The following is a 144,179-nucleotide window of genomic DNA, read 5'->3' as shown; positions in this document are numbered from 1 at the left end:
AATCAGTCATTGTCATGGTCCCTGAAGTCTCTTTTTCTCCTGATTCTTCCATTAGCGTAGTCCTCCTGCAGGGCCAGCAGTGCCATCATGCAGCATTACGCACGGGGTCACCGCAGAATTTATATGTTTACAACAATTTGTGATTGTTAACATCTTGCCAACACAGCATCAACTAGTGGTATCCCCCATCCCGAGATACAATTTGAAAATGAAAGAAAGTGTAATAGGCAAACACACTTTTCTTCATTCAGGTTTTATTACAAACAGTATTAAAGTTCAGACTGATAACAAGGACATTAAGGGTAACGATTGCGCGAGAGCTTAATGTATGAGGGGCCGTCAGGGACATTATTCAGAATTACCTCTCGCACACACTACTGAAACGCTCTCACATATACAAGTGAAATGCAATGCTCTCATACATACAAGTGAAATGCTCTTATATACACTACTGAAAAGCTCTCACACATACAAGTGAAACGCTCTTATACTACTGAAACCCTCTCACGCGCAATACTGAAACGCTCTCATAAACACTACTGAAACGCTCTCACAAATACAAGTGAAACGCTCTCATAAACGCTACTGAAACGCTCTCATAAACGCTACTGAAACGCTCTCATAAATGCTACTGAAACGCTCTCATAAACGCTACTGAAACGCGCTCATAAACATTACTGAAACGCTCTCATAAACGCTACTGAAACGCTCTCATAAACGCTACGGAAACGCTCTCATAAACGCTACTGAAACGCTCTCATAAACACTACTGAAACACTCTCATAAACGCTACTAAAACGCTCTCATAAACGCTACTGAAACACTCTCATAAACACTTCTGAAATGCTCTCATAAACGCTACTGAAACACTCTCATAAATGCTACTGAAACACTCTCATAAACACTACTAAAACGCTCTCATATACACTACTGAAACGCTCTCATAAACACTACTGAAACGCTCTCATAAACACTACTGAAATGCTCTCATAAACGCTACTGAAACGCTCTCATAAATGCTACTGAAACGCTCTCATAAACGCTACTGAAACGCTCTCACATATACAAGTGAAATGCAATGCTCTCATACATACAAGTGAAATGCTCTTATATACACTACTGAAAAGCTCTCACACATACAAGTGAAACGCTCTTATACTACTGAAACCCTCTCACGCGCAATACTGAAACGCTCTCATATGCACTACTGAAATGCTCTCATAACCGCTACTGAAACGCTCTCATATACACTACTGAAATGCTCTCATAAACACTACTGAAATGCTCTCATAAACGCTACTGAAACGCTCTCATAAACGCTACTGAAACGCTCTCATAAACGCTCTCATAAACACTACTGAAACGCTCTCATATGCACTACTGAAATGCTCTCATAACCGCTACTGAAACGCTCTCATATACACTACTGAAACGCTCTCATATACACTACTGAAACGCTCTCATAAACGCTACTGAAACGCTACTGAAACGCTCTCACGCGCAATACTGAAACGCGCTTATAACTGCTACTGAAACGCTCTCATAAACGCTACTAAAAAGCTCTCACACATACAAGTGAAACGCTTTCATATATATATTTTTCATGTTTAAATGCTGCTTCCCCGGGACACAATGGTGGCTCGGCATCAATAATAATAATTAATTAATATATATAATATTTATATATAATAACAATGTGCAATAACTACTGTGCAATACCATTCCATATTCACTGTGCAATATATTATTCAGAATTACCTCGCGCACACACTACTGAAACGCTCTCACACATACAAGTGAAACGCAATGCTCTCACACATACAAGTGAAATGCTCTTATATACACTACTGAAAAGCTCTCACACATACAAGTGAAACGCTCTTTTACTACTGAAACCCTCTCACGCACAATACTGAAACGCTCTCATAAACACTACTGAAACGCTCTCACACACACAAGTGAAACGCTCTCATAAACACTACTAAAACGCTCTCACTTGCAATACTGAAATGCTCTCATAAACGCTACTGAAACGCTGTCATAAATGCTACTGAAACGCTCTCATAAATGCTACTGAAACGCTCTCATAAACGCTACTGAAACGCTCTCATATACACTACTGAAACGCTCTCATAAACGCTACTGAAACGCTCTCAGGCGCAATACTGAAACACGCTTATAAATGCTACTGAAACGCTCTCATAAACGCTACTAAAAAGCTCTCACACATACAAGTGAAACGCTTTCATATATATATTTTTCATGTTTTAATGCTGCTTCCACCGGGACACTATGGTGGCTCGGCATCAATAATAATAATTAATTAATATATATAATATTTATATATAATAACAATGTGCAATAACTACTGTGCAATACCATTCCATATTCACTGTGCAATATATTGCCTATGTGCAACTGCTGCTGATGCTACTATTTGTGTTATCTATTGTGGATTCTTACTGTTTTTTCTCTTGTACATAGTGTTTTTATTTGTTATTTATTATTGTCCTACTCTTACTGTTTAGTTATACTGTTTTTTTTTCTATCCACTTTGCTGCTGTAACACTGGACTTTTCCCATTGTGGGACAAATATAGGAATATCTTATTTTATCTTTTCCACCTGATTACATAAAGGTGCATACACATACCACATAGCTAATAATAAATATACAAGATACAGCTTATGACAACGTGCCCTTCCAATTCAGATTACATAGGTCTAATAAACATCATACAGAAACTGTTCTTAATGTTTTTATCTGGATAGATAAAGGGTAAAAAAAATACAGCACCTTCTGTTTCAGATGTATAGGCTTTGCCTAGGCTTTGCCTATACATATAAGTATGAGCATTTTCAGAATTTCAGTCCAACAACCGACGTTAGTTAACGTTACGTTCTCTGTCGCAGAGAGCTTGATTGACAGCGTGTTATGGCGAATCAACACATGGCTCATTTGAATATTAAAATTAGCAGGTCTAAACAAGAAAATGTAACCAATGAAATTACTTATTTTGACACCGCTTTTTTGACACACATTTTAGCCAATAAGTATTAAACTAACAAGTTAATCTGTCAAAAGGTGGACCTTTTTGTTATTTTATCAAAAGTCAAGTCAAGTCATGTTATAGCACATTTAAAGTTGACCCAAAGTGCTTTACAGCTAGAGCAGGGAGGGCATAAACAGTATACCTTAAAGATACATAATCAAGTATACAAGGTACCATGAATATATTTTGGCAAAAGTAGAATCAAATTAAGTAACATAGAATAAAACAACAATGGAACGTTTGTAAATACAAAAGCATAAGAAAAAGATGAGTTCAGTTCATAGCTCTGAATCTTAAAAAAACATTAGGAATCAAAGGAATTTAAAAGCAAGAGAGTAGAAATGCATCTTCAGATTTGATTTAAAACTAACAATTGTATTACATAAATTGATCTGGGGTGGGAATTTACAAGTTTGGGGGTACTACAGAGAAGTCTCAGCCCCACGAGGTGGAAAAGGCAAATTATAAATATAAGTTCTTGTTTAATCCAGGGGCCTAAACAGTAATTGTGTACAAACTGCTCACTACCACCCCATGGGTCCATTCTCAGATCTACTAAACTTGGCATAGTTTTGCAGGGGGCCTAGATTCATCATTTTACTAAATGTTTCTTCATCATTTCTGCACTGCTGTTACACCAAGCATAATCTAATGTTGTTATTTGGCCATATTGGTTGTTTACTTGAACAGTGTCATATCTTAAACTAATGTTACTGACTGTTGTTACTGTTGTCTGTTGTTACAGTCTGTTACAGTCTGTAAATCCTCTGTTATTTTCTGCCCCACACTGAAGCAATAATACATTTACCAGTGATGATCTTCACTGCATATTACTGCTGTGATTAAATACATCCTTCACCAGTATTTGAGTCACGTACTTTAGTAAAAAATACTGATTATACATAAAACTACTTTTTATGTATGCCCCCTTTTTTGTCTTAGCTTATTTCTCATCTACAGTACAGTCCAAAAGTTTGGACACACCTTCTCATTCAATGCGTTATATTATTTATTTTCATGACTATTTACATTGTAGATTCTCACTGAAGGCATCAAAACTATGAATGAACACATATGGAATTATGTACTTAACAAAAAAGTGTGAAATAACTGAAAACATGTCTTATATTTTAGATTTCTCAAAGTACCCACACTTTGTTTTTTATTAATAAGGGAAAAATTCCACTAATTAACCCTGACAAGGCACACCTGTGAAGTGAAAACCATTTCAGGTGACTACCTCATGAAGCTCATTGAGAGAACACCAAGGGTTTGCAGAGTTATCAAAAAAAGCAAAGTGTGGCTACTTTGAAGAATCTAAAATATGACATGTTTTCAGTTATTTCACACTTTTTTGTTAAGTACATAATTCCATATGTGATCATTCATAGCATTCATTCACAGCATAAAGGAATGACTGTTTATTGCATATCCCCTTTTCACGTTACATTTATTTCACTCAGAAACACCAGTCCCATTTCAAGGTGGCTGCTGAACTCTGACCTTGCGATTGTCACCTCAGTTGACAAATTATAACCTTCCATGCCCTGTCCACAGCAAGGTTATAATTGTTAACGAAAACGAACGAAATAACGAAAACTAGATGGGAAAAAACATTGTCGTTAACTGAAATAAAAATAAAAACGAGGCATTACAAAAAAACGATAACTAAAACTGTAATGTCTGTTTGCAAAACTAACTAAAATGAAATAAAATTATCGAGTAAATGTCCTTAGTTTTCGTCTTTGTCAATGTCTTTCACAGAGCAAATAACATATCTTTCAGAGTTGACATTTCCTACCTGTTTAATTCAGTCTATGCCGTAGACATGTAATAGTTTCCGACTGGGAACCCAGAAATGCCGACATTCCACGTCAAATTGAACACAACATGTCCGTGCCCCTCGCATGGCATCATAGCGGTACCAAAAGTTTGAATAAAGCGGCAGAGTCCTATCTGGTTATGACTGTGTCAGATAAAAGCAAGTGCCTCGCAGTGGAAGGTGGTAAAATAAGTGGACAATTAAGGGAAAAATCCCACGAATTTGAAAGTACATTTGAGAAGCGCACACAAGGAGGCTAACCTAGCTTACCTTAACAAGCAGTGACAGGGCAAGGAGAAGGCAAAGCCCCCTTCCCCCGAAACAGAAGATAATATAACCCCGGTACAGGGCATGGATGTATGGGGCCAGGGCCAGACAGCATGACGGAGACAACCGCAGGACAGAGAACACTACAGGAGGGCTTTCACCGGCGACCTGATAGCTGCTGGTTAGTAAATACGCATGAACACTAAAAGCGTGAGGAAGCGTGGGTTAATATGTGTGTTGATACTGGGATGTCTAGCTACACAACTGTGGGAGTCGACTGACTTCAAAAAGTTCGCCACTTTACTCGAACCAAAGTTCAAAACACCTGTTTATGTATGTCTTCTTTAGTCTGTTGGCTATTTAGGTTTTTTCCTGACACAGTTACTAGCACATTTTGCACTTACTGCTGCGTCTTGTGTAGACTGTTTACATACAGTATCTCACAAAAGTGTTTTTTACATTTTAGTAAAAATTTCATTATCTTTTAATGGGACAACACTGAAGAATTACACTTTGCTACAATAAAGTATTAAGTGTGCAGCTTGTATAACAGTGTAAATGCACTGTCCCCTCAAAATAACTCAACACACAGCCATTAATGTCTAAACCGCTGGCAACAAAAGTCAGTACACCCCTGTTAAATTCCCATAGAGGCAGGCAGATGGTTATTTTTAAAGGCCAGTTATTTCATGGATCCAGGATACTATGCATCCTGATAAAGTTCCCTTGGCCTTTGGAATTAAAATAGCCCCCCCACATCATCACATACCCTTCACCATACCTAGAGTGGCATGGGGTACTTTCCATAAAATCATCTCTCACTGCAAATCAAACCAGCTATTAGGCTAACTGACATAAAACCATGCCAATCTCTAGGTATGGTGAAGGGTATGTGATGATGTGGGGCTATTTTAATTTAACATTTAACATAGGGGTGTACTCACTTTTGTTGCCAGCGGTTTAGACATTAATGGCTGTGTGTTGAGTTATTTTGAGAGGACAGCACATTAACACTGTTATACAAGCTGTACACCGTGTAATTTCTTCAGTGTTGTCCCATTAAAAGATATAATGAAATATTTACAAACATGTGAGGGGTGTACTCACTTTTGTGAGATACTGTATTTGTGCTCATCATCATATGTACATTTTATGTACTGGTGTTATTGTTGAATATATTGTGAATACATATTTCTAAAATTGTATGATGTTTTTGTTGAGTTATTATTACACAATACTTTTTTCTGACATTTCTGAGTCTTGCCCCTTATAAATAACCCATATTAGAAAAAAAGACTAAAACTAAACTAAAACTAAGCATTTTCAAAAAATAAAAACTAAACTAAACTAGCAAAAACGCTTTAAAAACTAATTAAAACTAAACTGAATTTGAAAACAAAAAGTCAAAACGAAATAAAAATAAAAACTAATGAAAAATGCAAAACTATAATAACCTTGGTCCACAGCCTACAATAGCTAATGAGTCTGTGTTAAAGGGAAGGGCAGACATGTGGTTTTTCATGGTAGATTTATGGCTCAGAGAGAAATCACGTAAATAAGAGTGTTCAGGGCTTGAAGTGATAAAATTGGTTAACATGAATATATTTGACCAAAATCTGAATATTAATGGGTTAAATATAACTGATATTGATAACCACTACCCATTATTTATATAATATTGATAGCGGGTGGTGGTTAGTATTTTGTATTGTATTTCCTATAGCAGTATGACATATATTGTACTGGCTGTTTTCATGTGTTCTGATTGTTACAATCTTATTTCAGAGTCAGGACACAGCAGCATGACCATTTCAACAAGGGCGTAATACTACTCTCTAATCAATCATGGGAAGTAGTGTGCAAACAAGGTCCAAAATCATGGTTAGGTCCAAAATCATGGTTACAAAAAGTTTTAGAACGCATCAGGGATGGCTTTGGTGAGCACATTCCAGACGATGTCAGGTAAATGCCTCTTTTTTTTCCTCTTACTTTCATGATTATTACAAACATTTGCTCATATTTTAGTATGAAGCGTTGTTTTAATCTGCCCCTGTTTGCCCTGTTACACTTACTGCATTATGTGATAAATTCAAAATCAGGTCTTTCTGTATCTGTTTTCAATTAAAATCCCTCTACAGTTTCATGAAACATTTGCAGCAATGTGTTGTGCAAAACTTTGATTTGCAACATTCCCACATGGCCCTTGAAATTTGGCTACCGTCATCTTGTGGAACATGTATGGTACTATACAATCCAGTTTTGCTAAGAAATGCATCCACAGTGACTTAATTTGGATAGTCGCACTGAAAAGGAAAAGTCAGTATTTTTCACCCTGGACCAAGCAAAATTATATTGCTTAATTTATTAGATTAAGTTATTGGAAATGTACATCATCCTTGGCATGCATATTATATTGCAGCTCACTTCTCCATTCATTTTTACACCTAGCTTTTTATTTGTTTGTGTCAACCACGGCCCTGGTCATCATTCGAGACCCGGCCTTTAATTGAGAGACAGTTTTTGTTTGCCGAAATGTGGTATTTATCAATATTGTTTTTCCTTTTATGCCATTGTTTTGCAGCTCTAAGAGAGGACTGGTACTACATTGCTGGCAAAGCCATTGCAGTGAGCTTGGTACATGGCGATCCACCACCAAACTTCCTCTCGCAGACATAGCTGACACAGAACTCTTGGAAAAAGTCAAAAAGGTCAGTTGATAGATTTTGAATGTTATACTGAATTAGTTTACATTAAAAGGTTCTCTTGTTGTTTTCCCTTTTGAAAAGGAGTATCAGCCCACTTTACATATTATGTTGTAGTTTGAATGCCACAACTATTCAACGGACAAGTGTCGACAGCAAAGCATATTTTCCCTCTTATTTATCGCATTGTAGCAATGTCTGGAAAAAAACCTGCACTGAACTGTTAGGGGACCTCTAGGCATTCTGTAGTATGCAGACCACTAGTGTCTGGGTTCGTACTAATAACTTAAATGACTGAAACTTCCATAACAAGCCATCTTGCTGCTTCTTGTGATGCTAGGTATCTGAAAGTACAACCCTTGAGGACCTTGAAAAGTCAAATGCACCTTTGCTTGACTACTTGGCCAATGCAGGATGTCTGAGGCCTATGCGGTCGATAAGAGACAGGGATCTGCTGGTACAAGAAATTGTCATGTTTCAGGTCATCCACAGGGTTCAAAGTCCATTTCAAAGGTATTCAGTGTTAGTTGTTGTACAGTCAGATCAATCTCAAAAAGAGTCATAATTTTAACCATTGACCAACAAGGTGTAAGACTAGCTTCACAAAATCTAATGTGTTTGTATTAAACCAAGGGACAATTTGACAGTGTACAATTTGAATTATGGATTGCACAATTATTCCATGTTGTTTGTACAGATTCTGTGAAGGAGTGAAAACTCTTTGGGTTCAGGACCAAATACGAAGACATCCAGACAGCTTTCGACCATTGTTCTGCTATGAGCTGTGGATGATCTTTTCAGCATTCATCTCTCTCCAGAAGGGAGCAACAAGAGAGCTGCTGAGGAGATGGTCGTTACTTTCTGGAGGGACTATCTCCAAAATGCAGAAGGTAATTAATGGTTTAATGGTCAATGGTCGTCTGTTTTTTTTAGTATCATTCTTATTATTTTATTCTCTTGGTGGTCATAACATTATCACAAAGCAACCTGCGAATGTTGAAAGATGAAAGACCTGTTATAAATGAATTGCTGTAAGAGGCATTCAGATTTTAGACGCTTTGGTTTTGAGAAGTGAAATACTCTAACTGGACAATTTATTCAGTATCAGCTGATGTTAATTGCTTTAGAGATGATTCACATACATATTAATTGGATCAACTACCACTGATAATGTTTTTCTTTTTATAGAAGAAGGGCCATCCAAACTAGAGAAGATATTGGCCTTCACAACTTGAGCATCTGACCAGTTCATTCACAAAGGAGATGATGGCTTCTCTACATCAATGTTCCCTCTTGCCAACCCATGTGTTAACTGCATCAACTTGCCACTACATGTGTCTTACCAACTGTTCAAGGAGAAGTTTGACTTTGCATTAGGAAACACATATGGGTTTGGCAGGGCATGAACATGTCATGCTCTGAAAACTTTTTCTGTCTGTGTCTCACTTTCTCTGTTTGTCTCTACCTTTCTGCTTGTCTCAGTCTGTTTTCTGAAACAAACAAGAGTTATTTTTTTCATTTCTGAATGCCGTATGCAATATAACTTATGTATTTTATATAGTTTCACCACAATTCAGTTGACTCAGTCAGCCTGTTTTAAAACATTTACATTTTAACGGCATGTTTCATATTTTTACCAAACTTTTTACCAAATGTTAATTTATTTTTGATAAAATGTTTTACGTTTTAACAAAACTTTAATTCACAGAATACACTGCACAAGTGAAGAAAACATTTTAACAAACCTTAAAATAACTCCTATGTTATTCACTTAAAGTGCAGAAGTGAAGAAAAAACATCTATTCCATGGTTCCCATCATTTTTTTCAAGTGGGTTTACTTGTTGAATAATTTTAGTTGTGGTGTCATTAATAGTAACATCTATGTCTGGAATTACAACATTATTATTGGTTTGAAGTTCAGGTAATGGCCCTTCTTCATCAATGCCATAGTTGTTATCGGCATCAAAAATGCTGTTTAGAGCTGGATGGATTCCTGCATTATTAATGACACCTGAATGCCACAGCTGGAGGTGTCTGCCCCCCTGGTGTGAAGAGGTCATGGTTGTTCTATTGATTGATTGATGAATTATGTTACTGCTCTTTCAATCCTTGGTAAATAAACATAATGCAGACAAAATAAATGTAGTTCATTCAATGAATCCAGTACACCCTCCTTTGGTTGTGTACTGATATACCTGTAATAACACTGTTCAATTATCTTCTTTCCAACATAAAACAGGCAACATTTATATTTTCCTTACCATGATCACATCTGACCCTTAAGGGCAAGCTATATGAACACTATTTTACTAGTATTTGGTAAAGCTTTTTTGTAGTTTATGCAAAATGTTGTGCGTGTAAGCGAGTTTTTCAGTAGTGTATATGAGAGCGTTTCAGTAGCGTTTATGAGAGCGTTTCAGTAGCGTGTATGAGAGTGTTTCAGTAGCGTTTATGAGAGCGTTTCAATAGCGTTTATGAGAGTTTCAGTAGTGTATATGAGAGCGTTTCAGTAGCGTTTATGAGAGCGTTTCGGTAGCGTTTATGAGAGCGTTTCAGTAGTGTATATGAGAGCGTTTCAGTAGCATTTATGAGCGTTTCAGTAGTGTATATGAGAGCGTTTCAGTAGTGTATATGAGAGTGTTTCAGTAGCATTTATGAGAGCGTTTTAGTAGTGTTTATGAGAGCATTTCAGTAGTGTTTATGAGAGCATTTCAGTAGCGTTTATGAGAGCGTTTCAGTAGTGTTTATGAGAGCGTTTCAGTAGTGTTTATGAGAGCGTTTCAGTATTGCGGTTGAGAGGGTTTCAGTAGTGTTTATGAGAGTGTTTCAGTAGTGTTTATGAGATCGTTTCAGTAGGGCATATGAGATCGTTTCAGTAGCGTTTAGGGGAGCGTTTCAGTAGCGTTTATGAGAGTGTTTCAGTATTGCGCGTGAGAGCGTTTCAGTAGTGTTTATGAGAGTGTTTCAGTAGTGTATATGAGAGTGTTTCAGCAGCATTTATGAGAGCGTTTCAGTAGCGTTTATGAGAGCATTTCAGTAGTGTTTATGAGAGTGTTTCAGTAGCGTTTATGAGAGCGTTTCAGTAGTGTTTATGAGAGCGTTTCAGTAGCGTTTATGAGAGCGTTTCAGTATTGCGGTTGAGAGGGTTTCAGTAGTGTTTATGAGAGCGTTTCAGTAGCGTTTATGAGAGTGTTTCAGTAGTGTTTATGAGATCGTTTCAGTAGGGTATATGAGAGCGTTTCAGTAGCGTTTAGGGGAGCGTTTCAGTAGCGTTTATGAGAGCGTTTCAGTATTGCGCGTGAGAGCGTTTCAGTAGTGTTTATGAGAGTGTTTCAGTAGTGTATATGAGAGTGTTTCAGCAGCATTTATGAGAGCGTTTCAGTATTGCGGTTGAGAGGGTTTCAGTAGTGTTTATGAGAGCGTTTCAGTAGCGTTTATGAGAGTGTTTCAGTAGTGTTTATGAGATCGTTTCAGTAGGGTATATGAGAGCGTTTCAGTAGCGTTTATGAGAGCGTTTCAGTAGCGTTTATGAGAGCGTTTCAGTAGTGTTTATGAGACTGTTTCAGTAGCGTTTATGAGAGCGTTTCAGTAGTGTTTATGAGAGCGTTTCAGTAGCGTTTATGAGAGCGTTTCAGTATTGCGGTTGAGAGGGTTTCAGTAGTGTTTATGAGAGCGTTTCAGTAGCGTTTATGACAGCGTTTCAGTATTGCGGTTGAGAGGGTTTCAGTAGTGTTTATGAGAGCGTTTCAGTAGCGTTTATGAGAGTGTTTCAGTAGTGTTTATGAGATCGTTTCAGTAGGGTATATGAGAGCGTTTCAGTAGCGTTTATGAGAGCATTTCAGTAGCGTTTATGAGAGCGTTTCAGTATTGCGCGTGAGAGGGTTTCAGTAGTGTTTATGAGATCGTTTCACTTGTATGTATGAGAGCGTTTCAGTAGTGTATAAAAGAGCATTTCCCTTGTATGTGTGAGAGTGTTGCGTTTCACTTGTATGTGTGAGAGCGTTTCAGTAGTGTGTGCGAGAGGTAATTCTGAATAATGTCCCTGAAGGCCCCTCATAATTTCCGCTGGCTCAATGCTCGAACAATCAAGGGCGCCCATCCTCTTCCCCATCCGGCTGATGCTCTGGCTGCTCTGGGGGGTAACGCCTTTTTCTCCACAGTGGATCTCCCCTCTGGGTACTACAATGTAGAAGTGCACAAGGACGACAGGAAATACACTGCTTTAAATCCCCATTTGGATTGTACGAGTACAATTGAATGCCCCAGGGACTTTGCAGTAGTCCAGCAACTTTCATGAGGATGATGCTGGGCATCTTTGGTGACCAAAATTTCCTCAATCTGTTGTGCTATCTGGATGATGTTCTGGTCTTCGCTCCTACAGAGGACTTGGCGTTGGGACGGCTGGAGATGGTCTTTCAGCAGCTCAAGGCTCGTAACCTCAAGCTTGCTACAAAGAAGTGCCACTTCCTGCAGAGGTCAGTGAGGTTTTTGGGACATGTTGTTAGTGCTGATGGTATAATGTCTGATCCAGATAAGGTAGCATCCATCACTTCTTTGACAGAGTCAGACCTTATGGAACCAGGCACAAATGTTCCCTCCCAGCGGAAGATTCAACCATTCCTTGGAATGGTAGTGTTCTACCAGCAGTTTATTGAGAGCTGTTCTTCAATAGCTAAACCTCTGTTTGGGCTTACAACAGGCATCAAAGGGCTATGCGCCTTTTCTTCTTATGTTTGGAAGAGTGCCAAAGCTTCCGATTGACATCATCTTCAGCACTGTACTTGACAACCCAGAGGTCGCAGATTATGATCGATACATCCAGTCACTGCGCAAGGACCTGAAAGAAGCCATGGACATAGCACAAACTATGGCGTCCAAGCAGTTGCAGAGCCATACTGACTATACAACAGGAAAGTACATGGGGTGTCAGTGGATGTGGGTGACCGTGTGCTGCTGGCCAACAAAGGGGAGCGTGGAAAAAGGAAGCTCGCTGATCGCTGGGAGAATGCTATCTATGTAGTGGTTGAGAAAAATTATGAGAGTCACACCTTCAAGATCCAGCATGCTGCCACTGGTCATGAGAAGGTTGTACATCAAAACTTGATAATGCCAGTGAACTTTCTTCCTTTGCCTGATAATGTGGGCTATGTGAATAACTGGAGGGCGTTCTGAGGAAAGCCTGGTCTGATTGAGAGAGACGGACAGTCATATAAAAAAATCTGACCGAGTTTATCAGAAATAAATTATGACAACCCAAGGTTGATATTAGTAATCAGAGGTGCAGTGCAATGCGCCCATCTGTGCTTCCGTTGGAGCAGTCGCCCACTCATAGTCTAATAAGCACGGTGTCTGTCCCCCGGATTAAATCACAGGTAAACAAAAGATGCGCTATACTTAACAACCTAATTGGAATCAAAATGACTGCAACGATAGAACAAAATAGGAAAATTAGATGTGGACTATTAAATATTAGATCTCTGTCTTCTAAAGCAGTATTGGTAAACGATTTGATATCAGATAATAACATTGATTTATTTTGTCTTACTGAAACCTGGCTGGGCCATGAAGAATATGTTAGTCTAAATGAAGCCACTCCTCCCAGTCATATTAATATTCAAATTCCTAGAGGCTCAGGCCGAGGAGGGGGAGTTGCAGCCATCTTTGATTCAAGCCTGTTAATTAATCCTAAACCTAAACTAAATTATAACTCGTTTGAAAGTCTTGTTCTTCAATCTTCAACATCCAAAATGGAAAACATTACAGCCAATTATATTTGTTGTTATTTACAGGGCTCCAGGTCCGTATTCAGAATTTTTATCTGAATTCTCAGAGTTTTTATCATGTTTAGTCCTTAAATCAGACAAAGTACTTATTATAGGTGATTTTAATATCCATGTGGACGTTGACAATGATAGCCTTAGTACTGCTTTCAACTCATTACTGGATTCAATCGGTTTCAGTCAGAGTGTGCACAAGGCGACGCACTGTTTTAACCACACCCTCGACCTTGTGCTGGTATAGGGTATTGAAATTGAGGATTTAATAATATTTCCGCAGAATTCGGTATTATCAGATCATTCTTTAATTACTTTCGAATTCTTACTACCTGACTTTACTAAATTAGATAAAAGCTTCTACACTAGATGCCTATCTGACAGTGCTATAGCTAAATTTAAGAAAGATATTCCAACAGCATTCGACTCTATGTCATGCCTTAACATAACAGAGGACCTTTATGTTAACCTCAGTCCCTCTCAAATTGATACATTTGTAGACGGTGCTACGACTTGCCAACGGACGACCTTAAACTCTGTTGCTCCCCTAAAAAAGAAGATGATGAAGCAAAGGAAACTAGCACCCAAACTCGCAAATTAAAACAAATCTCGCGAAACCTCGAAAGTAAGTGGCGTTCCACCAAAGTGGAAGAATCCCTTTTGGATTGGCAAGAAAGTCTCAAAACCTATATGAGGGCCCTAAGAAAAGCCAGATCAGACTATTAATCTTCACTAATAGAAGAAAATAAGAACTGAAGACAGATAGCCACAGCTCTGAGCCATCTATTCCTCTAGCATTGAGTAGTGATGACTTCATGAGCTTCTTTAATGATAAAATTATAACAAATTCATCACCTTTTGCCCTCAACTTCTAACAGTTCACCTTTAAATGCAGGACCGCTAGAAAGAATGACGAGTCCCGACATATACTTAGACTGCTTTTATCCTATAGACCTCCAACAATTAATGTTAAAGATATCCTCAGTTAAGCCATCTACCTGTCTCTTAGACCCCATCCCAACGAGACTACTCAAAGAAGCTTTACCCATGGTAAACACTTCATTAATAGATATGATCAATATGTCCTTATTAACAGGTTATGTACCGCAGTCATTTAAAATAGCTGTGATAAAACCTCTTCTGAAAAAACCCACCCTCTATCCTGAGGTCTTAGCAAACTATAGACCTATATCTAACCTTCCCTTTCTATCCAAGATCCTTGAGAAGGTGGTTGCTTATCAGTTATGTGATTTTCTACAGAGCAATAGTTTATTTGATGATTTTCAATCAGGATTTAGAAAGAATCATAGCACAGAGATGGCACTGGTGAAAATTACTAACGACCTTCTAACTCCTGCAGACAATCAGACAATCCCAATTTGTTAACATTAACGATAAACCCTCCTCTATTTTCCTTATATATGCTTCCTCTAGGTAATATTATTAGGAAACACTCAATTAACTTTCACTGTTACGCAGACAACACCCAATTATATCTGTCAATTAAGCCAGACGAAAGTGGTCAGTTAGCTAAACTTCAAGCGTGTATTAAAGATATAAAATCCTGGATGACCCACAATTTCCTGATGTTAAACTCAAACAAAATTGAAGTTATTGTGATGGGACCAACGCACCTCCGAACCTCATTATCTAAAGATATAGCTACTCTGGATGGTATTGCCCTGGCCTCCAGCACTACTGTCAGAAATTTAGGAGTTATTTTTGATCAGGATATATCCTTCAACGCCCACTTAAAACAAACCTCAAGAACAGCCTTTTTCCCTCTTTGTAACATTGCCAAAATTAAGAATATCCTTTCTCAAAACGATTTTGAAACACTAGTCCATGCATTCGTTACTTCTAGACTAGACTACTGCAATTCCTTATTATCAGGTTGCTCAAATAAGTCCCTTAAGACTCTCCAGCTGATCCAGAATGCTGCAGCACGTGTTCTGACGAGAACTTAAAATCTTCCTCCTGACCTACAAAGCTCTAAATGGTCAAGCACCATCATACCTAGAAGAGCTCTTAGTACCTTATTGTCCTAGTAGAGCACTACGCTCCCAGAATGCGGAGCTACTTGTGGTTCCTAGAGTCTCTAAAAGTAGACTGGGGGCCAAAGCCTTCAGCTATCAGGCTCCGCTCCTGTGGAAGCAGCTCCCACTTTGGGTTTGAGGGGCAGACACCGTCACCACATTTAAGAGTAAACTGAAAACCCTCCTCTTTGATAAAGCTTATAGTTAGGGAATGAGGAGTTGCAGCGTCCACCTAACCCGGCCCAACTGCTTCTCTTCGTAGTCATCAGTTTTATTTTTTATTATATAATTAATAATATAGCAAGAGTAGAGGGAGGCAGGCCAGTACAGCCCAATCTGGTTGGGGACAGTTCTAGCCCGACCAGGCACCTCTCTTTAACCTGCCTCTCTTAGTTATGCTATTATAATTCTAGACTGCCGGAGAAGTTCCTTCCTTCCTATGACACACTGAGCTGCTCTCTCATCTCTACTTGTTACTTTTGTATGCATCCTGTCCCAGAAATGCTTGTTGCTAACCTAGCTCTGGGGAGTTTACTCCCCGGAGTCCTTATGTTTCTTCGTTTTTCTTATGTTTCTTTTATTCTCTGCAATTCCCGGCCGCATCCTGCTGCGTCCTGCTGCATCCGCCGCATCCACCCATGCTCTGCAGTGCCACGTTACATCCCGCCATGCCCCGCTGTGATGTTCCTATGCACAGAGTAGTCAGGATCCGGTATAGGAGACTGCACTACTCAGTATGACACGATGTGCCCTACTATGACATGAACTTCCACGATGACTTTCGAAGTCACTGTTCCATTATCTCTAATGTGACTATTATTTGCCACTGTTCATCACACCCCCAACCGGCCCTGTCAGACACCGCCTACCAAGAGTCTGGGTCTGCCGAGGTTTCTTCCTAAAAGGGAGTTTTTCCTTGCCACTGTCGCAATAGCCACTGCTAATGCTTGCCCTTGAGGGAATTACTGTAATTGTTGGGGTTTTGGAATTTATAGAATGTGGTCTAGACCTACTCTATCTGTAAAGTGTCTCGAGATAACTCTGTTATGATTTGATACTATAAATAAAAATGGAATTGAATTGAATTGATGCTATTTCCTTGGATGAGGTGAATGTGACGCCTGTATCGAGCTCTATGGACCCTGATGAGGAGAAGGAGGTGGTTGCTGATGTTTGTATGGACTCTGCAGAGTACAGGACCAAGGTGTGGGTGTCAAGCCTGCCATCTGAGACTTCAAGCAAAGTAGAACTGGAAGATGACTGCCACACTGAGTATAGTTATGGTCAGCAGGTTGATGCAGTGACTGCTCCATCTGCCGGCAATGTTGGTCAGTCACCTCAAAGTCCATCACAGCTTAATCCTTCCATGGAAGTTGTTCTGACGACAAATGGTAATACTGATTCTGTCGACGGTTCAGCTGTTGCTGATTACCCCCCTTCAGTCATTGAAAGTCAGGGCATGACACTATTAGTACTCCACCATTAGCAGTGGCTAGGGGCGAGGAAGTTAGAGATTTTGTCAGGTCCAGGGCAGGGAGACTGTTGAAACCTGTTACCAGACTTGTTCAGATTATGTATCAGAAAACTGGGATGGTGTTATAGACGCACTTATAGGTGCTACATATGTAAAGTAGTGTTTAGCCTCTTTTACTACTTGAGTGTAGTTGTTTTTGTTTTTCATTTCAGATGTTTTTCAGTGAGGGTTGGGTTTTGATCTAGTCTCTTTTGTTTCCTCCTGTACTGAGGTAATTTGCAGTCATGATGTATATAAAGTATGTGACAGGCATATTTTTCCCCATGTGTGGTGATTAGGTCTGGCCAACTTCTTCTCACACTGATTCTTGTGAAGAATAGTTTTAACTGGGTGTTTGTGACTGTTATTTTGGTGAGTTTCACCTGAGTAGTGCCAATGAGAGACACAGATGTTGGTCAATGGGAAACTTATTTCTACATGTTTTGACAGAATGGTTGTGATGTTGTGCCTGATTTTTTTGTACTGGTAAAGTTATTATTATTTTAAATTTTTTCTTGTTTGCGGAGCAAGTGGAATTTAGCAGGGGGGAATGTAACAGGGTTTACGTATTATGCCATTCCACTTGCCATTATTGTTATTTAATAGCAATTCAGAATTATTGGCTCAAGGGCGCCCCCTCTCTGCAGTAGTCAAATGCCACTGGCTGTTGTGTATTCATTGCCAGTTATGAGAGACGTGCCCGAGGTGAGTTGCCGAGAGCAGCGCAGAGTACAGATATTGTGTATTTATGTCCGCATATTCATTGTGAACATATATGCACTGTGATTTATGACCAGATTAATAATAAGAGTTACAAGTGGATTGTTGTACCTTTTTCAAGTGCCAGAATGTTAAAACAGCAGCATAATGCACTTTCTAGCTAGCCTCTGTGCTAACATAACATGTTATTCTTGTGTGCTACTATGAGCCAACTGTATGACTGACCAGTACATACTCTGTTCCTCCTCAGATAATAAACGGGTCCATCGCGGCGTAAAGAGCCACTAGCCTCCCACTCGTCATTCATCATTCTACACACAACGCGGATTCGAGGGGTTTGCTCAAACCAGCCAGTCATAGAAGTGCGACTGAGTATGGTTACATTAGCTGATCACGTGTGCTAACCTCTGCCAAAACAGGACAGGTTACATTAAAAGTTAACAGTAAACCAGCCGGCTTCTATATGAAAAAAATGGCAGAGACAAACAGACTTACTTGAGATTGGGAGGTTCCAGGTGAACTTGTGGAAGCCATTGCAGATATGGGTAATAACACATCTGTGAGGATTCCTTTGGAGGTGCAGTCTCTCGCCAGTATGCAAATTATACATCTTTGTCCTTCCCCTCAAGCCCCCCCTCTCTACACCAAAATGGTGACAGAAAGTTGCCACTGAGAGAGAGCCGAAGTCACGCCCTTCTACTTCTGGCCAATGGGACCTATCTTTCGAAAAAATGGTCAATGGAGAGATAATAATTATTTTTTGATCCCGTTTGAATTGAGCCATGGATTACAAATATGATGTTCGTCAATTTAAAACATTATTTTTCAACCGAAGAAAGTCTCAGTTTATTGTTAAACTGTTGAAGTATAAGACTGTGAAAATATGTAATTAGAAAGACTACACACTTCATGGATGACGTTGATGTAACATTAATCAAATGACCAGAGGATCTCGCTTGTTCTTTTGCTTATCTGCTGAAAACACTTCACTGGATAAAACACATCAGGTAAGATGTTACATTATTAATTACATGTGTTGTTTAACAGAGCTAAGCTAGTTAGCTAGCAAGCAAGCCAAATCAAGCTAGGTGAGGTAGATTGTGTGAGACGGGAGATGTCGTTCACTGAGCAGTTTCACACAAAACTAAGTGGTACTATGACAAACCTACAGCTAACTGAGACTTTCTTTGGTTGAAAAATTATCTTTTAAATTGACAAACATCATATTTGTAATCCATGGCTCAATTCAAACGGGATCAAAAAATAATTTGCTTCTCCCCGTTCACTACCGTTCATATTTTTTCTGCGTTTAGGTCCCATGAGGTCCACCGGAAGGGGCGGGACTTCGGCTCTCTATAGAGCTCGGGCGTAGACGTTATGGAACGGTGCATTGTGGGTAGCGGCGGCCATTTTAGAGGCAACGCAAACGGCGCTTGTGAATAAGATAATAGTGTAGCCGGCCGGTCTCCACCTCCACCGGCACCGAGAAAGAGTTATGGACCGTGACAAAAAAAAAATTGGGTATACCGTATACTGACAAACTTAATAGTGAAGCCAAACAATGCTACTTAAAAAAAAAAAGAGGACATATGTATGTATGTATGTATGTCATAAAAATATCAGTTATCAGTTAGCGTTAGCCGCGATGCTAACGGAGTTGACCACAAAGCAAAGCAGAAAGACCCCAGCTTTGATAATAATACATTAACTTTGTGAAAGTGCCGTGAGCTTGTCAGTGTCGGTCTGTGTGGTAGCTAGCTTGTTCCCTTAAGGCAGCGGTTTTCAAAGTGTGGGGCGCGCCCCACTGGTGGGGAATAGAGACGTGACAGGTGGGGCGCGCCAAACGGGAGGAAATTTTCCTTTTTATGCCTTTATACAGTATCTTTATCCAGACATCCCAACACCCAGGCAAGACCGTGCGTTAGACTAGAGAGTGACTGCGCGCGTGTGTTCTGTGTGTGTGTGTGTGTGTGTGTGTCTGTGTGTGTCAGCATAGGCTACCCGCGGGATCTTAAAAGCATTGAAAAAATCTTAAATTTGATAATCTCAAATTAAGGCCTTAAAAGTATTGGATTTTGTTACAAAGGTCTTATATTTTTCGCCTTTCCTAGGATTAAGTTCATACGTAACAAAATGAACTAATGTAGGCTAATTAAAAACTGACCGGAGCCCGGTGGACATTATTATATATGTCAATGGACACAACAAGCCTCTGTGACCGGTACCGGGGGAGTGGGGGGGGGGGGGGTTTAGCAATCGGAGGAGGTGCAGAATGTGTCAGGTGTGTCAAGCCTGGCTGGCCACTGGGCGTCTTCAGGTCTTCAGACAAAGCTCAAGGTAACAGGCTAACGGCTTATTAGCTAGCCAAACACCGAGCGGCTCCATTAATCTGCTCGGTGCGTATTATAACAAACGGAGCGAGCAGCCACCGGACTCTAACATCTGTTGATCCGTGCAGGACTTCACTGTGAGCGGACCGTTTAGAGACGATGTGACCGGCAGGTAACGTAAGGTTCGCTGCTACTGTAGCGGAGCTGCAAGTAAACCAGGGTTCTCAAGTGTCACACATTTAAGGAGGTACTTCCGAAAAACCTTGAGAGCCCTGAGTAAACGCTGAACTGAGCTGTGTGTTTTCAGTGTTAAACACAGCTGCAGCTATTCATGCACGACTGTTGTTGTTGATCTACAGAGGTGGAAGACAGTAAAAGTAGAAAAAAAAGAGTGTAGAGTTACAAATTACTTGTCAGTTACAAGTCCTGCATTCAACATTGTTCTTAAGTAATAGTACAAAAGTATTATCAAATATACTGTACTTAAAGTACCAAAAGTAAAAGTGCTCATTATGCAGTGTAATAAAAGTGCTCATTTTGCAGTGTAATATATCTTATTTTATTGGATTATATTATTATGCCACATCACATCTCTGTGAGATGGGCTTTTCAGCTGTTGTATCATTTAAAACAAAGTACAGATCTCAGCTGAACATTGAGCATGACTTAAGAGTGGCAGTATCAAGCCTGCCACCCCGCTTTGAGAAATTGTGCAATGCAAAACAGGCTCCTTGCAGCCACTAATGCAGGGATAAATAGACCTGTCTTGCCAAATGGATTTCTCTTCTTTTCTTTTTTTTAACAGATTGCAAAGTGGCACTTTTATTTATTTTCTATTTTTGAACTTAATACAAATTTTGACACAGCTGCACTTTTATTTTCTTTATTTTTTAACTTGCTGTTATTGGATGTAGATCATTAGTTTGTATTTAGATACAAATTGTTACTATACTGATACTACTGGAACATTTTAAGCTTGTTGCATATTTCATTAGCATCTTTTGGGGCGATGGGGGCAGGTGGGGCTGGAAAATTCAGCCTTGTCCAAAGTGGGGAATAACCGAAAAAGTTTGAGAACCACTGCCTTAAGGCAGTGGTTCCTTCATCCCCCTCCCGCAGTCGACAAAAATCTCCAGAGCGCCCGGTGGTCTGGTGGATGTCCTGCATATGTTGCACACTTAAAACAGACTCTGTCTTCTCTTTCGAAACTTTATTTTGCCAGTTCTGTTGGAATTCTCTTTTTACACAAAGCAACAAACATCTTCTAATAGCAGCAACATAGCCTACGTTTTTCCATTTAGTTTACTTCACTCGGCTCAGCTCTTTTCTAGGCTGCCGTGCTGGCTTATGACATCATCGTAAGCGACCTTTCACCTTCCAGTAACATAAATCAGAACAATATCCAGAATGTTTTTTTAAAACAAAATTACGATGAGATAACAGTGATTTCCCTACAGAATTTTAAACATATTCCCTAGTCTAGGAAATTATGAAATTATAAAATAATACTTCAAGGTCGCAACACCCTCCCCCACTAAAGAGTTGTTTAGACACATTTGTCTAAACATTTTCTCTCCTATCTTCACAATATTAATCAACAATGTCTCCACAACGGAACACATGGTGGAAGGTAAGGAAACAGGTAAGTATTTTCGCACACATCATACATTACAGGGTGGCTATAACATACTGTCTTAGTATTTTTTTTTTTTTTTTTGAGCAAGTCTCTAATTCAATTCAATTCAATTCAATTTTATTTATAGTATCAAATCATAACAAGAGTTATCTCGAGACACTTTACAGATAGAGTAGGTCTAGACCACACTCTATAATTTACAAAGCCCCAACAATTTCCAACAATTACAGTAATTCCCTCAAGAGCAAGCAGTGCGACAGTGGCGAGGAAAAACTCCCTCTTGGGAAGAAACCTCAGACAGACCCAGGCTCTTGGTAGGCGGTGTCTGACGGGCCGGTTGGGGGTGTGATGAACAGTGGCGATAATAGTCACATTAATAGTGGAACAGTGACTGGATGTAGCGGGGAGCTGCAGGGTTCAGCAGGAAGCAGCAGGGTTCAGCAGGAAGCAGCATGACATTGCAGGGCACCGCTGAGCTCGGCAGGGAGTGCAGCAGGACCACGGCGACAGCTGGAACCAGGATCTTGGTGCCAACGTTCTCCAAGGAAATACGCTGGGGAAAAAAACATAAGGACTCCGGGGAGTAAACTCCCCAGAAGCTAGGATTAGTAACAAGCATTTCTGGGACTGGATACACACAAATAGTAATAGTAAAAGTAAATAGTAAATAGAAAATAGAAAGGGAGAGGAGAGAGCAGCTCAGTGTGTCAGAGGAAGGAAGTCCCCCGGCAGTCTAGAACTATAACAGCGTAACTATAACAGCGTAACTAAGAGAGACAGGTCATAAGGAGAGGTAGCTTTTTCGGGCTTAGAACTGTCCCCCTGCCGGATCGGGCTTGGCTGGCCTGTCTCCCTCTACTTTGTTATGTATTATTAATCTAACAATTATGAAGAGACGCAGGTGGGCCAGTTAGGTGAACACTGCAACTCCTCTCTCCCTAACTATAAGCTTTATCAAATAGAAGAGTTTTAAGTTCATTCTTGAAAGCGACTACAGTTTCTGCCCCCCGAACCCAGATCGGGAGCTGGTTCCATAGGAGAGGAGCCTGGTAGCTGAATGCTCTGGCTCCCATTCTACTTTTAGAGACTCTAGGTACCACCAGTAACTCTGCATTCTGGGAGCGTAGTGCTCTAGTGGGACAATAGGGTATTAGGAGCTCTTCTAGATATGATGGTGCTAGACCATTTAGAGCTTTGTAGGTCAATAGAAGGATTTTAAACTCAATCCTGGATTTAACAGGAAGCCAGTGCAGAGAAGCTAATACAGGAGAAATATGGTCTCTTTTCTTAGTTCTTGTGAGAACACGCGCTGCAGCATTCTGGATCAGCTGGAGAGTCTTAAGGGACTTATTTGAGCAACCTGACAGTAGGGAATTACAATAGTCCAGCCTAGAAGTAACAAATGCATGGACTAGTTTTTCAGCGTCGTTTTGAGACAGGATATTCCTAATTTTAGCAATGTTACGAAGATGAAAAAAGGCTGTTCTTGAGGTTTGTTTTAGATTGGCATTAAAGGATATATCCTGATCAAAAATAACTCCTAAATTTCTGACAGTAGTGCTGGAGGCCAGGACAACACCATCCAGAGTAGCTATATCTTTAGATAATGAAGTTCTGAGGTGTTTAGGTCCCAGCACAATAACTTCAGTTTTGTTAGGGTTTAACATCAGAAAATTATAGGTCATCCAGGATTTTATATCTTTAATGCACGCTTGAAATTTAGCTAGCTGACTGGTTTCGTCTGGTTTGATTGACAAGTATAATTGGGTGTCATCCGCATAACAGTGAAAGTTAATTGAGTGTTTCCTAATAATATTGCCTAGAGGAAGCATATATAAGGAGAATAGAATTGGTCCAAGCACTGAGCCTTGAGGAACCCCATGGCTAACTTTAGCGTACTTGGAGGATTTATCATTAACATTTACAAATTGAGATCGATCAGAGAAATAGGACTTAAACCAGCCCAGAGCAACTCCTTTAATGCCAACCAAGTGTTCCAATCTCTGTAACAGGATGGTATGGTCAATAGTGTCAAATGCAGCACTAAGATCTAGTAAAACAAGTATGGAGACAAGTCCTTTGTCTGCAGCAGTTAAAAGGTCGTTAGTAATTTTCACCAGTGCCGTCTCTGTGCTATGATGCTTTCTAAATCCTGATTGAAAGTCATCAAATAAACTATTGCTATGTAGAAAATCACATAACTGATTAGCAACCACCTTCTCAAGGATCTTGGAGAGAAAGGGAAGGTTAGATATAGGTCTATAGTTTGCTAAGACATCAGGATCGAGGGTGGGTTTTTTCAGAAGAGGTTTTATCACAGCTACTTTAAATGACTGCGGTACATAACCTGTTAATAAAGACAGATTGATCATATCCAGTAATGAAGTGTTTACCACGGGTAACGCTTCTTTGAGTAATCTCGTTGGGATGGGGTCTAAGAGACAGGTAGATGGCTTAGCTGAGGATATCTTTAACATTAATTGTTGAAGGTCTATAGGATAAAAGCAGTCTAAGTATATGTCGGGACTAGTTGTTCTTTCTAACGGTTCTGCGTTGAAAGGTGAACCATCAGAAGTTGAGGGCAAAAGGTGATGAATTTTATCTCTAATTGTTGTAATTTTATCATTAAAGAAGCTCATGAAGTCATCACTACTCAGAGCTAGAGGAATAGATGGCTCAGTAGAGCTGTGGCTATCTGTCAGCCTGGCTACAGTGCTGAAAAGAAACCTTGGGTTGTTCTTGTTTTCTTCTATTAGTGATGAGTAATAGTCTGATCTGGCCTTTCTTAGGGCCTTCCTATAGGTTTTCAGACTTTCTTGCCAATCCAAACGGGATTCCTCCACTTTGGTGGAGCGCCACTTACATTCGAAGTTTCGCGAGATTTGTTTTAATTTGCGAGTTTGGGAGTTATACCAAGGTGCTAATTTCCTTTGCTTCATCATCTTCTTTTTCAGGGGAGCAACAGAGTCTAAGGTCGTCCGTAGGCAAGTCGTAGCACCGTCAACAAATGTATCAATTTGAGAGGGACTGAGGTTAGCACAGAGGTTCTCTGTTATGTTAAGGCATGACATAGAGTCGAATGCTGTTGGAATATCTTCTTTAAATTTAGCTATAGCACTGTCAGATAGGCATCTGGTGTAGAAGCTTTTATCTAATTTAATATAGTCAGGTAGTAAGAATTCGAAAGTGATTAAAGAGTGATCTGACAATACCGAATTCTGCGGAAATATTATTAAATCCTCAATTTCAATACCATATACCAGCACAAGGTCGAGGGTGTGGTTAAAACAGTGCGTCGCCTTGTGCACACTCTGACTGAAACCGATTGAATCCAGTATTGAGTTGAAAGCAGTACTAAGGCTATCATTGTCAACGTCCACATGGATATTAAAATCACCTACAATAAGTACTTTGTCTGATTTAAGGACTAAACATGATAAAAACTCTGAGAATTCAGATAAAAATTCTGAATACGGACCTGGAGCCCTGTAAATAACAACGAATATAATTGGCTGTAATGTTTTCCATTTTGGATGTTGAAGATTAAGAACAAGACTTTCAAAGGAGTTATAATTTAATTTAGGTTTAGGAGTAATTAACAGGCTTGCATCAAAGATGGCTGCAACTCCCCCTCCTCGGCCTGAGCCTCTAGGAATTTGAGTATTAATATGACTGGGAGGAGTGGCTTCATTTAGACTAACATATTCTTCATGGCCCAGCCAGGTTTCAGTAAGACAAAATAAATCAATGTTGTTATCTGATATCAACTCGTTAACCAATAATGCTTTAGAAGACAGAGATCTAATATTTAATAGTCCACATCTAATTTTCCTATTTTGTTCTATCGTTGCAGTCGTTTTAATTCCAATTAGGTTGTTAAGTATAGCGCATCTGTTGTTTACCTTTGATTTAACCGATCTGAGTCGGGGAACAGACACCGTGCTTATTAGACTATGAGTGGGTGACTGCTCCAACGGAAGCACCGGGGGGCGCGTAGTACTGCACCCCTGATTACTAATATCAAACTTGGGTTGTCATGGTTTATGTCTAATAAACTCGGTCAGATTTTTTGATATCAGAGCGGCTCCGTCCCAGGTGGGATGAATGCCGTCTCTCTCCATCAGACGAGGTTTTCCCCAGAACGCCCCCCAGTTATTCACATAGCCCACATCATTAGCTGGGCACCACCCCGACAACCAGCGGTGGAAGAATGACGTACGGCTGTACATTTCATCATTGGTCAGGTTTGGCAGGGGTCCAGAGAAAACTACTAAGTCCGACATTGTCTTTGCGTATGCACAAAGTGACTCAACATTTAATTTAGTGATCTCCGATTTACGACCATTACCCCCTACGTGAAGTATGATCTTACTGTATTTACGCTTCTTTTTACCGTTGCTTCATGCACGCTTCTTTCTAATGGCAACAATACAAGACTGTGTCCATAGTCCATTAGTATCCAAGGGTGGATAATCCACTGAAGTATTGGTGGGCCCTCCAATCTTCACAAAGGGACAAGGAAAATACCATATACACCCAAACTCATGTGTCTACATATTCTGAAGCTACGCATTTAATAATCTATACCGTAAGTGTACACTCAACTATTGTTCCTGTAACTACTGTTTGTATATTACACTACTGTCTTAACTCCAATATGTTAGGATAATAACCCATTTCTGTCCTTATTACTTAAATAACTGTCCAGATTCCCTGTTCTGTATTATGTGTTAGCTACTACCATGAACTGTAACTTGTAATGGATAAGCATTAAATATAAACTAACAAATAAGATTAAGTCTCTGTGTGTCTTTTATATCTATCCATGATAAAAAGGATACACAAATGATGATCTCGTAGAGGAGTCACAGGCAGTTCCTGGGCACGTCTTCACACCAACATGGCAGGTCTTCAGCTGTTGAAAGGTTGGCTGGCCTAGCTGGTCATAAGTGTAGACACGCCTGGGCTGCCTAGCTCTCCTTGGCCTGTTTCTCCACATCTCAATATCACTTCGCTCATCCTCTGATTCAACAGCCGGAACATCAATCTCCCTCCCTGAGCTCTGTCTCTCCTCAATAGGCTCCTCTTCAGGCTGCAACTCCGGTACAAATACCCTCTCAGGCCTGTCTCGGGGTGTTTCTGTTCTCAGGCAGAACTCTTCTGCTTCTGCATTCAGAGGTGTCTCAGTCTCACTGCTGTCCAGAGATGATACTCCTACTCACTGGAACTGTCTGTGTCTGTTTGGTAAGTATTATGTCTGTCTGTATGATTCCTTCTTGTTGTCCGTTTTGCTTTCCTTCTGTTTTTCTCTTTGAGGTTGGGTTCGTGACCTTCTGGCTCTTCAACCAGATAAGAGCATGGTAGAAGTAGGTTACGATGTAACACCCGTCTCCTCCCTGTTCCTTGCAATGGTTCAATCACGTATACTGGACTATGAGGGCCTTTTCTTCCCTTGACAACATGTATCATGTCTTCCCAATGACTACGCAGCTTTCCGGTACCGCCTCTGGGCGTGAGGTTTCTCACCAGGATATGATCACCTGGCTCCAGAACAGAAGTGCGCTGATTGTAGTTTTTCTGTCCTCTCCTTGCACTTTTCTTCATGTTTTCCATCGCAATAGCATAGGCTTCCTGCATGACTTCTCTCCACTTCTCTGCATAACCAGTCGGTGACTGGTTCCTTTCCCCTCCTTTCCTGGGGAACATTAAGTCTACTGGTAAAGTTGGCTCGCGACCAAAGAGAAGGAAGAATGGAGAGAATACCGTTGCTTCATGCACAGTTGAGTTATAGGCATGGACCACTTTGTTTAGGTGTTCCTTCCATCTTGACTTCTGAGACTCTTCAAGCGTGCGCAACATACCCAGCAGCGTTCTGTTAAAGCGCTCTGCAGGATTAGCTTGAGGGTGATATGGGGAGGTGCGTGAGTGGCGAATACCGCAGTAGTCTTGTAGCTTGCGAAAGAGAGTATTTTCAAACTCTTTTCCCTGATCGTGATGTATCTTTGATGGGAAACCAAAACGCATAATAAAATCGTCAAAGAGTTTTCTGGCCGCGGTCTTCCCAGACTTGTCTTTCGTTGCATAGGCCTGTGCGTATTTGGTAAAATGATCAACAACTACAAGTATATGCGCCTCACCCCCTTTAAACTTGTCCAAGTGTAGGTAGTCAATGGATATCATCTCAAAGGGTGCAGAGGTCTCAATGCTTTGGATAGGTGTCCTGATTATTCTGTTAGGTTTTTTCCTTTTCATGCAGCAACACACCTGGATAACAGGTTCCATTTCCTGCCTCATTTTTAGCCAGAAAAAACTTTCTCTTGTGAGAGCCATCATTCGATCAGCACCTAAGTGTCCCATTTTCACCGTGGAGAATTTTGTACACAACAGGCTTCAGGGACTCAGGAACAACTAACTGTTTCCTTGCTGCAGTCTCTCTTCTGAGGATGCCATCTCCATCGATATTTAGACGGGGCCACTCTCGGAGAAGTTGTCTCACTGTTTTGCTTTCTGCCAGCTTGTCTTTATATTTCAAGAATGCATGTGTTCTTTTCAAAGCCATAGCTCTGCTAATGGCTAAGTCTGCACTCTGGGCAACTCTAATGTCTTCTACTGCAAGTGGCTGGATTGGCTCTGAGACGTTATACCGCTCTGGCAGTGCATCGATGTTAATTGTGACAGCAGAGATCCAATCAATATCTTGCGTTTTATCCCTTTCCAGAGCTTTTCCAATGCATTCGATAGCTTCCTGAGGGCATTCCTCTGTACACTCTTGCATGATCTCTTCAATGGGCTTTTGTCTCCGTGACAAGAAATCTGCATCTCTGTTGTACTTCAATGTGAATCTATAATCCGCCAGTTCTGCCACCCAACGGTGTCCCGCTGCATTGAGCTTTGCTGACCTTGTGACATATGTCAGGGGATTATTGTCACTATATACAACAACGTCAGATGCATGGAACAGGTAGTCACGAAAATGCTCTGTGATTTTAGCGGCAGAAATTCCAATTTGCCAGAATGTAGCTTGTAATTCTTTTCTGCCGGTGACAATGACCCTAAGAACACCCTCTTGGCGCTGGTACAAAACTTTGCTGTCGCAGTACCGGTCTCACATTTTGGATGTGTTGTTCAAAGCTGGAGCTAAACACTAACACATCATCCAAATACGGGACACACACTTCATCTCTCAGATCTCCTAGGCATCCCTCCATGTAGCGCTGAAAAGCTGCGGGTGCATTAGTAAGCCCAAACGGGATCCTTACCCATTCATACAGTCCCCATGGTGTTATAAATGCGGTGCAGGGTCTGCTTTTCTCGTTCATGAAGCCCTGGTGGTACGCCTTGCCCTAGTCCAACACTGTGAACCAGGAGTTGCCCCCCAGGTTTTCCAGGATCTCCTGTATCCTCGGGATTGGATGACAATCCGGCTGCGTTTTCCCGTTCAGCAATCTCTAGTCCATGCACAAGCGTAGACCTCCATCTTTCTTTCTGACGCATAGTACAGGTGAAGAATATGACGAACAAGACTTCTGGATCCAGCTTCGGCTGAGTAAGTCCTGTATGTGAGTTTTCACTTCTTGGTAGAGGTGTTTAGGGATTGCATTGTATGTTCTTTGCACAGGCACATTGTCTTTCAATCGTATGTCCATTTGCAAATCTTTGATACGCCCAGTGTCCCAATCATCCTTTGCAAAAACATCACATTCCTCTGAGCATTTGTTGTACCTGTTGCCGTTGGTCATCTGACAGATGGCTCAGGTCCACAGGTGGGTCCCAAGGCTCCGCTTGTGGCATCCAGCTGGATTGCTGTGCAAGTGAGGTGACACCGCTGCCTTGTGTCTCAGGTCTCTGATCACATGTGGACTTTGTCTGCGATGGGTAGATAACATCAACACTGTACAACCATCCAAGTGTTGTGCGACTACACAGCATGATGTCATTGTCAGTCATGTTTTCAACCGTAACCTCTATTTTACTGTTATCTTCTGAAGGGAGCTGAATTAATTGCTCTCTGATGACTAGGCCTGTTGGCCATGGTGTTTCATGGTTTGGCTCCAACACTACATGCTACATACTCAACACTCTTATTTAGTCGGCCGCATGGCACTGCTACCACTTTGTTTTTTGGGATGGTCGCTGGTTGTCTGCCAATTCTGGCTATGTGGGGTTGGTTCTCAAGCTTTCGGTCCTTTAAAACAGACAAGACAGCTCTCGGCGTTTTGCGCCCTACCTCCAGTGCTGAGCACAGCCTTTCCACCATGTGGCCAGAAGGAGTACAGTCTCCACAGCTGTTGTTGGTTAAGGCTAGTTCTTCAATCACATTAAAGCCAATGATGGGGCGTTCAGTGTCACTGCTGGCAACCAGGATTGGGACCACGACAGGTTTGTCACTCATCCCAGCCACAGCATTCTTAGACAAGGTGAATTCAATTTCCATCCATCCATCATACGGAATGTCTGTTCCATTTGCAGCTGATAGCTCCAATTCTCCCTCCTCAAGCTGCTCCTCCACTGGTCTCACCTTAACATCTGGCAAGTATTCTCTTTTCCAGTTTGTTCCCACTGTTGATACCTGTGAACCGGTGTCCCACAGTATTGAAGGCATCTCTTCCCTACTAGCTTGGCTGTTTGTCGTTGTTTACCAGTGAGTGGTGCTCTTAAGCTGAACAGATCCACGTTGTCTGTGTTTTCGGCAGGATGAATCAGCATTTCAATCTTGTTTGTACTGGCTGAGGCATTTCTCAGTCTACAACCTGATGCCCAGTGTTCATGGCTGCCACACTTGTAACAGGGACTACACCTTCCATCCGGATTGGACAACTGACACTGCTGACACTGTCTACTATTTTTTCTTTGGCTGTGGTCGATATTTTCGGTTTGGCTGTTCACTCACTCTCATTGGTTGAGGCTTAGAGGTCTGGTGGAGACTAGCAATTTGAGTGGTGAGGTTCTGAATAGCTTTGCATATGGCTTTATTCCCTTGGTCCACCTTTTCCATCAGTGTATCACGTTTGTTCGCCTCACCATGTTTGTTCTTATCGTTTGGTTTGTGCACATAGGTTTCCTTCATATTCATATCCATATTCCCTATTCTAGGAAATTATGAAATTATAAAATAATACTTCTAGATAACACTTCTAGGTCACAACACATAGGACAGATCATGCCTTCACAGCGAAAAGTTTAGTTTATTTTCCCCCTCAAAAATATGGTCATAACCACTACAGTGCTCAATTACTTATCAGTGACTATATAACTATGGAGGAAATATTTATTCATAATTCAAATTGAAAGTCCAAAGAGAAATTGAAAGTCCAAAAGGAAAACAAAGCGAGATCAAATTAAAAATATTATTTTTTTCCATTTGGCTTTGGCTTTTGAATTTCAATTTAATATTGGATTTTAATTTTCATTTAATATTTCGCTTTTGAATTTCAATTTAACATTGGATTTTAATTTTCATTTGGCTTTTGAATTTCAATTTAACATTGGATTTTAATTTTCATTTAATATTTGGCTTTTGAATTTCCATTTAACATTGCCTTTTCATTTGGACTTGACACATGTCAATGTAAATGAGGAGGCGTGGCCCAAAGGCTGGTGGGAGGGTCTGAAACCAAAGGGATGCAGAGGCACCTTATGAGCAGCAGGGGGAGCTTACTGCTGAGGAGCACACTGTTAAGCATCTGTCTGCAGATTCACCACTAGGCTGGGTCTTGTATCACATGATAGAAAATGATGATGTAGGCTAAACACAAACCACATTTCATACTACAACCGTGAAGTTTTCATGTAGTTACTATAATTGGGCCCGTGTTAGTGAGGACTAGATTAGGACTGGATTTAAAGCAGATTCTGGTTCCCAACTTCGCCCCAGGTGTGTCTGTTTAAAACACGACTCAGACAACTTCTCTCTTTTGATGTTATATTTAATTAAGCAACAGTAGAAACATGGGTGTGGGTAGCTCTGATTACATGTGTTTGTGTGTGGTCAGATCTCGAGGACGCACACACACAATCTCAACCGGATAGTCATCGTCCGAACTGCGACCTCTCCTTTTTCTTTCTCTCACTTTTTTCTCTGGGTGGTGCGCGCGGTGTGAGGTGCGTGTCCGCGCTATTCTCCAACATGGAGCCTCCTCCCACCAGCCTTTGGGCCACGCCTCCTCATTTACATTGACATGTGTCAAGTCCAAATGAAAAGGCAATGTTAAATGGAAATTCAAAAGCCAAATATTAAATGAAAATTAAAATCCAATGTTAAATTGAAATTCAAAAGCCAAATGAAAATTAAAATCCAATGTTAAATTGAAATTCAAAAGCCAAATATTAAATGAAAATTAAAATCCAATGTTAAATTGAAATTCAAAAGCCAAATGAAAATTAAAATCCAATGTTAAATTGAAATTCAAAAGCCAAATATTAAATGAAAATTAAAATCCAATGTTAAATTGAAATTCAAAAGCCAAATATTAAATGAAAATTAAAAGCCAATGATAAATTGAAATTCAAAAGCCAAATATTAAATTTAAAACCCAAAGCCAAATGGAAAATTTTAAAAATAATAATATTTTTAATTTGATCTCGCTTTGTTTTCCCTTTGGACTTTCAATTTCTCTTTGGACTTTCAATTTGAATTATGAATAAATATTTCCTCCATATGTAACTACATGGAAACGGGATAAACAATGTCTGTGGCTTGCACAGTAATAGCGTTACTGAAGCTTAGCTAGCTGAAAAAAAGGTAAAAGTGTGCAGATTGGAGCGTAGTGTGTGAAGAGCGGAGTTTTTTACAAGGGAAGAAGCTTGGAGTAACGTAACTATGGAGAATATAGCAGATATACAACACACTGAAGAGCCTTTTGAGTTTGATGGTCGTCCTTATTTATTCGAACCCGAGTATACAGACAAAGAACTAGCCTCACAAGAGTTGGACAGAACGAGACAGACAGAGGGGCAACAGGCAGATGAACTTGCTGCTCCAAGCGCAAGCTAAAGCTAGCCTTCAGTAACTGGAGGACATAGCCACACCACCACCGCTCCGTGGATTGTTATTGGGATGATTATCACAGAAGCCTGTCTGAATACACTCAGCGGACGGCAGCTAACAGCTAACGGCTATCAGCTAGCAGGGCAGTTAGCAGCTAATGGCTATCAGCTAGCAGGGCAACCTAGCTACCGGCAGGATCGAGAAAGGGACCAGGGTAGGTGAATTTAAACAATGTCTGAGTTGAAAACGCATCTTGTTGTTGATACGTAAGGGCACTGTTCATGTGTGGCACAGACATATTAATTTTATTTTGTGTCTGTTAAGAGGCACAAAGGCACTCTAAAACTTGCTCCGACAACTGCCGTTTTAGCTCAGGGGACGCTTCTACCCAGTAAGCACACATACGTCGGCACGACGTATGCAATTGATCGCTTCGTCTGCAATTGCGGGTCATAAAGAAGAATAATGAAGCATTGTTTATTGAGCATCTGGACGTCTTATTATGATCGCAATCTATACATCGCAGCGACGTATTAACTATGCCGGTGAGATGTATTAACAGTTCCTCAGTTGTTCGCGGGTCATAATGAAGCATCGTTTATTGAGCGTCTGGACATCTTATTATGATCGCAATCTATACATCGCAGCGACGTATTAACTATGTCGGTGAGATGTATTAAAAGTTCCTCAGTTGTTCACGTGTCATTTGGAAGAATTGTTTATTGAGCGTCTGAACATCTTATTATGATCGCAATCTATACATTCTATACATTGCAGATGTATTAACAGTTATCAGTTGTTTGTCGGGGTAAGATGCATCGTTTATTGAGCGTCTAACAGATTCTATACATTGCAGTTGTTTATGTCGGTGAGGGTCAGTTGTTCGCGGGTATTTGAATCGTTTATTGAGCGTCTGGACATCTTATCGTTTATTGACGTGTCATTTGGAAGAATTGTTTATTGAGCGTCTGAACATCTTATTATGATCACAATCTATACATTGCAGTGAGATGTAGTTGTTTAACTATGTCTGGACGTCGGTGAGATGTATTAACGGTTCCTCAGTTGTTCGCGGGTCATTTGGAAGCATCTTTTATTGAGCGTCTGGATGTCTTTACTGTACACACACACTGTTGATGTGAAGGACAGTGAATCTGAATTCTGCCCAGCAACATATTCGCGCCACAGTCGATAAAGGAAGGGGAAAAAAAGTTGCCAGTCTACGAAGGGTTAGGATGGAGACTGCTTCTTTGCTGCTGTCAAATACCATGGTAAGCACTATTTCATCTTAAAGTAACTTTAATATAAATATTTGGTTGGTGTTCATCAGACTAATAACAAGATGTATAGTGTTGAAGTTAAAAAGTTAAAACCCGGCTTATGTTTTGAAAACAATGTTTAATGGGGCCTGCAGCTAAATTTAATCAAGTAACTACACTAATCAGCCTTTGACTGCCTCACCCAAAACCTAGCTTCTAAAGAATTAATCAGGTCATGTCTGACATTTAGCATATGAAGAAGACTCATTGTCCCCACAGGAAAGGTAACTATTGTTTCTGGTTTTGGGGAGCCACTCCCTGCAGGGCCAGACGTGATTAGAAAAAAGGAAATGCAAACTCTGTAAACTTGAACAGAATCGGCACTACCATGTGAAACGACCTGTCTGTGACCTGGGGTAAACCTGAAATCAGAGGTGTGTCCTTAATCAGAGACCCACAATTCCACAGGAATATAATTCGGAAACTGAGGTGATTTCGGCACTTCAATCTGTGACCCCGACAGGGGAAGCACGTTGAAGTCCGCTGTTTACAGCGTATTGTTTGTCATGTCGCATGACTGTTCTTCTGTAACTCCGCAAGGAGAAGCATGAGATCAGTCCGCTGTCAGCTGCAGTGTTTTATGTTTTATGTTTGATTGTGTTTTGTCTTGTCATTTTCATGCAGTTTCATTAAACCTTTTGCTTAACTTTCAATTCGACCCATGCCTCTCCTTCCTCCTCCAGAAATCAGAATTTTTGAAAAAAAAAAATTGAAAAATTGGAGTGTGACTGCTGATCTCTAAAACAGGGCCCGAAATTGAAAGGTGAGCCAGAACCTGTTTTTATCGAAAATCTGCAATAGTTAATTTAGAAAGATTTAGGTGGGAGAGATCAGCAGCGTCAAACTTGTAAGTCTATTAAAATCTGAAAAAGTAATGATAAAGTAATGCCCAATTGAGAACACGTTGAAAACGATAAGTCAAAAGTACTTGTATGTGATTTGTGTGATATATGTGGTGATGGGAAGCTTAAATGGCCTGTGAAATCCATGGTATTATTAGGCTAATGCACACACAATAAGTCCGTAGAAGTCGGCCGAAGGTGAAGCCTTTGAAAATGTTGGTACCATGTGCATAGTCTATAGAGGTCCGTACAGTCGGCCGGGGTGGAGCCCTTGAAAAAAATATTAAAATGTCCGTGGAGTCGGCCGGGGTATTAGACCTTGAAAAGAAAGAGTAAAAGTCCGTAACAGCCGGCCCGAGTTAGACTCTGAAAAATTTTAAATAAAAGACCGCGAGGGTGGCGACAGAGTAAGTCTCTGTAAGGTACGGAGGAAAGATTAACACTTTTTCAAAGCCAGCTTAAACAGCTGTGGGGGCGTAGGCCCTGGAGAAGCTACTTTCGCGGCGGCGGAAGAAAGGCGTCAGTGGAAGAACCCCCAGTTCTTTCTCGTGACCATAGCATGGAAATAGGAAAATCAATTAAATATAGGTATTGTCGAATTGTGTAAAAAACACTTAGGAAATTGTACAGAGTCCTACTGTAAATATTTTTGAAATAGAATTGTGGTGTTGGGATTTGAGTCTGCGGCAGCAACTCTGCGCTGTGTGTTTTGTAGAAAAATGTAAATAAGATTGTTTTATTTAAATCGAGAGCGTGCAGCTCAGCAGTGTTGGTTGTGATTGTAAAATAACTCATTGTGTAAATAAGATGTGTTGAAATTGAAAGCGCAGTGTGGTTATAACTTCATTGTAAGATTGTTTTGTTTAAATTGAGAGCGTGCAGCTCAGCGGTGGGGGTTGTGGACGTGTTGAGGTTACAAACGCAGTGTGGTTGCGGATGTTCGTTTGTGTTGAGTTTTGCATTGGAAATTCCATTTCCTGATAACAAACAGCGACTCCATCTGGTTGGTAAATCATTAGAACAGAGCGTCTACTAAAACCAGGGGTCAGACTATGGAAAATACGGTAAACTAGAGAACTATCTTCCGAGGAGAGTGCAGTGTGAATGCATTACAGTATATTCTTGATTGGATGACTGGTTTGAATTTTGTGAAAAAGCGTGCAAGCTCAAGCAGTGAGAATGGCTGAAAAAGTGGAAATGGATTAATCGGTATATGTCTTTGAAGAGTTGGGCGCCGACCCTGAAAGTATGAAAGATGTGGAAATGTTTGAATGGAGTTTCTCAGTGAATGCATGAAAGAGCAGCTAGCAGTTGAAAATGGGAGCAAAATGTCTGCTCAGAGTTTTTGTGAATTAATGTTTGTTGCTCAATGGTTCAGGTAGTTGAGATAAGTGCATTTCATTTTTTATCATCTATTTTCTTTTCTTTTCGGTTTTTGCCTTGAGTAGGATTGTGTCTGAATGATTGATAAGCCCATTGCAAGTCAAAACAGCAGCTGTTAGATTTTTTTTTTTTCCCACACATATTCTTTAAGTCACACTCATGAAACAAAGACAAAAGGTGCCTTTGTTTGAACACTCTCACCGATGCAACTCCCCCATTCTACCTGGGAAGAGAGTACAATGGGGGGTGGAGATAAATGTAGCAGTATGGAGAAATAAATTGAGGTGCTTTAAGCAATTTAACATTAGCTACAATTGTAACAAAAAGAATTTAAGATTCTTAGGGGGTTTTCAATGGATAAATTGGTAGATGCATATTTGGCATTTTGAGCATCTTGACTCAAAATTGGTTTGTTTTTCACTAAAAATTATAAATAACAGGCACATGGAGATAAATTAATTGTATTTTTAAGCATTCTGATCTTACTGTAGCTAATCTTCTTCCACTATTTTTTGTTTTTATTCTTTTTCATGTTTCTGATGATGTCTCTGAGAAATCATTGGGTTGAGAGAGTCAAGGTAGTAGCTTTTCCATTGATATTTCTTTATGGTTTGTTGATTTTTTTATTATTTCTATTCTCTAGTTGTAAATATTTTGTTAAAAAATAAATAAAAAATGGGGGGAGATCTGAAGATTTGTAGAAACTCCTGTGCTGGCCACACAGAAGTGCTATGCAAATCTTCTGCTCAGGGTGTTGAATGGGGCACAAAAGAATGACACGGGACTTATATAGAAATTGATTTGCTCAAAAAATAGCAATTTGCTGATCAAGTTTGTTAAAAATGTTTGAAGTAATAGTAAAAGATGAATCACGCAGCCCACATTCCCCCATTGAGAAAGAAAATTGTGGAATTTTTTGTTTTTTGTGTTTTTGTAATTGATGATCTGTACTGTATGTCTACAATGGACTCATGACTTTTTGGGATCATTTATTGTGTTATGGACTAAAGCTTTTTGCCCATTGTCTTAAGGACTTTGGAAAACACAGATGACAAAGGAAATTTCTCCTACATGAGAAATTAATGGACAAATCAAGGACAAACTATCAATAATATGACTTTTCGCAAGGCAGTGTGTTGGCATGTCAGTAATTTTATTCATAGGTGAAAGCAGCCTCCAGATTCCTGCTGATGAAGTCATTCAGCCTGATGACTACATCTGATCAAGGAGATCAAGGAATCCAGGACAGATTCATGCAAGGTGCTGCTGGACACCAGCGCTGCAGTGGAGTGGGAGAGACTCATCACAAGGAACCAGGTTCACACTTCAACTTCAAGCCCAGCAGAGTGCCTACAGGAACCCAGTTCATCTGACCAGACGCTGACGGAGAGCATGGAGCATCACTGCTGCTGAATTCCTGCGGTGGTTTCCTGACAGAGCAAGGAGACTGGATCCCAACCCCTGACCGTGGGCCGGCTTTTTTCTACAGGATGTAACGCTTGAATGCCAGCACAGTAAGATGGAAACCAACGCCAACAAGGGGACTGAGGAGAATTGGGTCAGCAGTAAATCCACAAGGAGACCCTGGGCTCCCCTCTGATCTGTCACCTTCATGTTTCAACGGTTAAAGGGCCAGAATGCTCAGGAGGATAAGAGCATTTTTTACAGCAGCTGCAGCCAAGCTAGGCGCGCAAATGTGACGTCAAGAGTGCGCCATAGCCTGCTAAAGTTTTTGGTGACGTTGCCACCTGTGCTGGGTGCATGAGAATGAACCAGCAGCGATCCGAGATTTTGTCCCAATTTTCAGATTGGACAACAAGGAACTTTCAAAATCTTGATTTCAGACTTTTTTCCCCAGTGTGCATCTTTCACTACAGAATGGAAAATGATGAAGACTGTTTCTTTGTGCTCACTCCATCTGAACTGATAGCATATATTGAAGTGTGTGTCAGTGTTTTAGCTCCTTTGAGAATAAGATCAAACCTAATGCATTTTTTCCTTGAGCCAGATAAAAGATATTTTCTGCCACAGAGTAGATTTCAGCCCACCTGATCGCATTACAGATGTGAGACAAGTTATTCCTTGTGCAGTATTTGAAGTGCAGTGTGGAAACTTGAATTTGGTTTTGTTTTTCTTTGATTTCTAAGATGTTTTCACTTCCATTGTCTTTACCTGGTCAACAGCTTTAATATCTTCTGATTTAATTAAGTGTTTCTGTTTTTGTTTCAAATGGAATGCAAGTCACTAATCACTGTGAGTAAAACCAGCGAAACATATTTTGTTAAGAGAAAATAACCTTCTTGATACAATATATGGAGTCAGATAAGATGAGGTCAGAGATGAAAAATAATTTCTTGTATAAATCAAACACATTTTGCTAATGTCTACATTTTTGTTGTATGTTTATGTAATGACATTGTTTTCATTAACATTCATAGTGTTTTCACACCAAAGGTGTGAAAAATGAGGGATTGTTGAAGTTAAAAAGTTAAAACCCGGCTTATGTTTTGAAAACAATGTTTAATGGGGCCTGCAGCTAAATTTAATCAAGTAACTACACTAATCAGCATTTGACTGCCTCACCCAAAACCTAGCTTCTAAAGAATTAATCAGGTCATGTCTGACATTTAGCATATGAAGAAGACTCATTGTCCCCACAGGAAAGGTAACTATTGTTTCTGGTTTTGGGAAGCCACTCCCTGCAGGGCCAGACGTGATTAGAAAAAAGGAAATGCAAACTCTGTAAACTTGAACAGAATCGGCACGACCATGTGAAAGACCTTTGTCTGTGACCTGGGGTAAACCTAAAATCAGAGGTGTGTCCTTAATCAGAGACCCACAATTCCACAGGAATATAATTCGGAAACTGAGGTGATTTCGACACTTCAATCTGTGACCCCGACAGGGGAAGCACGTTGAAGTCCGCTGTTTACAGCGTATTGTTTGTCATGTCGCATGACTGTTCTTCTGTAACTCCGCAAGGAGAAGCATGAGATCAGTCCGCTGTCAGCTGCAGTGTTTTATGTTTTATGTTTGATTGTGTTTTGTCTTGTCGTTTTCATGCAGTTTCATTAAACCTTTTGCTTAACTTTCAATTCGACCCATGCCTCTCCTTCCTCCTCCAGAAATCAGAACGAACACGTCTTTTAGAGAATTCTTAACAATAGTAAGTTACGCCATGTCATGGTTTAAAGTAACTTAAGAGCCGTTAGATCAGGCTAACATCGCACTAGCCGCCCTTTTTCACATTCATTTAAAATTAAAATATCCGTGCTCTAGCTAGTTAGCTTGCTATATGTACTAATCTGACTGAATCTGAATGTAAAGTTAACGTTAGCTGCTAGCTATGTCAGTTGCAGTACATGCCAGTAACGTTAGCTAACGTGAGGCTGCTAGCTATAGCTAGCTAATTGAACGTTACCCGATATCCCTTAACGTTAATTTTAGCTAGCTAGCTAACAGTAAATGGGGGCCGCACCTCAGTCCAACTTTGCTCATATCGGTTGTTTTGGCTTTAATGGAACTGAAATCTCAACAGGGAACATTTAAAGCTGAAGACTTGTTATAGAATCAAAATGTAGCTATTTAAAGGTAAATTCGGCATGTAGCGTTAGCTAGCTAGCTAGCTAATCTGCCCACTAACGTTAAATCATATTTAAAAAAGGTGAAGAGGTAAAGGGGCCGTCTAATGGCAGGCTAACGTTCGTACTTATTACATTGTGATTGTAATATTTTATTTTATATGCTTATTAACTAAATGACACTATGTAAAATTAGTTTAGGACAGTTTAGCTAGTAAGACTGTGGTTTGTTTCTGTACACTCGGCATTAAATCTGGTTAACAACTGATTTTGAAAATGGGGTTGGGAGTGCCAACGGTCATAAAACATCAGTTATTAGCTAGATGGTGTGAGATGAGTATCATCACCTGTTACCATGATTTTCTTGCTGATATATCACTAATGTTGATTAATTAAAATAAAAACAATTTACCTGGCAAGCTAGCGTTAGCTTAATGTAGTTACTGTCCAGTCACTTAACTTTAAGTTTAGCTTTTTGTTGAAGCTAAATTGACCATAAGCCTAGCTAATGTTACATAAAACTGACATTAGCGGTTTATAATCGGCTTTAACAGGAACTAAACACGTTCGATGGACATATTGAATCAAATTTGACTTTGAGATCAGTACAATTATCAATATCACAATAATTTAATTGGTATATTTCTTTTTTTCCGTTAGAACGATGTAGCTAGCTATATGAGTGCATCTGTAAGATGTATGAAATACGTTGGAACGATGTATATATGTATACGTCGCAGAGAGAGCGGCTACATGTCGTTGAAACGTACAGCAGCGACGTCCCGGGGACATCGTGCCAGTGAGCAAACGAGCAATCTACTACGTATCCCCGATGAATTTTGATTACATCGCTAATACATCGTGGCGACGTATGTGTGCTATAATGTTTATAGCAAGGGTAACTTTGGTAAACTGTTAATTGATGTTTGTTTGCTTGTTTGTTTCACTAGTTATCCCTCATTAAAAAGGGGGTTCTTGCTAAGAATATCACCACCTTCTACAAAATGTCAGGAATACACTGTGTTCATTGCAAAACAGTAGTTGCAATACTAAAAATACTGCATCCTCACAAAAGAGCAGTATTTTTTGATAGTAGCTTTCACATAGTGTCTCTGTTTTTATGTTGGTATGATGTATAGTGGAAGATCAGAAAACGTCGGCAGGAGGCGGGAGAGAAGGCAATGCAGAGATGAAGGACATCATACCACAATAATAGTTGTGTGTATAAGCCTGATCAACAAGTGAAAAGAGTCAGGTATGTTATTGTCATATTAGTTTGTTGCAAGATGCAAATTACACACCTGTAATATGAATCTATCTAGTATTTGGGGCAGGCGCAGTGTCACTCATGATTCTTATGTGTTGCTCTATTTTTTTAACTGCCAGACTTTATAATCAACATTGCTCCAAGTAGACCACACGCACCCTATCTGACAATTTACTCACGTGCAACATCAATGTACACCTTTTTTATGCAAAATCAGTAACTTCTCTGTGCAATACTGTGAATACCGTATTATTAAACTTTCTGTCTATATACTGAACAGTTTTAACTGCTTTATTCTTGCGTTTTTACTGATGCTTTTGTCATTGCACTTTCCTTTTGGTGCAGTATCACTGAAAATGTCCTCCACTGTGGGATTAATTAATTAAATGTAGGATCTTATCTTGTTTTAAATTTTGTTTGTTTAAAACTTGTTTGTATTTTTCAGATCTCTCAATTGCCATGATGACCAAGATATTCAACGGGGAAATGTGGAAAGCTGCCATATTCCCAGTCATTACTTTGCCAAATCATCTGTGGTAAGTTTACAAAACCGTAATTGAAAATGGGAGTAGGAAGTAAAGAGAGGGCAGCATAAAATGACACCTTTGGTTTCAAAAGTAAATACTTTTTAAATAATTGTGATTACTATGAAACCTTGATGTTAGCCCTTTTAGAGAGAAAGTTATGATATTTTTTATGGGACAATTTATAACATGCTATTTAAAGCTTTAATTTACAAAGTGATCTAAATACATATTGTCAGAATGGCACCTTAACAGCGGTTGAGGCTAGATGGGATACAGCTACGGTGACGACAGTTAAGTTTAGGCCCCAAAACAACTTGTTAAGTTCAGGAAACAGATCGTGGTTTGAATAAAAAACTCTAGAGGAACGAAACACATGTTTTCCTGGGTGAAAGTATAACAAATATATTATTATATTAGTCTAGATTTTGCGGGATTTTTGAGTAACTTTTGGCCGTAGCTGTATCCCTTCTACCGTAAACAGCCCACCTTGAACTTCATCCAAAATGAAACTGCACAGACTGCAGCGCCCCCTACTGACCAAATGTCCTTATTATTCAATTATATTTAAAGGCTGAATTGGAGCTTCTGAGGAAAATTTAGCAGAGAATTTAACTACGTTAACGACATTTGGCTTGCCATATTCTACTTGATGAAACCGGTCTTCTATTCACATCTGCAAAAAAAAAATATTACTCAACCACATCTTAAAAACAAAGGGAGATGAAACAAAAAATGTATTAAAAGATACTTCTTCAAATAACGCACAAAACCCAAATCTTTTGTTCTTGTCACTGCAGCAGCACCACCGAGGGATCCTACTTTCCTGAGTACGAAGCCGGCCATCAAGGACTTCCCCGACTGGCAACAGACTGGAGCAGAGGCTATAGCAGGGACAGCATTTTTTTTTGCTACTGAAATAATTTACATTATGATAGAAAGTGGACAATATAGTGTGACAATTAGTTTTTGTTCTCCAACATGTACTAACTGCTGTTGTGAAGCAGTGATATACAGCTCACGAGTGTGTAGTCAAAAGAGAGAAATACTGTATATTTCAGCGACTCCTACAGATTAAGAAAAATAATGAATTTTGTTAATAAATAAATGTTATACTTGGCTCAATTGTTAAGTGTTTCAGTTCAAATAGCATTACCATGATCCCATAGGCATCCAAAAATTGAGAAAGTGATGTTTTTTAAAACTGAAACAAGGTGTTGGACATCCTGTTGTGTGTGTAAGCCCTTTTTATTACCACGGGTTTACAGACAGTCTCTAATAATTGGGTATCACCTGGAACACAGCCAATAATCGAGAGACACACCCACCAAACGAGAGAAAACATAACTCAAGCCGTTGCACACCGTTCCCAGGAAACGTGCATGCCCCAGCTCTTTGCCTGAGGGGAAGCCCACAGTCTCAGACTTTTAAAAAAACCCTGGTTTAAGCTTTTAACCCTTGTGTTGACTTCGGATCAAATTGACCTGTTTTCAACTTTTGTTTTATATCAGAAAATATGGGACGTAGAAATAAGTGCTGAAAATGTGTAGAAGAAAAATGTAATATATTTTTTTTCAAGCTTGACAGGAAGACAACACAAGGTAGTGTTTTTGTACATTAGCCCTTAGTATAGACCACAGTAGGATAATTATCCCCAAATCTAGCTACATACCAGAATATATTTTAATGTGTTACAGTGTGCTATTTTCTATAATGATTTGAACTTGTGTAAATTGTCTTTGAGTACCCTGAAAAGCGCTTTATAAATAAAATGTATTATTATAAGTAATTGTGTATGGTTTATCTATCTTACTTTAGCAATTCAATTTAGTAAAGATATTTAAAGTAATTGTGTGTGACCTATACTGACCAGTTTTGTTAAATGGACTAATGCAGGATCAATTGATCGGCACATCTTCCTGACATCTGTACTATGTATAACAGATGTCAGGAACGATGTACCTGAGACTGCATCTGTAAGATGTATTGCATACGTTAGAACGACGTATATAAGCCTACATCTCTACGATGTATTGCATACGTTAGAACGATGTATATTGCCTGCATCTCTACGACGTATGGCATACGTTAGAACGATGTATATATGTATACGTCGCGGAGAGAGCGGCTATATGTCGCTGAAACGTAGCGCAGCGACGTCGCGGGGACGTCGTGCCAGTGAGCAAACTACCAAAAAACTACGTACCCCCGATGCATTCTGATTACATCGCCAATACGTCGCCGCGACGTATGTGTGCTTACTGGGTACATGTAGCTGCAGCTTCTCCGTGTTACCTGCTCTGATTCGGGTCTGAGTTTTTTCTATCGAAAGTACTTGCGTAGCTATAGCGAGCAAGATTAACGTAAAAATTGGCCGTAATTCTCCTTTTAAAATAACCTAAATAAAACCTAATATTCTCAAATGACCAACCTTACAATTTCAATTACCTACTGCCTACTATACAGTACATCTACTTCCGTACAGTGATTCCCACAATGCATTGCGACGTGACGAAACGATCCCGAACTCTATAGTAAAAATCCTGACAGCGTAAAAAAAAAAACTGTCACTGAAAAAAGACAGACATCAAGAAAAAATTTAGATTGACATTGAAAAACCTATCATAATGCAACTTTTTTTCAAATTGAAATAAAATAATAGAATTGTGTGATTAGAACTTTTTGATGTTTATGTCTTATATTTCAGTTCAACATTTTTCAGTGGCAATATTTGTTGTTTCAATGCCAATTTTTATTTTCAATACCACAGGTTACTGTCACTGTGTTCCTTTAAGTGTGCTGCATGTTTTAAATAAAGTTGTATTTAGAAAAAGGGGAGGAGGAGGAAAAGGAGGAAGAAGGTGGAAGAGGAAAGGATCAGCCATCTTCGTGAGGTCGAAATCCGGAGCGCAGGGGTAATATCTTTGGTATTTATGAATCATCATTTATTTCAGCGTTTACTGAACTCAAGTCGTAGCCGCAAACTGGAACTGGCCTCATGTCCATGACGTTTGAAACAGGTTAGCTTTTTACTAGCACCTGGCTAGCTTGTTACATGATTCAAATAAGCGTGGCAAAGTTATGTAGCAGCATGAAAACGATGTGACAGCTGCTGCATGGCAGTAATGTTACTAATGGTTCCTTGTTTCATACATCGAAAGCAAATGCACGGAAATTTATAGTTTTTTATTTTTTAAATTCAGTCGAACGGAGGCTCTGGGATTCACATCCAACTGGAAGCACAGCAGCGCTTTGCAAATAGCCTACAACGTTTCATCTATTAATCTTACGTTACAGGCTAATTACTAACGTGACGTTTGTTTTCTTTCCACACAAGCAGGATAGGAGACATGCATTGTTGTAGGATGTCAGTAATTTGCTTAGAAATATAGGAAATATTTGATAGGATAGAACAACACAATGTAATTCTGCTAAATAAAACATCCCATTCATTGTTAGTTTCACTTGTTTTCATTTCAATTGTATATCCAAATACAATACACATTTTCTATGTCTGCCACTTACAAAAAAAAATAATTCCAGTGCTGGTTCCATGGTATCAGAATTTTGGATAGTCATCATGGAAACATTAATTGGTCATGTGACAACGGCTGGGAAGATTGGCAGAACAGGCAGCCAAGTGTCATTACTCTGATCCAATGGAAATCACCGTTTTCAGATTTACAGCACTCTAGCCCATTGGATTGGAAGAGGGGCAATCATATTTCACGAGGGGCCGGTACCAAACCGTGCTCCCTTCTACCTCTGGTTAGAGACTTGTCGCAGCGAGACTAGGGATTTGGTTGACTCAAGGGCACCTCTCCAGCTACGGACCACACTCCGACTGGTGGAGTTTTGCATCCCTGGCAAAACAAACAAACCAACAAATGAAACAAAGATATTTGATCGAAAGGGGGAAAGTTAATATAATAAAATGAATGTAATAATGTTATTTTTTATCAATAAAAGGTATCAGTTCCTGCCACCATTAAAGTCATGGTTCGGAGTAATTTCACCCTAGGGTCCTTTGCACTATGACCTCGAGCCAAACACACCCCCCCCAGAAGATTTTTTCATTTCAGCTTGACAAAGGTCAGTTTAAAAGATTTTCGTCAGATTTTGAGAGACTCTAGTCACGCTCATTCCGCTACCCATTTCCGGGTGAGTCTCGACTGCCCTGTCTCCGACTGAACATGTCAGGTCGGCCAAAATGAAGGCCGACAGCCCCCCAGACTGACGACGGCACAGGACACACCAAACAGATTCGAGTCACTGACCTCGCCAGACTGTCCAACGGCCGACAATCGGCCCTGTGTGTCACCTTAAGACTTCACTTTGAGCTCAGGGAATTGTATCATTTTTCACAATTTTTGTTTTTTTACATCTTATGGACTAAATAGAGAATCAAGAAAATAATCAGCAGATTAAAAATAGTTAGTTTCAACTGTACATTTACAATTTATTTTATACAATTTCACATAGTGATGACACAAGCCACACCAAAAACTACTCAACTGTACCTTGGCCCATGCTCTCACATCCAACTCATTCTTTACTGAAACAGCTTTTGGTCTCAGCAGCAACAGAGCAGTAACTGGCATTGATCAGCCACAACTGTGTGTCACATTGATGTGTACAGTAAGATGTCTGGACATGAGAGTGTTGAGCTATGCATCTATCAGCTGGAAGATAATAACCTTGGGCTTCATGAAAATAAAACCGTGTAAACAGTTTGACAGTTTTGTAAAAATATAGTGGATATTATTAAAAAGGTGACATTACACATAATGTTTCTCTTATTGTAGTCTGAACAGGATGTTTTCTGTTTGAGGTTTCTGTTCAGACTGAATTCTTAGCATGCTTGAATTAACTACAAGTGTTAGATAAGAGTCAAACGTGTCAAAATATATAACTGAATAGTTTTTTTCTCTTCACTGTATCACTTTCAGATGCCAAGACATTGCTCAGCAGGCGGCTGCAAATCGCGGGACAACCGTGAGACTCGTAATGCTGGTATTACCTTTCACAAGTGAGTTCTTTATGCAGTTTTATTAGATTGTAGTCTTCAGGGTTGGCATGGAAGGCCTTAAAGGCTGTGATCAGGGGACACATTATACAACATGCTTCATTTCGTAAGAGGAATAGTGCTAAAGCACTGTTACAATTAGTGAGTAAAATCAAACATGCTGAAACTGAGATTAAGCGAAGAATGTCGCAGGATGGCCTGAGAAACTTGGCTCAGTTAAAATACGAATACAATAATTTTCTATCTCAGAAGGTTGAATTCAGTGTATTCAGGGCAAGACAAATTATTTGAATTGGGAGACAAAACAGGAAAATTACTCTATACATTAAAAAGAGGGAATTGGCTTTCACGATTTCTACAGTTAAATCCAAGTCTGGAGATGTTTTTACAGAAACTGTAGATATTAACAAGATTTTTAAAGAATTTTACACTGATCTCAATAAGTCATTTTCTACATCTACTGATGAAGAAATGTGTTATATCATAGGACCATTAGGGCTTCCCAAACTGAGAGAAGGGCAAAGAGAACTCCTTGATGCAGATTTAACTATAATGTTAAAAGAAAAGCCCCAGGGCCTGATGGCTTCACAGCTGAATTTTCTGAGAGTTTTGCAACCAAACTGGCTCCAATTCTGTTAGAGGTATATAAGAGACACTGGAGAAGGGCACACTGCCACGAACATTTAGGAAGGCTGTGATAACTTTGGTTACTAAGAAAGTTAAAGATCCAGGAGACTGCCCAATTTCCTTAATGCAGTTAAGAGCATATTGCAGGTTAGAGCCCCCAGTGAATCAATTTATAGAAAAATAATGTAGGAACTAGATTTTCTTTAAAATATACGTAGAAATACGCTACTGAGGCTTCGGGAGGCGTTTTTGTGAGAAAATTTTACATGTGCATCTGAAACCACCAAACCGTAAGTGTATGTGTATGTTTATTCATATTAATATTACGGACCACAGCCATATAATTATGAGCCTGCTATGCAGCCAAGAGCACAGGGACAGGTTAGAATTAGACAGAATAACAGTCAGAGGAGAGAAATTGAGTTGTGGTGTGAGGAGAGCCAGTGGAGAATAGGACAGGTAAACAAATTAGACTACAAATAACTATTTACATAATAAACAAATTAGACTTCAAATAACTATTTACATAATAAACAAATTAGACTACTAATAACTATTTACATATTAAACAAATTAGACTAAAAGATGATACAGATACAGATGAAAATATTGCAACACTATGCGGTATCTGACACAATTTCAGGGTAGTTATTAGAGCTGCACGATATGAGAAAAATATGCGATATGCAATAATGTTGTTGATTTTGATGATTGTTGATAATGATTTTACTTGCAATAATTAAACATATATTAAAATGTACTCTGTTCTGCCTTTCTGCTTCTTTCAGTATTCTGCTAAGATATAAAAAAAAAAATGCTCATTGAATTTAAAACAAATGAAAGGAAAGAGTAGCCATGATGCGCTTTGTCAATTAAATAAATTTTTTTTGCCAAATGCTAACAGTTCAGCAGATAAAATACCTGATTACCTGGAGCCCAAATGTTATGTAACCTAACTGTAAAACTATACTATGATCCATACAGAAAGTTACGTTATTATAAATTTCTACACTGTCTCCTAACTCCTGTGAAATCATATAAGATTAGGGCTAAAGTCTAACGTATATTCTTGTTCATTTAGTTTTTTAGATCATTGTTCGTTTTTTTAAGTGTTTTAATCCGGGTTTTGGGAATCCTAAACATGTTTTTTATTATACATGTCCCGTTTCAGGTTTCTGTCATGCAAACAACTCTGAGTTAAAGTTTAATACTTTTACAGCCAATTTAATAAAATTACGGGTTTGATTCCGTCTCAAATCTAAAAATACAGTTAATGGATATAGGCACGGAGAACTGAAGGCTTGAGCAACAATTAGCTCCGATAAGGGGTTAGCGCCAGTCAGTTCCGGTTAGCTCCGTTATAAAGATATGGATGAGGTGTCTGCCACGGACAGGGGTAACAACCAGACTCTGATAGATGACGTTCGAGGAGCTTTCACAGCAGTGTGGCCGCGGTGTTTCTACAGTTTTATCAGTAGGCCTACAGTTAATCCCACGACAAGTGTTTTTATTCAGTGAATAACACGGTAATTCATTACCCTGGTTACTGTACCAAGCAGTCATGGCAAAAGTAAGAACAGATTCAATAAAGGGCTTATAAAATAAGGACATAATTTTCCTATCTACGTTGCATATGTTGCTCAGTCAGAAACCTTATGCTGTGCTTTAGACACTATAACTCACACCAGGTGCTACTTACGACCTCTGAGCTATGTAAAAAAAAATCTTTGTTCATGTCACTGTGTTTGTTACATTAGACAGGTGATATGTAGATCTCTAATAATCCCTGCCTGCTCATTCTGCCACGCCTGCAGGAGTAGGAATGATGTACAAGCACTGATAGTGGAAGAAGGTGCTGGCACTGATGCTCTGAAGCCCAAACAGCTTCAACATCCTGATGGTTTGGCTAGCCATGCAACCTGAAAAGTGGATGGCCCCACTCAGTAATAGGTTGCAGGCTTGCATATTTCGATGCAGCATTGGCTGGTTCTGCCAAAAATGCTAATACCCACATGCTGCACAGACCTAAGAGATGTACAGTATGTGAAAGGCCGAAAATGAGTAAACTATGCCATAAAAACAACAAATTATATGGGCCTAAATAAAACAAGTCTTAATTGAGGTCAGGGTGAGATTCCTGCAGTGGTGGTTTTGAAAGTTCCTCATCAGATGAGTCACCTTCTCATTTCCTCCTCTGGGATCCAGGACACATCACCAGGTTCGTCCATGAAAACAGAGGATAATTCATCATCGCTGTGCACAGGACTGGGCATTGGAGTTGATGCTTGTTTCTCCAACCTTTATTTCTGAGTCCCCACACTGACCATCTTGGGGTGGGCCTGGACAGCTATAATAAAAATAGGCACCATACGCCACTGCAGCATACGCCACTGCTTAGGTACCCCGTCCAACCTGCTGCAATCCCAAACCACAGCTCTGTCACAAAAGCTAAATGTGTTAATTTAATTGTGTTAAAAATTGAGGTAAAAGGTAGTGTTAGAGTTGTACCTCCCTGCATAATACAGAAAGATTTTACTAATTATTTGCCCTCTGATATTATGTAAACAGATGTTGGCATGTACAATTAATTTTAGAGATTCGTAATGTTAATCTACCTGCTGAACGATGTGAAGGTCTGAGGTTACACTGTGAGCGACACAGTGCTGAAACACAGATTTTTGAGGGACAGTGGAGAAAAAGCCTCTTGCTCTGGTTCAGCAAGCACTGCAGCACTGGCTGTAGATGCATCTGTAGGTGCATCTCCCCCTCCCAAATCCTTATAAAGACACCACATAAAAATAAATTACAAATTAGCTGTGCAAACAATGTGAATAAGCTTTAACTAGACTTGATGGTTCTAATATTAGAAAACTGAGGTTACTAGTTATGCCTTTCTCATATGGTAACGGTTTTACAAAATATGTTGCTAATGCTAACTAGCATTAGCTATTACGTCTTACAAGCTAGCTGCTGTGCTTTACAATAACTTATACACATCACGTTGCTTCTCATTATTGAAATCATTATGTTGACTGATTTGGTAGCTCTTCCTCTGGAAGTTTTTCTGTCATATTTTAAATGGTTTAAAAGGATAACAAGGACATTTTAATAAATTACTTAGACCGATTGATAGAGGTTTAGGTCTACCAAAGATGTTGTATTACTACTATGCTTTTAACTTAAGGCATCTGGTCCACTGGCCACTTCCTCCTGAGTTAGCCCAACCCTGGTATTGTATTGAGCAATCTGTTTTGCCCCGTTATCGCCCTTACAAAGCCTGTCAAACTGTATGGTGAGGCAAAAACACATCCAATAATCTCTCTTTTAAAAGTCGTGTGGACTAGTGGCCCGGCTGTTTGAATTGGATCCATATCGATATACTTCATCAAATATTTGGTGAAATCCAAAGTTATGTATTGCTAGATCTCCCTTTTTTTGGAGGGATTGGTTAGAAAAGGGAGTTGTTACACTGGGGGATCTGTATCTCTGTGGCATATCGAAATCCTTTGAGGGTGTGGTACAGTAATTTGGAATCCCTAGGTCTCAATTTTTTACATATTTGCAACTTTGCCATCTGTTGGTGGGGATTTTTGGATCCAGCACTTCAGCCCCGAAGGCACCAGAATATTTAGATAAGGTGTTGTGAGATATGAAAAAGGTCTTGAGGCTTCTGGGTATTATTCTATACTTATACATAACCTGGGGGATGAAGCCTGATGAGCCCTCAAGAAGACATGAGAAAGGGATCTGAATATTACACTGGATGATGAGGAGTGGGAGTGGGACTGAATCTGTGGGAATATTAACATTATGTCACACGATTTGAGGGTGCACCTCATTCAGTTCAAGATTATGCATCTCTTCTATTGGACTCCCTCCGGATTGTTTAAAAATTGTCTAAAAGACACACCAAATAATTGGAAATGTAAGACAAAGACCAGCCAATTACTTCATTTCCTATGGTCTTGTAATAAGGTCCTGTAATTTTGAACTGGGATGCATGGTAACCTTTGTCGGATTGCAGGGACCCAGGTTTAATTCATCCCAACATTATTTGTTCTGAAAGATTGGTCAATCCTAAGCGGGATGGATAAACACATAAGAAGCTGGGGCCATACTAGTTTAATGATAGACAGACAGATTTTTTAAGAGGTTGGAGAAATGAAGGGATGCCGTCAATTCAAGAGTGGGCTTCTGAGATGGCTAGGCTGGTGGCGTTTGAAAAAAATGTCATAAAAACGGTTTTCCAGATTGGATGTTTAGATTAGAAAATGGGGAAAGTAGCTGAGCTTTCTGGAGGGCTCCTAAGAAGCTTTGTGCTGGGAAGAAACGTGTAAAATGGGCTTATGGTGTTGTGATTTATACATATGTTTGTTAGGTTAATAGGTTGTTGTCTATTTTGTTATTATTTTGTTGTATGGTCTCAAATAATATAGTCATTGTGTCATCTTTTTTTCTTGATTTTTGTTTGGGTGAGTGGTGATGACGAGGGGGGGGGGGATATATTCATGTTGCAAATTCTATGTTTTTTATGTTGTTTAAAAAATAAATTAAAAGTTGTTAATAACAAAAAAAGAATACACTAATATTACAATGACATTCTTAAATGTCTCACTATTTAACATGAGGTTGTATATTAAAGTGCAAAACGTGACGACAACATTGAAAAGACAAAATTATAATTTGTCATTGTGATGGCTAGATTACCTAAAGGAGCTACTCGGAGGAACCTTTGGATCATCAACTCCCACCGTGCAGACTACTGGGATCCTCAGACTGACTTTGTCTACTTCTGCTCCAAACACTTCACCCCTGAGAGCTTTGAACTGACTGGATGCAGGTATGTAGACTCAGACAGCACATTAAGAGATTACAGATAGCAATGGTTTCTGTTATTGACCATTGGTGCAGAATGTAAGTACTGCTGATGGTGTTTGGATAGCATCCTAAAATGTGTTTGACTTTTTCCCTCACAGTGGGATCAGAAGACTAAAGGAAGATGCATTTCCCACCATATTTGATTCCTCTTCAACAACCAAATGCAAAAGACCAGGAACACCACAGACACAAGAAGACATTGCTGTCAGGTACACATAATTGATACAGAGTCACATTTTGTCATTTGGTCATGAGCTTTACAACAATGAATAAAATGTAATTGAATACTGTACAAACCTTTGTAATCATGAACGAACTGCTTGAAGAAAAACTTTTATCCCTTGTCCAATGAATGTTTGACATTTGAATGTTTTTTTAACCGTTCTAACCACATCAGTACAACATTTTTGAAGTGAAAGAAGGCATGTAGATAAACATAGTGGACGCATGTTGACTAGGCGCGAATGCAACTGTTACATAAGCTAACCGGAATGAGTACCCAGTTAGGAGCGCCATATTGTGCAGCAAGTCTGAGATCCTCTGAGTGGCACTGGCACCTCTGTGGCAAGTGATTGGCAGGCATCAGGCAGATTTCTGGCAAATGTCAGGACATTGACAGACAAAAATACCAAAACCGACTAACAGCAGCTTACCTGTCGTGACAGGTAACAGCATATAACAGGACATTCACACTTCTACTGTGGGTTTTTCCTGGACATTTGAGCCCCACCCCCACAGTTGATGGTGAATCAACTGTGAACTGCCGACAGATTGCCACTGTGGTGCCGCTCATCTCGGGAGTTTCTTGACCGGTGCAGAACGAGTGCCGCTCGTTTGCCACTGTCCAAGACATCTGCCTGATACCTCTCTATCACCTTCCACACGGTTGCTAGTGACTTTATTTTTGCCTTTTAAAAGTACAGGCAATCTGCAAAAAAAAACAAACATCTGAGCTACTGCGCATGTGCGAGTGCAATCAAAGATAGTACAGAAGAAGAAGAAAAGAGGTCTCACTCTGTAGCTAAAACAGAGACCAGGTGAAAAGAGGTTCTGCAGCAGTGAGAGAGAGCTGTGCAGTACAACAAAAATATGATGTTTTTTGAAAATGAAACCATGTAAACCTATTCTGGTACAACCTTAAAATACAATTATGAACCTGAAAATGAGCATAATATGGGCGCTTTAACAAAATTACAAAGTGCTTTACTACAGCCATGCTAGCAGCTCTGTGAAGCTGTACTAAGATTCACATTTTTAAAGCTAAATGTATGTGCACAGGCGTAGTGATTACGCTGTCAGAACGTATGCTATAGTCAGTGGAGTTCTATGTCTGTAAACTATGGAATAACATTGTCCATGATAATTCAAGCAGTAACTTGTACAGTGTTAAATCATCTATCTTGATAGTCAACAATTTCATGTTTTCCATTGTAATGAAAGGTATATACGGTTTGTTTTTCTTTTCTTTGCCCGGCATATTACTCCTGCCATGCATCCCCTGTACCTCCAACAAACACACTCTAGTCACACTAATAGGGTTTTATTGATGAACAATGTGGGCACAACAAAATAGAAAAAGACTCAATAAATAGAAGTTACAAACATTGCTCACACATGATGGACACACAATTCTGGCGCTTAATTATACAATTCAAGAGCCAATATAAAGTACACACTACTAGGCTTGGGCCGATGTAAATATTTAGTAATATTTATATTTAATTAATTTGCTTTAAGGTGTCATAGTGACAAATGGCAGTTTAACCATTAGCATAAAATCAAACTGGTTTAGCCTCGTCCACCGGACTGGAAAGGTAATCGACCCAACTTTAAACAGTACAGTATAGCGTTAGCTAATAAAATGCTAAGAATTGAATGCGCAGAGGTTTGTCCTTTCATTTGTCACCCGCCTGTATGTCCTGCCATGTAAAGGAAAAACTAATGGAACAAACAGCATTTGTCATTTTATCTTTTTTACTGTAGAAAGAATCCCCGCTTAGATGACCAGGAGAATGCTCAGCAGGAGACGGACTGGGGTAAAACGTCAGAAGAACCCACAGTTCAGAGGTCAGTGGCAACAGCTGAGGAGACTAATGAAAATATCCCTGCATCTTTTCAAGAGCCATCAGGTGTGACGCAGCTCTTGCAGCAAGAACGTACTCCGTCACCAGCACCAGTGTCTCGTCCCCTCTCCCCATCACGTTACATGAGACGTTTGCCCCCTCCTCCAGGCTTCTACCTGCCGAAAGAGCACAGCTATGCTCAGCACTGCCCACTGCTATGGAGGAGACGTTATGACCAGGCTATTGACTACTTGGAGAAGGCCCTACGACAATTTCATGCAGCCAGGCGGAGGGAGAACCGCTTGCGGAGCACTGTCTTGAGGCTACGGGATAAACGGCTAAAACACACTCTATTTGTGTCAAAAGATGGTTGTAAAAACAGGGAGAGCTGGACATCAGGGGGGGAGAAGAGACAAGGCAAAGGAGGTTCTAACCAGGAGGAGAGTGGGACTGATGCTAAATCTGAGGATACAGGTTTGTTTGAGGACAGATTTGTGGATCATATTGAGTTGGGGGAACATTTTCTTCCAGACACCAACAGCTGGTGTGAGGAGGAGAAGAGATATTGCTTTTACTGTGGAAGAGAGCAGGTGCAGGTTGGTGGTCAGATAGCACGCAAAGTTTCAACAACTGGGAAAGATGTCCAGCCCACAGCGCATGAGGATTCTCTGACGATTCAGAGAAGTGTTAAAACCAGTACTTGTGGCACAGCTAAAAATGCCAAAGACATACAAATAGTCAGGTTGGAAAGACCACCTGGGAAAAGTCCAAAGTCCCAAGTACTGCTCCAAACTCAAAACCTTCACCAGGTGCTCCCTGCTGGAGTGTCGCTGTCTGATATTCATGAGGAGAGTTTGCAGTTTTTAGGCTCTCAGAAGAAGCTGCTGCTCTCTGACGTGTGTGAAGGGGAGACTGAGGCTATGTGTCAGGAGCATCACCTAGACCTGCAGCAGCAGCTGTTTTGGATACGGGATAGTGCTGAGGGACAGGTCATTCTGGTACCTGTCCTTGCTGAAGATGGATTACAAAGTTATCTCAAGATGGAGGAAGTCTCTGATGAAGCACAAACTATATTCGTGTCAGAACTGGATCTTAAAGGAGACTTGGAACACATGACAGAGAACAGCGAAGGTCTGTCCAGAGATGAAAAAGCATTTGATGATGACCACAGTGACCAGCATTCTATTATCAACACTACTCTGGTGGAAATAGGAGAAGATGTGAGGGAGAAACTTAAAGAACACCTGGAGGGATTTCACCTTCAGCTGAGCACCGAGTTTATAAACTGACTGGATGTTCTGAATGAACACAACAGTTATTTTGTGAAATTTGTCCCAGTCTTAGTTGAATATGCTGTTGTTTAGACCTAAACGTGAGAAACACCACCTAAACACCACATGAGAATCAGCTCAGCAGTCAGACAGGGTGGTGTTGTAAAGCAACACATTATTAAAGACGCTTTAAAGATACAGTATATTAAGCTTAGTCACCTCAGAAAGGTGCAGATCAATGGATACATGGGTGTTTTTATGTGCAGAGCCAAACCAACAGGAAATGTATTCTGTCTGTGTTAAAGCATGATATATCTTCTTCCTCTGTTCCATAAAGCTCCATTGTTGTTCAAAAATGATTTAAAACACATCAATGAGTCACACTGTTGCGTAAAAAAATGAAACTATAGGTTTGCTTATCAGTAGGAGCCAATGGGGTTGGAGTTGGAGACAGAGTAGAAATTACAGGTAACACATTGTTGATTTTGGACTTGACACATTGGAATTTATCTTTTCATTTTTTAATATTTCATTTTTATTTTTTATATTTTTCACATGTCATTAAAATATCAAAAACAAAGATACAATTGGTAAGAATAACATGAATAATTTATAACTGAAAAGGCAAACAAGGTAGATCTGTGAAATAAAGGGATAAATATTAAAATGTCTTACTTGTCAGTTCTTTTTTCAGTTTCCCTCTTATTTTTTGTGCATGAGCAATGTATTATGAAGTTTATATAGAGCAGTGAAAGTTTGCTTGTGGATATTTCTGTGGTGTGAGGTAATAGAAAGTGTTAGATCGCACAAATATAAATATCAAGCTGTAAAAAATTAACTTGATGCTGTTGTAGTTTTCTAGATACATCCACAATTAGCATTCTTTTTGATGCACTGAAGAAAAACATTTGGTCATAAAAAATAGTTGCAGATAACTGTTTAAAAGGTCTGTTGAGTGACAGATGTCATTCAAATGTGAGGTGTTTCTCAATGTTGATATTTATGCACTTTATTTGATATTCTATTTTTTACATTCTGTCAACCTATCAAGTTTGACAGATGGGAAAATAAAGTGACAAACAAATGTTTATGTACACCGTCCCTAAATTATTGTCCCCTTATGAAGTGATGGCATCTTGTGGCCATCCCACACTTAACCTGAATATCACTGTTCAAGCTGGACGTTTACTGAAAAACTGAAAAGAATTACCTTGAGTTAAGATTGTTTGACGTAAGGATACAATATGAGGACAGAAACTTAATATCTTCACAATCACAACATTTTATTATCATTCCCATCACCTGTTTGAAAAGTATGGGTCTTGTTGGAAGGATCTTACCTGGAATTTAGTTGGAAACCTTTTGTTGTATTCTTTGAAATGAAATGAAAAGTAAAATGTACACCCATTTCCAATTAAATGGAAATAACTAGTATGTTGTAATGGAAGTATCCAGTGTTTCTGGAGCTAAAAATGCCCCAAAAAGTCTTTTAAAAAACGTAGAAAGAATTTTCACCCGGAAAAGGCATTTAAAAAAAACGATATAAAAATAGCGTTCTTTTCACTGTTAGTCTTGTTTGCTGTTACAGTTCATGTATGATCTTCAGATGAAAAATTACACTGTTGTACACAAAAACATTCAAAAGTTACATATAGTCACTTTAATGAGACATATCTCATCCCATAGGACCTCAGCCATTGTTGTGAATATTTTGTATTTCAGAGACCTAAACAGCCAACCTAGCAAGTTTGTTCCCAAATTGTTCTTTTTAGGGAGCACTATTTAATATGATGGGAACGTAATGTATATTGTTTGTGTTCATATTCATGCAAAGCATCTATGATCAGCTCAGTGCAGTAACACAGTGGGAAAATTAAAGATTGATGGTGTCATACTGAGACAATTCACTGTGGCTTCTCTGGCTGGGTGTGGCATCAACCCTTCCTAGTCAAACACTCGAGGACCTGGAGGTAAAGGAAGGGGGAGGGGGTTTCTGACCATGTCAATGATATATTGTGACACACCCTTCACTCTAAAGACATCAGCTGCTCTCTATAGTATCTAAGCTCTCTATTTAGTTAATGCTTAAAATCTGCTGTTTGCTAGAATGCTGTTCTTTCTTTGGCTAGATTCTTGTGGTTAAGTTGAACCAAACTTTAAGCTTTCCCCTAACTTGTACACCCACACCGACCCAAGAATGTGGCTGTTCCTGTTTCACTCTACATCTCTATCTCATTGTTTTTTATCTAAAAACTTTCCTAACAACATAACTTCAAGGCATTTCTTACATGCCTGATTGTCTTACATAAAGTGTGCATATAAAGCTGAATAATTGAAAGTAGGCAATCTGGTGTCACATAAACAGTTGGTAGTGAAGAGGTTAACACTGAGACAGTCTGGAAGAAAAGTAGAATACCAGCCTCAACTTGCATGCAGTTATTGCGCAAAACAAAAGCGTCCAACTTTTACTAAAGGTTTCCAGATGTGGAATGAGTTGTCTGTTGAATGTGAGCTGCTCCTCATTGGAATATATCTAACACATTATTTTATACAGTATTATACTTTAACAAGTTGTCCAAACCGCTAAACACACACATACCATAATATAATGTATGAGTGAAGGTGGATGTGAGGTGGCGCCTCAGCTTACTGCTTCTTCCTGGCTGTTTTCTCATGTTGAGGGAGGATCCAGGAACTCTGCCAGCTGCTGACTGTCTGTCTGTCTGTCTGTCTGTCTATTAACTCCACTGACACACGGCAGCGAGCAGCGAGACACGCAGGAACAGAAAAGCAAAGAAAAGTAACCATATTGAAACTCACAGTCGACATGTCTCAGGTAAGAAATTATTCACAAGCTGTTGTTTTATTTGTTACAACTAAACCCTGAGTAAAACTCGACACGTTTAGTAATGTTGACTTGTTAAACTTTACACTTCGTTTTTAATTGTTCGCGGCTGAGTTGGAATACGTTTAGAAACTGTGAGCGGATCAAGTAATTAAAGTACAGAAGCCATCTCACGCCAGGCGGAGAAAAAGTCGCCGAGGAGCAATTTATACCGGATAGATTTAGTTTTACTTGAACAGACAGCCATTGTACGTCCCAGCCGCAGTGTAATAGATTATTTCATGAATATGTTCTGCTAGCTGCCCCTCCCTAAGAGGAAGGCTGCTGTAGAACACACACTAGAACAAGCGCCGTTCATCTATGAGACTATTTACAATGTATTATGGACATACATTATGGAGATTATTTGTGTAGCTCTGTATTATAACACTGAAGTTATAATATCAGAGCTACAGGTGGAGTTCATTTACCTGTCTGTGTTGCATGTACAACATGATTGTGCAATGCAGCATGGCTTCCTCTTTATTATAGGACCTTTCCCATTGTACAACATCATTAATAATGACTGGTTAATAACCTATATGTTAAGAGGGGAGGGGGCACATGGCCTGTGTCACCCTTGGCCCCCCACTTTGTCAAATTATGAACACATATATCTAACACACCCAGTGGCATTGTGTCACTGAAGATACATGATGAAAGAACAAACTATGTTTCACTGCAGCCTGTGGTCAGGAGAATGTTGTAGAACTTGCTCACTGTTTATTATAAAGCCCTAACTTTCAGATCAGTGGAGAGCTGGAGAGAAATGTAGGGATTTGGGTGTGGTGAATGGTGATGGGCACTCTAAACAAACACAGGGAGTCTGTCTTTATTTGTTCTCATTGAAACCAAATCGCTAAATGCTTCTCCACTACTGAACTCTCCAATAACTATTTTCTGCCATTAAACGGAAGCCTCCTGCATGTATTTCAGCGACTCATTGACTCATTTAGTAACATAATCTTCATGCAATACTTGTGAATCTGAGTGAATCAGTAGGGGTTATTAGTAGTTAACACTTGTCTACAGGCAGGATACAGGTGCTCACTGTGGAAGAGTTTGGTGAAGTGGGCTTGCAGCAGCTTGTGTACACCAGTCAGAAAGGGTGTGGTTTTGACAAAACTGTTGGCCCACATGCACTGGATAACTGTAGCAAGACAACCATTTTTAATGCTGTTCTACTCCACAATAATATCAACTGTAAGTTAAATGATTGTGTGTAATGTGTAAATGTTGCTCTTAGTGGTAAACTCTGCATTTCTACACAGTTTTTTAGTCTTTTGGCTAATAGTCTTGGTTTTAGAGCACATTTAAAGTTTGATTTGGTCTCCGCCCTTATCGCCGTTGTTTTCAGCAGCAACAGCAGCAGCAGCTTTTTTTTCATAGAAACAGCTCTATAAAGGCACTGGATACTACCTGCTCAGCAGCACACAGGCTGAGTTAGACACTAGCTGGTGATCATTGAACAGCTAAAGAGACAGATATCTTTCTCAGGAGCAAAGTGATTGAATATTGCACCTACATTCCACAGATAGACACAAACAGAAAGACTCCTAATGGATGATAATGTTGCTCTGTAATGGCTGGATGGGTAAAATCTGTTTGCCAACAAGTTCATCTTAATAACTTAAATAGGTTCAATATGTGGTGTTTACAGGTTGGTGCGTTGCCTCCAAGTGACCAAAAGATCAATGAATACAAAACGGTTCTGATACTTTGTACATTCCTTATGAATTGTACTGCTAAATGTTGGTTGTAGCATCAGTGAAATAATTACAAAAAGGGAGTGAAAAGAGCTCCCTATCAGCTACTAGGCCTAAATGGACCTTATGGTTAGGGGTGTCACTATTTTAATTTTAAACTGAAAATCGATTCAGATGAGCTCTTGATTTTCACTATAAAAATTAGAAGCAGGTTCAGAGAATGCCCTAGTATTTTTTTCTCTCTCCACCTCCTTACTTGCGCACATCTGAAGAAAAACAGATAGCATAGCTTATGGCTGGTAGCATACAGCCAAAGACAAAGGGTAACATTAGCTTACCAGTGGCCTGCAGCTTGAGTCGGAGATGACAGAGATACAACAAAACTGGAAAATCCTCCTGCTTCCCTGAAGTCGACAGTGTGGCAACACTTTGCCTTTGCCGTGAGTGAGTTGATAAACAAACAATGAATCTGACGGGACTCCATTGTGCCTTCATGCACTTTAAAACCATTGCTGTTGTACTTGTGGTAAATTGTTTTGTAAACAAGATCTTTAGAAATGTATAAACAATTGTTTGACAGGCTTTAAAAGATAGAAAATAAACTCAAGTCACATAAGTCTATAAGAGCCAAGGAGTGGAAGCTAACTGAGATCGTAGAAGGTGCTCCATTCTAACTTCATCTTCTCTAGTATAAGTGGTCTAACGTACTATAAACATTTTTATTCTATCTATTCCTTGTGTAGTGATGTACGTAGTGATGATTAAGCACACTTAATATGATGCGGTTGATGATTTTTTCGTAATGATTCTTCGCATAACTATTCTTCTTTGAATTCCCAGGTTTTCTTCAACCTGCTTTAAAGCAGGTTGAGCTCTACTTACCTGTTTGTATTGTAACTTTGTAACAAAGTACATTTTGCAAAATCAACAAACTGTTAAAAGATACATGGTTGGATGGGAATGCCTCTTGGCTAACCCATCAAATAGTTTGCAAATGGAGGTACTTAATGGAACTGATACAAAATTATGTAAAAGTCTGGAATTACCTGAAAGCAGTGGATTGATTTGTAATGTCATCCACACAATAAACTTATACACTCAGGGATAGTAAAGGGAGAGATACCTAAGCCAAGTGTAAACAGTATTAGAAAATTGAAAACCATCTCTTCCTAACCTTAAACCTGCATTTTTTGGCCACTTGTGGGAAGTGGAAAGCAGTTGTGAACACGACATTGACACCATCATCTCCACTATCAGTCTCACCAACTCCTGAGGGAAATATCTGTCTTAGCTGCTAAATGCTCCACTATGTTCACCAGCTACTTTGTGTCTGTCCGCTGCTGAGCAGGTCATGTGCAGTGGCTTTATAGAGCTTTTTCTCTAAAAACAGCTGCCTCCTGAAAACAACACCATTAGACCGGTGTGAGTGGACCAGAACAGTAAAGTTGCAGCCAGACAGATGAACAATGAGCGGAAAGTCACTATAAAGCTCTGTACAGCGGAGGGAAGCTGCATATTCAGCTGATAATTCTTTTTAGGTTCATCACCACAAGCAACACCTTCACATCTAATTATTTGATACAAAGTTATAAGAAAATATAAGACTTGTAGCTGCTTTAACCACTTTTAGTTGCCTAAACTTAACCAAGCAGATCAGAATGCTCATGTAGGCAGTTTTTGAAGGCAATGCTAAATTATATTTTTGTCCTTGAGGTTGGAAGACCTTTTGCATTCACATTTGTTTGTTGTCTGTGTAGAGGCAGAGCTTTGGGGCAAAGCCTATTAGAAGGCAATGCCCCAAATCTTACATGGCATTAGATCTAGGTATGACCATCCTTTTTTGTTTTTTCTTCCTTACATTTCCCTCCCAGTATTCAGACCTGGAGAATGCCATCAACACGCTGGTCACCCAGTTTCACTCTGCTTCAGCTTCCAATGGTCCAACGCTGAAAACCGATGAATTCAAAGGTCTTTTGTCCTCCCAGATGCCTAACCTGGTCAAGGTAAAACTGCTGTCAGTCTCTATGTGCTTCACTCTCAGCCGGGCCTGCTGTTCACAGCAGTTGGGTGTGGCAGCACACCTCAGCTTACTCATTCACAAAGAGTCAGAAACATGCTCAACAGCAGAGTCACACAGACCTCATGCACACACCAGCAAACACACACATATAAACCTTGTGACACACCAGGCCGACAGCAAAAAACTAGTGACATTGAAAGCTGACTGTTGCGTCACCTGTGTCTTAGCCAAAAAGTTGTACTAAACACACTGCAAAGACTACAGCCAAAGGCCAACTAGCAGTTAAAGCTTAGATCGATCCCAAAAAATCAAGCCAGACCCTAGCCGAGCCCATGCACGTTGTGCCTGTCCCGACATATAAACTGTGATTATGAGCCCAAGCCCGATTTAAACCCGACAATTTTTTAATACGTGGCCTGTTATAACTGACGTTCTCAACTACAATTCCGAGTATTTGAACTACAGAAATCTGATTAGAATTATGTTAATGAATAATGCAACAAGAACTAAGCATGTAAACTGCGTTGTTTGTTTATTCAGAATGGAATGGATCGCAAATGGATCTGAATGAAGAAACCTCCACCCTAGCTCCCTCAGCCAAATAGCGTGGGTAACAGATCAGAAAATATCGGCCGGGTCAGGTCAAGTTCGGGCTCGGGCAGAGAATCTAAACTCTACTAGCAGTTCTGGCAAGAGGAAATAACTCTCCATACCATCAGGCGGCAGTAGTCTGTTGTATTGCTGATTCAAAAAGGGAAACCACATATACATACAAACCGTTGCTATGATAGACACAACAAAGCAATATTTGCCCACTTGAATCAGGCAGTCCCCTACTGGCCAATTAGTGGAATTACAACTTGTGGTCACGTGATGCCCTCTGGCCCAAAAAGACTTTCCCCATTGACTAACATGGCGAAAGAAACGGCTGTAAATCAGTGGATACATTTTTCACAACCCCCGTAAAATGACTCATTTCACTATCATTATTTGATCCATTCAGTCCAGTAACATTTGAAAAGTCTAGAAGAGCTGTACGATTAAATCACTCAATCCTCATTTAAGTCTCCCTGTGGTGGGGAAGCGAAGAGACCGACCAGCCTGCTCTAATGAGCTCACTAGCGGATGGCTGGTTAATTAGCTAGCTAGCTAATTCCCCCCATACCCAGTGTAGCAACACTAGGCCTTAAATGGGCATTAAAAAAACACTGGGTACATAAAATGAGCCGAACAAAGTTGTCACTCATCTGGCGATGGCAATGTGCTTTCTTACGCTGTGCTAGAGTGTGTAAATGAAACATGAAGTTGTTAAATTTTACTAATGTAGTGGCTAATTAGCTAGCTAGCTTGCTGGGGGATCAGTTTTTCAGTCTAGCACCAACCACAGTGCAGAAAAAGAGAGTTCTACAGTCTTTAAATTAAGTTTTATGGTATAGGAAATGATTTCATTAGTTCATTTTGTAATGTTTAGGTATGGAGATCAAACTATTCATTGCAAACACTCACACACTCAAGTTTTAATGTGCAATGAGGGATTATAATAATAATAAAAATTAATAATTTCATTATAATTCTGGTCGCAAGTCCGGTTATGTAGCCTTTATGTCACCACTTCCTCTACTGTTTAGAATTTTATATTTAATAACAACATAAATTACATATATTGGGTTATTTAGTCTGATTCTGATATGTATTTATTTTTTGACTTAACATATTTAAATGCAGGATTTTCTGGCAAAAATGTAAAACTTCAATGAAATTTTGGTTGGTGGCTACCGCCTTCACTTTTACAGTGAACCCACATGTTTTTTCTAACTGTTTTGCTTTACTCATGATAACAGGTCGGCACAGACCAGGGAATGGGTGAGATCCTGAGGAAGATGGGTGTAGCTGATGGCGAGGGCATCTCTTTCAAGCATTTCTGGACCTTAATCCAGTCAGTAGCCACCTCACAGTACAGCCAACTCAGCAGCCAGATGGGCTCCTCATGCAAATGCATCCTCCTGTGAAGAGCCAGCTCTCAGCCCAATACAGCTCTGAGTTTATCTAAACAGAGTATTAATATGCACATCACTCTCCTAATCAGGTGTCGGACAGAATACAAAGGTACAAAGTCTAGTCTGCACACAGCAAGCTGTTCCCACCATTTATGACTAAAACATGACAGTTTGTAAATGCTGTGATCTCTTTTCCACATCACCCTTCTGCCAGTATACTGTCCAGCAACCTTTGCATGACACGTCATCCATATAAACGTGTCAGTATGCTTCAAAAGAAGCGCTTGTTGGATCGTCTAACAATGTCGGAAACCCCCTCTATCATCATCATCATCATCATCATCATCATCATCATCATCATCATCTTTTAATCAAGGCAGGCTTTTGAGTGGGGAAATTCATAATACCTACCAACACTTCTGCCTTCAGATGTTGTACAAACAAATAATTTGATGCATATTGAACCCTTCAGACACTATTACACAATCCAACAAGGGGAGGCCCTATCACTCATTTTGAATTTAACTGGTGCAAAAGGTGCTGGGCATTATCAGTCATAGTCATTAACATTTCCATTGTTTGCTCCAGTTTTTTTTCCATGTATAGTAGGGATCCATGTCCATCCACGGCTTCAAATGGCTCGTGTTTATTACACTAATTATAAAAGAATGAATGGCCCTCTTTTGTGGTATTCAAAACTTCATAAATACATTTTCTAATAGTTCAAAGCAGACTGTTGAGAATGGTGTACTCCATCAAATGTAAGCATGGCCTTGAAATGGAGAAGATACATTATTGACCATTTTACAAAAGGGAACAAGAACAGGTTCTTATGTTCATCTCACTAGTAAGCCACATAAAAGTATATAGTTTATATACAGTGGTATGGTGTAGTCAACTTCACATGTCAAAAATGTACCATGTTAAGCACATCAGTATGAGAGCATTTACCATCAAACCGAGTTACAGTAATTCTTAGAAACATTAAGGAGAAATTAGTTTACCTTTCAAAAGATTTGCAATTTGTTTCTTCCTTTGCAAACAACAAACTCCAACTGTGTTAGCAATGACAGTTTACCATTTATCATCTTCTTTTTTATAAATATGATAATAACCATCTTAATTTGACCTAATGTGTCAGTAACAAAACACAAAAGTCTACTTTGGATTATTTCTAAATGTCAGTATGTTTGAATTTGCAATCATGGTGAAAACCTCTTATTGTGTGCCTTATATTCCCTTTATAAGTTTCTACCAGTAATGCTCTGTGATCCTGCATTTTCTCTGTATTTATATTTTGGAATTCTCTGTATTCTGATCTATGTGACACCATAAGAAAAATGATGTAATAAACATACAAATAAATCAACAGTACTGAAATTTGTTATTGTTTAATCATTTATTGATTTAATAAGCAATAAAAGCATCTCAAACAGTTTAAGTAGTGTATTTTGAAAATTAAAGAAAAATCTGCAACAGTTATGCTCCATTGATGTGTAGCTGTGCCAGCAAGCTGAAGCAGCACGTTATTGCAGTATCAAATCACTATCTGGAAGAAGACATCTGTGTCAGACTTTTTTTTGCATAGAATTCTAGAGCCAACTGCAATGAAGACACAATGAGATGAACTACTGTAATCACAAATTATGCCAGTATTATGGATTTAAATTATCATGTAAAGAGGGAGTACATCCTCTCTTGAGTTTCTTTCCCTCAGGTGTACCTCGGAAGAATTCTATATAAGATGAGAACACATACGTATTCATGACTTTGACCTTCCCAAAGATGGCCAGCTCTGTTTGCTCATCATGGTCAACAGCATTCATCATCTGCTTCGATTTGATGTACAAGGCATTTTCCTTCGCAACAACTTCATCTAACCAAATCTGTATGTTTCGTGGTGCCATTTCATAGTTGTCAGCAGTGCAGCCATAGAATCCTCGTCGCAGATGCTCAGGCCAGGGTTGGTTAGTCACCATGGGGTGGTCAACTCCAACAAACGCTGTGCACAGGGGGCTGTCAGTCCCACGTGAGCGGCCTACTTCACAACTTATGACACTCATGAGGAAAAGAGAGAAGGTTCTGAAATTATACACAGATACTGAAAATACTGCAGCCATGAAGTAACGGCCCCATCTTTCACAGTTGAAGTTACACTGCTGGAACTGGAATGTCTGGCGACAGAAGTCAATGAAATGTGATGCTTTGAGACCCTGTCTCAGTTCCTGCAGGGAGGACTCACCCTCCTGGTCATTGAAATTCTGACGGAAATGTTCAATTTCAGCTTGATTGTCAGTGCTCATGAACTTGCCCACTAGACTTACACTTAGATTTTTCCCATGTACTTTGTAAATGCATTCATTGAGAACATAGTAAAGGTCTGAAGCAATTACCTCTTTGGCATTGTATCGTATCTCTACAAGTAGATCCTGAATGTTACTGATATGCCTAAAGGCAATGTTGTCTTCTTCTAGTCCTGGCTCTGTTAGCCAAATTGCTTTCAGCAGTCTTTTTTCTGGGACATAATTAGGAGCATGCCTTCTTTCAGTCTCCTCAAAGAACAAGCTCCAAGTGAGCCCCTCCAGGCAATCAATAGAAGTGTACTTTTTGCGCAGCTCCATTGGAACAAACATTTGAGGGTGGCTTGGCCACTCCAATGTCTGCAGATACAAAACGTTTCCTTTATAATCAGAAAACATTGGCCCTGCACAGCCAAGTTCAACTTTTGTAAGCAGGTCACCTTTTTTGTCCAGTTCAGCAATAACTCTTCCGCTGTGGTCATGGGACCTCCAGACTCCATCCGTCGTAGTCAGTATCTTTCCGTCAGAATTAACAGACAGGAAGGAGTTGTATAGGTGTAGCTTTGTTTCCACACTGAGAGACCGGAGAATTTGTAGCAGCTGCAACATAAATTGATTGTCATTTCCAAGATTGCAGCTGATGAGGCTGATGGTGCCAAGATGACCAAATATGCTTTCAGTTTTTAAGGTTGACACAAATTTGGCAAGTTCCTCTGGGCCATAACCAGCTAGCTGGACTGTTCCATTGGTACCATTACTGCCATGGCCAACCAGTATGACATCATGATTTCTAGTAGAAAAAAAATGGCTTCTTCTGAGAGTATGTAGTGCCCCTTTCTGGTACCTCAGCAAAGTTGATACACTGGGATGCCTCTCAAAGAGGTAGGTGGCTGCCTCAATCACTGCAGGGTCCTCTTCCATTATAACTATAGTCTTGTGGCTGTGTTTAGTATGACCTCCTTCCCTAAAGGCCATATGTTGTTGGTTAAGCATCATTTTTGTCTCAAATGTGTTATTATAGCTGAATTTAAAACGGTCTGCCTGAGTCAAATACACTGGGAAGGCCTCCTTAATGGGAAAAGTACCTCCAACACAAGAAGGCACTGTCTGATTAATGGAACACAGTGGTTGAAAAGCAGGATTCCAGCTATCAGTGATTCTCTGACACTGTGTCTTTATTATAGACAAATTCAGAGGTTCTGTTAACGACAAATCTACTCCTGTATTGATTGCACTTATTATTTTGGACTTGGTGTCACTGTGAGAATCAGTTAGCCACTTTCCAGCATCTTCAGGATCAGGGTGTTGTGGGTCAAACCTTGGTGGAATCCTCTGAAGATATTCCCTGGAAATAGATAAGTGATGGCTGAATAATGAGCCAGTGGATCAAATACTCACACTGCTTGAATATAGCAGTGTGTAACTCGGGTAATTTAGGAAATATTGTAATATGCTTATCAAAATAAGCACATTATCTAGTTTGATTATGTAGATTTTTCAGTGCTAGTCATTTGGAGCTAATAGTGTTGATGAGAGTTTGTACACTTTCACGTTGAGTGCTATTCTTTGTTGGAAGTTGGCTTTGTTTGATCGTACACAGTAAATAGAATGTACAGTGTAAAAAACCTCTTACAGGTCCAATCATGCTAGCAGCTCTCTGAGGCTGTGCTTTGAGACATGGAGCGCGATCACTGAGACTGGCACTCCAGTGGCACCGCAGTGGCAAGCCTGTACCAGGTGTCAGGACAGTGGGACCCTATTGGCATCCTGTGGCAGCTTGTGGCTTCTACTGACAGGCGTAGTAATTTAATAAAATGAAAAACAAAAACATTGAACTTCATTAAAAAAAAAAAATTAAACTGGCTTACGTGACAACAAACCATTCACACACTAGTCTTCTGTGGGTTTTGCCAGGAAAATTTATGCTTAGCTTGGCAGATCCTCCGCTGGTGCCGAGTGAGGTGCCACTTGCTTGCCACTGTCCTGAAACCTTCAACAGGCTTGCCCCTGCAGTGCCGCTCACTTGCCAATGTCCTAATATCTGCCTGACGCCTGCCAGACGCTTGCCATGATGTGCCTTAAACCTGCATTCTATCAGCATGGGGCAACTCCACTGGTTGCAAAAAGAAGTTGGTTTGTATAGAAGTCTATGACAAAATGATCCTAGTTTCTCACTTGATTTATTACCTCAGTAAACATTTTCCTTACAAATTCATGGTTGCTCACTAGTTTCAAGTCTTCTTCAATACAGCATGATGTTCATTATGTAAATATGGTTCCATTTATTTTAAAATAGATGATAAATCAGGGGATGCTTTAAGGTGTGACTACACGCTGAACTGTAAATCAGGGTGACTTTCAGCCCTGACAAAACCAGCAACACGTTTTTTTAAACTGAAACAGGGGTGCGTTCTGCCTTTTAATTACCACAATCTTACATACAGATCTCTGCTGATTGGACATCATCTGTGACACAGCCAATAAATGAGAGACACGACCAACATATCTCAAAGCCGTTGCGCACCGTTTCACAACGTCCCGAGGAAATATGTCATTCAATACGGAAACCGTAGCAAAACGGTGCACACCGTTTTGAGATTGAACATGCCCCAGGATAAAGGCTTAGCAATGCTAACCATAGCACTGTGTACATTAAATCGCGTTGAACTTGTTTTGGGTGTTGTCCGTGTTTTTTTTCCTAAACTTTTACCCTCTCACTGTGTGTTTATTATTTAATCAAAGTTAATTGGAACATTTTGGTCTCTGAAAATGTCTTTATACGCGTTTGGTAGCAAGATAGCTAGCTAGCGTTAGCTGGTAACTTGAGGAAAAGATAGCCAATTTTCTGTGTACTGCCGTACCTGCAGATGAATGGTGCCTGAGTTTGCATTTTGGTTGTCAACATCTTGGTATTTTGGCACCAGAAGTAACCATATTTGGACAATAGTGGTGTCCTTACCGCAGCAGCCGCGAGTTAGATTTTTACCTGTAGCCCTTTGCTGCATGTCATTCCCCCTCTCTCTCACCTTTCCTGTCTTTAGCTGTCCTGTTGAATAAAGGCCTAAAAATACCCAAAAAATTATCAAAAAAGAAAAAGAAAAAAAGAGACTAAGACTAAGTCAGTGTCATGTATGGTTTCAATGACGCTAAGAGGAAAAGTCTGACGCAAGTCATCCAGCAGAGTTTTGCCAGCGGGTAAACAAGAATCTCTGGGCACTGGCACCATTCATCTGTTTGTACGGCAGTATAGGCTACAGACCAGAACTGTCAGTCTTCTTCTATAATACTGTTCAAAAATCATTTGTTATTTTTTTTAATATTCAAATAATATTTGAATATTTAATGCTCAAATGCAACCTGTTATAAATATGTACTACACTACTCAGGCTTATGCATTGTCAATGCCACTATAAGCATGTGGTTGTTGTTACACGTTCTTTCCACTAGAGGACTTCCAACATCAGCCTGGTCTTGAAGGGGAGCTACGTCATGGCACATTGCATTTCTGGCACACTATACAAGTGTATTGATTTTTTTTTTTACTGTTGTAAAGGCTAATGTTGCTCGGTTAGCACAATGACATCATGTTAGAAAGCACAGCCGAAACTGATTTGTCATAAACTAAGTAGTCTATATCCTTGACGTTCCACTTCCGGAATTGCGCTGTTGCTGCCGGAAAATCCGCCAGATTTCACTCATTTAGGCCGGATATCCGTTGCCTTGGGCTTCCTTTATGTTGGCATTTTAAACTCTGGTCAATTTATGAGGACTATGGTTAACCTTTTCTCAGATCACTGCAAGGTAAATCCAGACAGCTAGCTTGACTATCTGTCCAATCTGAGTTTTCTTTTACATGTCCACCAAAACAAGTTCTTTCCAAGCCTATTTTGCAGCAGCACTGCTTTTCTCTGGTGCTTAGCACTGCCCAAGACGATTGTGATTGGTTTAAAGAAATTCCAATAAACCAGAGCACATTTTCCTCCAATCCTCGAATGCTATGTGGAGTAGCCAGACTCTCCTCCAGCGTGCTTTGGAGGAGGGTCTGGCAAAACGAGTTGTCACGTTACTGAGAATACAGCTATTAGAAAGTAATAAAAGGAGGCAAAGCTAACTCTGACAGCTGTACGGTAGCTAACATAAACTTTAGCTGTCTCCATGAAGCTCCCAGCTAAGCTCCTATAACTCGTGATGCAGTTAGAAAACCAGAACGAGCTTACTATTGAAAACATAAGCATTTTGGCTCAGTGGATGTAGATTTTAAAGTCATGTTAAAACTATATCCCATTCTTCTTCCGATTTCCAGCCTGTCACTCCCCCTGTACTAACGTTACTTGGTACGTAACGTTAGCTCACAATGCCTTGTGTTTCTCACTCCCGTAACTTATTGTTCATCTAACGTGACATGAGAAGAGGGAGATTAACCAATGTTAGCCAACCTATTTATATAAAAATTACATTTGAATAGTAATTTCAGCATTCGAATAGTATTGATTTTTTTTACTATACAAATTATATTTGACTTTCGGAATTCGTTCCAACAGCCCTAATACAGACAGAGCTGATTTAAAACTTGCGCTAGCTAACTAGCTTTGTTTGACAAGGTGCTACAGAACGCTGACCAAGACCTTTTAAGGTGTAATTGTTCTAATCAACTTTGATGAAGTGAAAACGCACTGTGATGAACATGCATATCCAAACAAGTGGCTATTTTCGTGTACACAGTGCCATGGTTAGCATTGCTAAGCCTCTGTCATGATTGGCAGGTCTGTGAGTAGCCACACCCTAAAGAATCCCCTGCTTTATCTATTTTAAAATAAATGGCATCATTATTTACAAAATAAACAACATGCTGTATTGAAGAAGACTTGAAAATAATGACTGAGAACATAAACTCCTATTGGAAGTAAAAAATCAAGTGAGAAGTAGGGTAATTTTTTCCATAGACTTCAATACAAACAGACAGGGATCTCAAGTCTCACGCATTCACCTTGATACACATTGGGATGGCTCCTCCCCTAACACATGTAATATCACTCCAAACTTTTGACCAAACTTTAGAACCCTGCAAACAGACTTCTTGTTGAAGACAGTGAAGAATGCAGGTTTAAAGCGTAAAAAATGCAACCTCTCGCCAAAATGCAACCTAGGGTCTTTTTGTGAATTTACCCGAGTCAAAATTTTGTTTAAAAGCATATTTAGGACGGAAGCGTCACTTTTAAGATTTGCCGTATTCTCGTTTTTCGGTCAAATGGCCTTTTGAAGGGGAGTCCTAGGGGCACTTTTATGTTAGCCTCAAAATAGCTATTTTTAAAACATTAAGAAGGCTCGACACAAAATTAAACTTTGCTTGAAGTATCACCAGGGGACCTACACATGAACTTGAGCATTGAGAACATTGTTTGTGTACACAGAGTTTACTAAAAGGACAGGTTTTGAGCAACTCACTGTAGCTGTTGTTGCTCCGGTCACTGTCTATCGAGCCAGTCAAAAATAGTCGAGGGAGAAGAGTAAAGATGGAAAGCTCCTATAGCTTAGTTCCATATAAATGCCCAGATAATTTGTTGTTTTGTCATTAGTGAAAAACAATATTGACCTTGTAGTTGAAAAAGGAGCCTCATATAAGAATGACATTTCCTCATATGGAGTCATATTCGGAGATTGCCTATTTTTGACTAGGAAAATGGCAGATAGCGTAACGTGAGTTGCTCAAAACCTTTCTTTTTATTAAACTCTGTGTACACAAACAATGTTCTCAATGCTCGAGTTCATGTGTAGAGCCCCTGGTGATACTTTGAGCAAAGTTTCATGTTGTGTCGAGCCTTCTTAGTGTTCTTAGTCCATTTTGGCGAGAGTTACGCTTTAAGGGACTTCCGCACTGGCTTTACTTTTCAGGCCTGAAGTTGCCATCTGGGCTGGCTCAAATTATATTAATCGGTAGCAGTTAAGCAACATACAAAGGAAAGGGCCCTAATATTCAATTCAATTTTATATGTGCCTAATAAAGCTTTTCAAAGATATAGTGTCCCTGTAACGCTAATGGTCACTGATCAAAACTATTTTTATTACATTTGGGTTAAATTAGTATTGACAATTTATATCAAAGTCATTGCACAATGTTACATTTTGCAGCTATTTCCCAATGGAGATAATCTAAATAATCATGTCAGGATTTATCACATAAAAGCAGCAGTCTATTGCATCATGTGGTGTCTCACCTGTTTCTTAGATTAGAGCCAAAGGAGGTCCTCTTAACATCTGTAATGAGAAAAAAAAGCTTATTGCCTGACACTCGTTGCACTGGTTTTCAGGCAGTAAAATGCTTCTTGTCTGATAATCAGAATAACAATTAGTTCTGCCCGAATATGCTTCACTAAAGCATTGTTGGTGAAATTAGCCCAATGTGGTATGTCTACATCTCACTTTGTATGTTACCATGGCACTCATAAGGAGAGAAATTAAAACAGCAGCATCTATTTTAAAACTAAAGCTTATTAAAAATTGTAATGATCTTACCAGCATGTATTCCTACTGCCAAAGACAGCTGAACAATAACACAAACTCCCCAGGGTTTCAACATGGTTTCTCTGCAGAGCAGCTGGAGTGAATATCACTGTGAATTAACCAGGCAGAGGAGTCAGGTCATATCTCATTCCAAATTTGGTTAGATAAGAATGAAAATGACTAAATGACATGTATGACTGCACTGTTCATCAGCTACAAACCTGCAGGCTGGGAACATGTTTGTCAGACTGACTCCACTTTAGGTCTACTTCATTATGTAAAACATAAGCATGATTTCTTTCTATTTTGACTGTGAGTGCAGGTGTGTCACTGAATATTAAAATGACAGATCTAGCATCAAAAAAGATCTGCCCAAAATGGAATTGAATCAAGACTGGTCTCTGACAGCATCAACAGAAAAAGAACACTATAAGCTTAATAAGAGTATAATCTGTTGCAGGACATTTTAAATGCATTACATTGTGCATGTTTAATTCAGAAACTCTTAAGCAAACAGTCAAAAACATGTGATGCAGATGTTTGCTGTAGGAAGTATCTAAGGTGTGTCCAGCACAAGAGATGGTGCTAGAAAAATGAGCTTAAGGACTTCCTTACTATATCCCTTTTAAGAAAACACTTGGTGATTGTTTGGATTCCTCCACCAATTACACATAGATATGATGAACCAACACCGTATTGCAGCTATTTCAGTGAGTAAAAAAATCAATCAAATGGATATATTTTAAATGTGTTGTTCAGCTGACATAAGCTATATTTTGAAATCTTGTGATCTGTGAGTTTGTGTCCACTTAAATTAAATTAAATTACCAATGTATGCACAACCAGAGCTGGACCTTTTCTATCATTTTCAAATGAATACTACTGTAATTTAGTTTTGCACCTCCATAGAGTTGATGGACTTGCAAACGATATATTACACAGTTAAAACGCAGTGGTCAATATCTGCAGATAGATAAATAGATAGATAATATAAGATAATATATAAGACTTAAAAGAAAAGTAAAAAGGTTTAGGCCATAGCACCCAGCCTTACTCTTCTTCCTGTTCACACTCCAACAATATCAGGTTAACTGACGATAGTCTCGCACTGCCAGCCCTATCTAACTAACTCTGTGGAGATAGGGCTGGCCCCTCCACACATACACTCCTGGATAGGAGAAAAAACGGTCTGGGTTGTTTGCATTTCTTTAAACCACATAATTGTCATAGGCAGCGCTAATCTCCGGTCACAAGCACAGTGGATCTATAAAATGGTCTCAGGAAAGAACTTGTTTTGGTGGAACATTTGCACCCATCAAAAGAAAATGTCACATACATTGTTAAATGAAGTTAACTGTTCACACAATACAGTAATGTGAGCTATATAATTTAGCTGGATACATGGTTTAAGTTGCTATAACTAACTTTCAATTTGTCTTTCAAAAGCGGTAGTGGTTTTACCACACTGTTGAATGGAGGTCTGGATCAGTTCCTGTTTTTTCTGTCCTGCGTTCTTTGGACTGGATTTTGGGGTTGGCTGCATTGCCTGGCAATGCTGGTATTCAGTGACATGTTTCGTTTTGAGGTGGTAAAACAGATTAGTTGTGTTACCATTCTTAGCTGGAACTATTGCCCCACACACTCTACAGGTTGCTGCTGCTTGTCAGACGACTTAAATCCGAACCAAGTCCAAATAATGGATGGTGCACCGGCCTTTTTCACCAGCTCCTCCATTTCGCTTTCAGCCATGTTTACTCAAGATGACGATGATGCGTTGCAGCCGGTTGCAGCTCGTGGCTCTGCAATATAATTAAAATCTCTATCGTAGGTCAATTTTGTATCGTTTATATTGCATATCGTTTCGATCGCCCATTACTAATGAGGTCTAAAGAAAACTCTATGCTACATCCAGGCAGTATTGGAGAATGTATTCAGATCCTTTACTTAATGTGCTCATACTATGCTTTTTGGCTTTCCCCCTTTCCTTTATATATCTTTTATTTTATTTATTTAGTTATTTATTTATTTAATTAGTTTATTTGTCAGGGACCATGCACAGTTCAGGCCCTGTACCAGAGTTAGCTATACAGCTAATTTACATCTGTGGTCCCTGGCTAAGGGAGATAAAAGGACAATATAGCGAGATAAAAGGATAATATTTTCAGTGCATGTTATAGGTTTATAAAGTGAAAAGGCCAAAGTCCACCGCAAAGGGACTTGCCATCTCAAACAGAAAACACTGTTCACAAACTGCTCCAAACTGCTCTATTGTAGTCCAGCCTTTACTTCCGTGACAATGTAACACATGTAATAATGCTCGCCTAGCTGCTAGTGTGGCGAACCCTCATACAACAGTCTTGTGAGCCTGCAGTTCAGGGAGAAGTAGGTGCAGTCCCGTGGGTCTGCTCACATTCATTAGCTAGCTATGTGTGTTCATTATGTCCACTTTAAATATTTCTGGATTTGGCTGTGCATGTTAAAAATTCTAAAACATGACGGTTTAAACAAGGACCCTTAAAGTGTTCAGACTGGTAAGTTGATGTACCTCAAACAAATTATCCGCTGAAATATAGAAGTTTCTTTTGCCATGCAAAGTCTATTGGAAAGGTCTTTCTGGGCAGAGGGTTGCAATTCCACCGTTGGCCGCTAAGCCCATGGCTGCTTTAAGATATGCCGCTGTTCCTGAGGGGACAATGAATGACGTGTTCTCCGATGCTACTCTTTTCCACTGAAGAGAAGCTCATAAACAAGCAGTGTTGCTACGACAACTCAAACAAAGAGCACATCCGGGTATTTTTCGAGCTCCATGACTGCTTTATGCTTTTGAGCAACTCTCATTGGAATGAATGGGGCTTTGCGCCGAATGCTGTATCCAGTTCTCTTAATACCTTATATGCCTTATACTCTGCTTCTGATTACCTAGTAGTCCTTACCTAGGTACTGTGCATGTGCGACTCCCAGCAAAGATGGAATAGAAGTAAGATGCCTCAGTCTGTCGCTAAAACAGAGAGCTCAACACACAGGGTGAAAAGAGGTGCAACGCAACAAAAATATGGTGTTTTTTGAAAATTAAACCAAACCAATTCTGGTACAACCTCTAAATACAATTATGAAACTGAAAATGAGCATAATATGAGCACTTTAAGTAAAAATACTAATACTCGGGGCAACCTCTAGCTCACCCAGTAAGAGCATGCACCCCATGTAGGCTGAGGCCTTTGCAGAGGCCTGTGTTTGAATCCACCCTGTAGCCCTTTGCTGCTTGTCATTCCCCCATCTACCTCTCACCTTTCCTGTCTATCCACTGTCACTCTGAAATAAAGTGGAAAAAAGTCCTTAAATCTTTTTTTTTTTTTTTTTTTAAAGTACTACGGTGACTGTTTGAGACTGTTTTCTTGAGTAAAGTATGTAAGTATAATCAGTTCATTTAGGTGATATTTCAGACTGGAAGTACTCTGGTGATAAGAAAATTCAACTTTGCAGTGGTTACAAATAACTTTGGTTCTGTCGACTGGGCTGTCTGGAAGAACTTTAAAATGAAAATGGCCATGTAAAAGTTCCGTACCCTTCTCCATGTTTGTTGATTTGTTTTAATTCTTTTCTTTTCCGGTTCCTGTAAGCGCGGCAGCAGTCAGCACAGACTTTTACAAAATAAAAGCCTGTGAGCAACAGACTTTTACAATAATAAAAGAAATAATAAAAACTGTGTTAATGCGCAAGAAAATAATTGTCAGCGCTAATTAATTAATGAGTTAACGCAATAATAACGCGTTAACTTGCCCAGCCCTAATTATATCATAAGATTATTAATAGTCATGCATTAATGTGAAAGCAGGATTTTACTGTTGTTATTGGTTGAGGTTAAGCTCATTTTAACTATTTTATTTAGGAATGCAGCTAATTTTTGTCCTTATGGATTAATTTGTTGATTAATTGGATTGATTGTAAAAACTTCTGAAAATAGTGACATCTTTACAATGTTTGTTTTGTCCAACGAACAGCCCAGACCACCAAATAATGTAAACAATAAATAAATAAAATAATAATACCAGCAAATCTTCACATCTTTGCACGCATGCACGCATGCACGCATGCATGCACACAGACACACACACACACACACACACACACACACACACACACACACACACACACACACACACACACACACACATTTATCAGTTGTTGCACTCACTGAATTGCATCTAAATGCTTGTAGTCTGACAAAGATTGACCAGTAACCCTGACTTCATACTTTATTTGAAAACCTGCTGCCTTCAGAGCTTCATAACATAACCTCCTGCCTTATTTTTCTAGTCAAAAGTCTCGTACAGCCACCATGACAGACAATTTGTCTCATATGCTCATTGCTCAACACATCAACCTGTGTACCAGCGGCTTCATGTTTGACTCTGGGAAGCGTACAGCCTGTTACCACATGGCTGTTTCCAGGTCACTGCTAATCCTCTCCAATCTTCTTTTCTCCTGATTAGCCATCATTCCTTTCCCTGCTGCGCACACACTGAAGCCTGTCTATGACTAATTCTTTAAAAGTCTAATTTTATACGCCATAGTTTGAACCTAAATTTGGTACTGGAATTACTGCTTATATTCTACTCTGTAACGGTGTATCATGACAGGTAAAATAGACATTTTGATCAACAGAGGAACTTAAAACTGAAGCTGGACGGAGGATAGAATAGAGGTGGCTTTAAGAACAGCAAAGAATGGGCTGTCTCAACGGGCAAAATCCTCAGTGTGCATGAAGTTGTTTTGGTATCAATATGGTTTGAGCAGTAGCTGTTTTTTTCAAGTATGAGCAGAGGACATAACCTGGCGGGAGACTGTGGAGCCAAACATCAGAAGATTCTTCAGCAAACTATCCAGACGGAAATCAAGTAAAACAACAAGATACTCAACAGGTACATACAGATTACTCACTGAAGCCACTGGTTTCAACCTTGCAACCACCATTCTCTCTTTAAAAACACTATCCTTGCTGTATGATAGGATTACATAGGCTATATTGCACCAGAACTGTATTGCAGCTATTTTTAGTGAGTGAAAAAATTCTATCAAATGGAAATATTTTAGATGTGTTGTTTAGCTACACATATTTTGAAATCCTGCTATATGTGGGTTTGTGTCCACTTAAAATTAATTTGTAACAAGGACCATTGTTGTGTGAGTGGGGTTGAAGCGATTAAACAGAACGAAACTGCAGGTTTATTTGTTAATCATACAGGTTTTATTATGCATTACTGTGTATGCACAACCAAGGACTTACCTATTCCATGCTTTTCAAAGGTATACTCGTGTAATTTAGTATTCACCTCCTTATATATATATATGTATATATATATATATATATATATATATATATATATATATATAGAGATTAAAAAGATAGATAGATAGATAGATAGATAGATAGATAGATATACATGTAGCCTACAAAATTGCACTTTGCCAGAGTTACAGAGAATGCAATTGTAAGTCCAGTTACAGTTGATGTGCAGAATGACCTCAGCAGCCTGTGACTAGAGTGAAGATTAGTTAAAAACTTTGATGGCTACCAGTAGGAATGACCTCCTGTGCCACTCTGGGGCACACCTCAAGTCTTTCGCTAAAGACGCTTCTCTTCTCAGTTGCAAAAAGACAAAGGAGAAGAGTTAAAAGGGCCAATACACTCGTTTGTCTTCGCAGGCGAAAATTTTGCACTTGACTACCTGGAATATTTCTTTCCAACGTGCATTCACTGTGCAACAAACTGGAGGAATTCAGCTACTATTGAGGAAAAACAGAGAGTTTTCTACATCTGCAGATGTAGCTGGCTGGTTTCCAGCTGTTTAGAGTGGACTGCGACACAGAGAGCTCCGGAAAATTGAAAGGTGGAGGTATCTGTTTTTACACTAACAGTGGATGGTGTAATGGTAATGATGTAATGTTGCATCTACAGCACTGTTCTCCAGATCTGGAAACTTTTTTTATCAACTGCCGTTAATTAAATGTCCGACCAGAGAGGAGAATATTTTGGATCACTGTTACACTAAGTCAGCAATCATGCAGTCACCTGTTGTGAGGACATCTAAGAAGTGGACCCATCCCCCGTTACTCTATTCACTAGCGCCAGTCCTCCTGCCACACCTCCACCCCAGTATGTGTCGGGGCCTTATCACTGCCCATCCCAGTGTCCCTTGTCCCCCCCTCCACTAAAACGACCCTCACTATCCTGGAAAGAGATGTTAAACGGCTGTTTAAAAAGCAAACCCCACGCAAGCCGGACCAGACTCTGTCTCTCCCTCCACCATGAAGCACTGCGCTGATCAGCTGTCTTCACACACCTCTTTAACACCACAGACATGCCAGCCTGCTTCAAGTCCTCCACCATCATCCCTGTCCCCAAGAAGAAGATCACAGGACTGAATGACTACAGACTCGTTGCCCTGACCTCTGTGGTTATATCTTTTGATCCTTAAATCCCTCACCAAACCACTCCTGGACCCCCTGCAATTTGCCTATAGAGCCAACAGGTCTGTAGACGACACAGGATGAAATGAAGAACCATGTTGGCACTTCATTTCATCCCCCATCACCTGGACTCCCCAGGAACCTACACCAGGATCTTGTTTGTGGACATCAGCTCTGCCTTCAACACCATCCTCTCTGCTACAGGACAAACTCTCCCAGCTGCATGTGCCTGACTTCACCTGCAGGTGGATCACAAACTTCCTGTCTGACCGGAAGCAGCGTGTGAAGCTGGGGAAACACATCTCTGTCTCTCTGACCATCAGCACCGGTTCCTCTCAAGGCTGCGTCCTTTCCCCTCTGCTCTCCTCCCTGTACACCAACAGCTGCACCTCCAGTCACCAGTCCGTCAAGCTCCTGAAGTTCGTGAACGAGACCACTCTCATTGGACTCATCTCTGGTGGGGATGAGTCCGCCTACAGGTGGAAGATTGACCACCTGGTGACCTGGTGTAGTCACAACAACTCGCTCTGAAGACAGTGGAGATGGTTGTGGACTTAATGAAGGACGCAGCTCTACCCTAGGTGACTCCACAGTCAACAGTGTAGCTGTGGAGTCCTTCTGCTTTCTGGGTTCCATCATCTCCCAGGACCTCAAGTAGGAGCTGAACATTAAAAACCCATAAGAAGATGTACTTCCTGCTGCAGATGAAAAAGTTCAACTTGTCAAAGACTATGATGGTGCACTTCATCATTAAGACCAACCTCATTTGTCCATTACCATCTGATACGCTGCAGCCACTGCTAAGGACAAGTGCAGACTGCAGCGGATTATTCGCTCTGCTGAGAAGGTGATTGGCTGCAATCTTTCGTGTCTCCAGGAAGTTGAGGTGGGCAGGAAAAATTGTAGCTGAGTCTTCTCACCCCGGACACACACTGTTTGAATTTCTCCCCTCTGGCAGGAGGCTGTGGTCCATCATAACCAAAACCTCATGCCATAAAAACAGATTCTTCCACTTGTGCAGTCCGCCTCATCAACAAGGTTCATCTGCCCATTGCACATACTAATTTATTTTTTGCATTCTGCACAAACACATTTAAATAATGTAATGTAACATGTAATAATTTACATAAACAACATACAAAACATAGAATTTGCCCCCCTTCGTCATCACCTCCCACCTAAACAAAAATCAAGAAAAGATGACACAGTAACTACAATATTCAAGACCATACAACAAACTAATAACAATATAGACAATCAACCAAACAAACATATGTATAAATGACAACACCATAAGCCCATCATACACGTCTCTCCCCAGCACAAAGATTCTCAGGAGCTCAGGTGCTTTACACATTTTCTAGTGTTTTTTTTAAAGGCCGCTACCCTAGCCATCTCACAAGTCCACTACTGGATTGACGGCGCCCTTTCATTCCTCTATTTAAAAAAAAAATCTGTCTGGCTATCATTAAACTAGTTTGGACCCAGCTTCTTATGTGATTGACCCATGTCCCAGAACAAATAATCTTGGGCTGAATGGAACCTGGGAATAAAATAATACCCAGAAGCCTCATGACCTTTTCCATATTTCAACAACACCTTATCTAAACATTCTGGTAATTTCGGGGGTTTATAACTGAATCCAAAAATTACCACTAACAGATGGTGAAGTTGCAAATATTAAAAGAATTGAGACCTAGGGATTCAAAATTGCTGTACCACACCCTCAAAGAATTTCAACATGCCACCAACATACAAATCCCCAGTGTGACAATTCCCTTGTCCAATCAATCCTTCCAAAACAGGGGAGATCTACCAATACATAACTTTGACACACAATTTCGCCAAATACTTGATGACGTTTTTTTGTATCAGAAATATGGGTTTCTTAACAATCAAATTGCCCCAAAATAACTGATGCATATGTACGTTGTATGGAACCTATACAACATATACATGCATCAATGTTCTGTAAGATTACTGATTACTTCCATTGAATTTTGGTTGTTTAATTTTTTCAAACTCATAGGTATAATGTCATTTTATTAGGTTTATTGATCCTGAATTTAAAAAAAAAAGCGTTGAAAAAAGGGACAAAAACGTTTTAAAAAGCGCCAAAAGCATAAAAGCATTTTTCAATTTTGACCCAGAATGACAAGTTCATGAACGACGATGAAGACAACACAAGGGTTAAGTGAGAGATTATCTGTTGTGTTTTTGCCTCACCATACAGTTTGACAGACAGGCTTGTACGGCAATAATGGGGTAAAAACAGATTGCTCAATACAATACCAGGGTGGGGCTCTCTCAGGAGGAAGTGACCAGTGGGCCAGTTGCCTTTAGTTAAAAGCATAAGAGTAATACAACATATTTGGTAGACCCAAACCTCCCTTATCAATCGGTATTTGTAATGTATTAAGATTAGCGATGGACCGGTGACTGGAATTGGCCGGCCATGTGAAGGAAGGCAGGCCAGGCGGTGATGTAGCAACCCAGGCAGCACCGGCCGCTGAACTCCGACACACAGTCGGACAAAATTTGCAATTAGCCATCCATTTTTGTAAAGCGGCCCATATTTGAGCTTTACATAGTTGATTTCTTGCACTAAAAAGTTTCAGAAGTGAATTTTGTAATGGAATAGCAGAGATCTGCGTGACCTAGATTCAGAAGACTACCTGATCTCAGGTCAGTTGTGTAGCCTATGTAAATGTTGGGGCGTGACCGTTCTCTTAATACACCCATGGGTGTGACAAAGTTACAGGTCTTGGGAGGTTGACGTCAACTTCCAGCTTTGTTGAGATTCGCCCGTTTTCAGCGGCAGTTTCAAAATATGAGATTTTCATAGTAAAGGGGTGTCAATGGGATTTTGAGTTTCTATGTATGTCCTATTTACCCATCGAACTGTCATTATTCAACAATGACAGAGTAAAATCGGTTTTGCATTCTATCACCCCTTTAAAGAAAAGATAGAAAATAAATATTTGTGTGTGCTGTAAAGTGGTTAGAAAATATATCAGAATCGGCTAAAATCGGTATTGGCAGTTCAAACTCAATGAAAAATCGGAAATCGGAATCGGCCTAAAAAGTTGAAATTGGTGCATCTCTAATTAAGATGTTTTTTTTTACCATTCCATATAAATGTCTTGGTTTTCCTGTTAAACCATTTAAAATATGACAGAGGAACCTCCAGAGGAAGAGATTGGATAAGGTAATTCAGCTTGGGAATAAAAAACATTTTTGTAACATTGACATTCCCTGCTATTGAGAGATTGAGAGTCGCCCATCTATTAACCACAAGAGATTTTATCCAATTTACCCTATAATCTGAAAATTTTGAGAAAGAGTCAATGATCCCGAATAGACAGGGTATTGATCTGCTAGGTTCGGACACAAAAAGTAATAATCATCCGCATAAAGCATACGTTTGTGCACTACTACCACTCCTACCATAACACCTTGGAAGTTAGTCTCCCCCCTTATGGCTGCAGCCAAAGGCTCTACGGCTAAACAAAACAACAAAGGAGAAAGAGGTGAGACCTGTCTTTTTCCTCTTATATGACATCAAGATAATAATAAAATCCATAAAACAAACACTGCAACACAATTATAACTTCAGTGAACAATCATTAGCCAAAAGTGCAAATATAATGTAAGTAAAATGTATTCATAAATTTAATTGAAAGAAGGAAAGTATTGTCTCATTCTCTACACCCTCATCTCTGATCTTCTCTTCTACCTCCTTTCCTTTACTAGATCAAGCCTGAAGTAAACATTCAAACCCCAAAAAAGTAAACAACAAAAACAATTAACAGGGTATAAAATGCATAAATGAATAAATACAATAAATAAGCGAATAATATAAATAAAAAATAAATAAGAAAAAAAGTAAACAAAAAACAATATAGTCTAAAAAAAAACCAAAAACACTAACTTCCATTTCATCATTTTAATCAATAAGTACAATAAAACCAACACTGCAAATTGTGATTATAAAACTTTTTTTTTGCAAGAGGAAAATTAGCTATGTTGAAGTTGCACATAAAACTATTTGAAGAAAGGCAGTGGGAAATATTCACTTACAAGTGTTTTTGCCATCTCATACTGTTCATATTTTAACCCTTCAGAGCATGGAGTGATACATTTTTCAAAACTGAAAAATAACTGACGATCAGAATTGTCTGTGTTTTGAGGCGGTGTGAGAATCCCGTACAGTAAACATCACTAACTTTATCGCTGCAACAAAAAAAGTTTTAAAACACTATGAGAGTAAAAAAACAATACACAAGCACTTAACTACCTGGGAGTTTGTGTAATAGCTGAATGTTTCCTGCAACAACAAAGCACTTTCTCTCTCTCATGTGAAATAAAGCTGCCTTCAAGTGCTGACAGAAACGTCCAGATCTACAAATGATCTGATGGAAAACAGTAATTGTGAAATATAAAGTTTACTTGTGCTACATTGGGGGTTAAATAACAAGACGTCACAGAAATGGGCCGTTTGTTAAGTGACACTCCCACCGCCGCACAACCCTGCAGAAAATCGCCGAATCACTTTATTTAGTTTGAACGTAGCTTAAGAGACGTCATTGTTGTTGTCAGTTTTTTCGATCAAACAAGCATCATGATCTTTGCTTGTCACCACCATCAGCAACACAGAACATTTCATTACCAACATTTATAGGGTTGCCAGGTCAGTCAGAATCAGGTAATGTTAGACAGGTCATGGTTGTCTATAGTCGGAGTCGGACCATAGTTCGGGGTCCTCCTAATAACGGTGGGACCCCGCTTATAGGGAGGGCCGGCTATGGCTCTGGGAGGCCTGCATGCTGCAACCCCACTGTAGTCCAGAACTGGATCCTTTATAAATTAAAATCGCCCCCTAGAACAATATTGTGGTTCCCTACAACTTGTAATTTCTTTTCCAAATCTATAAAAAATACCTTATCATCTGCATTAGGTGCATATATGTTAGTCAGAATTAGTTTTTGCCCTTGTATTTGAGCCAGAAAGATAATAACTCTTCCAGAATTATCCTTAAAGGTCCAATATGTAATATATTTACTGTATTTAATAGAAAAATGACCACAATATGTCATTGATACTAAGGAAACATGCTAAGTTGAAATACTATCTTCTCTACTTTTCTACTTTGAAATTTCCATTCTGGGATGGAATGTCTGTTTTTATTTTGGCCTGTGTGTTGTTGTCAACTGCCCATTTTGACACCCGGGGTTGCCAGACATGAAACGCAAACATGCTAAAACGTGCTGGCTGCAGCTATGGTAGCAGCAACCAAATGAACTGGAGCTATATCAAAAAAAGAAATTAATTTATGAATACATATATTCTTCAATGCAACTGATGAAATAAGATAAAGCATCTTTACTGAAGTCAGTGCCTGTATTACAGGCTGGTAAAATTTGCACATCATAGCAATTTGGCTGGTGGATAAAAAAGTTATTTTTGCACCTTGCATTTATCAACAAACATTAGCCATAATGTCAGTTACAAGCTAAACTGTTTAAAGATTAGGTTTATTAGCCAAATGTAGATTTGAGAGGACTGCTGATCATATTAAACACTTAAGCTTGCCTTACCAACTGCTAAGAGCCTAATCTATATCCACGATGTTCCACCAAACGTGATTCTTCAGGTGCCTGCTGGAAATTACGCCGGATGTCTTTCATTTCGGCCAGATGTCCATCACCTTCCTCTTTCTTTGTGTTGGCATTTTAAACTCTAGTCAATTTATAAGGACTATGGTTAACTGCTCCTCAGATCTCTGCAGGGTAAATCTGGGACAGAGTTTTCTGTTGCATGACTGTAACAACTTTTGAATGTACACGTTTCATTCAAACAAGTTCCTTCCCGAGGCTATTTTGCAGAGGGGCTGTTGCTCCATTTGGCGCATAGCATCATGACGATTGTGATTGGTTTAAAGAAATCCCAATAAACCAGAGCACGATTTTCTCCTATAGCCAGACCCTCCTCCACAGCGCCGTGTAGGAAGGTCTGGCAATGCTAGACTACTAAGAGCCTAAACTTCTAGTAAATGTATGCCAGAGACAAGTATCAACAGTATTATAACTTACTATCAACAATATTATAACTTAACTAGCTAGCATCAACATTATAGGTTAGTTTGTTCTTACTGAAGTCAAGGATTAACTAACGTCTAGCTAACCGTGTACCACAGCAAACATTAAAATATTGTTGTCCTTTCAATACATTTCCCAACTTCATATTGGTGTCAGGATAATTAGTTGAATTAGTGAAAAAAAGATAGTTTGTTTTTCTAACCAGTTAGTTATTATGGCTAAAGTTGGTGTTAGCTGCTATGCTAGCATTAGCATAATCGCTAATTTTAGCTAACATTAGCTAACAATAATTTACCCAGCTGTACAGGGAAAAATGTTGCCCTTTCATTAATGATTGCATTCTGTAAAAGGTAAAAACCAATGCCAGTCCTTTTAAAAAAAACACCAAACCTGTATTAATACTGTTCAAAAACAATAGACAGCAGACAGGCTAGTGCTACTTCTACTGCTTACCAGAATAGATTCCAGAACACATGTAAGGAGAATGCCATAATTAACAATTTACTGGGCTCTACCAGGTTTTTTCGCCCCGTACACGAGTGAGCCGACATCACCCACTAGTCCAACTGAACAGGCTGTTGAGTTGCCATCAGCAAAGACCCCACACATCCTGCACACACTCTCTTTAACCTCCTCCCCTCTGGCAGGCGCTATAGATCCCTACGCACAAAAACATCCAGACATAATAACAGCTTCTTTCCCACTGCCATCACTCTACTGAACTTAACTGAACATAAGTGGGGTCATCATCCCCACTTTGGCCATTCACCCACTTCTCTACACATTACCATTCCAATATGCATCTTGCACACTACTTTGCACTATTACTTTTTGCACTTAACATCCCACTCCATGTGTAGGCCTACTTGTCTTGATGTCTTATTTGTATATTATGTTGATATGTGCCTTTATATATTGTTGTCTCTATTGTACAGTAGGCTATGTGTCTATATTACTATTTGTTTACTGAATGTTTACTACTACATGTTTATTTGTTGAATGTATATTAACACCTACTGAAGTCAAATTCCTTGTATATGTAAGTATACTTGGCCAATAAAACGGATTCTGATTCTGATAAGCATACCTGTATCACCCACAGCAAACAAAAGCCTGCCTGTGAAAAGCAGCTACCCAGAAAGGCTTCCAGTAAGATAACAGAGACTGTGTGAAGAAAGGGGCTGGATGAGCAACTTTCAATTGAGTAAATGGGCTGCCATATTTTTATTCACTGACTAAAACACTGACCCACAGAAAGGGGGCTATAAACAGATGTGCTTGGGGCCTGAGAAATATTTGACACCGGCCCTGCTGTTTAGCTTGCTGTAATGTGTTTGGCTTCCCTGTAGGTGGAGGCTGGAGCCTGCTGGACCTTCAGATGCCAAGAGGAGGGGCTCTGAGGCTTTGTTGTTATAGTAAAGACTCAACCGCGGTCAGCGTTTTCCCTGACCGGGTCACGCGTTTCTTCTGTTCACTTTTCCCGGTGCAAAAACAATTGCGGATTGTCTTCTAAGAGCGTCAAAGAAGAAAGCAGAGGAAACAACGCGGTGAAAGAAATCAGCTGCAGAGATGTAAGATTACAACTGTCACATCTACATCAGTTCGATGAGTGCTGTTTGTCTCTAAGATTTAAATAACGGCACGTTTTAGTTTTACGGCGTCCTGTTGCACAACATGACTCCAGAGTAGCCTACAACCATATCAAGGGGAAGTAACAGTAACGTTTACTGAAAGCACTTAAAACACGTCACGGGAATTTGTTGTAATAAGCTAACGTTAACGTTACTGTTAGCAACAAAAAAAAATAATAACGTTACTGTTAAAAGCAGGATTTGGGCCTGACTGTGGAGCTTAACTTCGAGAACCATACAGTGCACGTGTTTAGTTTACAGAGAACTGTATCTTAGCTAATGTGTGTGCTACGCACATTATAGTCTGCTTACAGTGTACCGTTACCTAGTAGGCCTACAGTTTCGTAATATGTGATGACATACAGCTAAACAAAGACAACAAAGCTAAAGCTAAGATAAATAACACAAACATACAACGCACACTCACTCACACACTTTATTTTTATGTTTCAAATATGCGACTCCACCATGTTTGTCAGTGGTGTGGCCAAAACATATCTGAGTAAACCAGTGGCAGAAGTTAACACATTAAATGGTACCTGTTACTTTAAGTAGGAAGTGGTGTCTGTCAGAACCAGAACAATAGTTCAGACCCAGTGGTGTAGTCTATGTGATATGCAGGTATGCACAGTATACCCACTAAGAAAGCGCCAAGATTTCCATATACCCACTTAAAAATGCTCAATGAAAAGGAGCAACGAATTTTTTTATTATATTTTTGATATATTTTGAATTGTCATCTGTTTTTCTTCTTCACATAGGCTAAATAAAGGTATTTCCACCGTAAATTGGTGCATAAAAGGGTATCTGAATACAGGAAATGAAGTTGTTGATGCTCCTAACTTCCCTGGGGGGACCCCCCACTTATACCCCCCACCCTCCCCCAAAGGCAGATTCTGGCCAATATACAGTACAGTATACCCACTGCAATACATTAGACTACACCACTGGTTAGACCATGAGGGACTTGCTGCTTATAAGCATGCATGTGTTGTACATGTGGTAGCATATAAATTACCAGCAGAAGAAGATATATTACAATAGCCAGCAGTTAAACATGCCAGTGAATACTGTGTATTCATAAGTGGCACATGCCCGTACATCAGCAACTGCAGAATAGTCAATAATGGCATACCATCAATCCATTTTGAACTTTGCCTACACTCTAACATAAATTTTATATTGTCATATAGCTTATGGGGCCTTTTTAACAGTTAGGTTAGAAATGGTGCAACTTGAAATAACTAACTAACTAAATAAAAAAATAAAAAACTTTTTAAGAGACAAATTAGCTGGCCTATTGGTCCTCACATTTCCACAACCTTTTACAACACAACATGCTGATAGACAAATGTCTTTAGCTAACATAGCCAGTGAAATGACGGTTTGTAAACGTTTGTGTAAAAAAGAATGTGCTCAATGTTTTTATTATGTTTAGAGTGTAGTGTGCAGGAGGACGTGATAGATAAGGCAACTGAAAAGTCCCTACACTGAGACATGTATAGACCGTTTTATCCATTTGGGGCATCCTGGTAGCAGAAGTGTTAATGAACACCCAGCCTGAGACCTTGTCTGCCTGTTATTGATTTGCATGGACATTTGGAGCTGAGGTCTTTTCAGTGTGTAAATGTTACAGACAGACCGCACATAGACAGCAGCAATACATAAACATTGAATTGATTAGTCAGCAAGAAGCACCTGGAGCAATACACAGCAGTAGGATCAGGAAAGTAAATTCCCATAAGAAGCACATTAACTAAACAGAATCTATGCCAATAATATAAACAACAAATTCTGAGTTCCACTACTTAAACATGTCTACTACAAATCCTTAAGCTGACAATTAGGAGTGTGAGAATTTAAAAAGCCTGTTGGAACACCTCTTTGCTCAGAAATCTGAGACTGGCTCACATCATGTTTATGTTCTTTAAGAGAGCAGCTGGAGATTTTATTTCTTTGTTGTGAATAGCACACTTATGCTCTCAAATCGTCGGTTTAATTTTATCAACATAAATTACATCTCAGAATTGAAGTAACATAATTATATTAGGCTACATATGTGATCAAGGATGGATACCCGACCCAAGCCCGATGTTACCCAATGGGCCGGGTTTGGACAGATATTTAGAAATGATGTTCGGGTTTGGGTCGGGCTCGGTCACATCAGCGCGATAAGGCATTGAACATTTTAAATGATGATGGAATGAACCAAATGCTGTTACAAAAATATTCCATCTAAAAAAATCTTTTTTCAAATTTAAGAAATCCTTTGGAAAATGGTGGAGCACAGAATACACAATGTGTGTGTGTGTGTGTGTGTGTGTGTGTGTGTGTGTGTGTGTGTGTGTGTGTGTGTGTGTGTGTGTATGTCTCTCAGATCCAGTGATGGTCCGCTGTAAAAATCAGAGTATCTGGCTTCAGCTACGATCTCCACCCCTCCTAACAAGTCTCTGACACTCTGGATGAACATTCGACCCAGTGCTCGCCCTCTGACCTTGAATGTAATTAGGGTCATTCCTGCTGTAATGGAGAATCCCAGCCTGCTGTCCCTCATCATTGCCTTGCTGGGTTTTCTGAGCCCATGCCTGACAAGACTGACTCCCAGAGTCTCCTTCCCAATGAGTGAGTAAAGACTTTGTTTTCCTTTTATCCTGCTGGAAAACTTAAAATAACTTAAAGGGAGCAATATAGTTCCAGCATCAGTGCAATGTCATAATGTACATACTACAAGGTCTATGCATATATTATATATATATTACATTATAGGTAATGTCAGGGCTACAGACAAACTTTTTTTACGAGGAGCAGTGAGCACTGTAGCCCCTAACAGATATTTTTTATAGGGGCACAGGCAGCAAATGTATGGGCACTAGGGCTGAACGATTTTTGAAAATAATTTAATTGCGATTTTTTTCAAAGATATTGCGATTTAATATGCGATTATTTTTTAAGCTCTTTGTCTTATGTATTATTCAGCAAAGACAAGCAATACATCATTGTATAGTATGAACAACACAAGATTAGATACATTAAACAAACTGTTCTTTCCTGGAGGCCAGGCCTAGATGTGATGAGGAAATTAGGTGATGCATGAATTTATATGAATGACCTCTTTTTTTATGTAACTACTTCAGTCACTGTAGTATATTGAGCACTGACCAAGCCTGGTGTAAACATTCATATGAAAGTCAGAAACAAATCGCTCAAACTAAAGTGCAGATTGCAGAAATATAAAAACGGATATGTGGCTTTACCACACTTAGTAGTATTTAGATTATTTAATTATTATTTACTGTAATAAACATATGTAAACATGTGGATTGCACTTTTTAAACACTGTCTTTGAACTTTACTAGACAGTTAAATAAGTAAAAATATAGTATATATACAACGGTGTATTTTGTTTTTTACAGCGCACACAGAGGAGCTGCCTCCAGCCCCTCCCTCCCCTCATGAAGTTGCGTGCATGACAGCGTCAACGTTGCACTCAGAGACAGAGAGGCTATTGTAACGTTAGTAGTAGCATGCAGCTGCTGGTCTTGCCGTGGAATTAACTGTACTAATAAAACCGTTGAAACAATGCAGCCACGCTGCTGTGAAAGCTCCCCGAATGTCATTTATCAGAGTCTGGTTGTTAACCCTCCCCTTAAGTCTCCTCCACTCCATATCTTTATAACGGAGCTAGCTAACTGGAGCTAATCGTTGCTAAACGAGCCTTCAGTTCTTCGTGCCTGTATCCATTAACTGCATGTATGGAGTGGAGCCCGAATTAAACCCTTCATTTTATTAAAATGACTGTAAAAGTTAACCTACAACTCAGAGTTGTTTGAATGACAGAAATCTGCTCAAGGTACGGCGTAGCGTTAGCGTGCTAAGTTGATGCTTTCTCTGCGGAGTGCAGACTGATTTGCTCTTGTGAGTCATGTGACCAAATCGCAGCCGTTTTAACTAGAGCCGGGACTTTAACGCATTAATTAAGATTAATTAATTACAGACTTTAATGCGTTAATTAATTACACAAAAAATAACATGTTAAACATTTTTTACGCATTTTAATCACACTTATTTTTGCACCGCGGGACGTTTCTCACTGGATGAGTTTCGGCGGACCGATTATACTGGAGCACCAACTAGCGTTCATGACTTCAGACCTTTTATATATGTCAATGCTTCAGACAACAACAAACCACAGTGAACATGAGCAAAGAAGCTGACGAGAACGCTTTGGTTGGCCCCGTGGATGGGAAATTTTGTTATAAAAAACGAACAGATGGAAGCGTCGATTAGAGCATGGTTGTGTGCAAGCTATGCAACTAGGAATTCGCATATCACCGCAGCACATCGAGCCTCAAGTATCACCTCGACGCAAAACAATTAGCAGCTAGCCCGACTCCGAGTACAAGGACCCACACCCAACCTACACTTCACCAGATGACTGGTTTAAGGACCAGGGTAACAAAGTCTGAATGTACTTGAAAGTATTGTGTTTTACTTAAAAAAACATAGTTTACAGAAGGTCTACCTACCTATAGGCTACCTGAATTTGTGAAATGTACTATATTTCTAAATATGCTATTGCTACACTTAATGGCAAAAATTGCACTGGTCTGCTGGACTTGGTTGAACAAAAATAAACAATATTGTGTTGCTTAAGCTTATGTATTCAGTCATTATTCAATGGTATACTAAAAATCTATGTGAAAAAAATTACTTCTCAATGTTCTCAGGTCAAATATTTATGCAATTAAAATGCGATTAATTTTGATTAATTAATTACAAAGCCTGTAATTAATTAGATTAATTTTTTTAATCGAGTCCCGGCCCTAGTTTTAACATATCGCCACATTATTGCAAATGCAATTAATCGTTCAGCCATAATGGGCACACACCTGAAATCGATCTGCAACACAATTATTATTTTTTTTTTAACATTTCCCTGACTTTTAACTGTATTACTTATAAATGCTTTGGTTATAAATACATAAACTACAATCTGCTGTACAAATTAGCAGAGTGCAGCCTATCTAGATGCTTTTAAATTGCCTGCTGAAATTGAATGAAAATGCCTAATCCCAGTGTTAACTGCTGTGAATCAACAGGTAGTCCTGGGAGACATCTCATCCGCTTTAGTTGCCATGACGTTAGCAACACCACCACACTGCTGCTGAGTGAGGATGGAGACATGCTGTATGTAGGAGCCCGGGATGCTGTGTTAGCATTGGATGTTAGCCACAAGGACACCATCATACTGAGGAGTAAGGTGGGGGAGCGACCACTGATGAAGCCCAACCTAAATTGAGAGAGTCATTAGTACTTAAGTTACTTTAGTTACTATTACTTTGTCTACATTTTGAACGTATGGAACTCAAACTAGAAAATGCAAAATTATGTAAGCAGTGACCGCAATTACAATCTTAGTAAAAGTGTAAGATTGGAAAGTAGTTTTACTGCTAGTTTTGGTTTGGCAGTTAAATGGGTCTCCGGTTTCTCAGGACACAGTTTTATTCCGAAGCACAAATTGTGTATGAAGTTTGAAAATCTCTTCTCTTCTTTCAGCTCGACTGGAGCCCTTCAGAGAAAGACCTTGAACAATGTTCAATGAAAGGCAAGAAAATGGCAAGTAGTTCATTGTACTGACGTACAAATACTCAGAAATTGTTAAACTCCAAAGTTAAATGAAAGTCTCCTCTTGATTCAGAGTACCAACCAAACTTAACATCCAACTTCTATTTACATTTTCTTAAATGAGCAGAAAAAACACAATGAAGTTGTTGTTTATGTTTAATGAGCAACATGTCTAATAGTCTTTTAATTAGTGTGAATTCTTGGTGGGTGAAGCATACTTTAATAAGAGATCTTGATATTCTGTAAAAAACCAAAGGCACACACTGCTTGCTATACTGAAACATCTAACTTGATGTCCTCTGTGTGTTTTTTCTAGGCCGACTGTCCGAATTTCATTCGTGTACTGCAGTTCTTAAACACCACCCACATCTATGCCTGTGGAACATTTGCCTTCAGTCCACGCTGCACCTACATTGTAAGTTTGTTTACACAGCATGATAGTGTGCCCTGTTTAAGAATTTTAACAATTTACACAGAAAAATACCCAGATTTTCCGCAGTAGGTTGCATTTGATGTGATGTAATTTGATTTCTCTGTACATCTTTATTTAGTTTGATACCAGCTGGACTTTTACTTTTTTCTGTTCAGCACTCGGAGACGTTAACAATGAGCATCAAGCCTGATGAAGGAAGAGGTCGCTGCCCTTATGACCCCTACCAACGCAACACTGCTATCATCGTAGGTAGGTAAGGCAATGATGCCACACCTGCTACAATAAAATGATAGCTGAGGCAAGTTGAAACAAAAATGTGGCTGCTACTTAGAGAATGTGGAAGGATTTATTGCTGAATCCGTCAGTCCTAGTTGCCTTCGTCGGCCATTTTTTGGGGCCGCTTATTGTCGGCGTCAGCTGAACAGCCAATTCATCTGATTGGCTGCTTTTGAGACGACAAATAAATCAGGAGAGGCCTCATTGATCAATACATTAATAAAATCAAGCTTAGGCAGTAGAGTTCTAATATTTAGATGCAATGGTTTAAAACCATCACATAATTGATACTAATGTGGTGAATTCAAATCAGTAGAATTCATAACTAATAGGGTAGACTGAGTAAGTGAATGATTAGTGTTAATAGACACAAGATTGTTCATATCCACCCCATTCTGTCTGTCACTTTGTCGTGGAAGTTGAACAGCACAGTTCGAGAGGACAGTGATATTGCCAGCCTGTTTAACAGATTCACTTAACAGGATTAATAGCATGAGAGGCCTGTAGGGGGAGCTAGAAGAGGAGAGGGCACCCTGATAGAGGAAGTAGTCCTTGGTAGACCTTGTAGAGGCAGCCCCTGTGGACGTCAATTAGTAACGGGACTGGTGCCTGCACCTGTGAGCGGCCGGCTGCTGTCTCTGACCACAACACAGACATGGGAGTTAGAGAAGCTGGAGTAGAACACATTTGCAGCTAGCATACGTGAGCCTGTGTGATTTGGGTGGATTCCATCGCATTAAAACATGGAGGATCGTTCCAAGAACAGATTAAAATTATCGACCAAACTGTAAGCGGCAGCACTGTGACTAAAGCCAGGTGTTGAGCTGCAATAGTCTACTGAAACGTCCACCACTACGTCCGACAGTCTGTAGTGGGCCAGAGGTACAAACTTCCTTTTCACTGAGTTTTAGGATGTTAAAAAACAAACCTGTTCAAATCCACCTCCTTTTGCTTGATTTCCCAAAGGGAAAAGCTTATAATGGAAGAACTGCGATTCCGAAATGCATGTATGAGACTGAAACCTAAATTCTTCTACAGTAGTTTCTGAAAATGTGCTTGATGAGCATGTGATTAAAACACAACATACACTACAGCAGTTCAAACATGGTTCAAAATAGTTATTTTGGTCCCGTCTAAAAAATTAAATTTTTGAAAAAAATATAACTAAAACATTCTTTGTGCCACACTTTGCAGAACACAACACATACCTTCTACACCTTATCAACAAGACAACAACCTCTATAACCTAATCTCTAACCTAATTGGAGCTAGTGAGTTTTCAGTATTTGGTATTACAGGGGTCCGTTCCAGGTAGGAGGTTTAACAAACTCTGAGTCTAACCCTGATGTCTGAGTTGATTTACCCTGAGATAGGTTCCAGAACAGCTGATTTGAGTTGGTTCAATCAACTCGGAGTATGTTCACTCAGGGTTACGCGCGTGCACAAAAGGCAGTATGAATGGAGCCATGATTCTACGATTCACCATGGTAACAACCACAAACAAACGGGTCGGCGGAAATACTCATGCGCACAAACAGCGAGTATGTATATAATGTATGTGTAATGTATAATATGTATTTCGTTTAAAGCAAGAGCAAAAGCAAGACAGAGGCTGCTGCTGCAAAAGAGAGAGAATAGATGTGGGAGAAAATTGCTGCTTGAGTCAATACGTACGCATTCACAGTGTATTAATTTCATATTTAATCACAGTTAACTTATAATATTACTGGTGAAAACTGGAATTGTATTCCACCTATAATTTCATTTAGTTGCAATCCTGCGGGCGAAAAAGTAAACTATACTAATCCCATTCTGAAGCTGGAGCATCATGATCAAGAACAGAACTATAATGTATAATGATGTATTTCTTTTTAATGGCTCTACTGTCCAGGGAACATTACAAAAACGTTTAAAAAACGTTTCAGAGCGAGTTACACTTTTCTGATGGCTCTGCATACAGTGGCTTACTATTACAGTACGATCCGCTACGCTATTGTAAAGAAAACTGCCGTTTGCAAAAAACGTAATGCGATACAAAGAATCTGCTGGGATGTTAAAGCCTGTCCACGATGGTTGATGTTAGTGATATGAGGACGGATAAGATATCTACATAGGCCTATCTAATGGAATGTGATAAAAAATACTTCTCAAATCGGTTATGTGGAAATGAAAATACATCTATAGTTGGGAATACCGACGTAAACTCTCTGTGAAATAATACAGCTTTTTCATCAATGGGATCGTCGACAGTCGTCGTTTTATAATCTGCCTAATATAAACCAATAAATTTTTTTATTCATGCAGATAAAACTGCATTAAAATGCGCCTGATACAGACTGAATGAATGAATGAGGAAATGAGTTTCTCCTCCCTCTCGAGGTTTCTTGAAGAAAACCTGCTCCCGACCAGGTTAGGTTCACAGACTCAGTTACCATAGTAACTGACTCTGAGGTTAAGTTACCTCTCTTTCTGGAACGGAAAACCCAGAGTTTCCCTCATCTCAGGGTTAACAAACTCAGAGTTTTCACTAAACCTGCTTTCTGGAACGGGCCTCAGGTGTCACTGGGGGTGCCAAAACCTCTCCAAGTGACCACATTTTGCTAAATGCTTTTACTCACTTCTATGCTATTAGAAAAAACATAATAAAGACTTAAAATGACCTACAAAACCTTTTTATATTCATTCAAACACTGTTTCAAGATATTTTTTCTCATAAATCACATGTATGTGCCTGCTGGCTCTGGAAGTGGGACTTAGCTCTGTTGCGCATTCATTTGGACTGGCATTGGATGTTCCTATTATGCTATATACTTTTGGAAAGGGAATGTGATTGGCTACAATTGCCATGATTGATGTGTTGATAGCCAATGAAAGCTTCTCAGGAGATGACGCAGCATATTGACAGTCCACAGTGGGAACGCTTGCTGGACGTCGGGGGCTGTCCCAGGGTGAAAACTAAACCGAAAAAGGTAGGGATAGTTTCATTGTTTATGCAGCTACTTGAAGAAAACAAACATACTCAGGAACATGGTGCAAGGCATGGAGAAATATATTAGGCTCGTTCGAGATTAGCCAGGTCTGCGCAGATTCGTTCAATGGCGATCGCCCCCCAATTCATGCCGGTTAGATTTGACGTCATGCACACGTGGGCAACGATAACCTCACGAGATCAAGGCGGCCGCAGGTTTAAGATGCAGGCAACGCAGTTGCTTTTCAACGACTTCAAGACCCAAGCGGACCCAGGGCATGCTGGGAAACGCCGGCCTCTCAGCTGATCTAACAGCTGATTGGTTCAGAATCGACTCAACATGATGACGTTTTGTATACATTTTTTATTGTTTTTTAATTGGAGGGATTTTAATTGCTATTTGTCTGATTTAAAGGCTTATTCTGTACAAATCACATGTTGTGTGGCTGATAGTTACGATAGTTAGAGACTAAATCCGTTCAGATTACGGATCATCTAGTGTGTTGTTAATTAAAATCAGCAACAGATCGCATGTTAAGCATTTTGACAGCAACTCTGTCATAATAAAAACAACTAGAGACTGTACAAGCTGATAGACCTTTTATTAAATCGGAATCGGACAGGATGTGAATGTTTTTCTGACTTCCTGGCTGCTGCTGCCTGCTCTTGTCCACTTTACAGGCGAGGCGCAGTTTATCTCGAACGAGCCTAGTATTTCAGACGGAACGAGATCGGCAACTTAAGTTAGCAGACAGTTAGCAGACAATTAGCATGGAGTCTACAGGACAATATTCATAACCTGGATTAATTCTTTTGAAAAACCCTTGTTATCCTTTTAATCTGTGGACACTTACGGACTAGAGGAATATAAATAAACCAGGAATGGATGGGGATTGAGTTTTTTTTTTTTTTTTTTTTTTTTTTTCTTCAATAGCATGAGCACTAAGAACATGAATAATGCTTTGGTGCTTATGATTTCAGTAAAATTAACTGAATGATTGAATTGTATCAATCAAACGATGCACAGAATGTCCATATTGACAAAAGTTTTGAACTTTTGTGTTTAAATACTTATTATGTAACATGTCAGAACTCACGTAAGTTACCTAAGCGGGTCGCCAGCGTCCCAGTGGATGTTAACAGCTTCAACTTCTGCTATGGAATGTCATTACAGCCACTATAATTTATAAGTTTCTTAACGGAGGTATACTGAGATAGTAAGTTAAGGAGCTCTACCAGAATGTCATTTACTTTGGCACTGGGAAAGGAGTGTGTTACAGACCTGCTGGACCTGATGTCTCTGATAATGGAATCCTAGGGCTGGGCGATAGGGAGAAAATCAGATATCATGATATTTTTGACCAAATACCTCAATATCGATATTGTGGTGATATTCTATGGTTGACAATTGGTGCTTTAACAAAATATCTTCACACTTAGATTTGTGATAAATAATCATCAGTAATGTGGACATAATGTCTAAGTGGGTAAAGGCAAATAATAGAACAGCTAGAACAGTCTGGTAAGTTCAGAAAAGTACTGTACCTCACTTTACCGGCGCCTTTTAAACCAGTAAAAGACAACGCTTATGTCATATCACGATATTACGATATCCAAAATCTAAGACTATATCCAGTCTCATATCATGATATCAATATATTGCCCAGCCCTATGGAACACCCTACGATCAGAACAGAAGATGGCTGTGAAGTGAGACCAGTAGAGACGCGCCCCCGAGAGGACACAACACCAGGGTGGATGTTATTGTTTGCTGGCTCCGAGATCTCAGAATGTCTGGCAACTGCCTCCTTCAGTAGCCTATGATATGTGGATGAGGTTTTCTTGAGGGATCCGGGTAGGTGAGCCGTAGCTGGTGGAGGGAAAATCTTTTTTTGTCCAGGATATCAAAACCGTTTGCTCTCGGGTTGGAGGGAGCAGCCAATGATGAGAGAGGTAGGACGGCCCATCGAATCAGGATTTACCGGGGAAGGTGGAGAGGTCAGATTTTCCAGAGCTGATACCTACACCGTGTTCCAAATTATTATGCAAATGATATTTTACACTGATTTTCCGAAATAGTCGATGCAACTAACAGTCAGTATAATTTTCATGTCACCAACCGTTAGGGTATAAGTCAAATTTCATTGAACAAACCACCCAATGAAAACAGTATTTAAAAAATACAAATAAAAAACTCAAAATCCACTGTTCCAGATTATTATGCACAACATAGTTTCAAAACATTTTATAGGTTGTAAAAAACTGAAAATGGTCATTTGCTGAATTTGCAGCATTAGGAGATTTACTGAAATCAAAAGCTATTTCAATAAAACGCATCTTAACAGGGCAAGTTACAGGTTAACATAGGACCCCTTCTTTGATATCACCTTCACAATTCTTGCATCCATTGAACTTGTGAGTTTATGGAGAATTTCTGTTTGAATTTCTTTGCAGGATGTCAGAATAGCCTCCCAGAGCTGCTGCTTTGATGCAAACTACCTACCACCCTCATCTTTTGCTTGAGGATGCTCCAAAGGTTCTCAATAGGGTTGAGGTCAGGGGAGGATGGGGGCTCCACTGTTTTCATTGGGTTGTTTGTTCAATGAAATTTGACTTATACCCTAATGGTTGGTGACTTGAAAATTATACTGACTGTCATTTGCATCAACTATTTAGGAAAATCGGTGTAAAATATAATTTGCATAATAATTTGGAACACAGTGTATTTCCAAGCTGGGGAAACTCTTGTTGGAGTGGCTGGAGGTGCTGTTTACTTTGACGGAGTTTACTGTTCGTAACTTGGGCCCAAGGATGGGGTTGAGCAAATTTGAGGTGTTGCTCTATGGCTGAGCCATGTGTCTTCCATTAGGAGACAGGGGGCCATAGAGGGGAATTGCTTCTCCGCAGGACCACGGAATAGTCATTGTCCTGAGGTACTGCTGAACGTTCTTGAGGACGTGACAGACTGGTGTGCCCTCAATTTTCCAGGAGGGAGAGGTGTTTAGATTTTGCTGTGGCTACAGATGATAACTCCAGGATTAACTTGTCCCTCTCCCGGAGTTCAGACTGCAGTCGGGTGACTGCAGCTAACTTCAGTTTTGCAAAGGTAGGATGGCAATCCACACATGTAGCCATGTTCAAAGTTGTCAGGTAGGCAACATGATAGAGTAGTAAAAATCCAGTAGTAAAACTTAGGCCTAACTGTTACTTAGAGTTCTTAGCAAAGCGACTGGGTTAGCCCTAACAACAGACAGGCTTTTTTTCCGATGCAACTATTCACCAACTATTCACTTAATTTTTAGCTCACAATACGGCGGTTGATGGCACATATCTCTCCCTTACTCTATCTTTTCTGATTATGTTATGTTGCTGTAGGGGTTTGTACCAAAACAGAAAATCACGGTGTTCCTCTAACATCAGGTTCCAGGGTGATGCATCGCATTGCAGCTAAGAAAATAATATTACTCAACTGGAAGTCTCCACTGTCCCTATGTTTCATGAGGTGGCTCAATGAAATGCTTTCTATGGCAGATTTATTTCAACAAAAAGGAATTCACAAAAATACTTTTTGAAGGTGTGGGAACCATTTTTGATATTGCTTGATTAGACCTAAATGTCTGATTTGTGTGTTTGTTGCTATGCTATGCCCTTGTTCTGAGCATGTTTGATGTTGCACTCTGGCTGCCCTCCACCTATGTGAGTGTTTTTTCTTTTTTTTACCATCTGTTTTTGCCTTTTTATTGCTGTCTTGTCTAGTTTACTGTGTGACTGTTTAAAAAAATGTTACGTTGTCACTGGAAAATGAAATGTAGAGTTGTGTGTTGTCTGTATAGCTATAATTAATCTTAACCCGCTCATTTCAGTTTTGCAGATAGATTGAATCCTTTGAAAAATGGTGTCATACAGATGTTCCAAACTGTTGGTCAGCTTACGTTAGCCTACTGTTAGCTACAGTAGTAACTGGATTAAACACTGTTAAAATGCTGACAGCTAAACAGTGTAAAAGTGGGAATGTATTTCACTGTAGAGGATTCCAACACCGGAACATACTACAGTCTGCCGCTACAGCTATGAACTAAAAGACACAAACTAGCACTATGGTCACTGCTGTTAGAAAAACAACACAGACGGGACAAAATGTAGATCTAATCAGCACATGTTCTATGTGTGGGTTATTAGACCCAAAATAACCCTTTTCTCATCTGTTTTTGTCTTTTAACAGCAATTTACTGGTGAAAGTAATTATTGTTAAAAGTTATTGTTACATTTTTAATAATCATTTAAATTCCCACTATTTGTGCTGATCCGAATGAATTTGGATTTGAAATGATCCGATCTGTGACTCAAAACCGTGATCTGAACTGTGAGTTTTGTGATCTGTTTCACCCCTATTTGAGAGGGATGGAATATTGCAAGACATTCTCTCAGTGTTCATTATTAAAATGTGTGGTGTAGTTACATATGAAATTAATTGCTATAAGTATAGGCAGTTAAAAACATGTCAACCGTATTGTCAGTTTTGGCAATCAACTTTAAAAAGTTAGCGTGGAGCCCTGGCCCAGGCCCATCTTGGACCATCTATTCAATTCAATTTATTTACAGGGTCAACTCATAACAGAAGTTATCTCAGGACACTTTACAGATAGAGTAGGTCTAGACCACACTCTATAATTTACATAGACCCGACAACTACCACAAGCACATGCATTTGGCGCAACAGCGGGGAGTCAAAACTTTCTTTCAACAAGCAGAAACCTCGGACAGAACCTTGCTCTTGATTGTTGACCATCTGATGCAACTGGTTGGGGGAGAGGCTGAAATATGACTCATAATAATTATAGCAGTGGGCAGGGGCGGATCTACCGGGGTGGCATAGGGTGGCAAATGCCACCCTAAAAGAAAGCCTTGCCACCCCAGTTGGCAGCAACGAATTACGGTAAAAGTTATGGCCAATTTGACAATTTACGAGCGTGCGTCTCCAATGTTACTTAGGGTCTGACGTTTGTTCTATGTAAAGTAGGCTACAAAAGCTAATATTGATTCAACGTCTAATTGACAACGTCTGTCTGTCAATTGTTACTTTGAATCTTACAGAAATGAAGAGGAGAGGTAGCATATTCAGTTTTTGTCTCCAAAGAGAAAGGCGAGAGAAATAGAAAATGAACAAGTGAGCAAGGTAGAAGGAGAAGATGAGGTGGAAGGAGAGAGAAAAGAGGTGGAAGGAGAGAGAAAATGGCAACAGAAACGTGACAGACAGAATACAAGGCCAAGGCGACCAGGGACAGGATGAGGTGGGAGAAGACCACAGAGAGCATCACCAAGATGAGGAGGGAGAAAGAGAAGAGGTGGAGGGAGAGCATCACCAAGATGAGGAGGGAGAAAGAGAAGAGGTGGAGGGAGAGCATCACCAAGATGAGGAGGGAGAAAGCGAGAGACAAGAGAACGTGCAGGGCTCAGACAGTGAAAGGGAAAGCAGAGTGCCTGGGCCATCACCAACCATCTCCTGTCAAGCTGGTCCACACGGTATGGAAATTATTGATGCATAGTATACTAAGTTAAATATGAATAAGAACAACAAATGACAAAGCTTAAATATGAATAATTAGGGAAAGTTGTCAGTGTGAAAGTGTGATGAGATGGAGAGATGAGTTTTTATATTTTGTGTAGAATGTATTTTAGATCTATTGCTCAGATTAAATAAAAAAATATATATAAATAAAACAAAAAATAAACAAATGAACCTAAAAATACTCTCCCAGGCTAAAATGTGAGTGTGTGTTAACACAGTCTGATGGTTAGAACTAATCAATGACCGTTCCTAATTTTATACAAATGCTGCCTGCAACACTCTCTGACACAGTCCAAAACAGTTTGCTTTCCCTCTCACACATGTGCCACTCATCACCTGTGTCCTACCTTAATGCCTTTCCTGTGATAATGCCCCTTCTATCATACTTCTATATCTCCTATTAAGTGAGATCACATTGTATTGTCACTTATTCCTAATATGAACTGTTTCAAATGAAACCTCAAATGCAGGACACTGATTGCATGAGATTAAGTTTTGTAGTGTGTATATACTATTTCTCATCAAACTGTGATAACTGATTAAATTCAGTAAATATACGTCTGACATATGTTGCCACCCCTCAAAAATTCCTCCCCCCCTCTCGCCACCCTATAAATATTTTTCTAGATCCGCCCCTGCCAGTGGGTATAATGGAATGACTTGGTGAACAGTGGCAATTATAATAACAGTAAAGATAATAGAACTATGACTAATAATAGAAGTAGCAGCAGTGCAGGGCATAGCAGGTCGTCAAGCAGGACCACGGCAGCAGCTGCAAACATGATTTAGGTGCATGATCCAAGGAAATCTGCCTGTTTTAGAATAGTATTGGATGTTTCCCTCCTAGAAAACCAGGGGCATTTCTAGGACTTGAGGAGGTTTGGGGCTTAGCCCGGACCCATTTAAATAAACTGAATGCAATGCAAAACAGCAATTGGCTTGCCCAGCTTGTTAATAGCCAGTGTATGTTCATTTTAGCTGGCCAGTTTGTAGATGTTAGTTAGATGGCATCAACATTTGGTCTTATAACTGGCCTGGCAACCCAAAGGCCAAGGTTTTGTTTCCAGATCTGTGTGGCAACTTATGATGCGGGGGATCTGGGGGTTCTTTTATTTAAAAAATTATTTTTTTAAAGTAAGCGCTGTAGTGAAACTAGCAGGATACAAGTTATAATTGAGGTAAGTTTGGAGACACCACCTTATTTAATCATTAAATTAATAGATCTTTTTGTGTCGGTGTTGTAGTTTGTAGACGGTCCCTAAGCACTCGTCTTACTGCCGTCTCACCGCCGGTTGCTACTAGGTCGGACGACTGCTCGTTTTGATTAAAATTAGTTTGTAGCTCGTTAACCTTACTAGCGTCGTTTGTGATTTAATAACATTTCGCTATGGAGTAATTGATCTCAGAAGTTCGAATCTGTGAATATCTTTCTAACTTTGCTCACGTTTATGAAACCGAGAGCACGGATTATGAATCCGTGCATACAGTTTATAAAAACGAGGGAATGGATTATGAATCCGTGCTCACAGTTTATGAAACCGAGGGAATGGATTTTTATTCTGTGCACACGGTTTTAGTTTTTTTTTTTTTTCTCAGCTGACCCCAGGGGGCTCCGTAAGATGGCACAGACCAAATTTGAAGTTGATCGGATGAAATGTCTAGGAGGAGTTCATTAAAGTACGACATGTGAAAATGGCCAAAATCGCACTAATTCTGAACTTTGAATTCAAAATGGCGGACTTCCTGTGGGTTTAGGGTATGGCTCCACGGTGTTTTTTTGTATATCTTGACATGCTACGTATGTGTACCAAGTTTCGTTAGTCTACACATTAAACGTACTGCAGGGGCTCAATTTTTTAAGTTTTGTAGGTGGTGTTAGCAAGCCATTTTTGTGCGCCTATGCCTGAAACCCTTAAAATACGTACATTTTCAACATGCGACCGCCAATTTTGGTGAGTTAAGCCCCTCAAAAAGGCGATTAATTTGCCGGGAAAACAAGGAATAATAATTCCTTCAGTTTCAATAGGGCCTTTGCCGCAGTCGGCGCTCGGGGCCCTAAATTATATAGCAATAAGGCTCTTAGGCATTCTGTATTGCTTTCATCTAATATCTGCTTTTTTTTCATCTAAGATATTGCTTTTCATCTAATATCTGAGTCAGCACACATGTAGCCTAGGCATCATTTACTCTTCCATCCTCTTTGTGTCTTTTGTTGGGGAAGTAACCTCCTTAAATGTACATATGACAATTATTCACCTCAAAGATATATTAATTCATTTTAATGAATTAATAAACCCCTGGAGTGTGTTTTCTTCAGATGTTTTTTTTTCTGCTCTTGTTCAAAATTTTGTGCCTATTAAAAAAATAACTCATCCCATCTGTGTTCTCTGTGATGTGGAGGAGTAATTAAACTTAACATATTTACTCCCTTATGGAGTTAGATTCCCCTTTACACCTTGTAGCATGTAGGCCGACAACCAGAAACCCCAGCACATTAGATTCATCCCCAAACATGTAGGCTAAGCACTGTAATGAAAGGTTAATAGAGCTTAGTCCTTTGTTGCCATTTACAAGTTGAACCACTTCTCACTCCACTTTAACTTGAATGTAATGTTAGAGCGCTTCTTGGCTTCAGCTTGAAAAGTTGCGTTTTCAACAGTCTATTCACCATTGCTTGCAGTCGCTATGACAACAACTCGTCATGGGCTTTGCTTATCTGATCTACTGGATCTTCGATGAGTCGGTACCGTGGCGGCAGGAGAGAGAGCGAGACACACACACACACACACACACACACACACACACACACACACACAATATACATAGGCTACAATTAACACAGTTTTCCCCACTAATCTTGTCTCTTTCTATGAGAGAGAGAGAGAGAGAGAGATATCGTTTGGATATTAACGATTGTGATTCCAATTCCGATTCTTCCTTTCGATTCCGGTTCTTATTGATTCCGATTCTTTGAGTGGTGGAGTTGAAACTGGTCACATGGTTATTTCACAAATAAGAGGAAAGTTTTATTTTGATTCAAAGGTGGGTTGCAGTTTGACGGGGCTTTTTCAATGTAAAATAAAGCCACACTAGAGCACCGCTTACTGTGCTCCATGGCTGCAAAACAACAAGTGCCTGGTTGCTACGGAAACCAAAACTTGTGCATGTTAAATTTGGAACCCATGATCATATTTGAAACCAAATCCTCCAAAAGATTCCAATAAAGAAACTATTCCAATGGAATCGTAATTTTTAAAACGATTCCAAGTAGAAATTGGTTCTCGATGCCCATAGATATAGAACAATAGATATGACATGACGTCATAATTTATGGCATAACTGTCCGCCATCTTACTAGGGTACTGTTTACAATTGTCACCTATGGCAGCAAGTATGGTTATCAGCTGTGCAGCACCTAACTGCTTTACCAGAAGGACCAAAGAGACCAGGAGGCTGCCATCACTTTCCACACGTCAGTAGGAGTAGATAGAGTATTTTTTTTCTTCTTTTTTTAACTATAAATACAGAAAAGTTGGTGAACTAGCTAGCTAGTTACGTTGCCTAGCAACTGCTAACAGACCGGCTGAGATGTCAGTTAGTGGTGATTGCTAGCTAGCTCTTAACAACATTTATGAACAGCAAACATCATTTTAGTTGATTGATTTTTTACCTCAAATAAGACATTTAGTAACATTAACATTATAACACTTTTTACGTTTAACACTTCGTTAATATTGACATACATACATTGATTACTGTACTGTAACGTTACACATACAGTACAGGACAAAAGTTTGGACACACCTCACTCAATGCGTTTCCTTTTTATTTTTATGACTATTTACATTGTAGATTCTCACTGAAGGCATCAAAACTATGAATGAAGACATATGGAATTATGTACTTAACAAAAAAATGAGAAATAACTGAAAACATGTCTTATATTTTAGATTCTTCAAAGTAGCCACCCTTTGGTTTTTTATTAATTGAATTAATTAAGAATTCCACTAATTAACCCTGACAAGGCACACCTGTGAAGTGAAAACCATTTCAGGTGACTACCTCATGAAGCTCATTGAGAGAACACCAAGGGTTTGCAGAGTTATCAAAAAAGCAAAGGGTGGCTACTTTGAAGAATCTAAAATATAAGACATGTTTTCAGTTATTTCACACTTTTTTGTTAAGTACATAATTCCACATGTGTTCATTCATAGTTTTGATGCCTTCAGTGAGAATCTACAATGTAAATAGTCATGAAAATAAAGAAACACATTGAATGAGAAGGTGTGTCCAAACTTTTGGCCTGTACTGTAGCTAGAGTAAAGTTACGTTACACAAATCAACAGTAGCAACATCCAGCAACACGGAGCCTAACAGACCAGCCGCACTTAATGGTACATTTTCACCAGCTAACGTTAGCTCCCCAAACATTAGCCATGTTGAATCCTGCTGTCAGTCATCATATATTAACTATTCTATTCTATTAACTATCTATTGTTGTCAGCTTACCTCATGCCTTTACACGATTTTCCTTTCAGTAAATTAAAACTTAATAATCCATGTCTTGACGAGGTAAAGTAACGTCCAGAAAGACTTCCTACTTCAGCAGTAAGTCTCCGTATTACTATCGTAAATGTAATTTCCATAACGTTAAAGTCCATCAGCAGTTCTGGTGAAGTCATTATAGTCTTGTATCAACAAAAACTCATTGAAGCTAGCGAGGCTCTTCAACTACTCTGCTCATCGTCTAAACAAACTCCACGCTGGCCAGCTGACAGTAAGAAAACAAACGCTAAACAGGAGGTAGCTGTTGATGGGAAATGTGGTCTTATAGTTGAGATTGACATTAAAAAATATTGTTTAATGTATATTAGCCATTCAGAATACCAAAGACAGTTTTTACATATTAAGTTCATGCAAAATTGAAAAAATAAAATTATTACCTGCAATATAAATGCAAAATTATGAGATTATCTTCATAATTCAGGCATGAAAACGGGTCAGGGGTGAAAAAGGTGAGAAGGATATTACCACTCTAGAAGGTTCCGGGGGCATGCTCCCCCAGAAGAAAATTTTAAATATTCCATATTTTAAAGCATCAATCTGATGCATTTTGAGATGCATTTTTTGCCAACCAACAGTGTAATATTTCAATATGCACTCATTACAGTTAAAGTCCTTCTGACATTACACTAATAAAAGTCATAATTTTGAAAGACTAAAAAGTTTTGGATACATTTTTACTTCTTCCAACCATATGTTAAATAAAGAGTCAATGTGGATTTACATATTGCAATAATATCATAATCCTACAATGAATCATTGTGAAAACAAAAATTTACCACTTTGCCCAGTCATCATCAAAAAAGCTACATTCAAGATTTTGTCCATCTTGATATTAGCTGCTTTATTTACATTTATTAAAAACGTTGCATTGTTTATCTTTTCATATAGCTAGACGTCTAAACTCTGGGACAAGGCCGTTATGTTTAAATACTTGCCATGCTAACTCCAAACAGACAGCTTTGTCAAGGTTGTTTGGGCTTCAGATAGCTTTTACAAATCGTGTTCCGCTATGAACGTGCACACGTATTGTTTGTATCAAGGTCGGTCCGTGAAGGCGCAGTCGCAGTCTTAACGGTAGCCGTTGTTGCCGGTAACGTACTCGTATGACAGAGTGCACGGACCAAAGATTTGTGACTAGCATCTAATGACTAGCAAGCACTGTCTTACGCTGCTGCCATCCAAAAATGCGCTGCAGAAGCAGCACCCGGCTCCCTCAATTTGAGGCACCAAGTGCTAAACAGCTTCCCGTCTCCACCCTTTTCTTCTTGTCCTCCATTCATGCCCAGCGCCATTTATTTTAACTACTAAAGCTGCCTGTATCTACATGCTCCAAGTTTGATAAACTTTGCCTCCATTTTTTTAGCCACGTTACCACAGAGACCACACCGGCACCGCACTGACATTTCGGCAAAGACCCGCCCTACTTTGCATCTAATTGGCTAGAACTCGTTTGATTGGTTGGTGGAAGTTCGATGATTTGTTAAATCCATAGACAGTATGGTTAAATCCAACGCATCAAAACAAATCCCATGTGGACCTTTTCATTTATTTATTTTTCTAAAATAGTCATTCGCCAGAAATCGGGCACCAAGCCCGAGTACTTACACCCTCCCCCCTTAAATATTTTCTCATCGAATCTACACGATTCACATAAGTCACCTATTTTGGTTTCAAAACGGTGAATTTCGCCAAAAGGTGAGTGATTTTCGTGTCTGATAATTGAACAAATTACTTGTTCTCTTGTATCAAAATTCCACCCAAATCTCTATTTTTTGTTTCTTTCTAGAAAGGCACAGTTGTCTTACAATCATTACTTTGAATTAAAACCACAATTGATGTATTGGTAGAAAAATATAAGGATAATAAAGACAACATGAGCCTCTTTCCCCATTGATTCCAATGGAAGCAATTCTAAAACTTAACCCTGGTAAGATGGCTGCCAAGTGCTTCCATCCTGAAATGGCAAGGCAGAATTACATGTCATATCTATTGTTCTATATCTATGTCGATGCCCAACCCTAAGAGAGAGAGATCTCTTTGTGACCGGCGCGGAGAAATAAGCGTCAGGTATGAATGGCCAGGCGATCAGGCACGTAAATACGACTTTGCGGGCTTCACTGTCAGTAGCAACACCCTACTACGCCTTGGGTGGGGCTAAGTTCGGCAGGCATCCAGGCTACCGGTTTCATATTTGTCAGTCAACTTTTCAAAATACATTCGGGGTTACACTTAAAACATTTGGGGCTGAAGCCCCTGTAGAAAACCATTAATTGTTCATTTAAAGGGGAATGGCTTATTATTTTTATATTATTTATTATTATTTTATATTTAATATTCACTTTTGCTAAGTGTTTTTCTGTTTCTCAGATGGAGAGCTTTATACCGGGACCGTTGCAGACTACAGGGGGAACCGGCCAGTCATCTCCCGGCACCTCAGTGAGGCCAGGCGTGTTGACCTGAAGTTGGATGATACATTAGGATGGCTGGAGGGTGAGTGTGCTGTCAGTCAAAAACTATACTATATATAGGTAGAAAGTGCGTTTACAGTAATTTTTCTGCTGCAATGACAGTGAAGACGCCGAGATGCAACAGCCCTGGAAACGCTGACCAATCAGAGCAGACTGGGCTTTGTCGTGAGGGGGGCTTAAAGACACAGGTGCTTAAAGATAGCGTTTCAGACAGAGGGTAAATACAAGTATATTCTGACAGACGATACATTGAACATTAAAGCATGTTTTAGTAGAAACCAAAAATACAAGTATGAACCTGAAACCTGCACAATCTAGATTTTTGTGTGTACTAAATCCTTCATATTTTCTTTAGTTGCTGAGCACTTGTGAAAGTGTACTGTCTAGCCTGACATTACTCAAAAGGCTCCGTTTAGCAAGATCACACTGCACTTAGTTAGTTCTTGATTGAGATTAGCATGTGAGGTATTTGAACTGCCAAACCTTAAAATAAAAAGAGAATAAAACAACAAAATGCTTATTTTTGTGTGGGCCATGGTTAGAAAGACAAGAATTAAACTCAGTTGGTCAAGTTAACACCTCAACAATTTGAGTCGTCTCCATGGTCCCTCTGCCTTAAAATGGCATTGTATATACATTGACCACAGTTTAAGAAGTAGTATGATTTTAATGTGATTAATTTTGCCGTCCTATTTAACTGAGCTCACATACGATACACCCCTAAATGGAGTACAATTCCTATTTACTGTAGGCGTTATGACAGCTTTACAATGTCCCTGACATCATTGAAAAAAACATTTCACACCAACAGGGGGTTTTATGCATGGACTCAAAGGGTCCCAGACACAAACATGGTGATAAACTGTGACATATCCTTTTATTTGAATGATGCTGTTTTATTATATCAGCAACCCTCAGACATGTTTCCACAAACGTACATTTTCTGCATACTTTGCCATCTGTTTGCAATAGATCCAACCTTCATCAGTTCCAGTTTCAGTCCTGATGAGGAGAAAATCTACTTTTTCTTCAGTGAAGTCGGCAGAGAGTATGACTTCATCGACAAATTTATCGTTTCTCGTGTTGCTCAGATCTGCATGGTAAGGACAAAACAATGGGCCTAATGCAAGAACCACTTGTGCATTTACATTTGTTCTTATGTGGAACATACAAACGATTGAAGACAATTTGTGATATTGACCAATTTTCTTGTAATCTCTCACATAAATACATTCTACTCAGGTGCATGTTTTCATTCTCATATTAATGTAGTTTCACTTTCTTTATAATTATGACTTGATATTCCTAGTAGTGTAGTAAAATAATTTTACATTTTCCTCTTTGGACTTTTAATTTTAATTATGAATAAAAACATCCTCTTTATATACGTACACTACCGGTCAAAAGTTTTAGAACACCCCAATTTTTCTAGGTTTTTATTGAAATTCATGCAGTTCAATGTCTTATTGTAAAGAATAGAACAATTTAACAATTTTGGTTAAAAAATAAATCATGGAATCAATTTATAAACCAAAATGTATTCTAAATTTTGGATTCATCAAAGTAACCCCCTTTGGCAGATATAACAGCTGAACATACTCGTGGCATTCTTTCTACAATGGAAATCAAATCTTCTTCAGAAAGTTCACATAAATGTGTGGCACTTGTAGGTTGCTTTGCTTTTACTTTTCCGTCCAGTTCATCCCAAACCAGCTCAATGGGGTTTAAGACTGGTGACTGTGCTGGCCACTCCATGTTTTTAAGCTTACCATCTTGTTCTTTTTTCCTAAGGTAGTTCTGGCATAGCTTGGACTTATGTTTTGGGTCATTATCTTGCTGTAGGATGAACCCCTGACCAACTAGGGGCATACCAGACGGTAATGCATGGCGCTGCAAAATGCTGTGGTAGCCGTTTTGGTTCAGGGTGCCTTTCACTCTGTACAAATCACCGACACTGGATCCAGCAAAACAGCCCCAGACCGTCATGCTTCCTCCTCCATCTTTGTCAGTTGATGTCACACACTGAGGAACCATCCTTTCAACTGCTCTACGGCGTACAAAAATCCTGCGTGATGAACCGAAGATTTCAAATTTTGATTCATTAGTCCATAGCACCTTCTTCCAGTCTTCAGTAGTCCATTGGCAGTGTTTCTTGGCCCAGGCAAGCCTCTTCTTCTATTCTGACGTCTTAGCAATGGCTTTCTTGCTGCAACTCGACTTATCAAACCTGCAGCTCGAAGTCTTCTCTTTACAGTTGAAACTGAGACTTACTTATTACGACCACTATTAAGCTGTGCTTTAAGCTGTTGTCCTGTGAGCCGCCTATCACGCAAGCTGTTGACTCTCAGAAACTTGTCTTCTGATTCTGTTGTGGCTTTGGGTCTGCCAGACCTCTTCCTGTCAGAGTTTCCCCCAGTTTCTAAGTGCCTTTTGATGGTGAAGAATACTGTACTCACTGACACCTTGACTTTCTTCGCAGTTTCTCTGTAGGAAAGACCAACATTCTTAAGTGTTATGATGGTCTGTCTCTCTTCCATTGTTAATTGCCTTTTTTCCGGCATTTTTATAGCAACACACTACTTTCTGCAGTACAGTACTGTTCAAATAATGCTCACGAGGGTACGGTACCACAGTGTGTTCCAGCAATACTTTTATACAAACAGAGGGGGTTGTAAGTAATCCTGAAGTTCCACTGTTGCAAAGTTGGAACACCTGTGGGAATTGGTAGCACCAACTTTCAAAGCTTGATCAACCTCCATTGCTGCAGAACAGCTTTACATTGTTAACCCATTTCTTGTTCCCTGAAAAAAGGCCTTTTTGTAAAATACTGAAATGTACATTATTTTTCAGTTTTGGGTAACCTTACTTTTCTTTTTTAACTCAGGCAGTTCACCACATACCTTTGTACCATTTCAAGCTATTCATTGGACTTGAACTGCTAATATTTCAATAAAAAACTAAAAAAATTGGGGTGTTCTAAAACCTTTGACCAGTTGTGTGTGTGTATATGTGTGTGTATGTATGTATGTGTGTATATATATATATATATATATATATATATATATATATATATATATATATATATATATATATATATATATATATATATATCTCACTTCTACTGAAGGCGCATAATGTGTGAACAGGAGGAATGATAATAGCATGCAAAGACTGGTTCAGTTCCCATATAGGCACCTCGGTTTTCATTTAGCTGCTATGGCAAGTGCATCCTATATTACATTACTTTAAACCTGTTCTGAATGCAAATGCGTTCAGAACAGAAATTTGTTGTGCTTGATGCCTTCTTCTCCTCTCATGTGTCAGAGTGATGTTGGAGGTCAGCGGACCCTCCAGCGACGCTGGACCACGTTTGCCAAAGCTCAACTGTTGTGCCAGGCTGACAATGAGCTGCCCTACAATGTGATCCAAGACATAGACACCCTCCCACCAGCAGAGGGAGCTCCTGCAGATGACACAGTCTTTTATGGCATCTTCACCTCCCAATGGTCAGTTAACTAAAGGGCCATGATCCATACAGTACCTAATCGACATCCCTTAAAGATGTGGTGGCCTGTTTTCCCACAGCATCAACAGTGTCATTTTCTTTTCTTTTTTTACGATCAATTTATTATTTTAATATTTTTTGAACATACAGAACAAACAAATACAATCGAACAGGAACCAAAACCCTCACCCACCCCCCACCCTCTGCGGTCTCGAGGAAAACAAAACAAACCAAAATACAAGAAAACTAAAATATCACAATGCCTAGTAACTCTCGTCTAATTCTTGTGATGTTGCAGTCATTAAGACTGATACTTGTGCTGCTGCGTTTTTCCATAGGTCTATAGTCGATGACTTGGCTTTGTTAATCCTTGCTGTAGGCATAACTATGTCCAGAAAATACGCCAACCACTGTTTTATACAAAGCGAGTGGGGGAGGGAGCCAGCGCTGAGCTATCATTTTCTTGATCACCTTTGATTCAGCTAACCAAATTTTCTTCTGTCTCCCAAGTAGGTGCAATTTAGAGCCATCATTAGTAACAAAACAATCGGTAGGAATTTGACATCCTATCACATCAGCAGACCTGCCAACCTGTACGCATTTTGCGTAGCAGATACGCATTTTGACATCAAAATACGGTAATACGATTTGTCACTTTGACTGCTTTGAGTTCACTCGTTGACGTGCAGTAGCCGTCTCAGTCTTAACTCTTGATGATAGTAGGCAGCTAAAACTTATGGCTAAAACAGCGTAGCAGCTACGAGAATGCTGGAAAAAAAAAAAAACTAAAGAAGAAGAGTTTGACCAATCATACCGTCGGGTCACTTCCTCTAATGTCAAGCAGGGATATCTGCTACTGATAGTAAAACGAAAGCATCAAATGCAAGTGTTATTCATTCCTCTCTCATTCCCATTTAGTTTGGTTGGTTTCCCCAAGGGAGGATGGTGCTTGCAAAGGTAAACGTATTTGATGTAGAAAGGTGAAATTGTGAAATGAATTAATTTACGTAGCCTACCTGTCAACTTTGGAGAAATATTATTTATTTATATTATTATTAATAAAGCCTTGCTTTTGGTATACAAAGTCTTGGATTTTGTTACAAAGGTCTTATATTTTTTTGCCTTTCCTAGAATTAAGTTCATACCGTAACAAAATTAACTGTTACTAATGTAGGCTAATTAAAAACTGACCGGAGCCCGTCGCTGGACGCACCGGAAGTTAATCGCCATCACTCTCTCCCTTTTCCCTCGCTCTATCACCCACTCCCACACACACACATGCCGGCTCGACGCACACACCAGCGCATAAGTATAAACATCAGGCCACTTACGTAGGCTACGGCGAGAGCTCTGTGTGGAGCCTCCGCACAACTGTAAAACAGCCTTAATATCTGTTGATCTGTGCAGGACTTGTGAGCAGACTGTTTAGAGACGATGTGACCGGCAGGTAATGTTAAAAGTTCGCTGCTACTGTACCAGAGCTGCAAAGAAACGCTGAACTGAGCTGTGTGTTTTCAGTGTTAAACACTGCTGCAGGTATTCATGCACGACTGTTGTTGGTGATTTACAGAGGTGGAAGACTTACTCAGATCATGTATGATATATGTATATATAGATATGTAGCATTAAAAGCGGAAAAAACAGTGTTGTAGAATTACAAATTACTTGTCAGTAAGTCCTGCATTCAACATCTTCCCTATGTAATAGTATACATGTATACACAAGTATTATCAAAATATACTTAAAGTACCAAAAGTAAAAGTGCTCATTATGCAGTGTAATATATTTTATTTTATTGGATTATATTATGATCCAATTAATTGTATTAATTATGACCGATAATTTTAATAAAATGTTTTATTTAATTCAAGTAGCCTACTTGAACAATTATTTTCTAGGGTTTAAAATGTATACAGATTTGACATTTAATTACACATTTTTTCCACGTGCGTGCCGCCGTGTTCATGAACCAGAACTTCGACAATAAATCAGTAAGTTGCTACTCAAAACGTTTTTCAAGGTTGGCAGGTCTGCATCAGATATAATTGATGTTGTTTTATTCCAAAACTCATGCACCTGTTCACACTCCCAGACCATGTGCAGGAAAGTTCCAGTTTGTTCAGGTTGGCAGAACATGCAGTAGGTAGTAGGAATGGCTTTAGAGACGTATCTCTTCTGAGGAGTCCAATATGTCCTATGACATATGTTCAAGTGGATCTGCTGGTGATTTGGGTTCTTGGAACAGTAGGAAATGTTGTCCCAAACTGTCTCCCAATTAATTACGTTCCCCTCCGAGCTCAACTCTTGCTCCCATTTCTTTAGTATTGGGAGTTCTCCTATGGATACTGGCATCAGTTTAGCATAAATCCCGGACCCTAATCCTCTCACTGGAGAATCAACAAGCCATTTACTGATTGGTTGCATCTCAAGACTGTTCCCCCATGGTACTCCATAACATTTTAGGGCAGATCTTAAGCGAAGATAAAGGAAGAAGGATGTCCTAGGACCTCAAAGCTAGCTCTCAGGTCTTCAAAACTTAACATACCTTCATCATTGAATAGCAAAAATAGTATAAATACCTCAGTCACTCCACTGGTTATAAACAAAAGGTTTTTAAGTGTAAAAGACATTAAGTGTATGTTGTGCCAAATTGGGGTGTTCAAATGCCACTTATTGGAGTAGCGTAGTTGCTCCTCGACCTGTTTAAAGTTGGATAATGATAACTGAGTAGTTTGTGATAATAGGGCCATAGGCTAGCATACACTTTTTTTGGACACACACCTGTAAAGGCAAGGTCTTGCTGTCTTAGACTTCCAGTGAGGTTTTGCTCTATTTCTCTCCATGGGACTGTAGATGAGGGGTCCATCCACACTCTAAGGGCCCATAGCTGAAAGGCTCTGTGATACACTTTGAGGTTGGGGAGGGCCAGGCCTCCCGTGTTTGTGGTACGTTGCAGGGTACAGTTTGGTATCATTTCGGGCGAAATTAGTGGGGTAATGTACAAGATACACTCTCGGATCCATTAGCGACTGCACTAAGCTATTCAGCTGATAACGCTAACTCTCCCAATGTTCGACCCAGGTGAAAAAAGCTTCTCAGGGGTTGTTTGGCTCGAGGTCATGGTGCAAAGGACCCTAGGGTGAAATTACTCCGAACCATCACTTTAAAGCTCAGCTTACATACAGTATCCTTAGGATTACCAGCCAGTATTTATCATGTATTTTCAGTCTGGTTAAGTGTCCCTTCAAAGCTTAGTTACAAAACTTACATCCTCAGGATTCATCATGTTCCCTTTTTTTAGTCCGATTAAGTAAAGGTACTTTATTGTCACATATACATAGCGGAATTCATTCACTGCATTTAACCCATCCCTCAAGGGAGCAGTGGGCAGCCATTTACAGCACCCAGGGACCAACTCCTGATCAAGGGCACTGACCAGAGAACCTAGTACATGTTTTTGATGGTGGTGGTGCACCTAGAGGAAACCAACACAGAAAGGCCCTGAACTACCTGGATTTGAACTCAGAACCTTCTTGCTGTGAGGCCAAAGTGCTAACCATTGGGCCACCATGCTGCCCTAAGTGTCCTCAAAAATATAGATTATAGACTGAGTAGCCAGCATTCATAATTTCTTACAGTCTGATTAGATGTCCCTTCAACGGTTGGTTTCAAAACTTATATACAGCGTCCTCCAGTCGAAATTGGTTCAGTAGTCAAAATACTGTTAGTCCACAGGTGCAGAGTTCTCCAGTCGCGGCCCGGGCATCGAATGCAAAGTCCCACCGCTGTCCTCCGGTTCCTCGCGGCGTGGGGCGATCTGTGGATGTAGCGCATCCACCTCCTCTTCTAATTCCGGCCAGAAAACACCCGGGTCCACGGTTGCAGCAAAAGTGAACTCTCTCCCTCCGTGGGTCACTCCCAGGACAGCGCGGCAGATGAACGACTCTGAGTCGCGTTCAGCGTGCAGATCATGCTGTATCCCCTCAGGCGTCCGAAGTCGCTGGGTCTTGAATGTGACGCAGTCAGATTGGTCCGGCTCACATACCATGATTTCCTGCATCTCAGGTTCTGCCCCGATGTGGTGCTGCGAGGCGTTAAATTCGGCTAGCACTCCCTATCACTGATTTAAGCGCACGTAGCTGCTTCTCCAAGTCCCGGTCACTCCATTAGCCACCAATATGCTAACGAATTTCTCTGAACGAGTAGACAGCCCAGGCGACAACGAGACCCGCTTTTTCGTGCCTGCAGGCGTTTCACCGACTCACCGTGACAACAGACAAAACGTTTTGGTGTTGAAGAAAAAGCAATAGACCTGGTTATTTAATGAAAAATGGAGGCGAGTCTCGGAGCTCAGTCTATTGCAACCATTGTGGGTGCCGGTCACGTCCTTCTCCAACAGTGTCATTTTCTGAGGGTGGTGAAAGGAGGGAAGTTACTAGGCATTAAGTCAGAGTCTAATTTCACCTGTGACTTGTAAATGTCCGACTCATGCTGAGTGCTGTTTAAAGCAAAGTGGGTGTTTAAATCCTTTTTCATCACATAAAAGATTTACATTAACTACATTTTTACAATACATTTTTAAACATAAAATATCAAGAATAAACATTTAAATCATCATGTGAAAACCCCTGTTAATATGCTGTTAGTAGTAAGACTAGTGATGACAGCTGATGATTGCAGGTTATCTTACAACACTCTTTTGAGGACAACATACACATTTTGGATAGAGAATGGTGCATCCGCTCTGACCCTGTGCTCTAATTCTTATCTAGCTACACATGTATTGCTGTATTGTGTGCATCATGGATTTTGTCTGTAGCTACCATCATAGTGTCTTGTGTTTCTTGTTGTTGCTTTTTTTCCATTAACTAGGTCTGTCAACTCTGGACAGTCAGCAGTGTGTTCATTCCGCCTGACTGACATCAAATCAGTTTTCTCTGGTAACTACAAAGTCCTGAACCGGGACACATTACAGTGGAGCACACGGGTTCAAGAGAAGGTGGCAAATCCAGGAGAGGTAAATGGTCTCTTTTGGTCACAATTAATATGAAAATGGAATGACAAGAAAAAATACAGTAGAACTTTATTTATCCCGAGGGGAATCGTTGTGCAGCAGTTGAAGTACAAAGTAGGAAAAGTGCAAATAGAAACATAATATAAAATAAAAAAGATTGTCCATAAGGCGCAAACTAAATGTACATAATGCAAGGAATGGTAAACGGGTGAACGCTTAGTATCGTAAGTATAAACTGATTAATAGTTAGGTGCAAATCCAAAACATGCCAAAAAATGTAAACCGGTAAACAAACTAGGACAAGACTGCTCATTTTTATTCCATCAAGACTGTAAATCAATAAGACATACATGCAGATACATTGGCTTTATCTCCAACACGCTGAGCTACCATTTTAACTTATTGGAGAAAGTTTCAGTTTCAGATAGTGTTTTAATGGCCTAACAACTGAAATTGCCCAAGAACTGAGTTTATTAAAACTCAGGACTTATTTTCATACTTTTGTCCATTTCTATGAGTAATAACACGGTACAGTTACATTTTATGTTATAGCAGTGGTTCTCAACCTTTTTTCAATAATACCCCCTTTGAACAGTTTTTTTTTTAAGCCATGTACCCCCTAACCAGTGCGAATAATTTTCTTTTTAGAAAACAAATATGATGAGGAACAATACAGCGATGTCAGCGATAGATTTACTAAACAACAGCCTTCTACCAGGAAAACATTTAAATGCTAATAAAAAAGGCATCAAACACTTGGAAAAAATACAGTAGAAAGAAGGATTTAAGGCAAGAATAGGTCGAAAATAGTAAAGTTGCATTGAATTGGAATTATTTAATGAAAATGGTTTAATTAAGTTGTTTGATTTAATTGTGAAGTGTGTTCAATTTGTATTACTGTCAAACTGCCTTTTTGTGTGGTAGTGTGGCCTGCACAACGCGTCTGACAACGCCCTGCGCTTTGTCAAAGAAAACTTCCTGGCAGACGAGAGTGTGCGACCTGTTGGAAGAAGTCTGAGCATGGTGTCTGCTGATCACAACTACAGCCATCTGACTGTCCAGAGAGTAAAGTGTGCCAACAGCAAAGACTACACTGTCCTGTTTCTGCTTACAGGTAGGCCATGTGGGAGGCACACTACTATGACACAGTTATTGTTATTGTACAACACAGGGTTGCACAACCAAATGCTACACAAGAAAAAAAAATCTAGTGCATTTTTTTTTTATTTGCATCATGATTAATGTAAACAACAGCAACAAAAGCACAAATTATCTTGACGGATATTATGGGCGACATTTGTTTAAGCATAATATGTTTAGCTACACTGTAGAATGCTCCCTTTAGGGAGAATACAATGTTTGGAGCCCAGGTTGACTCTTTATCTATGAAGCAATCCCATTGTTTTTGTCACATTAAAACGTACAAGGTACAATTTCAGTAAAATGTAATCCCATCAGCTCCATGTCAGCTGCATGATTCATCATAAAGCAGAATCAGATCGGCACACAGATAAAGAGTCACCTGGTTAAATGGCACCGGCACTCTAGGATCCAGCCAAGTCTCGGTGAAACACAGGCACAGAGGCCACCCAGCTCACTGTCTGACGCCTGCACACTGGCTTGCAGGATGCCCAGCAGAAAAGTCGCTGTGGGTATTCTTTTCCTCCACGCCTACCTCGGTACCCTCTCTAACGTAGAGATGGAGATGAACGCAGAGATGGCCTTGCATGTCCACGTAGTCAGATTGTAGCCATAGGTTGTAGCTGATCAGCCATAGAGATTTATCGGTGGGTAAACACGGACTCTGGGTACAAGCGACATTCATCTGTATGTATGGCAGTACACAGAAAGTTAGCCCTTAAGTTACCAGCTAACTCTAGCGGTAGCTAGCTAGCTTGGCAGAACAACTAACTTTTGATAAAGTGAAAACACAGTGAGAGGTTCAAAGTTTAAGACGAAAACACTTGACAACACCCAAAATCAAGTTCACGGACGGCTATTTTAATGTATAAAGTGCCATGGATACGCATTGCTAAGCCTATGTCCTGTAGCGACCAGCCATCACCTGAAACCTTGCTAACCACTAGCTGGCTGAGTCGAGCTGGGAGGGTTCAGACCGCTGCAACCCTTGCAACGTTGTAAAGGACCTCGCAGACCTTTGGTCCAAACTGCGCAGGTATTCGTCATCGAGGGTGGCAAGGAAGCTATTTCCCGTTACTAGGTAACGGCAGCTGTTATCTCATTGGTTGCGCTTTCGAAAGGTCAGCGGCAACTAGGTCAAAGTTGAAATGATTTGAACTTTGAGCGCAGCGCAAAGCGGCAAATCCGAGCGCGTAGTTGGGCAGCACCGCTCTCCCCATAGAACGGCCAGCGCAAAGTGGTTTTGCAGCCTATCATGTGTAGGCGGTTTAAGGCGTTCTTTTACGTCATTTAGCGGAGCACTAGAGCACTTGAAGGCATATCCTGCACCTTCAGGTCCAAAAGAACTTGCATCCCCTGTTACTGAAGAAAAACAAGTGCTGTTTCGTTTTCGGAATTTTAGCATCAACTTGGTACAGAAATATTGGTTCTCGTGACATCCCAACTCTGAGGTATCTTTGTGTCTTTCTGCTCTTACAATTGTCAGTCTGGTTAATTCATTACACAACGTTTTGTTCTCCATGTACAAAACAAACCCTTCATACAGATAACATCTATTTGTAAAGTGACAGTCAATTTGTGGCAGGAGATTCCTAACTTTTCAAGGTAGTGTGTGATGTTGATATTTTATCTGAGAACTGTGGTACCTCAGATAACAAGTTGCAATCAAAACACCCTAACCCAAAACACTACAACTGTAAACTCCATAAGGGCTGTAATGGTATTAAGTCTGTCTGTTGTATAAAGATGAACTGCGTTTTCTAACCTACTTTGTTTCAGAGTCCGGTTACATACACAAAGCAGTGTTGCTGCAGAGTGGGGCCCACATCATAGAGGAGATCCAGGTGTTTGAGCAGCCTCAGCCTGTCAAGAGCCTGAAGCTTTCCATACCCAAGGTACGCACTGAGAGGGACTTACTGTTTTAGTTCAAGAGATTTAGACTAGATGCCTTAAAGACACTAATCCAAAACTTGATGTCTGGTCATCAACGACCTCATGCACCAGCCTGTAACCCAGTGCAACAATGATACAGATAATAATGAAACATAAATGATGGTATTAATAAAACAAAAGAAATAATGAACTTCATTATCCTTTAAAGTGTGACAAACTCCCAAAGAACAGATTGCGGCTGCTCATTGCTGATGAATTGGGTATCACTTGCAACTGCTATCTCCCCCATCTCAAAGTCTGATTCACAAAATATATTGCGCAAATGATATTACAGCGCAAACACACCATAAAGTTTTGCAGCTGAGTGTGATCTGTCTTTTTTTGCATCTGATTTCAATTATCCATGTGGCAAAGTATGTCTTAATTTCATGAACACAGACGGCAGAACAATGGCAGAGAGAAAAAGCTAAATTACATTTTCAGAGCGCAAGGTACAGGTCCCAACCGACGAGGTGCAGGCATTCCTCAAAACTTCAGGCAAGGAATTTAAAGATGACAACGAGATTTAATATCCCAGTGGGTCAGTGCTGTTGGTGTTTTCAAACCTTCAGACTGTAAAATGGCATGATTTATCTATGATGATCTAAAACAGTAAGAATTGGTTATTGATAGGAGTTCTTCCTAATGTGCAGGTAAGTATGCATACTAACATGTATTAAATTGCAAATGAGGCATCAATCTAACTGGACTGGTAGCCTGCAATGGTGACAAGCATTGACTGTCTGTCTTCTTTCTATTATACCATACTAGTTATTACTAAATTATTAGCAACAAGAACAATCTTCAACCCTGCTTGCACTCCAATTGTAGTAGACTAAACAAATTTTTACGGTGAATTAGTATAAAACTTTGTTAGACAAATTAACACTAGAATCCCCTTAGCCAAGTCATTTAAAGTTATAATTCAAAAATGTATATTAAAGGGGTGATAGAATGCAAAACCGATTTTACCTTGTCATAGTTGAATAACAACAGTTTGATGGGTAAATAGGACATGCATAGAAGCTCAAAATCCCATTGACACCCCTTTACTATGAAAATCTCATATTTTAAAACTGCCGCTGAAAACGGGCGAATGTCAACAAAGCTGGAAGCTTACATAAGCATCCCAAAACATGTACCTTTGTCACGCCCATGAATGTATTAAGAGAACGGTCACGCCCCAACATTTACATAGGCTAAACAACTGACCTGAGATCAAGTAGTCTTCTGAATCTAGGTTGCGCAGATCTTGCTATTCCATTACAAAATTCACTTCTGAAACTTTTTTATGCAAGAAATCAACTATGAAAAAGCTCAAATATGGGCGGTTTTACGAAAATGGATGGCTAATTGCAAATTTTGTCCAACTGTGTGTCGGAGTTCAGCGGCCGGTGCTGCCTGGGTTGCTACATCGCCGCTCTGCCTGTCCTCCTTCAGAGACCCCGGCCTGCTGTGAGCTTGATTGAGCTTGCGGTCAGTGAGCTTGTTACGCCCGCAATCTCTTACTGCAGGTTACAGTAATCTTATAATGGATATGCGTGTTGAGTTATTTAAACAAACGATTGGGGAAATAAATGCCTCTTGTCCGCGATTCTCATTGATAGAGCCCGCAGTGAGCTGGAGTCTATCAATGAGAGCTAGCTAGCCTCCTCCTAACGAGACCTCTGAAATTCACAAAAATGCATTAAATCCGAAATCGGACAAGTGTTAGCTAAGCTTTTTAAGACCTTGGGGAACCTGTAATATACATGCCGTGACGAAATTCAAACTGTTAATATACTAGTTATGCCGAAAGTGTAGCTAGCTAGCCACAATTGTTTCCCATTGTATTCAATGGGACACATAGCTAGCTAGCTGCTCCTCCTAACAAGACCCCCGGCGTTCACAAAAATGCCTTAATTTGAAATCGGACACAACAGTTAGCTTTTTTAAGACATTGGGGTAGATGTTATATAAGTGGCATGACGAATTCAAACTGTAAATATAATATAGTTATGCCAAAAGTGTAGCTAGTTAGCCGCGATATTTTCCCATTGTAACCCTAACCCTAACCCCATAAGGGCCAATAAAATATCAACCAGGCCATTTTCAGCCCAACCAGTGTTACATACCCCATTAGGAGACCATAAGGAACAGTGTGAAATACCCCATGTAATCATTCTATCACCCCTTTAAACCTTCAGTGTTATTGCTTTGTTTCCCTCCTGCCCTTTACCTAAATACCTATTTTGCACATTCCTATATTGTCATAGTGACAGGATAACATTTAGAAAATCAAATATCGCTCCTGGCGCGTAAACAACCTTTACTCGCCAGGAGCAGCGCCGATTAGCGGTACTCTCCTCCACAGGCGAATTGATGCATTTGCATGATGGCCGTACAGTGCTTTAGGACAATAAATAATAGTAATAATACATTTTATTTGGCGGACGCCTTTCTAGATACACAAGGACATTTTACAGTTTAAGAGGGCATAAAAGGAGAAAATACAATAAAATACTTTTAGCTTCATAGAAATACATTTAACAAAATAGACTGCATCTGAAAAGTGCTAAGAAACATCAGAAAAGCAATAAAAAAAAGAAAGAAAATGTGTTGGGAGGGTTTCTATGGCAATGCAGTACTATGAAGAGTTAGAACATAAAAACTCATTTGCACACCAACTCACATGCTCTTATAGGTAAGGGTTAATGGAGGTGTTCACTATCAGGAATTATTGGACGACGGCAAGGCCAGAACCATTAGCTGGTGTCCATTAATTACCTTATAACGGAATCCTCGAATATAAATGGTGAGGTTGACACATTGTTGTTCTTTCCTTGGACAAGATGTGATAATGTAATCATTTGCAGCACTATAATATGTGTAGCGCCCCCATAGTGGTCAAAGGTCACCAAATTTATTTTACGTCCTCGGGATTGGGTCTTGATTCCATGTACAAAGTTTGGTTTTCTATACGTAAAAGCATTGCTGAGATATGAGCCTACTTCCTATGATTATAGCGCCCACCTAGTGGTCAAAAGACACCAAATTGATTTTACGTCCTCAGGATTTGGTCCCAAGTCCATGCACAAAGTTTGGTTTTGATACGTGAAAGCCTCCCTGAGATATGAGTTCAATTCCTGTTTAGCGGCTTCGCCGTCGATTTTGATTGGCTGTGACAGGCAAACGCTTTTAAATATCAATACGCAATGGAATAACTTTTTTTCTGGCTTGGTCTGAAGATAATCTGTTCCAACTATATCTCGATGTTAGCCTACTTAAGTTGACCACTTAAGTAGGCTACGGTGAAAGCTCTGAACTTCCTGTCGAAAGCATACTGTTTGTGTTTAATCCAGGGTCTGACTTTTAATAATATTAACAATTTTAATAATTGTGTTTTTCTTCTGAAAACATTGTCTGCCTATTGACATTGACTCAGACACTGCCCTCTGGTGGACAGAACATATACAACTTAAGTTTGATAAAAATATAGGTCTTACTGAAGGCATTTAATGGTCAAAATATTATTAATAAATATTTGAATATATTTGAATATTAATATTAATAAACAAACTACAATGATTTTTATGATATGATTTTTGGGCAAAAGTCAAAAGCCCTATAGTCTACAGTAGGTCGCCCCAAGTCATTTTGACTCTGTTTCATCCGTACTGTTTACCCAGCAAAGAAGAGTGAAGAAAAATATCAAACGGTCAGTGTTTTGCTTTTTACCCCTTCATACAATTAGTGTTATAGTTGATTTGCCCAGTGCAGTGCACCATGTCATTCAAGCTGTATACTGACACTGATGGGTCAAAGTCATGTGCTTTAGTTACTCAGCGCTGTTTTTAATTGTTTCCTTGATAAACTAAGAAACTAATCCAAGTGAATCAACTCACTGATCTTATTTCATACCATTACACCAGACATCAAGTCTGTGTATCATGTATGTGACTATGGTGTTCAGGATTAGTCTTCACAAAGGTTCATGTAAAATCATCTCAGTGTACTTTTCTAATTGTTTAAACCAGAGAGAGACCAGAGAACCAATCTTCAACAGAGTTTCAGCGACCCCTAGGGGGTCCTTAGAGTCGTTGCATGGGAGCCGCCAAATCATTGTTTAAAATAATTCCCCCCCCCCAAATAAAATATTTCTGAATATATACATAAACAAGATTCCAACATATTATTAGCAAAGTTTAACTGGCCGATTCGTTAAAAGCAACAACCTCAACAACATGGAGGATATGCTTACTGGCCTATAGGTAAGGTAGCCACTATGGCCATCTGCAGATACAGTTAAGCTTATGAATTAGAACTGTGCCTTCCATATGTATTTTTTACATTAAAACATGATGATATATGAATGTAAATAGTAGCTTAGTATTGAAGGGCACAATAAAAAATGTGTAAAGGCTTTAGGCCACCCTACACGTTATTGTAGGCCCACTTTATTATGCTACTCCATTTTAGGGGGTCCCTGCTCGTCTCTTTTTCAGGTCAGGGGTCCTTGGCCTAAAAAACAGTTTTGTTCTCATTCTGTCCCACTGCAGAGTATGATCTATGTTGGCACATCAGAGGGTGTGGTGAGGGTTCCAACTGCCAACTGCTCTTTCTACTGGACCTGTCCTCAGTGTGTTCTGGCCCGAGACCCCTTCTGTGGTTGGGACCCTACCAGCAAGGCCTGTGTTGAGGCCTCGAACACCCAGACTAGTCTGTGAGTACCACACGATTTTGCCATTATTATGTTTAAAATGTCTCATATTATGGAGGGTTATGAGGATATATGATACTGTTAAATGTACACACTAGTGGAACAACATCCCACAACAGAGCCCGTATGTTCAAACTAGGGCTGTCAAGCAATTTACAACATAATCTAATTAATGACATGGTTTGGCATATATAAATATTTGCCTTAATCAATAAATAGGCATTATTAAGGCTGCACCCGATTTGTCTCTCTGTCTACTGCGTTATACTTTACGGCTGCTTTTCTCTTCTCTCCTTTGATCTCTGTGTTATCAGAGATAACAGACACACACACGACTTGGCAATATCAGCTGCTCTGTTTCAGCAATGTTTGGCTTAAAAAATATGCATGCAGATTAAAATACACCGTGGTGTTCTGTCGGGATAAAGCTGTGTACAGAAGTCCGCTAGGCTAATTCATACACTGAAACACTGCAGCAGTATCCCATCCATCTCAGCCGGAAAAATGAACGAACAACGGAGAAATGTCAAGTTAAGGCACTGACACACCAGGGAGATCGTTGGTCCAAGTTGGGCAGACGATGACCATCTGTCGCCCTAGTTTTTGCGGCGGGCCATGCAACGGCCTTCTTCAATCCAGTACACATGCTGTCTAAACTGGCCAAAAATAACATTTGAATGTTCCCTCTAAAAAAACACCTATGTTTGAATGATTGGAATTTTTGCATAATTATGGATGGCAAACGTAACAAGATACATAACTACTTGTGTAGGTATATTTATTTCAACATAAACATGTCTTTTTAAAAGATGTGCATACCTACACATTACAAATAAACTAATATCCTTTACTGTTACTCTATACAGATTGGACAATTGCTACATTACTTCTCGCCTAAAACGGAGCAGTGGCAGCTATGCCTACATGAACCAGAATGTATTGCACGCGAGTGATTACTTCGCTAGTTTTTTAGTGGATAAAATAAACTCACAAAATGGCAAGAAAGGAAATATTCTTACACCTATACGATATATATCACGATATTCAGCCAACGATACGATTCGATATATTTCGATACACTTACATCATTTTCTGAAAGACTTAAAGGGGACCGAGTGATTTTGGTGACATCTTGTGAGTGTTCCATTTACTTGGATTTAATTAATTGAACTGAAAACATCAATTACACAATATATGTCTCTGACTGGACAGAGAGTCTTCAGCTGGGATCATCAAATACATTTTTTTTCAGAATTTTTCTAAGTACTCTGGCAACCGGACTTTCAAATAACGAAAATAAAATGAATTTATACCTAATACGCCTATTCTTGTTGGAAATTTTCTCTTTCTTACTGAATTAATGCTACTACTTTTTAACATTTATTAGTGTGAGCAAACTCCTAAAAAACATGGAAAGTCCATAATGATAACTGGCTCTTTAACTAGAAAAAGATCTCAGACTAGGAGGCAGTTCACTGAGGAGTGATGGTTAAAGTCTGTGATTATGGAAACATTATTGTAGTATGCAGCATCCTGATTGGTGGAAAATGCTTGCAGAAAGAAAGGCTGTTGTCAGGTAAACATGTCACTGTCAAAGAAGCTGAAGGGAAAAGTTGACGTGGAAAAGCCAAAAGCCCAGCTTTAATGATGAATGGACTGATAAGCAGGCTATGCACTCGTCATGTATGCCTCATTTGCAATGAAACAATGTTGTTGCAAAATAATACAACCATCATCATCATCACTGAATATAACGATCGCGTCATTCACGTGCATATTAAGTAGCTCCAGATTGTCCGCTCTAGCGGAGAGTTTGGTTTGTTCAGCCAGCAGTGAGGTTTACAAGAATTTGTCAAAATTTCCAGATTCCCAGCAACCTAAGATAAACAGTTAGACTACAAACCGACAGCTTTTGTTTTAGCTTGTTTGTAAAAATTTGCAGTAGAGCTGTGTTTGCGTAAAACAGCGCGGTGGACTGAGCAGATTGAAATATCGCTTTGTACATGTTTATGCCGGTCTACACAGGTGAGTAAATTGATGACTTTCTACTCACGAAGGTTTAATTGTAGCCTATTTACAGAAAAGAGACCAGCGTGAGTTCATCTGCCCCAGCGGCCGTTGGTAACTCTGTATCGTTCCCAGTCAGGTGCTGCGTGTTTTAACCTTTAACACACACATCTCGGCTCAGCTGTGTGTGTGTTTTAACACACACACATCTCGGCTCAGCCGTGTGTGTGGAGCTTGGGCATCGCTTTAGGCTACAGAATCCCGGCATGTGAATAGAGATGTAAATACAGGGGGCTGGGTTTTTGCTCTAAATGCTTGAAATGATAAATAACAGAACACATTTTTTCCTCTTTACATTTTGTGAATTCATGATTATTCTGCGGGCCAGACTAAAAGCTTTGGCGGAGGGCCGCCAGTTGACGTTGGCTGCTCTACAGCGACACTAGCAGCTGGCTGAACAAATCGCTCTTCCTGCAACGTGAACGGGGGTAAACACGGGGGATTTGAATGGGACGAGAATAAAGAAATATGCCAATTAACTATTCAAAAAAGTAAATGGAAGTGGCTGCTGATGGCCATTTAATTTTATTTATTAATTTTTCATTTAAAAATGACAGTTGTACTAGCATTCTTTGTTGACTGTAGTTCTCCCTCCTCAGAGGCCAGGACATAGACAAAGGGGATGTTGAAGAGGCATGCAACAGTGTTTCATTTACACATAGAGCCAGATTTGGTCCAAACAAACTGCCTGCAGGTAAGTGTCACTTATTTCAATTGCTTTGCTTTGCTAATGCTGGTTACATACTCCATATAATTTTGAGCGTCAAAGACTTAATTTCCTGCATTCGATACATTTTTAGGCACCAATTTATGGTGAAAACGTCTTTATTAATGTCAAGGAAAACACAAAATTCTGCTGGCAGGTTATAATTCAAAATATAAAATAAAATGGAATACTATGTATTCAAAATATGAAAGATGAATACATCTACTGTCCAGTACAGTCAGTTGACTTTTTAGTTGCATATACTGTATAAGCAAAGGAATGAAATGCTGACTGACAAGTAGTAGGATATTATTTTAAAAGATGCTACCTGAATCAAACCAACTGTATATTTCATGTATATTGAGGTTTTTGGAATTCATGTTGAAAATTTTGGACACCGATGTCCATTTGTGTAACATTTAACTTGTATTCATGTGCATTCATGAGGCATGTTGAATGGATTTCATAAATATTACTCAACATTGACACCAAAACAGTCCATAAACAATAACTACAGAGAGAATGGTTAATGACGTTTAATAGTTTTTATTGAATGTATTTAACAATATTATTGCAGAGGGATTGCTGTGATTTATTGCTTAGTGGAAACACGAAAGCAACATGTCATCATATTCCGAAAAACTTCCTCCCGCTGCAGTACTTCCAGCTCATCATCTAAGTGCACAGCCACATTGGTCTCCAGTGTGACCGAAGATGTGTCCCCATCAGCTAGGCTTACCATGGTGGCCAAGAGTCCCTTTTCCAGATCCTCAGAGGAAAAGGCCTTGAGAGAAGCCTTCCTCTTCTCCAGAAGTCCCTCTTCCTGCTGAAAGTGAGCCTGGCTGGATGCACTAAACTGCACTTTGTGATCCATATTATGGATGGCACGGTCTTGAATTAGGGTTTTTCCTTTCCTGTATGTGTTTTCCTTTCTTGAACGTGTCCTCACACATACAGGAAAATCTACCTCTTTATCCAGAGAGATCCATGGAGAAGCCTCACTTCCCCCCAGAAATTCCTCTTCCAGTTGAAGGTGAGCCTGGCTGGATGCACCAAACTGCTTTTCTTGGTCCATATTCTGGACGGCAGAGTCCTGAACCAGGGTTTCCTCTTTTCTATATGTGTCCTTAGTCACATTTTTTGGCAAAGTGTCAACCTCTTCATCCAGAGAGATTTGTGCAGAAGTTTCCCTCTCTACCATGATTCCCATGTCCAGCTCCTCCGAGGAAATGATCTCAAGAAAAGCCTCCCTTTCCTCCAGAAGTCCATCTACCAGTTGAAGGTGATCCTGGCTGGATGCATCCATCAGCTTGTCATTGTCCATATTGTGGACGACAGAGTCCTGAACCAGGGTTGCCTCTTTTTTGTATGTGTCCTCTGTCACATCTTTTGGCATAAAGTCTACCTCTTTATCCAGAGCGACCCATGGAGAAGCCTCCCTCTCCTCTATGTGTCCCTCTTTAATCTGGAAGTGAGAAGGATGCACTTCATGGTCCATATCCTGGATGGCAGAAATGACGCCCGCTGTAGCATTGTAATAGCTTTCATCATAGTCCATCAGCTTGAAGGACTTGGAGCACTTGTCAAACCTGTATTGGGCTTCTTTGGTGCAGACACAGAGCAGAAGAGTTTTAGAAAGTCTTCCAAACCGAGAGGCAGGGAAATGCTGAGTTAGTCAGCAGTTTGCCAATCTCAACACTGACGGCTTCACTCTTGTTTTCCCGCTCTGGTTCCTCCAGGAGGAACTTGAGAGCAGTGTCCACTACCTCTGGTACCAGCGCCACAGCACTCTGTTCAAGCTCCAAGAGCTCTGCTGGTTTTGCGTCCCCTGCAGACAGCAGGCTGCTGATCTGAATGCCACCAAAGATTTGCAGCAGCTTGCTGTGCAGGGCTGAAAGGTAGGTTTGTGCATCTTTTTCTGCTTTTGGGTGGACGACCGAGACAAACATCTGAAGGCCCTTCAGTGTGACTTTTCTGTTGAAAAGCTAGGAAAGACTTTTTCTTTGTCCAGCTCTTCCAGGAGCTCTTCTTCCATCTGACTAAGACAAAATAGTCTCACTGTGGTCCAGGCCTGTCAACACCACTCTTTAAAACAATGCAGCTTTTAGCTGGAAAATCAGACACTTTGGCGCTCGTGATTTTCATTTGTTGTTAACTATAAACCTCTTTGAGGGGGCGCCAAAATTTTCTCTATGCAGGAAAAACCCTGATTTATAAAATTATAGTATATATTTATATAGATTATAATGCCCGTATTGTTAAGCTCCCAGCAGAAAATGCAACCGCTTCAAGCTTTTTAGTTTCTCTTCAAAACTTGCCACTGTCATTTCTGTGGTTTGCTGTCTGTTGCTGATCTTAATCCACATGCTGATATACTGTTAAGCCCATTGTCCATGGCCAAACTGCATCTAAAGGACATGTAGCGTTTATTTCTGAGACTGTGCACAACCAATGTCGCACAACCAAACTAAGCAGGGCCGGAGTGGGACTCATTTTCACCCCTGGAGTTTCATGCCTTAGACAGGCCCACTTTACTTCACGACTGACTATATTCAAATAATGTAATTAAAACCTTAGTACATAAGTCTGCAATAGCGCTTCTCTACAGCCTTGTAATTCAGTGTATTTTTGTAAAATATAATTTCCAATTCAGTGCAAATACATAAGTGGTGCTTCACAATGTAGATTTATTAGAACAGTTAACAACATCTTTACAATAACACAATTATGTTTAACAATATCAGAATCCATTTTTTGTGCAAATGTTTACAGATATCCAAACCATGAAATGAAATAAAAGAGTAAATGAAAATATTTATAATATTTCATATTACTTTTATCCTATTACCTTTCAGTCATGAGCTTTGTATATTTACTATCCTACTTGCGATGATAAAGGCATAATGGGTCACTAGTAAAATCCAGGCATGGAAAGTGGTTATATTTTAACTAATCTGATCATGTTTGCTTATTCACACACTGTGGTGAAACAGCTTACCTATGCCTTCCACACTGACAACAGCTATCCCTTGCACACTACTGGGTCTGCTTCTGACACTAAATCAAATTTTTTAAATTGTCATAATTCTCAGCACAAATCTCCCCTTTTTACAAAGCTTTCTGATCAAGTCAAGACATCAGTTTCATTAATGTAGTGCTGAAAAAATTATGTCAGGGCATTTTTTCATATAGAGCAGGTCTACACCATACTCTTCATTAATATTCATTCTAGTTCTTATAATATTCATTCAATGAGCAATCCTACTTGCCCACTCTGGTGTTATGGGCTCATGGCTGGTGATTGGTACTGGCTCTTTATTGTCACTGTTTGAATCAGTCAGCTGCTGAGGAGCTACAAGAAAACGTTTGATTCATGAACATGAACGGTGGTTTGCAGGCAATGTTTTATTGTGTTTTGCATGAACGCTAGCATCCGGTTTAGTTTAGCTTAACGTTCTAATCGTCTTCATTTGGCGTTTCACTCTTGCTGGTTTTAATGAAAAAGTTTTTCAGTTTACCACATCTGGCCGCGTCACTTTCTAGAACTTTCCTTTTTCAATTGTTGTCTTTTCAGTGCCGTTTTGCACACATGTTGCGTTCGCATCCTTCAGCACCACTGACTGAATTTTAAGACGTTACGGTTTGTTTGTTTTTTGAGCAAGTTGCCGCCGTCAGAGGTGTCAGAGGTGTTATTATTGCGTTAGCTCATTAATTAATTAACGCCGACAATTATTTAATGATGCATTAACACGGTTTTTATTATTTCTTTTATGATTGTAAAAGTCTGTTGCTCACAGGTTTTTATTTTGTAAAAGTCTGTGCTGACTGCTTACAGAACCGGAAAAGAAAAGAATTGGCGGATAAGCAAATCAAACATGGAGAAGGGTACGGAACTTTTACATGGCCATTTTAATTTTAAAGTTCTTCCAGACGGCACAGTCGACAGAACCAAAGTTATTTGTAAACCACTGCAAAGTTTAATTTTCTTAGCACCGGAGTACTTCCAGTCTGAAATACCACCTAAATGAAATACACACAGTTGATACCAGCAAATCATTCCATGAAACAAACGCGAGCGCGAGGCTTCGGCAGACTACATTAGATGTAGCGTGTGTGAGAAGTATAGATAAACAAAGGCAAGAGAAGCTAACAAATGCCATAGTGAAGTGGATAGCTAGAGACTGCAGGCCGATTAGTGTTGTGGAGGACGTCGGTCTGAGAAACATTCGGAGAATCACAACAAATGACGGCAGGTATAAGATTCCCTCGCACCATCACAAGCAGAATACATGAGTTATATGAAAAGGGGACTCTCACTGGGGACTATCACTTGGTAATTATAATTACCTCGGAGTTACAGTTTTAATGTTATGATTGTGGCTCAGGATTTTGTGGGCAGTTTTTATATATATATAGGTTTAGGCGGTATCCAAATTTTGATACCTTCAGACCTCCTCCCTATTTTACCGTGGTATATGGTATTACCGTGACTAATTAAAAATTATGACGTAAGGCTCAGACGGCGTCACCAAACGCACTGTTCAGAAGCTGAATACCAAACACTAATACTGAACCAATAATAACATAACAACAACTTACAAAAAGCGACTTTCTCCTCCACACTGTCACATGATGACAACCACACGTAATTATATAAATTATATTTTGTGGAGTGCAAGCGGGGCAGAAAAGGGAAAAATCCTTTCTGCCTCCACAGCCAGCGCCCGGTAGTCTCTGGAGGAAGAGGGGGGGAGCAGGCCAGTGCGGTGCGCACAGGTGCTGGAAGCTGCCGCAGGAGAATGTGGGCGATCCGCCGCGCCCAGCACAGCCAGCATCCTCTCCGTTAACTCGGACAGCTTGCTGTCGCCAAGGCTGTTCAGGGACAGAGGGCGGTCGGCTTTCTCCAGCTCCGACAGTTCAAAGAGTTCCAACAGAGATGTTTTGAGTGCATCTACTTGCCGTTAGCCGGAGGAGCCTCTAACAGTGCATTAGCCCTGGCTGTTGTTGAGGCCGATACCACGTGGAAATACGTCCTGTGTTATTCCTCTCAGCTGGAACTGGGCCTCGATGTGCTGAAACCACGGCCGTGGGTTGTGCCGCCAAAAGTCCAGTAACTTGATGGTGGCTGCGTATCGCTAGATAGCACCGACATTAGCCGCGCCGATAGCAGCGGCCAGCGCCGCCGCAGCAACAGCATTTTCACCACCGTGGTTGTTTGAGATAATTCAGCCGTTAACCCGGAACTCGTATATCATAACACCTCTCCCTTAAAGGAACACGCCGACTTATTGGGAATTAAGCTTATTCACCGTAACCCCCAGAGTAAGACAAGTCGATACATACCCTTCTCATCTCCGTGCGTGCTGTAATGCTGTCTGACGGTTCCAGCATTAGCTTAGCCTAGCACAGATCCTGCAGGTAACTGGTTCCAACTAGCCTACTGCTCCAAATTGTGACAAAAGTGACAAAATAACGCCAACATGTTCCTATTTACATGTTGTGATTTGTCAAGTCTGGCGTGTACAAAAAACAACGTAACATGAGACACAGCCATCTTCTAACAGTAAAAAAACCGGGAACTATATTCTCAGACAGGCTTGCTGCGAGCATATCACTCCGCCCAAGTACTATATTCTTCCGCCTGAGAATATAGTTCCTGGTTTGTTTACAGTTAGAAGACGGCTGTGTCTCATGTTACGTTGTTTTTTGTACACGCTGTGACTCTATAAATCACAACATGTAAATAGGAACATGTTGCCGTTATTTTGTCACTTATTCGGAGCAGTAGGATTGCTGGAACCATTCACCTGATGTTCTGTGCTGGCCTGATGCCGCTGGAGCCGTCAGACAGCCTTACAGCACGCACGGAGATGAGAAGGGTATGTATGGACTTGTCTAACTCTGGGGGTTACGGTGAATAAGCTAAATTCCCAATAAGTCGGCATGTTCCTTTAAAGGTACAGTACCTTGATGAATGTCTCTTTCAGTCTTACTTGTGGGTCACCGCAATTTAATATGTAATCTTTGTCTCCTATATAAGTGCATTGCATTTTTTTTTATGACGGTATTGAAACTGATACCGTGGCTATTTTTAGACCCCGTGGTATACCGTATTACCGCCCAACCCTAATATATATATATACACATGCATGCATGCATGCCCTGGCAGTGGCAATACGCTTTAATTTTGTATTTGCTTTGATTACATTGTTTAAGTTATAATATTATAATATTTTATTTATCTGCTACTGTATAAACCAAATGCTGATGTAAAGTGTTTTGCAGAACAAATGTTATGGAACTTTCGTTCATATGGCAGAACATTTAAAATAAAATTGCGCTATACACTACTTTTGAATTCATTATTGGATTTTGTGTATAACAATGCGATTAATCAGGGAAATCATGCGATTAATCACGATTAAAACTTTTAATCATTGCCCAGCCCTAAAATATATATTTTCTCTCTCTCTCTCTCTCTCTCTCTCTCTCTCTCTCTCTTTGCGCGCACACAGACACACGGTCCGGTTCTGGTGGTTGATTAACGCAGATAGGTGTTGATTAGCTCTCATAACGGGCAGGTGGGTACTGCCATGAGTCCATGACGCTAATGTCTGATTACTCCACATTTTCATTGTGATATTTTGTGATTACGTTCTGAATCTGCAGCGTTCTCTGTCAGGTAAATACAATACAATGTCTTCCTCTGATGTAGAAGTAGCCTACATTGTAAGTCAGTAGTAGGCTATGCAATGGAGTTGCATATTAAGTGGTTTGGGGTCCTTCTGTAAGTCATTTTGGGGTACAATTTGGTTTTGATGAATTCTACAAGCAGCAATAACACAGGCCAAGTAATCGCCTGTTCCAAACAGGCACATTTTCAACGGGCACTGCACTGTTTTTTTTTAAAAGACAGAAAAAAAAGACGCTTCCCAGCAGCCGCACTGAACTGCAGGCTGCAGACAGGTGTCTCCTGCCAGAGAGAGGGAGTAAGAGCGGCGGTGCAGAGAGAATTAAACAAAACTTATTTTCATATGTTTACTTTCTAATGCTGGGTCGTGGAGCCGAATTGAAGGAGGGTTACCCCATTCAAACACACAGTAGAACAGCGTAAAACCCTGTTTGAGCCATCAGTGTGAAAGGGGTATACGTGATTGACCATCGATTTCCTCCGCCATGAAAACTTGTGTATGCATTTTTATGTAAGCACACACTGTGTTAGTAGGCACACTTTGTGTGGAGTATGTAACAATTGCTTGTGAATATAATGAGTTTGCTTGCAGCCTTTTGCTTTCATAATGACCTTTGGACATGTAGATGTAACGTGCACATTTTTCTTAATGTCAGCAGATTCTTTGGCAACTTTAGATTGCTGTTGGCAGTTTTTTCAATTTTGATGATGCTGAGTAGAGGGGTTATGAAGGGTCTCTGTGTATTGTTTTTTTTGTGAGTAATCTGTCTTATGTCCTGCAGGTGAGCTGGTGACAGTGTCTCTGAATGAAGTGGTGCGGCTGCAGTGTCCCGGAGCGTCGCAGCTCTCAAAGCAGCTGTGGGAGCGTCCCAACAGCCGGCTGTCCTCAGACCTGTACCTGCACCTAGAAGATGGGAGTCTGAGCTTTGTGGCCACCCCTGCCACACTGGGCCACTACCTCTGCCTGTCCACTGAGAATGGCTACCAACAGACTATGGCCATATATCATGTCAAACAGAAGAGCATCCTCATGGCTCAAACTCCAGGCTACACCTGGCCTCAGACACATCCCATACCCACCACACAGGCTGTGGCCAGGCTGGGGCCTGGACTGCATGCCTCTGTGGGGACTTGGCCTAAAAGAGCAGACACAAGACAACAAGAGACTGAGCCAACACAGTCCAGCAGGGACACTCAGGTCACCCCCAGACAGCGGGGTAGAAATGTGACTTTTCGGACAGAGGAATCTAGGCAGAAAGAGGCAGAGTTTCGGGATGGGGAGCTCCTGCTGTTGGCCCGAGGCCCCTGCTACCTAAAGGAGCTTGTAGTTGTGTCAGTTCTGCTAGTTCTCTGCCTCAGTCTGCTAATCACAATGCTTCTGTATGTCGTCAGACAACGCTGCCGCAGCCGAACAGCCCCACAGGCAGGAACTCCAACCAGACACTCTGACAGAAGGACTCCCGTGGAGCAGGAGGCCCTCAGGGAGAACCAGTTTCTGAGCAAACGCAACGGACAAGCCCTGCACAGCGGACAGGCCAGTAGGTTAGTTTGTAATGGGGCACTCACAGGTTCTAATGGGCATTTGCCCAACACCCCCATCTGAACAGTTACATATGAGATTAGAGGTGAGAGGAGGCCATCCCAGCTACCAGATTCACCATGGTGACTGTCAGTCAGCCCAGTGCATGGTTCTGTTTGCACACTCACTGACACGGTACACTGTGGACTCTGATCCTGATCGGTAAGATTTGAATCTAATAGGATGAAAGTCAATCTTCCTGTGGTACTTAAATGGAGACACGACTGTTAAGATGGGACTTTTTTGTTGTTGCCAGACACTGAAACACATTGACTGTTATGTTCTGAATGTTCTATGTGTGTTGTTACTTATTAGACAGTATCACTTGACACAGAAAGGTACAAGCTGATCCAGTACAGCTGGTTCCTTGAATATTTTTATAGACTAGTAAGTGTTTGATGTTAAGCCAGTGACCACTTAATTGCATTTTCAAGTGTTTATTTAAAATGCACATAAACAGAATGTTAGATTTTCAAAAGTCCTTTCTCGTTTGAGAAGAGTCTGGGCCTGTGTTCATCAAACATCTCAGAATCTCATATTTTACATACATGCAGACCAGACATGGCTTTGTATGCAACTCTGCTAAATCTTTTGGAGGGAACTTGATACCTGGGTTATGTTTATCGGCCAGGTTTTCCCAAGTCCAGTAAGTATGAGGTTCTGTAACATAAGTAGGTGCTCAGAGTGGATGACCATACCGAATGTATCTGTACTACATAAAAAGGCCACAGAGATCAGACCATTAGGCTTATTTCTCTTTCGCTTGTGAGATGGTATTACACACATAATGTGAATGTGCCTTGGCTACAGTGGAGCTGATGCTTTGGTGGAGCTGTTGATCCACTCTCACAGATTTCCTGTGCATCATACACACTGGGCCATTTGGACACAACATCAATACACATGCAGCCATGACCTGTTACATGATGACACAGTGCTGTTACTCTCTGTTTTCACAAGCACTTCAATAAAGAGGTTACAGTCAGCTTTCTGCAGTCACGTGATTTTTTTGCAAGTTACGTAAAGGAGAAACCGGGGGTGCTTCTCTTTTGCCTCCTCGTTTCTCTTCACTCCTTGGTTGACACATGGTCTGCCATCATGAAGGACGTCTCAATTCCCTTATTATAATTAATTAATAATTCACTTAAAGGGTAACTACCATTTTTTTCAACCTGGACCCAATTTTCCTATGTTTTTATGTCTAAGTGACTGGAAACAACAATCTTTGAAATTGGTCCAGTATTAAGCAAGATCGCTGCAGTCGGCAGCACCAAAACAACTTACAATGTACTATAAGTTATGGGGCAATTGTAATGCTTGTATTTACCAACACAAAAGTGCTTCTTTTGCCACTGACAAACTCAGATTAATATTCTAAGTGTCTGACAACATTATAGAAAGGATTTCTATTGAAGCCGACCTTTCTATCAAAGAGTAAGATCCTTTTTTTAAACATAAAAACATCCTTGAAATTACGTTCGCTAAACCCACCGGACTCCATGTAAATAAACAGTAATTTTAGCATCAGAAAATACACTTCATTCAAAGTCGACAGAAACAAAATAAAACTATGAAAAGCCATTTTGGGTCGTCAACTACAGCATTCTTGCTTAACACTGGATTTTTTGAACAGATAATCGATCGCTATTAAATAGAACTATATAAATTAGTCCTGGTGTGGGAAATTCACAAAAATCTAAAGTGCAATGTTATGGAAGAACCATTTCCTTCTTTTCACATCCAATATCCAATAAAAAAAATTTGATATATTTAGCAAACTAAACTTCTGTATGAAAACAGGAAGTAGCCAAATCCAGAATTATAAAACTAGGCATGATGAACGCGCATAATGAACGCGAGCAGGGACTGTGCCCGCCCATGTCGCCCTGCACTGCGCAGGCTCATATGACTGTTCTCCTGAGGTCCTGTAGCTATAGTAGTTATAATAGATATAGCTAATGGTGGTAAATCACAATGTGTTCTATTAATACATCCATAGTATTATCTTATTATACATCCGGGGGATGTATGGATGTATGTATGCTGTAAAGCCTGTAACGTGGATGTAACATCATTAGCATTTCCCAAACTGCCGGGGCTATCGGCTAGTAGCTAACATCAGCGGTAGCTAGCATGGGTGTATTAAGAAAGGTAACACTGTACATAGCTATATGCCTCGATAACTGTACTACAGACATAGTGATTACATCCCCTTGGTTCTCTCAAAAACATCCACAGTTTATTTCAATAAGCATTACTAATTAATACATGCCAAAGTGAAGTGTTATAGCTAGTAGCACGACATAATGATTACATCTCCTTGGTTGTCTAAATATATCCATTGTTTATTTAGATAAGCATGTAAACGATCAGGAACAACGAAAACAATGGGCATTTTTAGGCCTTTATTCGACAGGACAGCTGAAGACATGAAAGGGGAGAGAGAGGGGGTATGACGTGCAGCAAAGGGGCCGCAGGTCGGAGTCTAAGCTGGGAACGCTGCGTCAAGGAGTAAACCTCTATATGTGTATGGGCGCCCGCTCTACCAACTGAGCTAGCCGGGCGACCGAAAACACAATGTTTAATGTTAGTGAATATTAGACAATGAAACGGCGAGTTCATGAGTTCGCCATGGATGTATTAAGAGAACGAACTATACTTGTAAGAGACACGAGAGAGAAGCTCATAAACGCGCATGTTGCTACGACAACACAAACATGAGCACTCTCATTGGAATTAACGGGGCTTCGTGCCAAACGCTGTATCCAGAGGGCTATTTCACAAAACCAAGATAAGGGATCAAGCCAGGATTTCCCAGTTATCCTGGCTCAATTTAGCCTTGATTCGGTTTCACAACAGCAGAGACACCTAAATTATCATGGAGATTTATTCCATGGTCCAGACCAAGCTATCAGCCAGGATTTATTAATCCTTCTGCCTTTTCTGTTCACTCAGCAGTGCTTTTACCTTATTGTTATCAGCCTGCATTAAAATACAGGTGCATATTGCTGTTCAGTTAACTACTGTTATATAAAGTTGTGACCATTATTTTTTACAAGTATTCATGTGACATTGTTACTGTTATATTGCTGAATGAAGATTGCTGTTCATATTGTTAGAAGTTTGATGAATATATTATGGCAGTTGTTGACATAATTAGAAAAGGCTGATACAATTTAAAATGTGTTTTAAATAAAGCCTGTTACTAAGGGCAATACATAAAATGCTGTACATGTGTGTTTCTATAGTGGACCAATGCACCTTGAATTATTTTAGTTGATTCATTTTTTTTTTTTATTCTTTAACAATAAAGGATCATGCTTATTCCTCTTCCATGTGCATTGTATTTGGCATTCTTAGCACACAAATTGTGTTGTCCAGTAAACTAGGACTATAATTTGGGTGGATTGTACAATTTTAAGAACATATCCTAATTGTACAATCCTCACAAAATATAGACTTAGGTCACTGGACCAGTAACTATCTAGTGTTGTAGGCTACTGTACATTCATGTGACAACAGGGAGAGGACACCTCTATGTTTTTTTACATTATATTGTGCTGGGGGGAAATAACTGATGAATATCACTCTGTTACATTCATGTTTACAGTGTGCATGAAATTTATCACTTAATTATCTTTATAGTTTCTAGATTTTAGAGTCAAATTTCTTCAATGTCTTTCTATTCTATGTCCATATACAAGGGTGTTACAGTCTTCAGAGAAAGTGGTGGACCCAAGCAGAGACAGCAGGCAGTGTAGTGTTCAAAGGTTTAATGGTAAATCTCAAAAAATGGAAACAAGCAGAATCCCAAAAAGCAGGAACAGGCAAAAGCACAGAACAGTGGCAAGCAACCCATTGACAGAGACAAACGACAACACTGAAACGAAAACAATAATCCAACAAGACACAAAGACACAACACAGACTAAATAAACCAGATAACAAGGACTAACAAGGGACAGGTGACACTAGGCTGGGCAAACAGGTGAAACACAAGACAATCACAAGGGCGGGAAAACTAAAGACAGGAAGTAAAACTAGACAAGACAATGGAGAAAACAGATTTCAAAATAAAACAGGAAACAGAAACATACAACCATGACAAAGGGGAGCAAAGCAAAAACTCGGCCTTTATTAAAAAAAAAAAAAAAAAAAAAGTGATAAAAAGTGTGGCAGATAATAGCAGAACCGATTCTAAAAATCTAAAAATAGCCCATAAATTTACATTTATGAGAGAGAGGGAGGGAGAGTGAAGGAGATATTTACGCATCATATTCTAGCGTTGTAGAAAATTGATCTTCATGGTAAATTCCCTGAGTAACATTATCTTCTGCTTACTTTTAAGGCAAAGAGTACAACTGTTAATTTGTGCAAATGATTAGAAGTCTAATCCTTAAATGGTATGATTATGACGGTTTCAATTCAGAGCAGTAGTATTAGGCTACTTAAGCATTCAATCGGTTTGCGATCGTCTTGCTGTTTCATTACAGCAGCCGTGTTTCTTTTATATATATATATATAATCTTTTTTTTTTTTTTTTTTTTTACAAATGTGTTTTACGTTATCATACTTCCATAAGAAGCTGCTGCTCACTCTGTGTAAAGTATTAACAATGCGTATTCTCCATTTAATATAAGTAAATCTGTTATCAACCTTGTGGTCTGTTAAGGAAAGCCGTGAACGCGCATCTATCCAAATGACTTCAGCCTGGCTCGACTTAGTCGCATCTCCTCAGCCTAAAGCCTCACTTTATCGGTTATCCTGGATTTATAAATTCTGCTTTTGTGAAACAGCCCCCGGTTCTCTTAATACATCCATGATTTGACCAATTCCTGTCACCAGCTGTCAACAGTCATTGATTGCACAGGTGGAATAGTTAAGTCCTCTTCAACAGGTCTTTAAATGACCATACCAGCTTTTTGGCAGATCTTTGTCCATTTATTTATGAGTAACACTTTACAATAAGGGTACATTAATTAGCATTAGTTAATGCATTAATAAGCATTAACTAACCGTTATTAAGGGTTGAATAAATTGTCTAATAAACATTTATTAACAATGCTCATGTTAACTAAGGTATTAATTCATGCATTATTTACCATTAGTTGATGCCTTAACTAACTGTTAATCACAGTTAACTAAGATGTCTATTTTACCATTAGTAAATGCAGTAATAAGCCCTCACTAAAAACAGTTAATTAAGGTGTCTATCATTAGTAAATGGAATAATAAGCCTTGAATAACTTTTAATAACAGTTAAATAATGTGTCTATTTAACCATTAGTTAATGCAGTAACAAGCCTTGACTAACTGTTAATAACAGCAACAGTCAACTAAGGTGTATATTTTAACATTAGGTAATGTACTAAAAAGCCTGAACTGGTAATAAAAGCTAACTAAAGTGTCTTAGTTGATGTTGATGAAGGTATTTCCTAATATTACTAGGTGGTTGATAAAGATGTTTGATAACATGTATGTCTTGAGGTTCACGGCCAAGCCATGTCATTATGAGAAAACTTTTTTATTGTTTATTTACGGGTCATGGTTGTCCACAAACCTTTGTCCACTATATTTGTCCATCCTCCAACATATGACTTACTTTTGGTAAAGGGTGAGATCAGGGAAAAGACTCCATAGTCTCCATGCTTCTTCCGTTGTCTTCATATAGACATTAACCTAGTGGTGCATGATATATCGGCCGCCGATATAATATCGGCCGATATGGCCATTTTTTTACACATCGGTATCGTTCCGATGTCAAAATAGGGCCGATGAATAGTGCCGATGTGAATCATTCCTGTGTATTTGACGTGTGTAGGCTTAGATGTGAGTGTGTGAGAATTTAGATTTAAATCTGACCTGTGGAGGGCAGTAATACGCTTAACAGCGTCTATACTGCTGAAATCAGAAGAAGAAGAAGAAAAAGTGTGGGCGGGGATGTTGGTTTTTGCAGACGGAATCTGCGGCGAAGTGGGACACTGGAAACTTTAGTAGACCACCGGCTCTCGGTGGGGGGGGGAGAGATGAATGTTCGGAAATAAGCGGTTGCTGTTCGGTTGCTGCGGCCCGCCGTACAGGTTAGTTTGACCAGCGGGCAGCAGCGGCGGCCGAAGTGGGCAGCAGCGGCGGCCGGAGTGGGCAGCAGCGGTGGCCGGAGCGGGCAGCAGCCGCGATCATGGGGGGACATTCTCAGCGGTGAAACGCAAACGGGGGCTGGAGTATAGCTAACCTAGCTAGGTGGAAAGCTAACGCTAGCCAGCCACCTGTTCCATCAATCCTGGTTGCAAGTGTCTGCTCATTAGACAACAAACTGGAGTACATCCAACTTAAACGAAACTCCCATCGCGAGTTCAGAGACTACTGTGTTTTTCTTGTTGTGGAAACATGTCGCCGGGTAAGAGTGGAGATGGGCTTTGTTAACACGGACTTGTGCAGAAATTAGCTGCTTGTATGCAAAAGCTACTTATGCAAGGATTGATCGTTAACTATATCACCGTCAAATCTTTACACATATTGTACACTCAAATGACAACAAAACTTGATAGGGCAGCCTTAATGGCACACACTCTACCTAGTGAGTGGTGAGTGTTAAGAAATGTCTAAAAGACGCGTTCGTTCGATTTCTGGAGGAGGAAGGACAGGCTTGGGTCGAATTGAAAGTTAACTAAAAGGTTTAATAAAACAACATGAAAACAGTCAAAACACCATCAAACATAAAACACTGCCAGCAGCAGACTGCAAAACATGCTTCCCCTGTCGGCTCACAGCTTGCAGCCATGCGTCATGACAAAACAAATACACTGCAGCTGACAGCAGACTCATCTCATGCTTCTCCTTGCGGAGTTACAGAAGAACAGTCTAGTGACATGACAAACAATACACTGTTAACAGCGGACTACAAAACTTTGTGCCCTTGTCAGGTCCCAACTGAGACATTCCCCGGATCACACATTTATTCCCCTACACCTGGGTGGTTCTTCAAATTAAATCTTTCCCTATTGGTCAGATGTCTCTCAAAAGAAAAGGTGTACGTTCCCAATCAGTGTCTTGAGGCTACACCCGGTCACAGGATCTTACCGAGACGGTGTCAATTGTTTCCAATCTACAGCAATACTCGTTCTTTGTCTTAATCACGTCTGGCTCAACAGGGGATGGCTCTCAACATTGTTTAAACAATAAGTCTTCTAGAGCTTCTAACTTTATGCTAAATAACAGACATGACCTAATTAATTCTTTAGAAGATAAGTTTGTGTGAGCCAGACCAATGCTAATCAGTGTAGTTATTTGATTAGATCTAGCAAGTACATTGTTTTCAAAACATAAGCCAGGTTTTAACTTTTTAACTTCAACAATCCTCCAACACCTTTGGTGTGAAAACACTATGAATGTTAATGAAAACAAATTCATTACATAAACATAAAAATACAACAAAAATGTAGACATTAGCAAAATGTGTTTATCTGACTCCATATCTTTCATTCCACACTGCACTTCAGATACTGCACAAGTAATAACTGGTCTCAAATCTGTAATACAATCAGATGGGTTGAATCTATTCAATGGCAAATCTGGGGAAATGGTGTCATCTATGTGAAAAGATGTTTTTATCTGGCTCAAGAAAAAATGCATTAGGTTTGATCTTTGTGATCTTAATCACAAAAGAGCTGAAAACTTACACACTTCAATATATGCTGTCAGTTCAGATGGAGT

The 144,179-nt window shown here is 39.8% G+C and overlaps 4 protein-coding genes across 8 annotated transcripts in view; all 4 read left to right on the top strand.

Annotated features, from left to right (window-relative positions):
* LOC114567792 (uncharacterized) overlaps positions 1-9,891 on the top strand; it is a 15,157-nt gene extending 5,266 nt beyond the window's left edge. The window contains exons 3-7 of the mRNA XM_028596896.1: positions 6,927-7,103; positions 7,723-7,849; positions 8,184-8,356; positions 8,541-8,733; positions 9,032-9,891. Of these exons, the coding sequence (XP_028452697.1) occupies positions 6,927-7,103; positions 7,723-7,849; positions 8,184-8,356; positions 8,541-8,733; positions 9,032-9,052 (691 nt within the window). The 3' untranslated portion in view covers positions 9,053-9,891. The remainder of the gene's footprint in view (positions 1-6,926; positions 7,104-7,722; positions 7,850-8,183; positions 8,357-8,540; positions 8,734-9,031) is intronic.
* A 34,705-nt stretch (positions 9,892-44,596) lies between these two features.
* On the top strand, positions 44,597-56,534 carry thap7 (THAP domain containing 7). Of its 4 annotated transcripts, XM_028598333.1 has the most exons (6): positions 44,597-44,671; positions 46,706-46,785; positions 52,112-52,249; positions 52,386-52,496; positions 54,271-54,323; positions 54,408-56,534. In XM_028598333.1, exons 2-6 carry the CDS (start codon positions 46,706-46,708, stop codon positions 55,637-55,639), a joined length of 1,614 nt encoding a protein of 537 aa, XP_028454134.1. In that variant the 5' UTR covers positions 44,597-44,671; the 3' UTR covers positions 55,640-56,534. The 4 variants fall into 4 exon arrangements, with proteins under 4 accessions (XP_028454134.1, XP_028454131.1, XP_028454133.1 ...); XM_028598330.1 differs by having other exon boundaries at positions 54,271-56,534; XM_028598332.1 differs by having other exon boundaries at positions 44,597-44,683; positions 54,271-56,534.
* A 1,796-nt stretch (positions 56,535-58,330) lies between these two features.
* s100v2 (S100 calcium binding protein V2) lies at positions 58,331-65,608 on the top strand. The gene is made up of 3 exons (XM_028598439.1): positions 58,331-58,457; positions 62,083-62,214; positions 64,073-65,608. The coding sequence occupies exons 1-3, from the start codon at positions 58,449-58,451 to the stop codon at positions 64,238-64,240; spliced, it is 309 nt and encodes a 102-aa protein (XP_028454240.1). The 5' UTR covers positions 58,331-58,448; the 3' UTR covers positions 64,241-65,608.
* A 21,324-nt stretch (positions 65,609-86,932) lies between these two features.
* sema4ab (sema domain, immunoglobulin domain (Ig), transmembrane domain (TM) and short cytoplasmic domain, (semaphorin) 4Ab) lies at positions 86,933-137,453 on the top strand. Of its 2 annotated transcripts, XM_028598157.1 has the most exons (15): positions 86,933-87,169; positions 89,607-89,851; positions 92,329-92,489; positions 92,786-92,845; positions 93,171-93,269; positions 93,443-93,536; positions 109,034-109,156; positions 110,107-110,234; positions 112,459-112,640; positions 117,512-117,656; positions 118,578-118,767; positions 120,573-120,688; positions 125,264-125,427; positions 128,091-128,185; positions 135,671-137,453. In XM_028598157.1, the coding sequence occupies exons 2-15, from the start codon at positions 89,692-89,694 to the stop codon at positions 136,489-136,491; spliced, it is 2,538 nt and encodes an 845-aa protein (XP_028453958.1). In that variant the 5' UTR covers positions 86,933-87,169; positions 89,607-89,691; the 3' UTR covers positions 136,492-137,453. The 2 variants fall into 2 exon arrangements, with proteins under 2 accessions (XP_028453958.1, XP_028453959.1); XM_028598158.1 differs by lacking the exons at positions 86,933-87,169; positions 89,607-89,851; positions 92,329-92,489; ... (1 more) ...; positions 93,171-93,269; positions 93,443-93,536 and adding an exon at positions 101,205-102,054.
* The last annotated feature ends 6,726 nt before the right edge of the window (positions 137,454-144,179 follow it).

This window comes from Perca flavescens, chromosome 14 (assembly GCF_004354835.1).
Source record: "Perca flavescens isolate YP-PL-M2 chromosome 14, PFLA_1.0, whole genome shotgun sequence".
In the NCBI taxonomy this organism is placed as follows: Eukaryota; Metazoa; Chordata; class Actinopteri; order Perciformes; family Percidae; genus Perca; species Perca flavescens.
This window is presented reverse-complemented; position numbering and strand designations above follow the sequence as displayed.

Excerpts from the sequence above, each read along its gene's own strand:
- sema4ab (XM_028598157.1), top strand. The coding sequence starts at position 89,692 with ATGAACATTCGACCCAGTGCTCGCCCTCTGACCTTGAATGTAATTAGG. Across the intron at positions 89,852-92,328 it reads CAGAGTCTCCTTCCCAATGA|GTAGTCCTGGGAGACATCTC; the intron begins GTGAGTAAAGAC and ends GTGAATCAACAG. Across the intron at positions 92,846-93,170 it reads CAATGAAAGGCAAGAAAATG|GCCGACTGTCCGAATTTCAT; the intron begins GCAAGTAGTTCA and ends TGTTTTTTCTAG.
- thap7 (XM_028598330.1), top strand. The coding sequence starts at position 46,706 with ATGCCAAGACATTGCTCAGCAGGCGGCTGCAAATCGCGGGACAACCGT. Across the intron at positions 46,786-52,111 it reads GCTGGTATTACCTTTCACAA|ATTACCTAAAGGAGCTACTC; the intron begins GTGAGTTCTTTA and ends TGTGATGGCTAG. Across the intron at positions 52,250-52,385 it reads TTTGAACTGACTGGATGCAG|TGGGATCAGAAGACTAAAGG; the intron begins GTATGTAGACTC and ends TTTCCCTCACAG.
- s100v2 (XM_028598439.1), top strand. Across the intron at positions 62,215-64,072 it reads AGATGCCTAACCTGGTCAAG|GTCGGCACAGACCAGGGAAT; the intron begins GTAAAACTGCTG and ends TCATGATAACAG.